The sequence below is a fragment of the Mizuhopecten yessoensis genome, unplaced genomic scaffold (assembly GCF_002113885.1).
Source record: "Mizuhopecten yessoensis strain PY_sf001 unplaced genomic scaffold, ASM211388v2 scaffold1191, whole genome shotgun sequence".
Lineage (NCBI taxonomy): Eukaryota > Metazoa > Mollusca > Bivalvia > Pectinida > Pectinidae > Mizuhopecten > Mizuhopecten yessoensis.
The window spans coordinates 23,125-137,213 of NW_018403923.1; the positions used below are offsets into that span (position 1 = coordinate 23,125).

Sequence of the window (114,089 nt, forward strand, 5' to 3'; positions counted from 1 at the left end):
ATGAGGTAGTCATATCACAGCGAAATAAACAACAGCAAAAACTACCCTACACCATCAACATACATGAAGTAAATATATCACAGCTAACTAAACCTTAAAAGAATAACACATAAGAGTGAAATTTTTCCACTTTTCCAAATAGATTCACCACATTGTCAAAACAAAAGGAAAAATCAAACATACCGAATGAAGGGTCGTCAGCGATTTGTCCTTAACTAAGTTAAGTGCTGACAGACACCGACTAATGGTAAAATATTAACTTCTGAGTAAGGAATCGTTAAAGGGTTTTTCAAATAGTAAAGAATCGTGATATGTTTGTAGCCAAGCAAATATCCGAGATGTATGGTTATGATACTTAGTAACAGGGAATGTGACATAACAGAAACAGATATAGTTATGATACTAAATAACATGGAATGTGAAATAACAGAAACTGATATAGTTATGATACTTAGTAACAGGGAATGTTACAGAACAGAAACTGATATGGTTATGATACTTAGTAACAGTGAATGTGAAATAACAGAAACAGATATGGTTATGATACTTAGTAACAGGGAAAGTGAAACAACAGAAACTGATATGGTTATGATACTTAGTGACAGGGAATGTGAAATAACAGAAACTGATATAGGTATGATACGTAGTAACAGGGAATGTGACATAACAGAAACTGATATGGATATGATACTTAGTAACAGGGAATGTGACATAACAGAAACTGATATGATTATGATACTTAGTAACAGGGAATGTGAGATAACAGAAACTGATATGGTTATGATACTTAGTAACGGGGAATGTGAAATAACAGAAACTGATATAGGTATGATACGTAGTAACAGGGAATGTGACATAACAGAAACTGATATGGATATGATACTTAGTAACAGGGAATGTGACATAACAGAAACTGATATGGTTATTATACCTAGTAACAGGGAAAGTGAAATAACAGAAACTTATATGGTTATGCAACCTAGTAACAGGGAATGTGAAATAACAGAAACTGATATAGGTATGATACGTAGTAACAGGGAATGTGACATAACAGAAACTGATATGGATATGATACTTAGTAACAGGGAATGTGACATAACAGAAACTGATATGATTATGATACTTAGTAACAGGGAATGTGACATAACAGAAACAGATATAGTTATGATACCTAGTAACATGGAATGTGAAATACAGAAACTTATATGGTTATGATACTTAGTAACAGGGAAAGTGAAATAACAGAAACTGATATGGTTATTATACCTAGTAACAGGGAAAGTGAAATAACAGAAACGTATATGGTTATGAAACCTAGTAACATTGAATGTGAAATAACAGAAACTGATTTAGTAATGAAACTTAATAACAGGGAACGTGAAATTTCAGAAACTGATATGGTTATGATACTTAGTAACGGGGAATGTGAAATAACAGAAACTGATATAGGTATGATACGTAGTAACAGGGAATGTGACATAACAGAAACAGATATAGTTATGATACCTAGTAACATGGAATGTGAAATAACAGAAACTGATATAGGTATGATACGTAGTAACAGGGAATGTGACATAACAGAAACAGATATAGTTATGATACCTAGTAACATGGAATGTGAAATACAGAAACTTATATGGTTATGATACTTAGTAACAGGGAATGTGAAATAACAGAAACAGATATAGTTATGATACTAAATAACATGGAATGTGAAATAACAGAAACTGATATGGTTATGATATCTAGTAACATGGAATGTGAAATAACAGAAACTTATATGGTTATGCAACCTAGTAACAGGGAATGTGAAATAACAGAAACAGATATAGTTATGATACCTAGTAACATGGAATGTGAAATACAGAAACTTATATGGTTATGATACTTAGTAACAGGGAAAGTGAAACAACAGAAACTGATATGGTTATGATACTTAGTAACAGGGAAAGTGAAATAACAGAAACGTATATGGTTATGAAACCTAGTAACATTGAATGTGAAATAACAGAAACTTATTTAGTAATGAAACTTAATAACAGGGAATGTGAAATTATGTGAAATAACAGAAACAGATATGGTTATGATACCTAGTAACAGGGAAAGTGAAATAACAGAAACGTATATGGTTATGAAACCTAGTAACAGGGAATGTGAAATAACAGAAACGTATATGGTTATGAAACCTAGTAACATTGAATGTGAAATAACAGAAACTTATTTAGTAATGAAACTTAATAACAGGGAACGTGAAATTTCAGAAACTGATATGGTTATGATACTTAGTAACAGAGAATGTGACATAACAGAAACTGATATGGTTATGATTCTTAGTAACAGGGAAAGTGAAATAACAGAAACGTATATGGTTATGAAACCTAGTAACAGGGAATGTGAAATAACAGAAACAGATATAGTTATGATACCTAGTAACATGGAATGTGAAATACAGAAACTTATATGGTTATGATACTTAGTAACAGGGAAAGTGAAATAACAGAAACGTATATGGTTATGAAACCTAGTAACATTGAATGTGAAATAACAGAAACTTATTTAGTAATGAAACTTAATAACAGGGAATGTGAAATTTCAGAAACTGATATGGTTACGATACTTAGAAACAGGGAATGTGAAATAACAGAAACTGATATGGTTATGATTCTTAGTAACAGGGAAAGTGAAATAACAGAAACTGATATGGTTATTATACCTAGTAACAGGGAAAGTGAAATAACAGAAACTTATATGGTTATGAAACCTAGTAACATTGAATGTGAAATAACAGAAACTGATTTAGTAATGAAACTTAATAACAGGGAATGTGAAATTATGTGAAATAACAGAAACAGATATGGTTATGATACTTAGTAACAGGGAATGTGACATAACAGAAACTGATATGATTATGATACTTAGTAACAGGGAATGTGGCATAACAGAAACTGATATGGTTATGATACCTAGTAACAGTTTACTTGAAATAACAGAAACTGATATGGTTATGATTCTTAGTAACAGGGAAAGTGAAATAACAGAAACGTATATGGTTATGAAACCTAGTAACATTGAATGTGAAATAACAGAAACTTATTTAGTAATGAAACTTAATAACAGGGAATGTGAAATTATGTGAAATAACAGAAACAGATATGGTTATGATACCTAGTAACAGGGAAAGTGAAATAACAGAAACGTATATGGTTATGAAACCTAGTAACAGGGAATGTGAAATAACAGAAACTGATATAGGTATGATACGTAGTAACAGGGAATGTGACATAACAGAAACAGATATAGTTATGATACCTAGTAACATGGAATGTGAAATACAGAAACTTATATGGTTATGATACTTAGTAACAGGGAATGTGAAATAACAGAAACTTATATGGTTATGCAACCTAGTAACAGGGAATGTGAAATAACAGAAACGTATATGGTTATGAAACCTAGTAACAGGGAATGTGAAATAACAGAAACAGATATGGTTATGATACTTAGTAACAGGGAAAGTGAAACAACAGAAACTGATATGGTTATGATACTTAGTAACAGTGAATGTGAAATAACAGAAACTGATTTAGTAATGAAACTTAATAACAGGGAACGTGAAATTTCAGAAACTGATATGGTTATGATACTTAGAAACAGGGAATGTGAAATAACAGAAACTTATATGGTTATGAAACCTAGTAACATTGAATGTGAAATAACAGAAACTGATTTAGTAATGAAACTTAATAACAGGGAATGTGAAATTTCAGAAACTGATATGGTTACGATACTTAGAAACAGGGAATGTGAAATAACAGAGACTTATATGGTTATGAAACCTAGCAACAGTGAATGTGAAATAACAGAAGCTGATTTAGTAATGAAACTTAAAAACAGGGAATGTGAAATTTCAGAAACTAATATGGTTATGATACTTAGAAACAATGAATGTGAAATAATAGAAACTGATATGGTTATGATTCTTAGTGACAGGGAATGTGAAATAACAGAAACGTATATGGTTATGAAACCTAGTAACAGTGAATGTGAAATAACAGAAACTGATTTAGTAATGAAACTTAATAACAAGGAATGTGAAATTTCAGAAACTAATATGGTTATGATACTTAGAAACAAGGAATGTGAAATAATAGAAACTGATATGGTTATGATACCTAGTAACAGGGAAATTGAAATAACAGATATAGTTATGATACTTAGTAACAGGGAATGTGAAATAACAGAAACTTATATGGTTATGAAACCTAGTAACAGTGAATGTGAAATAACAGAAACTGATTTAGTNATGAAACTTAATAACAGGGAATGTGAAATTTCAGAAACTGATATGGTTATGATACTTAGAAACAGGGAATGTGAAATAACAGAAACTGATATGGTTATGATACTTAGTGACAGGGAATGTGAAATAATAGAAACTTATATAGTAATACTACTTTGTAACAGGGAATGTGAAATAACAGAAATAGATATGGTTATGATACTTAGTGACAGGGAATGTGAAATAATAGAAACTGATATAGTAATACTACTTAGTAACATAGAATGTCATGTAAGAGAAGCTAAAATGAAGGCATCAGTTTCCATTACTGATCAAACACGTGAGAGTGGTTGTCATTTATGGTTTCGGATTTGAGTACTTGAGTTACAAGTAGACGTGAGACAAACTTAAATTTACTTCACGTTCGGATGCCTAGTGGAAGTCAAAAGCTCTACAAATATTGACAGCAGGAGATTCTGGCGCCTAAGTATTTAAATTTCGGATAAGGTCAATAGAAAACCACGACTTTATAATTAGTTAGGATACATGTAACTCTGCTTCATTGGAAGTTAATTTTTCTTAAAAATTCCCTTACTCTGCTTTGTGTACTCGCTATCCACAGATATATTGAGATTTAATTCGTTTAAGGGACCTGTCTGTGTGTACCTAACGGTTTTGTGAGTGACAAACAAACGATAAAGAGCCCTTGTTAGGTTATGATATACCTGCTAACCTTCCAGCGAGGTGAGTACCTTTGCGGGATTCCAATTTGATGTTTACATGAACGAATACTAGTGAATGGCTTCTATTATGTTTATACCATAATAATATACACCGGACGTTTTTAATTAAACGACCAAATACCTTTTATACATAAATATATACGTATACACAAACAAGGAAGAACATGTTGCGTGTCGACATGGGAGTTTTAAGTCGGTGAGTTGGTGTCATTAAATATATGCCAATAAATACACATGCAGTTACTTTTAAGGAGTAGGATTTATCAGGACAGTTATGATAAGTATTTCATATTTCAATCAATCACATAAAAATTAGCAGATGAGAACATAGTCGTTATGGTTTCGCTGAATATTCAACCATGATATATCACGGACACGCCACCATGACAACCATTATAATAATATATCAAAGTGTACATGGTAACCATTATAATAGTATATCAAAGTGTACATGGTAACCATTATAATAGTATATCAAAGTTTACATGGTAACCATTATAATAGTATATCAAAGTGTATAAGAACATCTTATGAGACAATGTTAGTAAAGAAAAAGAATTACGCGATTCTTTTGCTTCCTTTCTCTGCATGAACAAAATCATACCGCAAACTTGATATCTCGGTGGCGATTCAATCAGAATAGTTCCACGCTTTGTTTATTTAAAGTACCATAGGAAATATCTTCAGACGTTTCGAGGCGAAGTAAATGTTACACTATTATTCAATGAGTGAATACACAACTGCACTGTGGTACATGTAAACCCTACCTGTCGGGATGAAGTGTGGTACTCAGGTGTCGCGCCAGGTGTAAAAAAACAGGTGTGGATACTTCGGGTGGGCACTCTTCTGTGATGAAATGAGAAAAAATGAACTTGAATTTAACGCTACATAATACAATGTTGGAGACCTCGCTAAGAGTGTGTACTTACGGTGTTTAAACACATGAGAGTCTGGTGGACGTATCAAGGACAGCGAGCGGACTACACTGTCGCCCAAAGTGTATACCTACGTAGTTTGTGCTTCAAGTATAATGTACTCCCGGGACTGGAATGACGTATTACCAACATCTCAAAATAACTATCGTTCTTTTCATACCATTTGCTATCAGAGTTGACTTTCGATATTGAATATTGGGAAACAAATAAATGCGATAATACTTTAATTACCAGACCCTAAACATAAAACATTAAAACACAAATATCCATCAACCACTCAACATCGACGATTTACTACCAAATACTTCCCATCAACCATTTACCGTCAAATACTTACCATCAACCATTTACCGTCAAATACTTACCATCATCCATTTACCGTCAAATACTTACCATCAACCATTTACCGTCAAATACTTACCAATTAAGATTTACCTTAAATACTTACCATGCAAGATTTACTGTCAAATACTTACCATCAAATATTTACCGTCAAATACTTGCCATGCAAGATTTACTGTCAAATATTTACCATGCAAAATTTACCGTCAAATACTTGCCATCAAAGATTTACCGTCAAATACTTACCAATTAAGATTTACCGTTAAATACTTACCATGCAAGATTTACTGTCAAATACTTACCATGCAAGATTTACTGTCAAACACTTACCATCAAATATTTACCGTCAAATCCTTACCATCAAATATTTAACGTCAAATACTTGCCATGCAAGAGTTACTGTCAAATACTTACCATGCAAGATTTACTGTCAAATACTTACCATCAAATATTTACCGTCAAATACTTGCCATGCAAGATTTACTGTCAAATATTTACCATGCAAAATTTACTGTCAAACACTTACCATCAAATATTTACCGCCAAATACTTACCATCAAAGATTTACCGTCAAATACTTACCATCAAAGGTTTATCGTCAAATACTCACCATGAAAGATTTATCGTCAAACAGTTACCATCAAAGATTTACCATCAAAGATTCACCGTCAAACACTTACCATCACAGACTTACCATCAAGGACTTATCTCCAAATACTTATCAAAACGAACTTTCATTATAATAAGTCACCGACTTTTTTTATCGCAACACAATTACTACTAAATACTTACCATCACTGATTAGTCAGCAAAAAAAAACAACCACCAATAATGAATCATTCAACAGCTTGATCGTTAAGATTTACCAACAAACACTAGCCATAAACGACTACCTATCAATACATTGGTATTACGTACAGGGTCCATGGTGAAGTGTTCATGCTGTAACGCTTTTATCAACATGACTTACAAACTGTCTTTCTCAAACCGAGGTCTACTGCCGGTTGTACATACGAAGCCATTTCTAAGCTTAAAATATAGTAAACTAATAAAGTTAATCTATAGTTGATTATTTATGCCTAATCCTCCTCGGCGGGTCATTGATCATCGCCTGCCTGCTCTCTTTTCGTCTCCTACAGAGGTAAATCACTAACGATTATACATGATTTCTATTAAACTTGTTGGTAAATGCATCATGACTTGTCAACTCAAATTACATTAATGTGATTTTCTACGTGTTTTTATTGTTAATCCAAATTATAGCAACAGAATTTCACAAGAGCCACAAATATTCTGAACATTTAAATTACCCATATTTGTAGTTCAAACAACAAAAACTCGGAAAATCTTTTCCGAAAAATACACGGTCACGATTCTTAAAACTTAATACACCGCAACGGTTCTCTCGCACTCAAAACACCTCCAAATAAAATTAGTAGAAGTGAATGAATGGACCACAGTAATATCCCCAAATCAATTGTAAAGGGTAATAAGATTCGATAGACGACACTTGGATTGCGTTTTGCTATGTGCTTCTAGCTAATTGTAAAGAAGCGGATGTTAGAGGTTGGTTAAGGCATCCTCATAAAGGGTTCATTTACATAATCAGATTTTAATGTATACACTCATTTATTATGTTTATGTATTGGGTATTTACGGACGAGAGAGTTATCTTTGGAAGGTAGTGTTGGAATTTGTGGATTTGAGGGGAGTTACTTGTGTGTAGTGAAGTGGGTTAATATATTGCTAGTGGCGGTGGTTGTAACAAAGAGGGCCGATAATTAGGCAATTTAGTAAAGTTAGATTTCATCATCGTGCGTGCAAGTTATATTATGTACAGTATGCCGGCAGATGCTCTTGAATTGTTTATTAACATTATGTAGTATTGGTTTATAAGCAGTCAGGTTTATATTTTTTTACTGCGGAACACGCTTGCTCGGTTTAGCAATCCTTGCGAAGATAACACAGAAATGTACGGTAAATATATGATAATATATTTATTATTGTGCCTTGTTGTTTTGTTGTTACTCGCTTACTATGACGATATGACATAGCATGCATCTGAGCTAGAAGTAAAGGGACTATATCGTCAAACGACAACCAGGAAATCGAGTCGATATTGAAAATGTATATCTCTTAACGAACGTTACGTAGTTGATAATGACAAAACCTGAAGTGATAAAAATAGCTACGACCGAGAAAACGAAATATCCGGGCCTTTCAGTGAGAAGTAAACATGTACAGCACTAACATAGTGTCAGTTATGAGTCTGAGTTCACACATTATACATTCCTGAATTTACACAATACATCGCAAGTAAGAATTATAAGTATCATAATTTATACATCTGATCAGACATTTCTGACCACATTTGGATTTGAATGAAAACGACCAGGTTCAATCAAAGCATTCAAGCACTGAAATAGTTCCACAGGGAGAATTTAAAACCGCAGCGAGCGCGATATCAATAGGCTTAAACGTATTTTATTACGATGTTTAAGATGCTGTTGGAAGATGACTTTGATTCAGAAAAATATGTATGTACTTGTATTCCAGAAAGGCTAGGTGAATAAAGCAAAAGTTACCTTCTCTCCTCGACTGCAAAGACACCGACAGCTGCCGCTAAAACGTACGGCTGTACAGTTAAAGATTTCTCCGTAATAAACGTTAACAACTATAGAGGTATAACCATAATTAGTCATTTAGCTAAGCTATTCACGTCCCTTCTTAATAAACGTTTACTGTCATAGAGTGAAAATTAAAATATAATTTCTGACGCTCAATTTGGTTTTCGACCCGGAAGTGGTACACGGGATGCAATGTCTGTACTAAATGCTTTAATTACCAAAACTTTACAGAGTAATAATAAACGACTCTACTGTTTTGTTGGTTATCAAAAGGCTTTCGATAGCATATCACATGACAAATTATGGTCTAAGTTATGGAAGTCAGGGGTTAGGGGTCGACTGTTAAATAAGATCTATTTATGATTATGTCTAATCTTGCGTCAAATTAAATGGTAAATTGTCTCCCACGTACGACCTCCAGATCGGTTTATTACAAGGGGAATCTTTATCCCCGATTTTATTTTCATTATTTATTAATGACATGGAGTCAGAACTTATTAACTCAAATTGTCAGTTATCAGTTACAGTTGATCAATATTTTTTTTTATTCTGTATGCGGACGACACGGTTTTGTTTTCCGAGGATGTAGTCGATCTGCAAAATGGGCTTGACCACTTGCATTCCTATGCTGAACGCTGGAATTTAAAGCTAAATGTGGTAAAACAAAAGAAGTAATATTCAGAAAAAAACGTGTTTTCCCTAATGAGAAATGGACATACAATGGTAGGCCTATTGAAATAGTAGACATATTTTGTTATCTGTGGCTAGTATTCAATTATAATGGCAGATTTACTTTAGCATTGAATAACATTGCTGCCAAGGGTAGAAAAGCGTGTTTTTTTTATTGAAAATGAATTTTAGGAATTTTATGTTAAACTGTGAAACTAAGTTGTCATTATTCGACACTTATATCACTTGTTTACTTAACTATGCTTGTGAAGTCTGGGGATTTTGTCCTGCAACACAAATTGAAAAAGTTCATTTGCATTTCCTGAGAGAAGTTCTTACAGTAAAAAAAGTCTGTAAATAATGTTATGGTTTACTTTGAGTTAGGTCGATTTCCTTTACAGATAAAGCGTAAAATATCCATTGTAAAGTACTTATTAAAATTATTGAAAACTGACAATTGTATTTTGAGATCTTGTTACGATGAGCTTGTCGAATTAAACCTTAAAAAAAACAAATTGTAAAACTAATTTTGTATATCAAGTCAAGCATGAATTAAGTAGAATTGACTTTCATGATGATTGGTTGGCTCAGTGTGTTTCTACTGAAAAACATTTCGTATTTTATACACCCAACGTGTACAAGATACTTTTATCAAAGAAGTGAGAAGCATGTTAGAAAACTCCTCCAAATGTAGGTTGTATAAATATATCGTAGATCATTACGACATACAGTTCTACCTCACCAAGTCACTAACTTTTAAGTGTAAACATATCCTCAGTAAGTATAGGTTACAGTCTCATACACTAAGTATAGAAACAGGCAGGTATAATGGTATACCTAGAGCTCAACGGCGGTGTCCGCTTTGCAATAGAAATGACGTCGAGGGTGAAACCCATTTTATTTTGTTGTGTCCAGTTAACTCGGAGCTTATAACCAAATATATTATACACTATTATTTCCGTCGTCCGTCCGTCTATAAATTAATACAATTATTCGCCTGCAAAAATGTAAAACAATTGAGAAACCTTAGTAAGTATCTAATTCAGGCTACTTCTTAAAGAAAGACTATACTTAATATCTGAGCAATCGTGTATGTTCCAGCTTTGTGCCACTGACAATGATTACATATTTTCTTTTGTATGTTGTCAACATTGCTATGATGTCATCTTATATCTTACTCTATGTTCTCCGCTATCTTACATAAATGGATTGTAATATTTACTTGTATGTACATGTATATTGTAACTCCTATATGCTATATGTTGCATTTGGAAATAAAGAAATTGAGAAATTGAAGGATTTCTACCTTACAGATTAAAAATGCCAAGAAAACATCGTCTCTTGTCAATTTATCGGCATGAATTGTTCATAACATGTATCAAACTATATAATCGAGAAGAATTTTGTCACAAGGTTATAAAAAAAATACTTCACTAAATTATCCCTTTAAATAGCGAGTGTGGTAAATCAAATAGAAGACACTTTCACTTCTGGAAAACCTGGTCTTAATGTAAATCCTTTGTTCATGGTTTGTTGGCACTACGCTATTCGCTGTTTTAGTACCGTGTATGTGTATAATGTCATCATCATTTTCCATTGCAACATCCATCGTACCTTTGATAATTAACTGAACACTGATGTGATGTGCTCTTTCCAATACCAATAAGTATGAGGGCCCTCTGAGTAGAGTGTCTCGTGCGATATGCCGATTATAGGCTACCGTGGGGACTGTTTGCAAGGAGATGTGTTTTTAGTCGCTGGGACACAATATTTTTGAGTTCTGGGTGTGGGAACGGTGGATTTGTAACCTGACGATATTTATAAAACTCCACATCGTTCATTCCTAGATTGGCTTGTTCGTGATTGAGGTGATCAAAGGAAGCAGTGATTCAAGACAGTGCTTCGATAGATTAACTTGAAGTGGACAAGCTAACAGGGCTTTGATTTTCAGTTTGTGAGGGTTTCGCGACATTCACAGAAGTGTGTTGGTGCAAGCTGTGTAAATATCCTGTTTATGATATGTTTACACTGTTAAGTCGCAAGACTTAAAGTTAATAAAGAACTTGTCTTGATGTGTCATATGTTTACCACCATTGAGTTAACTGTCAGTATGAATGACAAGTATCATCTTCGGCCGTAGAATTCACCACACCAATGTTTTCACTTGTAGTCCTGATGTTGTTTCGGACGTTATTGTCAAACGTGTTGCACTCACAACGTTTTTAGCGAATATGAAAGGCTGTTTATGGTCCGTATTCTTTCACTGAACTAACCGTATACTCTTCATTACTCTCTGTAGCTTTGCTGGTTGAAGGTTAATTTAGTATTTTACAGTCATTCCGTCACTCCTCTGTGTTTCTCTTATTATCATTATTATTTTGTCACAACAAAACATATTAACATTTTAAAATGCATCAAATAGTGCACGGAGCTTGTATAAAAAATCTAGGGCTACGCCATACGGCATCCTAGCAAATATTGTGGGTTTCCGTTACCACCTTCGCAAAACCCCAAGTTGCAACTTGCAACGCTCGGCGGAAATATTATTGACCGCTCGTTATAGATGATCTGAAAATGAATACTTTTTATTGTAACCTTCCTAACATCGTCGGATACCCACGGTTGATTTCGCTTCGGTACTCACTCATGAGTGAGTACCAAAGCGAAATCATCTGTGGGTATCCGACGATGCCTTCCTAACCGCCCGGGCGATATTAATCATATCATTATACAAGAACGATAAAGTTTTTTTTCGCCTGACAATATCATGTATAATCGACTAAACATATCCATTCAATCATTTTGGTATTATGTATACAAGTTATGGAAGCTGTAAACCTAACAATGCATTATAAAACTGATACAGTGTTTCGTGGATATATTTCACAGGCAATGCAACGCGGACATCAAAAACAATTCTTGTATGTACAACATAATATCTCATTGTGGTACTTAAAGCTTACCATCGTGTACGTACAAGAAAGTATCTTCACACAGCATACTATTGTGTACGTAGTAATAAGTTGTACGTACCAGATGATATGCTGTACTTACAAGTATGATAATTTTAAATTAAATTTAAAGGTGACGCGTATGTGCCTCCTAAGTTGTACCATTTTAACCAGATAGCTTAGCAAATGTACCACTGTTGGTAATATGCACGCCCTAACATGTGTTAATAAGCGTGGACATTTCAGATATATCATTGTCTACACTAGTGAATAAGTCAACAATTAAAAAACGCGAGACTATATAGCTAGTGGCCTTGGGTGTCGCACTGATTTGAACTTATCCGTTTGTTAGCAACTTAGCGATGCCATGAGTAACTCATTAATTAAACAGCAACGATGTCATGGTGTTATTTGTTCTTTTGTACGACAAACTATTACATGAAGTACTGTACTGTAGGCACAATGTCTGAAGACTAGATATTGTGCGTCCCTACATTTATTTTTTGACGATGGACGTCTCGTATCCCCGTTGATTTTGTTGTTTATTTTTTGTGAAGTAAGATTAGCCGCATGTCTGTCTTTTTGTCTTTTAAGGAGCTCCAGTGTAGGTGTTTAACATAACACTAACGCTAGAGGTGTAACCGCTCTTTCATTTTACACCATTTCTATCTTGTTATTAGTTTACGTGTGACCAGTGCCTCTGTGATGTCTGGCTGAACATTCCAATATTTCTAACTGTTCCTGTTAAGTAAGAACTCCCCCAATCAGTCTGTTGAAATTCCTGTTTTATTAGTGTTGTTATATTACCAGAACTCGCTTACCAGTACTTAAACCGTAGATCGTTATCATGTAGCTGTATTCTTGTCTGGGGTGAGGATGAGTTGTATCCCCTGTTTACTCCACGAATGGTTAACACTGACATCGAACACCCTCACCAGTCATTGTTAAAAGCGTTACTTTGCACCCTAAAATCGAACGCTAAAGCCGGACTGAAAATTCCAGACAAAGCCTCGTCTGCCAATACACCTATACAGTTAGTCTACCAGGCGTGTAGCAGCCACGTAAGCAAATAAGCAGTTGCATGTACATCAAAAATTCAAATATACTATTATATTTTTTATTCATCTATTTATTTATTTTGTTGTTCGGAAAAGTGATTAAATGATGTGTGGTTCAATTGAAAAATATATTAAATTTAAGTGTATAACCGATAGCCGACAATCAGTACGTATCCGGAAGTTCTAACCTAGGTACCTGGTGCGATTTTATTATTAGTATTTTTGAAGTTGTCAACAGCGGAAACATGGCTGTAAAGCCAACGAAAATCCCGCCTCATCTTCGAAGAACAAGTTGATACATGACTTCTTCCAAGCAGCTGTAGCCTACTGCATGATATATATGGCAAATCAAACATAAAATTAAAGAAAATATATTTTCCTGTCGATCTAGATTGCTCCCGTCGTCATATTATGAACGGTTATGACAAAATCGCATGTTTTCTGGATCGGGTTCATTTTACAAGGGGGACAGAGTTAGCAACCTTGATTATATTATCCTATAGGTGTATTGGCAGACGAGGCTAGAACATGTGCTTCCGCCATCCAAAAAAAGTATTAAAGCCCCTTTCGTGCCATTTTGATAATTGGATAGAATGTTGACTTACATATTCGAGCACCCTTTGTTATTTCCCCTTTTTACATCACTTAGGTGGATAAGCTCTTATTGGTTTTGGAATAATCTGTTGCTGCTAATCTTAGAAAACGTTATCACGCTGGCGGTCTTTTTTAAGTTTGACATTATTTACAGCATACCTTAAAATAAGTAAATAACATGACGACATGATTTTAACGACATTTTTTACGTAACGGCTTACTTGAGAATATCTGTCTTATATCGCTAGTTCTATACTTCTGACACTGTTGCTAAACTACTGTTGTAGCACTGTCACCATTACTAAACTACTGTTGTAGCACTATCACCATTACTAAACTACTGTTGTAGCACTGTCACCATTACTAAACTACTGTTGTAGCACTGTCACCATTACTAAACTACTGTTGTAGCACTGTCACCATTACTAAACTACTGTTGTAGCACTGTCACCATTACTAAACTACTGTTGTAGCACTGTCACCATTACTAAACTACTGTTGTAGCACTGTCACCATTACTAAACTACTGTTGTAGCACTGTCACCATTACTAAACTACTGTTGTAGCACTGTCACCATTACTAAACTACTGTTGTAGCACTGTCACCATTACTAAACTACTGTTGTAGCACTGTCACCATTACTAAACTACTGTTGTAGCACTGTCACCATTACTAAACTACTGTTGTAGCACTGTCACCATTACTAAACTACTGTTGTAGCACTGTCACCATTACTAAACTACTGTTGTAGCACTGTCACCATTACTAAACTACTGTTGTAGCACTGTCACCATTACTAAACTACTGTTGTAGCACTGTCACCATTACTAAACTACTGTTGTAGCACTGTCACCATTACTAAACTACTGTTGTAGCACTGTCACCATTACTAAACTACTGTTGTAGCACTGTCACCATTACTAAACTACTGTTGTAGCACTGTCACCATTACTAAACTACTGTTGTAGCACTGTCACCATTACTAAACTACTGTTGTAGCACTGTCACCATTACTAAACTACTGTTGTAGCACTGTCACCATTACTAAACTACTGTTGTAGCACTGTCACCATTACTAAACTACTGTTGTAGCACTGTCACCATTACTAAACTACTGTTGTAGCACTGTCACCATTACTAAACTACTGTTGTAGCACTGTCACCATTACTAAACTACTGTTGTAGCACTGTCACCATTACTAAACTACTGTTGTAGCACTGTCACCATTACTAAACTACTGTTGTAGCACTGTCACCATTACTAAACTACTGTTGTAGCACTGTCACCATTACTAAACTACTGTTGTAGCACTGTCACCATTACTAAACTACTGTTGTAGCACTGTCACCATTACTAAACTACTGTTGTAGCACTGTCACCATTACTAAACTACTGTTGTAGCACTGTCACCATTACTAAACTACTGTTGTAGCACTGTCACCATTACTAAACTACTGTTGTAGCACTGTCACCATTACTAAACTACTGTTGTAGCACTGTCACCATTACTAAACTACTGTTGTAGCACTGTCACCATTACTAAACTACTGTTGTAGCACTGTCACCATTACTAAACTACTGTTGTAGCACTGTCACCATTACTAAACTACTGTTGTAGCACTGTCACCATTACTAAACTACTGTTGTAGCACTGTCACCATTACTAAACTACTGTTGTAGCACTGTCACCATTACTAAACTACTGTTGTAGCACTGTCACCATTACTAAACTACTGTTGTAGCACTGTCACCATTACTAAACTACTGTTGTAGCACTGTCACCATTACTAAACTACTGTTGTAGCACTGTCACCATTACTAAACTACTGTTGTAGCACTGTCACCATTACTAAACTACTGTTGTAGCACTGTCACCATTACTAAACTACTGTTGTAGCACTGTCACCATTACTAAACTACTGTTGTAGCACTGTCACCATTACTAAACTACTGTTGTAGCACTGTCACCATTACTAAACTACTGTTGTAGCACTGTCACCATTACTAAACTACTGTTGTAGCACTGTCACCATTACTAAACTACTGTTGTAGCACTGTCACCATTACTAAACTACTGTTGTAGCACTGTCACCATTACTAAACTACTGTTGTAGCACTGTCACCATTACTAAACTACTGTTGTAGCACTGTCACCATTACTAAACTACTGTTGTAGCACTGTCACCATTACTAAACTACTGTTGTAGCACTGTCACCATTACTAAACTACTGTTGTAGCACTGTCACCATTACTAAACTACTGTTGTAGCACTGTCACCATTACTAAACTACTGTTGTAGCACTGTCACCATTACTAAACTACTGTTGTAGCACTGTCACCATTACTAAACTACTGTTGTAGCACTGTCACCATTACTAAACTACTGTTGTAGCACTGTCACCATTACTAAACTACTGTTGTAGCACTGTCACCATTACTAAACTACTGTTGTAGCACTGTCACCATTACTAAACTACTGTTGTAGCACTGTCACCATTACTAAACTACTGTTGTAGCACTGTCACCATTACTAAACTACTGTTGTAGCACTGTCACCATTACTAAACTACTGTTGTAGCACTGTCACCATTACTAAACTACTGTTGTAGCACTGTCACCATTACTAAACTACTGTTGTAGCACTGTCACCATTACTAAACTACTGTTGTAGCACTGTCACCATTACTAAACTACTGTTGTAGCACTGTCACCATTACTAAACTACTGTTGTAGCACTGTCACCATTACTAAACTACTGTTGTAGCACTGTCACCATTACTAAACTACTGTTGTAGCACTGTCACCATTACTAAACTACTGTTGTAGCACTGTCACCATTACTAAACTACTGTTGTAGCACTGTCACCATTACTAAACTACTGTTGTAGCACTGTCACCATTACTAAACTACTGTTGTAGCACTGTCACCATTACTAAACTACTGTTGTAGCACTGTCACCATTACTAAACTACTGTTGTAGCACTGTCACCATTACTAAACTACTGTTGTAGCACTGTCACCATTACTAAACTACTGTTGTAGCACTGTCACCATTACTAAACTACTGTTGTAGCACTGTCACCATTACTAAACTACTGTTGTAGCACTGTCACCATTACTAAACTACTGTTGTAGCACTGTCACCATTACTAAACTACTGTTGTAGCACTGTCACCATTACTAAACTACTGTTGTAGCACTGTCACCATTACTAAACTACTGTTGTAGCACTGTCACCATTACTAAACTACTGTTGTAGCACTGTCACCATTACTAAACTACTGTTGTAGCACTGTCACCATTACTAAACTACTGTTGTAGCACTGTCACCATTACTAAACTACTGTTGTAGCACTGTCACCATTACTAAACTACTGTTGTAGCACTGTCACCATTACTAAACTACTGTTGTAGCACTGTCACCATTACTAAACTACTGTTGTAGCACTGTCACCATTACTAAACTACTGTTGTAGCACTGTCACCATTACTAAACTACTGTTGTAGCACTGTCACCATTACTAAACTACTGTTGTAGCACTGTCACCATTACTAAACTACTGTTGTAGCACTGTCACCATTACTAAACTACTGTTGTAGCACTGTCACCATTACTAAACTACTGTTGTAGCACTGTCACCATTACTAAACTACTGTTGTAGCACTGTCACCATTACTAAACTACTGTTGTAGCACTGTCACCATTACTAAACTACTGTTGTAGCACTGTCACCATTACTAAACTACTGTTGTAGCACTGTCACCATTACTAAACTACTGTTGTAGCACTGTCACCATTACTAAACTACTGTTGTAGCACTGTCACCATTACTAAACTACTGTTGTAGCACTGTCACCATTACTAAACTACTGTTGTAGCACTGTCACCATTACTAAACTACTGTTGTAGCACTGTCACCATTACTAAACTACTGTTGTAGCACTGTCACCATTACTAAACTACTGTTGTAGCACTGTCACCATTACTAAACTACTGTTGTAGCACTGTCACCATTACTAAACTACTGTTGTAGCACTGTCACCATTACTAAACTACTGTTGTAGCACTGTCACCATTACTAAACTACTGTTGTAGCACTGTCACCATTACTAAACTACTGTTGTAGCACTGTCACCATTACTAAACTACTGTTGTAGCACTGTCACCATTACTAAACTACTGTTGTAGCACTGTCACCATTACTAAACTACTGTTGTAGCACTGTCACCATTACTAAACTACTGTTGTAGCACTGTCACCATTACTAAACTACTGTTGTAGCACTGTCACCATTACTAAACTACTGTTGTAGCACTGTCACCATTACTAAACTACTGTTGTAGCACTGTCACCATTACTTAACTTCTGTTGTAGCACTGTCACCATTACTAAACTATTGTTGTAGCACTGTCACCATTACTAAACTACTGTTGTAGCACTGTCACCATTACTAAACTACTAACACAACTATCAAGCTATACTATAATAACCAACATTTCACCTACATATATTTACTGCAACTGTGGGAGGAAAAATTTACTCGTACACACTGGTTCCATTATTTGTGTTTCGCATCGGTCAAAATGATTTTTTTAACAGTATTTAATTTTCCTCAGCACAACTGTAGTTTTTTGTAGTGAATTTCTAGGCGATCAAAATCACTTTCTGTTGTCAATTTCACATATCAACAGCGGTTAAAGGGAGACAACTCGAACTATAAAACGGCGGATACCAAAGGGACCTCCATCTGCCGAAAGGTAAGTGTGTCTGAATCAGAGATCGAGTTACCTACCAATCGTGTGAATTCTATATAACAAAATACGTTCATTGTTAAATATAAGTATTAATTTGCGAAGAAACCTGAAGAAGGTGACATCGCTTTAGCGTCATTCCATATGGTGGTGACGATATGTTTTAAGAAACACACCAGATTACGTTAAATATATTTTAACCATAATTATCTACATATGATAGGTAAAACACACAAAAATAGATTCCTCTAGCGTTAACATTGTCATGTCCATAAAATTTGGATATTGGTCAAAACTCCACAAATGTTGAAATGTGGTAGTCAAAAAATATGAAGTGCCAACCGAAATTCGAGTCTTGTGTTAAGATATGATATTCCAAACAACTAAAACAAGCTTAGTCCACCATTATCAAGTTGAAAGGCCTGAAAGTATAGTCACCCAATGGAACATATCTAAAACAACAAACCCTATTACCTATCCATACATAGTTGTTACATACTTCCATTGTTCTACTTCCACCCTCCTGTCCTGTCGGTGTACTCCATTAATCATATATCTTATCACAAATATCTTATCACATATATCTTATCACATATATCTTATCACAAATATCTTATCACATATATCTTATCACATATATCTTATCACAAATATCTTATCACATATATCTTATCACATATATCTTATCACAAATATCTTATCACATATATCTTATCACATATATCTTATCACAAATATCTTATCACATATATCTTATCACATATATCTTATCACAAATATCTTATCACAAATATCTTATCACATATATCTTATCACATATATCTTATCACAAATATCTTATCACAAATATCTTATCACATATATCTTATCACAAATATCTTATCACAAATATCTTATCACATATATCTTATCACATATATCTTATCACAAATATCTTATCACAAATATCTTATCACATATATCTTATCACAAATATCTTATCACATACATCTTATTACAAATATCTTATCACATATATCTTATCACAAATATCTTATCACAAATACATGTATCTTAGCACATCTTATTCACATTGGACACCTCAGCGTGATTCAAGATCATGGGAATTTCCATTCTCTCTGCTATTTATTCTGTTTGGTTTGTATTTTGGAGAGTATCTGGTTATGATTAGATTACGTTAATCACCCAGATTAACCTATATTGGTTGGGTTTTTCGAGGAATCTTGGTCTAGAAAATCCAAACAGTTAACTTATGTCCAATAATAAAAGTAGAAACTTGTTTCAATATTGATGTCTCCGAGCGGAATCCCAAATTTCAACAACAAGGGCTTATTTTCTTTTTCGTATAACAGCCGCTACCAACAATTGTATTGCCACGGCTGCCGTTGATAGCGAATGCTTTGGAAGTTACGAAACACCGTCTCGTGTGTGCCTGCAATAACTAATAACTTCCGAAAAGTTGAAAACTTCAAAGAATTTCGGAGGCTGGTCCATTCTTGGGATGGCCCCATCTGCCTTTGCAATCTGTAAGGAGTGATACTTCATACTGTGCCCTGGTTAGCTCTTGCACCTGATATTTTGGATTGTGTGATACTTTATTGTCCTATTTCATTTCTTATATGTTTAATTATATTCTATATTTTTTCAGCATCCTATTCTTATTTTAATTCCATTTATTCTATAATACACATTTTCACAAAACTTGACAAATTTTGTTTATTGATTTAGGTATCACTTTTCAATTTCACACTATATTAGTGTATTTTCTGTCAATTTTTATTCTTTGCTACATTAGCATTGTGTGTATATTCCACTTCATAGTGTTTTAATTCTGAGTCGTAAATAATTCGTGTATGATATACAAGTATTCATTCACTATTAACTATGTCTTTTATTTACTTATTCTGAATACTACTTGTCTGTGATCACATTTATTGCTTTTAATATTATCACTATCTTTATATATTTATTTATCTAAAGTGTCATATCCCGGGGGCCTTTGTATGAAGGGTGACCCCAATCATTTATAAACCTGGGATATGATCCTTTCTTTTTCTGTGATGATATTTATTGCTTTTCATTATATATGTGATTATCTCCCTTTACTTGTAATATAATGTATTATTGTTATTTCACATATTTTTGTCGCAATAATAGCTCTCAAGAGCTTATGTTCTTTGTTCAAATGTATGCGACTTTAAATAAAGTTTCTTGTATCTTGTATTTTGTTCAAAGTATCACAACGTGTAGTTATCTGAGTTGATATGACGGGACTTTTATCAAATAATTATATTTTGATATTTATTTGGCGTAATGTTTTACTAGGAACTAAGTGGTAAGATTTGTCTTTTCATAAAAAACAATAGTTTGTCGCTTAGGATGGTCTATACAGGCTAGCAGTAAAATGCTCCAGAATTAGTAGGATTAGCTCGATGTGTCGCTTCAGGTTCCGGGGTAGATTTTTGTTGATACTGTACACACATGTAATAACCAGTAAAATATCTAACAGTATCTTAAGTGATATCGAATATATTAGGTACCCTGGCCAATCTTATTTGGTATTACTGAAGATACTGTTAGATACTGTTGGATACTCCCCCTCTCACCCTTCCCCTCCTCCTATCCTTCTCGCTTCTTTTATCATACATGTGCATGTTTATATTTGTGCGCATGCGTGTGGTTGGGTGTAGGTATGTCAACTTATTAATTAATGTATCATACATGGTTTATTGTCGTAGCTCTGCCATCATGAAATTTTGATAAAAAAGTATTATTGTACAGGGAAAGGGCTTGATATAAATTGTACAGCTTGTGCCCAATTCCATTGCTATAAAAAGGCAATAAAATATGTTTAAATTAAAATAAAAAAAAAATAAAAAAAAGAAAGAAATACTGTTAGATAGTCTGTTTATGTCTCGTTTCGTAATTATGTTTGGTCCTTGTTTGGTACTGCTTGAGAAAATGCGATAACAAGAATCATTTATGAACGAAAAATGAACCACGAACAAAATACGATTGAATAACACTAGTACTTATACACGATGAGGTAATGAAACTATTGATGATTGAGAAAATGGAGATCTCTAACACTAGTAGATAAATAAATGTATTATATAATACAAGCCATTTCCGTGCAATATTGCCGTTCACTAAAAACGATATAGCACACGTACAATTAACATGTAAATGAGTCTTGTCACCGTTGGAATCAGGTCCTATTCCGACGCACTACAACTTCTACAACTTCTACGTTTGTAACAAAATGGCTACGTTACCAGAGATACTGTTTGCATTGATGGCAGAGGCAGGGGCACTGTGAAAGATTGAAAATTTTAAACGAGTTAAATAAATTCTTTATTACATGAATACGAGTGTTAGATTCAAACGAATTCAACAGCTACATGTTTAAATTCCACTTGAACTTCTCCAACACACACACAATCAATGGCGAGCACGTGTAACAGGTCAACTTCATCAGTTTTCCAGTTTCATTGCGGTTTCCACAAAATATTTTCTTGCTCAGTGACAGGTGGAAACATCGATGTTCACATTCACCAACAACCCCTCCAAAGAAACGCGCCAGTGTTATAGAGAGTGACAATCACTCCAAGTCCCTGTAAACTTTTAAAAGGTGCAGACTTCGATGTGTATTGTGATGACCTTTACTATGACAGCGCACGTGCCGTTGTGCCAAATATGTGACTTCACTGCTATTGTTTTCGTATAAAATATAATTATTAATGTTTTTTCGAAAATTATTTAAACATTGATTGATGAAAAGAAACCTAAAAGATTGTTTGTTTATTTAAAAGGATCTCGCGGAGAAGTTCCGGAACTTTTTTTTGTGGCGCAGCGAGCTCCAAACAAAATGCATGTAATGCGTCCTTTCGTCAGTCATCGGTATATATAGAGGAGAAATGTTGAGAACAATTATGTTGGAGTGTTTCTCGAATTATATGATAAATAGAATCTAACACTTGTGTTCATGCACTATTGAATTTATTTAACTCGTCTATTAATTTCATATGAAATTCATGTATTCGTTCAATAAATTCAATATTACATTAACACTCGTGTCAGATACTCTATGAATAAACTGGTCTTAAATTAACTTTAAATGGGTATCAGATTGTAAATAATCTAACCTAACCGATTTGTAGCAGAACTTATATTATAGCTACAAATATGCTTTTACAAGATATAGTATGTTACTGTTAAATGGAAGATAAAAAAAGGTCATCAATAATTATGTTTTTAGATCAACAGAAAGCCTTTTTCAGAATTAAATGAGGAATGGTTATAGAATATATCAATATGCTTCTGGTTAAGTAAACAGTATGTATATAGACCAACGTGTCTACCTCCCTTTATAGACTAGTCAAGTTAGCTTTCAGCTTCGAAAAAATTGCAACGTTAGCGTTTGCTGTTGTTTATTACTCAGAAGATGTGTATAAACAACATATAAAAAATATCGGAAAATATCGGTGGGGGAACATGCTCAATTTTGCGATCAAAATATAGCCCGGTTGCAGTGATTTTTGTAGTGGGCTGTTGCCTGTCAAGGGCTGCCGTACTATGTAAGGGAGACAACTCGAACCTTACACAACCCTACACTTCGGTGACATCGCATCCAATGATCGACTGCTTATAATATCGCCATTTCGCTATGCTGTGTATTATGGTAAGTTTATAGCGTGAATAAAATTGGTATAAATATAATAATTATTGTCTCTAACATGATACTCCATATAAATGATATAATATAGGCCTATGTGTATTTCTTACATGTTGGCGTCTGCTTGTTTGTTTACATTACGCTCACCGGACCCGACTCTGTCACGGACTAAATTCATGAGAATTTAAGAATGTACAGTTCAATAGTTGTATCGTGCATGAAGAAGACAATACCTAGATGGTATAAAACAAAAAAACAACACAAAAAGTAACATAAATACATATATACGGCCTAAAAGTAAAACTGTCACGTTATTTTTTTTTAATGTATGGAAGCCCATACATGACAACACCAATAGCACGACACAATAATATATTACGTTTTGTTGGCCGAAAACACGACTGTTTTACGACAAACAAGTACACATTTTGATTAAATTGACAGATATGCACACGGATAACTGGATTGTTGATATGTTATAAGTATTATTTTGTTATTTCGGTATATTTTCATCGATATATCTCGCCGAGAAATCCGCAAACAGTTAAAATTTCGTATCATGCAAGAGTGGCCGGACTGACCCGATACACTGTTAACTGCACAACAGTTTTTCTTTTGTCCAAACTATATCTTCCTGTGTAATCGGTAATCCCAGAAACTGCTCTATATATTATTTCGATAGCACATTTGCTTGTTTGTTTTCGTTTCTTTTTTTTTCTTTTTTTTCAGTTTATTTTTATTAATTACTATGAGTGATACAGTCGGCCCATTGTACCAAAGATTTGTGTTTCAACGACACCAACTGTTTCACCGGAGATGCTGACCAGATGAATTTTAAGCTGAGTTTTGTTTTCGTTTTATTTTATTTTATTTATTTGTTAATCAATATAAATTTATAAAAAAAAATGGCTATGTTTTAACTCGCCATACTTTATTTGTGTTTATAAATATTATTTCTTTTATTTCTGTCTGTATTATTGTTATTTTAATTTTCTTATTGTAATTAATATCGTAATTTTAGTTTGTGACGGCACGGGTTTCAGCATGGATGCATGTGTCATTTGCAAAGAAGACATTGATAACCCAGCAGAAAACGTAAAACTTGGCAAAAAAGGGTAGCATTGGTATAAATAAAGCTAGTGAGGAACGCCACGATGAAATCAGAACAGTGGCAGGCCAACATGTGCATGAAACCTGCCGACGTCTTTATGTCAATAAATATCAAATAGACAAGAGTGTCCGCCAAAATGTTAGTTTTGATGGTAGCACGAGAAAGGACATCCACGCTCCAGCTTTGCGTTCGAAACAACTCTACAAATTTTCCGAACATTGCCTTTTCTGTGGACAAATTGCGAAAACTTCACAAAAGAAAAGAGGAAATGATGTAGCTATAGCGCGCACAGATAACTTCCATAATCAAATTCTGTTGGCATGCGACGAACGTCAGGATGATTGGGCGACCGAGGTTCGTGGTAGACTTTCTGGTTGTGTCAGTGACCTACACGCAGCTGACGTTGTCTACCATTACACGTGCAGCGTCAATTTAAGGACAAAAAGGCAAATACCGAAAGCCTTTTCTCCATTAGCTAAAAACAAACGAGCGAAACAATCGTGTGGAAGACCTAGTAACCAGCATGAGCATTTTCTTTCGGTTATAAATCATCTTAATGAAAATGAGGAGGAACAGATTACGGTATCGGACCTGGTCAACAAGATGAGGGATCTGTGTGGTGACAACGCATATTCACAACGTTCCTGCACAAAATTCCTGCACACTTGATGGAAACAATACCTTCCACGATATGGAGATTATTGCGGGAGTGACACCTGGCTCCAAAATGAAAACTCCCATACCAAGACTTGACGTATCCCAGAATGAATTAAAAGCCTTAGGGAAAATAGATATGCACTTCTACAAACAAACGACAAACAACATGTCAACAATAACCTTTGGTGAGTTGAGAGAACTGCGAACTATTAACCATATATCCATGCTGGACATGCTCGCATCCGCGATTTGGCCGCTTCGATCACCAATGCCAGGATGGTCTGGATTTATGCAGATAAACCAAGATGGCCACTATCCGGGACAGTCATCAGTGACATTCTTACCTATGATTGATATGAGTGCCAGTGACCCTTCCTGTATTTACTCGACAATGGCATTTATAACTGATAATTCCCATAGATACGGGGCAACACCGATACTGACATTCGATCAGTCACTCTACTGGAAAGCATACACCATCATTGCCAACGACCCTCGTAATACTTCCATAAGATCTATTGTCTTGAGACTGGGGGGTTTCCACACGGAGATGAGCTTCTTGGGTTGTATTGGTCACATCATGTGTGGATCGGAGCTTCGTGAGATTATGGAAACTGTGTATGCACCAAATGCTGTAAACCACATGTTGAGCGGGAAAGCTGTAAGTCTAGCAGTGAGAGCACACATGCTTATTGACGTTGCACTGCAGGCGCTGGCGGTATCAAAGACATTTGGAATTCCACTAACCTCTTCTGACCCTCCAACTGTTGATGCAGTAGAACCTGACACTACAGTTGAAGATGGGTTCACAGGAAATGACGTCGAAGAGCCGAACACGGTTTTGAAGAAAGCTGCCGAGTTGTACGACCAACTAGTAGACGGGATGATATCAGTTGAAGAATTATGTCAGCATGATGTGATTGAATCCCTACACGAAGAAATTTGCAAGGCGAGAATTTCACTTTAACACCTGCGAACATCAAATCTGTGGATTCAGTATTCAAACATGGTCAACCTCCTACGACGTTTCATCAAGACAGAGAGAACGGGTAACTGGGCTCTGCACTTAAACTGTAAGCGAGATGCTGCCTTATTTCGCAGCATCTGGACATAACCTATACGCCAAATCAGCTTATGTCTACCTAACAGAGATGCAAGATCTTGACAAAAATCATCCATCATTGCATGCTAAGTTCCAGGACGTCATGTCATCAGAAGAAGTGACCGTTACTGGGCAGGACTTTCGTCTGATCTCGTTATCGAGCAAGTCCTTATGAGAAGTGTCAAGACGTCTGGTGGTATGACTAGAGGCAGAGGCATGAGTGAATCTCAACGGGCAAAGTGGCTACTTTCAATGCCAGCATGTGCTGAAATGAACAATGCTGTCCAGGAATTAACAAACGTAGGCTACAACACAAGTGACCAACACAAGGAATCGACATCTGCCAGGAAGTAGAGAGATAAAAAAGACATAACCTCTATTTTGGCATTCATCGCTTACCGAAGCCCCTTTAATTCCGAAGACCTGTCATTGAGAAACATCGAAACAGGTGTTGTAGCAGATCAAACTGTAAACGCTGACAGAGCAAAAGATGTCGGGAATGTGGTGATACAGTCCTTGGCTGGGAAAACAATCCTTGACTTTAGCTTCAAATTGTCACCATGAACGCCAGAACCAGTGTCAAATTAGACGGTGATGTTGTTCAGGTCGACCCACAACTACTATTTCAGCGTCTCACAACAGCAGCACATGGCAAATTTGAAGACATATCGGAAGTGTTCAAATATGAACTCTGCAGCTTTCCGTCATCATTGTTCGACGAATCAGGTCTTCCTAGGGAGGCAAACAAGTCAGTCATTGCAGAAACCATTTGGAATATGGGTGATTGTGGGGTTCCCGAGGTGCAAGAGTTTGACCTCACATATGTTCTGGACGGAGGTTCCCTCTTACAGCGTATTCCATGGACGACAGGTGACTCGTTTTCGACCATATGCCAAACATACGTCGAATACGTACGGCGACGATATGGCGATGCCGTTGTTGTTTTTGATGGCTATCCTCAAGAACCATCAACTAAGGACGTCCCGCACATACGACGAACAAAAGGGGCAGTCCAAAAAAAGTCAATTTCACAGAAGGCATGCCATGCAAAATGAAGAAGGAGGCATTTTTAGCTAGTGTTGACAACAAGCAGAATTTCATTACCCTGTTAAGTCAAAAGATCCGTGACAGCGGCTGTACATGCATTCATGCTGAGGGAGATGCAGACAAATTGATTGTGAAAACAGCAGTTGCGTGTTCAACCACAAAGACAGTTGTTCTGATTGGCGAAGATACAGACCTGCTTGTACTGCTCTGCTACCATGCTGATATGAATGCTAACAAACTCTTCTACCGTTCAGAGATAAACGCCCGACAATCCAAGATTTGGGCCATCCAGAAAACCAAGTCCGTGCTTGGCCTGAACCTATGTCGAATACTTCCGGTTATACATGCCATTACTGGATGTGATACGACCTCCAGGCTGTTCGGCATTGGGAAAGGCGCAGCGTTAAAAAAGATCCGTACACACTCATACTATAAGGAGCTTGCTGCAAATTTTATTAGCAAGGAATCAAGTGTGAATACATTAGTGAAGTCTGGAGAGGAAATCCTTGCGTTTCTATATGGTGGTATTATGCGAGAGGGTCTCGATCTTCTCAGGTTTCGACGGTTCACTCAAAAGACAATCACTTCGACAACGCACGTGCACGTTCAGAGTCTACCACCTACTTCATATGCGGCATCATTTCACAGCAAGCGAGTGTTTCTGCAATGCATGCATTGGGTTGGGGAAGATGGTGATGTGATGTTAGATCCACATGAATGGGGTTGGCATACTTAGCGAAGGTAAACTGCACGCGACAAAATCCAACCTACCTCCTGCACCGGAAAAATTGCTGAAGATATTTCGCTGCAATTGTAAACTAAATTGTGACATCAAACGCTGCACGTGTCGTAAACATGGGTTGGAATGTTCTCCTGGTTGTGGAGAATGCCGAGGCATCAGCTGTACTAATTCCCTGAGTTTAACTGACAGAGAGTTGGATGACATCGTGGATGAATAAATAACAAACTGTGCGCTCTGAGGACTAAAATATACTATTATAATCAAGTGCTTGTTATATAAGTATGCATAAGAAAGACTTCGATAAAGTGAAAGTGACATTGGACCATTAATATCATCAGCATGATTAGTTTCCAAAAGGTCTCTAATGATCAACGTCACGTCAACCCTGCAAGATGTGTATATGTACAGTTTATCTGCCATTATGAATATTATTCTTAGAAATAACTAGACCAAGCCGTCAAAGTGAAATATCATACAGCTAAAGGGACACCGATCTTTTATACAATACTTTTCCAAGGACAAGATAATACAGACGTCAAAAAAACATGTAATAACGATGAGTAAAAAATAAAGTACGTTTTTTAGAATTACTCATTTAAATATTGTTAAACCACAAGAACGCAAACTGCCAATTTTACAAAACATCACACCACCGACTACAAATTTCTTATAATCACTCTTTTCAGTCGGTGCTGCTGTATCTTAAGTGGTTTCTAAGTCGCGGTGAACTTGCTTGATGTGTCATTTATAGGTATGAAGTCTCTGTGTTGATAACAGTGCAATCCATGATTAAAAATGACACTATTTGTATATGTAGTTGTAACCATAAACTACGGTGTGCAACATATAATCTCCCGAAAGATCCACTCTAAGTCGACCGAATGAAATGTAACCTCATTATCGGCTTAATGTGGCGAGTATAACTGAGGTCTGACTGTTATATCCATCAAAACCACAGTACACTTAAGCTTGCTGACATACACAGGTCCTTTATTTCATACACAACTGATAACGTATCTTCTATGTAAATCTAAGTGTTTATAATCTACGATTGGCTTAAAAATGACCACGAAAAATTGAAATATATCACTGATTGAAATAAATCATTCCGGCCATTTTGACGACTTCTCCTAGTTATGACGTATTGTGGGTGTGTAACTATAGACAGTTGTATCACTCAAAACCTGGAGGGTCGCGTTGCATTGCAACTATCATTACAGCTTGTTATAACGCCGTGCTTGTGCCTCGCGTTGTTTTACCACAAGTTAAGTTGTTTTGTGAACCACTTGTCATGTTAAGTACAAGTGTCAAGTATGTGAACGGTTCTATTTAACCTTGACTGGCAGTTATTGACCTGTGTCTGCTGCCCCCTGTTTAAAGGTTATGGAAATATTTTTGTTTGGTATTATCTAAATCATCCCGGATTGTTTAGTAGCCATGGCTTCATATAAACTAGGTATATAGGGTAAATAGCATTTAACCCTTCAAGTCCCGCCATGTTTACCGAATCGTAAGGTTGAGGGGGATTTGATGGGGCCGGAGATGATATTCTCGCCGATATTGTTTTGACCCTTGCTATCTACAAGTGTATCTCTGACAATCATAATCATGACAGTTGGCGCATAGGACAGGTTAGAGCACGTATACAATCAATATGTCTACTCTGTCTCTTTCTCTGGTAACGTAGGATTGTTTTATTGTCATTAGTATATTTCACATTTATTATCATTGATAAATGTGTTTTCCATTTTATGTATATCGAATATAAAGGGATGGAGAAGATCAGCATTAGTGAGCAAATTATTTTTTCAGCACATATTTCTTGTTTTTCAGCAGTAAATGACAGTCAATACTGCTGTTGCCTTATTATTTAGCCAATGGCTGAAATATAATAATAATATATTCATCAACCGGTGGCCAACCATTCAAATGAACTTCTTTCTCGTGCAACAATTCATACACTAATTGGATGACAGTTTGTTGTGTTAAAACAAAAGATGATTTTCCCTTAAGTATTGTATTTTTTATTCAACTTGAAGCCTTACGGCTCATAAGCATACACAGCAACGTACAATTGATATATCAGTGATATGAAATAACAAATAATTATAACATCATGAATGAAGCATAATCGTGTATATCGCATATATATATAGTTCCTATAAATGGACAGTATAATTCTTTAAATTATTATAAAGTACAAGATAAATAAATTATCGGAAGATGGACAGCTCTTGTAAAATAACCTCACCTAAGTATACCGTGGCTATCGGAAAACAGATGAGGTGACAACATTTATTTAGCATAATAACAACCGGGGCTCAATAAAGAATGTGTTAATTACAAAAACAAAAAACAGGCATACAATTTGTATACAGTGGTGTAGTGATCAGGGGGTGGACAAAACAATATGTGTAAACCTGGAAATAAACAAGTTTTCAAATGTTATCAGTCAGTGTGAGAAAAAACACAATAACCTAAGGTTGGAATCTAGACCGTTCTTATCAACTTGATTGCAGACAATTTCCTAGATTACACAACTCTTTTCTGTTACGTACAGATAGCAGCTGGACAAGTTTATATGAAGATGGGCGGCTCCAGTAATACTTTTTTAATGAACTTTTTACGAATATCAACATGGAGTGGACAAATCAGAACAAAATGGAACTCGTCCTCTACCTTGTTTTGATTACAATAACGACATAACCTATTTGCCCTCGGAATATTACGATACCGACCTTCTTCTACATATAACTTATAACCTTAAGTAAGAAATTCATAAGAAATCCAAAACAAACCAATCCAAATACGAAGAAGGAAGGTACAATTTTGAAAATCTTGTCTGTATTCGTAAAAGGCCAAACAATATTAACATTTCATTGTACCATATGGGTATTATATCAGCTCAGACATATATAGACAAAAGCACGATATGTGTATTATATCAGCTCAGACATATAGACCAGAGGACCATATGTGTATTATATCAGCTCATACATATAGACCAGAGCACCATATGTGAATTATATCAGCTCAGACATATAGACTAGAGCACCATATGGGTATTATATCAGCTAAGACATATAGACCAGAGCACCATATGGGTATTATATCAGCTCATACATATAGACCAGAGCACCATATGGGTATTATATCAGCTCAGAAATAGACAAAAGAACCCTATGGGGATTAAATCACCCCACACATAGAGACAAGAGGACCATATGGGTATTATATCAGCTCAGACATATAGACCAGAGCACCATATGTGTATTATATCAGCTCAGACATATAGACAAAAGCACCATATGGGTATTATATCAGCTCAGACATAGAGACCAGAGCACCATATGTGTATTATATCAGCTCATACATATAGACAAAAGCACCATATGGGTATTATATCAGCTCCGACATATAGACAAGAGCACCATATGTGTATTATATCAGCTCGGACATATAGACAAGAGCACCATATGAGTATTATATCAGCTCAGACATATAGTCAAGAGCACCATATGGGTATTATATCAGCTCCGACATATAGACAAGAGCACCATATGAGTATTATATCAGCTCAGACATATAGACAAGAGCACCAAATGGGTATTATATCAGCTCAGACATAGACAAGAGGACCATATGGTTATTATATCAGCTCAGACATAGACAAGAGTACCATATGGATATTAAATCAGCCCAGACATATAGACAAAAGCACCATATCGTTATTATATCAGCTCAGACATAGACAAGAGTACCATATGGGTATTAAATCAGCCCAGACATAGAGACAAGAGCACCATATGGTTATTATATCAGCTCAGACATAGACAAGAGTACCATATGGTTATTATATCAGCTCAGACATATAGACAAGAGCGCCATGAATAAAAGTATACACTTTCGTTACTAGGGAAGAAAACGAGTATACATAATTGTAAAATAATGCCATTAATTTGCTGTTTGTTTTGCGTTGCTGTTGTAATTTGTTTGTGTATACAAAACATCTATTATATAGGAAACCGAAAATGCGGAGAACTGTTATTAATAATGTAGATATTTTTCTACAAGAAAAGATCAATGTTAAGCTGTCAAAACCTTAGTATGTCACGTAATGATAGATTGTATTTTACGTTATGCTTATTTGTTCTCCGCCGAAAGTCAATCTAACGCCACCCAAAAGTCAACCAAACGGTACCCCAAAAGTCAACCTTACGTTACCCCAAAAGTCAGATCTAAGATGTGTACAAGTATTACGGATCTTTTCATACTAAGTTCGATAAAAGCGATATACATTCACATACAAATATTTGTTCACAATTTTCAAGTGGATAGTTAAAACTTAGTCTTTGTTTACTCAACCGCTGTATGTACTTTGTGATAAATCTAGTCAATAAAACGTTTTCAGGCAGATTTATTAAACTTACCAACATAAAATATTGTATTATCTGCATCCAGTATAGAACAACAATTAATAATCCGATTGGTTTGTTTTTGTTTCACCTATGAAGATATCTAAATACACAAACATACCCAAGATACACTAGTCCGATAGCTTTCTACAGTACAAAACTTATGCAAATGACAACTAGGAGATACTGACTTTTAGTTAACGTTATTTCTATTGACATGATAAATCTAAGTGAGTAAGAAAAGGGAGTATTGCTTGTACTCCAAACCGATTGGGGAGATTTGTCGTCTCCATAGCCTTCGCTATCATTGCTATGCCGATGACACACACATTTACATGGTCATCAAACCACAGGACAGTTGGGATACAATTTCAGAAAATCTGAAAGCTTGTCTGACAGATATCAGTACCTGGATAAACGCCAACATGCAAAAGCTTAATCAGGAAAAGACGAAACTTATCGTCTTTTGTCAGCAAACAATGGCTCTCCAGCTCAAGGTCGGTGCCAGAACTATTGAGACTGTCCCAGCTTTTAAAAACCTAGGGGTATACTTTGATAGTTCACTGAACATGGTGAAACAAGTGAACGCTATTGCCAAATCATGTTACTACCAGATCAGGAACATCGGCTGTATTCGGCAGTTTAAACTGCAGATGCAAGATTTTGGTTCATTCACTTGTTATCTCTCGGTTGGATTATGGTGTAACGCCCTGCTCTGTGGTATTATCTGACAAACTAATATAACTTGTCGTCTGCAGAGGGTTCAGAACACTGCAACACGGCTGGTTGCTCGTACTCGAAAGAGAGAGCACGTCACACCTGTGCTATATCCATTGCACTGGTCACCTGTAGGATACATGTCGCAGCACAAAATTCGGGTGTACACATACAAGGCACTTAATAGAACAGCTCCTCAGTACAGCAGTCACGATCACTGCGGTCGGAGTCAGAATCATTGTTGTGTGTCCAAAAATCTTGTACTGTGACCAATGGAAACCGGTGCTTTGGGAGGGATTCGGCCACGTTGTGGAATAGCTTACCATCTGCTATTAGAAAGTCGAAGGGACATCAAAACTCACATCTTCACGTCTGCATTTTAGGCTCTTTGTAAATACCACCCTTTATTTGTTCATTTATGTGTATATATTAAGTGATTGTAAGCCTTTGTTTATGTTTCACAATTATAACTAATACTATTATCCATATGTTGTAAAGCGCTTTGGAGTAATTTTACAAATTATATAGGGCGCTATATAAATGTTGTATATTATCATTAGTATTAAAAAATCGATTGCAGATCAAAACTACTTGATTTCGTTAGTTTAATATTAAAATGTAGAATTTATCTTAACTAAAGGACCACTAGAAAGAAGATTTTTTGTAATTTATTAGTAATTAAATATTTTACTTTCAATTTCATTATAAGAGTTATACATGTATACAAATACATTTCACAAATCATAGGTGTTTCATAGCATGTTAGTATCGGAATTCTTCCAATGAAGGCATTGAGGCATGACGGTGCTTACTTGTCGTTGATCTAATACATTACTCTATTTGACCGAAATTGTGTATTCTAATGATGAACTTGGAGGCAATGCTAAGCGATATGTTACTAAAGCTATCACTCAAAACTTGTCAGCTTGATTCGTTCAGGTAACATAGCAGATACACATAAATTCAGAACAACATTACTTTCGATAGGACGAGCATTGTTATCAGTTAGTCGTATTCACTGCACGATTCAGAATTTTACCTGCAGCATTCATCTATTATTCAAACATTTCTTTAAACACGATAAAAGCTAACAAGCCACGCACTTTTTTACCCATCTTTTTAATATTCATCGAATTTAACATCGTGTGATTTCCTATTTGCATTTAAAGACAGAGGTGACACCGGTAAGACTCCCTTAAGCTGCAACATTAGTACAAGACATGTCTTGGAATAAATTTGTAGAGAACTGTCAAAAGTAGTCATATTAAATGGACATTGTTTAAGAGTTTTGTAATTCAAAACATGGCTCCCTACATTTGAGCGATCATGAACATACAACATGTTAAAGAACATCTGTACATATATAGTCTATTAAGCACATACATACTACAGTTACACAGCATTTAGCACTGTAATGATATTAGTTAACTTGGATTTTCTATTTTAAAATGTAATTGCTATGAGCAGTTGTATCTGCTCTGATATCAGACTAAGAGTATCTACTATTGAAGACTTATAACCTCCGTCGTTGTTTTAGATATAAATCTATATTTTTTACCGGAGTTTGATACGCCTAGTTTGCCTTCCCGTTTTAGCTGTGTACAGTGTAATTCGTTTTGTTTTGATGTCATTTCAGATTCAATTGTAGTTTTTCTTGTTGTTTTATTGTCGCCGAAGTTTCTGATGCTGTCATTTCTGTTGTTGTTGTGTGTCCATAGTTCCAGTTGTTGTATTCCCTTTGTGTTTGAGTCTCTTCAGTTCATATTACCGAACATATTAAAACAATATTACCGGTATGTCAATAAAATATCGTAAGTTTAACCAAAGGTCTGCTAAGGCAAAGTTTTAACAAAGTAACTATTGACATGGAACTCATTGAAAAAGTACTAAGGGACAGGTCCTGGTGCTCCGGAAGGGTAAGCGTCTTCTGTTTCATCGACGACGTCCACCGTGTACCACCAGGTCTTATATCAGTAATACCACATTCTCAAAGTTAGGCAGTGACAACGAATCATCAAGACACTTGAAGAGCATAATGGAAATTTCCAACCTCATACCACACGAAAATATAGAATATTTACCCATAATATCATAATGACTCTTATAAAACTTATCCCCAGTTTTTATCAAACTGAAACATTCCAAACATTGTGTGGTAAATGTGTCCATTAGAATCCATACATATTACAGTACTGCTGATATACAGAGCAGGCAATCAAATGGTATCCATCTCTCTATAAATCAGTAAACATTCAGCATTCTTCAAACTGTAATTTTGTTTTCATCGCTAGACTAAACATATTTGAAATTCAGTCCCTATAAAATGTAATTTGTATTCATCAGTTTATGAAATAGATATTGGTATTCATCAATTTATGAAATAGATATTGGTATTCGTCAATTTATGAATTTGTCAGTGCTAATCATCACTTCATAAAATAGTAATTGGTAGTCAACACTTTGTGTTACAGTAATTGGTAGTCAACACTTTGTGTTATAGTAATTGGTAGTCAACATTTTGTGTTATAGTAATTGGTAGTCAACACTTTGTGTTATAGTAATTGGTAGTAGTCAACACTTTGTGTTATAGTAATTGGTATTCCTCAACTTATGAAAGTGTTAAACCGGGCATTGTTACGCCGATGATAGTAAATGGCCACTTTTTGTATTTGTACCACAATATGTTTTTCTAGATTGATACAATTATATTAAACATGAAATTTACACGAATACCACGATATCAAAAATCAGGGACAAAGAAGGAATACAAAATATCGAAAAATAAACTGCTGCAGACTGGAATTGACGTGATATTTTAACAAAACGAAATTCCTCACCACCCGATGTCCCTTCTAACGGGAAACACGAGGCGAAATAGCAACCCTGCGCCCCTTTTGATGGGGAACGCGAAGCGTACAGCAATCCGAACCCCCTTCGAACAGGAAGAAACGAGCAGAATCAGCAACCCAATACCCCTTCCGACAGGAAAACACGAGGCGAAACAGAAATCTGATACCCGATCCGACAGGAAAACACGAGGCGAAACAGCAACCCGACATCCTTTCTAACAGGAAAAAACGAACAAAATAAGCAACCAAACACCCCTTTCGACGAGAAAAATATGAAGCAAAACAGCAACCCGATAATCCTTCCGACAGGAAAACATGAGGCAAAACAGCAACCCGACAATCCTTCCGACAGGAAAACATGAGGCGAAACAGCTACCTGACACCCCTTCCGACAGGAAAACACGAGGCGAAACAGCAACCTGACACCCAATCCGACGGAAAAACCTGAGGCGAAATAACAACCTGATAATCCTTCCGACAGGAAAACACGAGGCGAAACAGCTACCCAACACCACTTGCAATGGGAAATCACGAGGCGAAACGGCAATCTGACAACCCTTCCGACAGGAAACACGAGGTAAAACAGCAACCTGACACCCAATCCGACCGGAAAACATGAGGCGAAATAGCAACCTGATACTCCTTCCGACAGGAAAACACAAGGCGAAACAGCTACCAAACACCACTTGCGACGGGAAAACACGAGGAGAAACAGCAACCCGACGTCCTTTCTAACACGAAAACGAACAAAATCAGCAACCAAACACCCCTTTCGACGAGAAAAAAAGAGGCAAAACAGCAACCCGATAATCCTTCCGACAGGAAAACATGAGGCGAAAAAGCAACCTGACAACCCTCCGGATGGGAAAACACGAGGCGAAACAGCAACCCAACACCACTTGCGACGGGAAAACACGAGGCGAGACAGCTATCTGACACCCCTTCCGATAGGTAAACACGAGGCGAAATAGCTACCTGACACCCAATCCGACAGGAAAACATGAGGCGAAATAGCAACCTGATACTCCTTCGGACAGGAAAACACGAGGCGAAACAGCTACCCAACACCACTTGCAACGGGAAAACACGAGGCGAAACGGCAATCTGACAACCCTTCCGACAGGAAAAACGAGGTAAAACAGCAACCTGACACCCAATCCGACGGGAAAACATGAGGCGAAATAGCAACCTGATACTCCTTCCGACAGGAAAACACAAGGCGAAACATCTACCAAACACCACTTGCGACGGGAAAACACGAGGAGAAACAGCAACCCGACGTCCTTTCTAACACGAAAACGAACAAAATCAGCAACCAAACACCACTTTCGACGAGAAAAATATGAAGCAAAACAGCAACCCGATAATCCGTCCGACAGGAAAACATGAGGCGAAAAAGCAACTTGACAACCCTTCGGATGGGAAAACACGAGGCGAAACTGCAACCTGACACCCCTTCTGAAAGGAAAACACAAGGCGAAACAGCAACCTGACAACCCTTCGGAACGGAAAACACGAGGTGAAACAGCAACCTGACAACCCTTCGGATGGGAAAACACGCGGCGAAACAGCAACCTGACAACCCTTCGGATGGGAAAACACGAGGCGAAACAGCAACCTGACAACCCTTCCGACGGGAAAACACGAGGCGAAACAGCAACCTGACACCCCTTCTGATGAGAAAACACGAGGCGAAACAGCAACCTGACAACCCTTCGGATGAGAAAACACGAGGCGAAACAGCAACATGACAACCCATCGGATGGGAAAACACGAGGCGAAACAGCAACCCGATAATTCTTCCGACAGGAAAACATGAGGCAAAATAGCAACCCGACACCCCTTCCGACGGGAAAACACGAGGCAAAACAGCAACCTGACACCTCTTCCGATGAGAAAGAAATGAGACAAAACAGCAACCCGGTAATCCTTCCGACGGGAAAACATGAGGCGAAACAGCAACCTGAAACCCCTTCCGTCGGAAAAACACGAGGCGAAATAACAACCCTGCAACTTCTGATGGGAAAACACGAAGCGTACAGCAAAACCCTGAACCCCTTCTGATGGGAAAATACGACGCGTACAGCAAGCCTGTACCCCTTCTGATGGGGAAAACATGGAGCGTACAGCAGCCCTGCAGCCCTTCTGATGGGAAAACACGAAGCGTAGGGCAAGCCTGTACCCCTTCTGACGGGAAAACATGAAGCGTACAGCAACCCTGCACCCCTTCTGATGGAAAAACACGAAGGGTACAGCAGCCCTGCACTCCTTCTGATGGGAAAACACGAAGCATACAGCAGCCCTGCACCCCATCTGATGGGAAAACAAGAGGCGAAACAGCAACATAACACCCTTTCTAAACACGAAGCGAAACAGAGTTCCCCGGAAGGGAAAGCATTTCCTGCACCGCAAATTTAACGATGTCCTTGTCAAATGCTCTGCAAACATTCCGGTTTTTTTAACTATCATGATGCTGATTTATATCCTTACCTATTTTTTTATATTAAGTATACAGCCCCGATTCAAACAGGTAGAACCTGGTTGGTATCGTCCCTGCGATAAGACTGACCAATCAGCGATCAGAAGTGTGTCAGTCTGTCCGATAGTAAGTTTAAATTCAACACCCGAATTGAAATATTGCCAGTCTGTGTATCGATCGGGATAGACACCACGACATGACGAACCAAAAGGTAGGTTATTATCTTTTGCTCATTATTTATATACATAACCTGTGTATTGTTTAATGGTCAATACTTCTTAATTGATGCATTGTTTCTGTGACACCAGTCGATGCTTTACACCTATTTTTTTAATACATATACCTTTCCGTATCACCTTGCGTGTACATGCGCCCTAATGAATTACATGCAATATTTTCTACCTACGCGCACACGTGGGAACAATGGGTCTTCTACTTAAACTTAAATTGAAATGTGGAATTAAACAATTTACCGAACCATGTTATAATGATTTGATCCGACAGTAAGAAAGTAATTGTAATAAGTAAACCTCCTGATCTCCGTCTGAATTGCACCCATACTCTAATCCTCTATCATTTATGCTGACAACCTGAACGACTGGGGCTATACGGTTGTTACATGTTTGTATTTTAAGTTGTTGTTTAGAACGACTCTACGTCCGTTGTTAATCTTCCATCCTATTAGAAACAAAATTTGAGACCGCAATCGAGCACATGTCTTAAACAAGATGTTCCTCGGGTGTTTAAGTGTGAACTTAACCGATAAAATATGAGTATCTTACCCATGATAACTATAGCGATAAAAACATAATAACCTTACGTTAAATGTTATCTAGAGTGTTATTTGTTCGAGGACAAAACTGTTGATAACACGAATGCCCGGGTTAGCTATGACACACTAGTACGCGGGAGGATATGTTGATGTCACGAATTCAGGTGTACGTTTCTGGCAAGTAATTCAGGCAGATATACAAAAAATGTTTACTCTACAAAGAATTAATAATCTTGTTCATATTTGTCTTAAACCCCAGAGACGAAAAAAGTATTAATAAGATTTTCGCTAGTGTCTGTCAATGCAACGCCTATTAAGACATCAATAACGAGAAAATCCCGACCTTTTTCTAGTCCTGAATGGAAAATTTCTAGCTAAAGAAAACTGACGGAAAATTACCCAAAGGTAATCGTGTATTCCCCACAACATCGCTATGCTATCGGGAGTGCCATACTCTAGATAAGGGGCATTAATCATACGTGGGACTCCCGGTCTATTATTACGCCTGGAATCAGCTGTGTACTCAATTGTCACTTAGTAAAACAATAAAATCTTCAGAGATAGCTGACGCTGTGCTTAACAGGTACACAAATATGTCTTCCCAATTACCCGGTCAGTAACAACCTCAATAACTCTATATTAACCAAGACTTTTGCGAAGCGCAAATTGACTCTCATGCGTCGCTCAGCTTTGGTTTTTTCACTTTTATAATAGTTGTCGTTTTTTCATACTATTTGTTGTGAAAATATTCGTGCATATGTTGTTTACACAAATTTCTTTCAATAATCAATACATGAAATATAGCTAATACCAAACTAAGTGAACTGCCCTGCAAGAGGCCAGCAAAATACATGTTTGAAAGTAGGGAAGAAAGCCTTATACAATTCCGAACAAGTAGAATAATACACGCGGTGCATCTGATTCGTCTTTTCTTTATTTGAGTTTGACTCCATCTTACTGTCGCTAGGGAAATCATTGATGCGTATCCATATACAACACATGACTTCGCCTCCGGTTTTGTTGTTAAAAAGGCTTTGAGGCAGTAGCTTTGCGTATTGATCCTATATTTCTGTTTTACAGGTTGATGAGCGTGGTGCGTGGGGGAACCAGGTGGAGTTCTTCCTCTCCTGTGTGGGCTATGCTGTCGGGCTCGGTAATATTTGGAGGTTCCCTTACCTCTGTTTCAGGAATGGAGGAGGTCAGTATATACTTCATTATTTTTTACCTGATGTTAATGAAATTAAGTGAAAGTCACTGATGAGTTTATATTTGTCGATCGAAATTCAAAAACGAGGGAAATAGATTAGTATGTCTTTGTAGTCACAATTACTGAAAATACTTTGTTTCTCGGACAAGATTGTACAAAAAAGTATTTAAAAATGTATAAAATTAATAACAAATATTTCTGTAGAAGGAATTTAGGCGCTTGTGTCCGGATTTATGAAATAGTAAACAAACAAGCATGATTTTAAAACTAAAAATTGTTATTAGTTTTGGGCGTTTCTGAATATGCATGACCCTTGATCAAGCTTTTGAGAATTTCTAAGCAAATAGAATTAGACTGAAATAAGTATGTCTCTGCGTATTTAAGTGAGGAAACCATAGAATTTAGACCACTACTCACAGGAATAGGTAAGCAAAACAGTCACATTACGCCACATGTTTCGGTAAAGACTCAAAGAACATGGGACACTTACATGTACAACACTAGGACTTTTAAACACGACAATTGTATTTGAAATAGTCTGCCTGTAAATTTCAGTAAAATGTGTCTTCAGGATTCTGTAAAATGTACTTGCATTATTCAGGTAAGGAGTAGCTGCAGTGCTCAGTAAAGTTACATATTCGCGATGAAACTTATTTAAGATGCAGTTGTGAGTATCTTATATGTTAAGCCCTTAATCTCCGTCTGCTTTTCAGGTGCCTTCCTCATACCATACGTGCTCATGCTGGCGTTAGTAGGTTTGCCTGTTTTCTTCTTGGAGCTCGCCTTTGGACAATTTGCTTCCTTAGGTCCAATTTCAATTTGGAGAGTCAATCCCCTCTTTAAAGGTTTGTTTATATCAACGCACGCCTGGTGTTTTAGTCATCACTGTAAACGAAGGTATTATTGCAATGTAGTTATAATATTCCTTTGTACATAAAAGTTATAGAATAAAGCAAGAAAATATCCAATTGGAAACAAAACCGCAGTTCGGATTCAAAATAGCTAAATCAAACTATTAATAAAGGAACACAGAGAGGGACATATACACTACTTGAATGTATACTCGGGGCTAATGTGGCCAAGTGCTTCCTATTTTAATATTCCTTAGTCTGTTCTCTATAGCGTTATTTATTCTCGGGGTTATTTTGAATTTTGAAATGCATACGTACGACCTATAGAAAACTAACGGTTTATGACTCTTTAGTGCCATGGGTGGCGCTATGTCTACTGGCGTTTGAAATGATGACAACCTTTTCCGACTGCCGCCAAAAACTTACAAATTATATCTAAGTACATTTATATTTGGAATGGCAATACCCTACTATATCCGATATATGGGAAGGTTCAGTTAAGAAAGTATAAATGCGTGTGCAACCTAATCAATATTCTTTAAAAAAAAACAGTCGGATATTACAAATATAATTTTAATATTAATGATTATCAAATGCTTTAAATCATAAAGCTTGGTCAGAAAATCGTTAAAACTGCTTTGATGATGATAATTTGTTGATTTCATGGCATGTATTATTTTTTGAAAAGATAATTAGAATCAACTAAATACATTTGGATAGTAGGTAAAGAAACATCATACTTTAAATTCCTTTTCACTTTATCAGTTGTTATACATTTGTCATTTTTGAGAGTGTCTATATCTTTATATCTCTGGTATATGTGTCTATGTCTCCCTACACAGGTATCGGGTATGCGTCCGTGTGCGTGTCCACTATGGTGGCCATCTACTATAATGTGGTCATAGCTTACGCACTGTACTACCTAATGGTGTCGCTGGTCAGTTTCGACAATAACGTACCCTGGGCTACATGTGGCAACTCATGGAATTCCGATTATTGTATCAACAATCTAACACTGATTGAGGACAGCATGAACGCTACTCAGAAACTCAACATCCAGCTAGGTAAGTCATTACTTATTCCAAGACGACTGACTGTTTCTTACGGTGTTCCGGGGAACGTGTCGCTACTTATTTTTTCGATTTTATGGAACGCTATTGATAAATGTGTTATATGGTGTTGCCATGTATTATTTGATGGAAATAGCCGGCATTGAAAATAAAGAGGCGAATCAGAAAAAACGGCTTTGTAATTGTTTGTGATGTCATCATTACAACATGAATGCACATATTCCTCCGCCATCTAAGATTTCGACACTGATTTGAAACTTGCAGCATACAATAAATTAAGATATATCTTAAATTAATGACGAAACAATTATTTTCTTGGCAAAAAAAAAAAGTGCAGGCCCATATTGTTTACATTATTCCCGGATTATTTTAAATGCCTCGTTAATCAAACTACCACAAATCCAGTAACTCATTAATCCATCCACTAATCAGGTAACTCATTAATCCAACTAATACTAATCCAGTAACTCATTAATCCAACCACTAATCGAGCGACTCATTAATCCAACCAACACTAATTCATCGAATCATTAATCCAACCAACACTAATCCAGTGGTTCATTAATCCAACCAACACTAATCCAGTAACTCATTAATCCAACTAACAGTAATCCAGTAACTCATTAATCCAACCACTAATCGAGCGACTCCTTAATCCAACCAACACTAATACAACGAATCATTAATCCAACCAACACTAATCCAGTAACTCATTAATCCAACCACTAATTCAGTGAATCATTAATCCAACTTCCACTGATCCAGCAACTCATTAATACAGCTTCCACTAACCCAATGACTCTTTAATCCAGCCACTACTAATCCAGTAACTCATTAATCCAACCACTACTAATCCAGTAACTCATTAATCCAACCACTAATCCAGCGAAGACTCATTAATCCAGCCAACACTAATCCAGTTTTTCATCATCCAACAAATGCTTACTGAACACACTGGTATTGTTATGAAAGGTGATTCAGTAATCGAGATGTCCCGCAATTCAGCCACTCTTGCATTGAATAGGTGGCTGAATTTTAAAGACTTATTATAATAGATCAAAATTACGTTGCTATCAGATCACTTTTTGCTCTTCTTAACATTTTCCCCAAACTGTTTGCACAGGACGGATGAACGTGTCTTGCGTAGAGAATACCATCACGAATTATGGACTGCCGTACGAGAACCTCACCTACAACTTCGTCAAAAAGAATCTCACGGAGTGCAGCTACGAGAGCTTATACAAAACATCAAGCGAAGAATATTTTACGTAAGTAATCAATGCGCAAAGCAAACGAGGCAGTATAAATTGGTTAGGAATTTTTAAACAACATAGATCAGACACAAACCTGCTTTTCGACTAATATAGCACCATTAATATTACAACAAGAACCAAACACTGTCATCAGCGTTGTCGTTGAATGATAAAGATGTTGTAAGCAATATGCATGCGCACACTTCTTTACAGGGATTCACACGCGCTTACACGGAATTTACAAGAAGTAAAACCCGGAGGATGGTGACGACACAGTATGGCCGGTTGGAGAAGTAGCGCCGCCGAGGAGAACATTAATGCATTTCGCCCTCTGTTTACAGTAACTTTGTATTGAGGCTGAACGAAGTTGACAACATTGGAGGTATTGGCGAAATCAGCCCCAAATTGACAGTTACTCTGCTTATAGCTTGGATATTCATTTTCTTCTCTTTGATGAAAGGCGTCAAATCTTCCGGAAAGGTTGGTGTGGTCACATTGTATTCATACGCCGACAGCTTGCACACTCCCTGTTTCGTACCATTGTCCACTGGCGATCGTGTTAGTGAAACCTCTGTTTTTCACCATATGGCACATGCATATATTTGCACGCTCAGTTTCTTTTTATCCTTTCAAACAACATCCAATCATACAGAATGCACCTGAAAACCGCCAAATCTAAGCTGGAGAACACGCAGGGGAAGTATCTAAGTGACATGTCTTACATTTCATTTTGTTGGTATTTCTACCTCTTGTCGGTCACATCCTCCCTGCAGAGCAGAATAAGAGTCATGGTTTGTTTAATGTAGCTGATATAGTGCTATTTAAAACGCCGAGCATTAACAGAGGTGACGAGGGCTAGCATCCTCTGTATCCAGTACAGATATATAATATCAAATAAGGGTTTTTTGGTAACTTTATAATTGTCATGTCTATGTGGTAATTGACATTTTTCTCTGTCGTTTTGCAGGTCATATATTTCACAGCCACCTTCCCATACTTGGTGTTGGTCATTTTGTTGGTGAGAGGCCTTACGCTCGAAGGATATAAGAAGGGGATAGAGTTTTATATTATTCCTAAATGGGAACAACTCGCCAATCCGAGGGTATGGCTTTCGTTTTAGTACCAATAGATAAGAACAAAGACAGTTACATCGTCGTAAAATACAATGTCCTTAAGTATAATCATTATTATTCCAAAAAGCCTATTGTTGAACTATACAAAAATAAAAATAAATCATCAAGTTTGAATGATGTGTAAAGAAATATTGCATTCTGTTTATATAAAGTCCATGATATTTTCTGTAGTTAAATTATACTGTATGGGAAACAAATTCTTCTGACGGTATATCTCAAAATGTAAAAATGTCGAGTATGTCAACGTTGTTCATTAAACATCTGACTGTTTTAACAACAAATCGATAAATTGCTGTTACAGCCGTGGATTGATGCCGCCAGTCAGATTTTCTACTCTTTAGGACCAGCGTTCGGAAGTCTTATAACGATGTCCAGTTATAACAAATTCAAAAATAACTGTTATAGGTAAGTGAATAAATGAGGCGAAATCTCAAGGAGACATGAATGTTGATTTAAATAATGTTCTTGTTTGAAGTTAAAGTTTCGTATAGATGGGTGTATCAATACTTTTGACATTGTTTAACGCGGATATAATACTAGGCAAACATCGGTCTAAGCAGTACGTTCAAATATTTCTCTGGACGAAGGCTTTCTGAACGTTTTTATTTTTAGTATCTGTTGAATGTAAGTCGAATGTCAATGTACGATCGGATGTAAATTGATAATTACATGTGATAGGATTCCTTAATGTAAGTTTATTAAAACGTCATTGACTTGTTATACTTTATACCGATGAGGCTTATATCTGGAGAAACGGTGTAAGGAAAGAAATAAACAATACAAAATACAGTTGTATTGTCATAATATGTTTTTATTAAGCATAGAGCAGCAAACTAAGTAACGTTTTTGGAAACTTTATTTTTCAGGGACGCCATTTTGGTCGCCACAATAAACTGTGGTACGAGTGTATTCGCAGGTTTTGTGATATTTTCCGTGCTGGGATTCATGGCTCACATTACCGGCAGAGATGTCCAGGACGTCGCCACCAGCGGTCTGTACCTTACAACCGGTTATAATTATTGTCAATAGGTCACCACCAGCGGTCTGTACCTTACAAGGGTTATAATTATTGTCAATAGGTCACCACCAGCGGTCTGTACCTTACAACGGTTATAATTATTGTCAATAGGTCACCACCACCGGTCTGTACCTTACCACGGTTATAATTATTGTCTAGGGATCACCACCACCGGTCTGTACCTTACCACGGTTATAATTATTGTCTATAGGTCCCCACCACCGGTCTGTACCTTACCACGGTTATAATTATTGTCAAGAGGTCACCACCACCGGTCTGTACCTTACAACGGTTATAATTATTGTCAATAGGTCACCACAACCGGTCTGTACTTTACAACGGTTATAATTATTGTCTATAGGTCACCACCACCGGTCTGAACCTTACAACGGTTATAATTATTGTCAATAGGTCACCACCAGCGGTCTGTAACTTACAACGGTTATAATTATTGTCAATAGGTCCCCACCCGCGGTCTGAACCTTACAACGGTTATAATTATTGTCAATAGGTCACCGCCACCGGTCTGTCCCTTACAACGGTTATAATTATTGTGTATGGGTCACCACCACCGGTATGTACCTTACCAGTGGTTATAATTATTGTCTTTGGGTCACCACCACCGGTCTGTACCTTACAACGGTTATAATTATTGTGTATGGGTCACCGCCAGCGGTCTGTACCTTACCACCGGTTATAATTATTGTGTATGGGTCACCGCCACCGGTCAGTACCTTACCACCGGTTATAATTATTGTCAATAGGTCACCGCCACCGGTCTGTACCTTACAACGGTTATAATTATTGTGTATGGGTCACCGCCACCGGTCTGTACCTTACAACGGTTATAATTATTGTGTATGGGTCACCACCACCGGTCTGTACCTTACAACGGTTATAATTATTGTGTATGGGTCACCACCACCGGTCTGTACCTTACAACGGTTATAATTATTGTGTATGGGTCACCACCACCGGTCTGTACCTTACAACGGTTATAATTATTGTGTATGGGTCACCACCAGCGGTCTGTACCTTACAACTGGTTATAATTATTGTCAATAGGTCACCACCACCGGACTGTACCTTACCACTGGTTATAATTATTGTCAATAGGTCACCACCACAGGTCTGTACCTTACAACGGTTATAATTATTGTGTATGGGTCACCACCAGCGGTCTGTACCTTACAACGGTTATAATTATTGTCAATAGGTCACCACCACCGGTCTGTACCTTACAACGGTTATAATTATTGTCAATGGGTCACCACCACCGGTCTGTACCTTACAACGGTTATAATTATTGTGTATGGGTCACCACCAGCGGTCTGTACCTTACAACGGTTATAATTATTGTCAATAGGTCACCACCACCGGTCTGTACCTTACAACTGGTTATAATTATTGTCAATAGGTCACCACCACCGGTCTGTACCTTACAACGGTTATAATTATTGTGTAAGGGTCACCACCACCGGTCTGTACTTTACCACCAGTTATAATTATTGTCAATAGGTCACCACCACCGGTCTGTACTTTACCACCAGTTATAATTATTGTCAATAGGTCACCACCACCAGTCTGTATCTTACCACCGGTTATAATTATTGTGTATGGGTCACCACCACCGGTCTGTGCCTTACCACCAGTTATAATTATTGTCAATAGGTCACCACCACCAGTCTGTATCTTACCACCGGTTATAATTATTGTGTATGGGTCACCACCACCGGTCTGTACCTTACCACCGGTTATGATTATTTGTTATGGGTCACCACCAACGGTCTGTACCTTAGGACCGGTTATAATTATTGTTTATGGGTCATCACCATCGGTCTGTACCTTAACACCGGCTATACTTGTTGTGTAAGGGTCACCACAACCGGTCTGTACCTTACCACCGGTAATAATTATTGTTTATGGGTCACCACTAACGGTCTGTACCTTAACACCAGTTATACTTGTTGTGTAAGGGTCACCACCACCGGTGTGTACCTTAACAACGGTTATGTACCTTACCAATGGTTATAATTATTGTGTATGGGGCACCACCAGCGGGCTGTACCTTACAACGGCTATAATTATTGTGTAAGGGTCACTACAACCGGTCTGTACCTTAACAACGGTTATTATTATTGTCTTTGGGTCCCCACCACCGGTATGTCTATACTTGTTGTGTAAGGGTTCACCACCACCGGTATACACCAGTTATACTTGTTGTGTATGGGTCACCACCAACGGCCTGTACCTTACCAGTCACCACCACCAGTCTGTACCTTACAACCCGATATAATTATTGTCTATGGGGCACCACCAGCGGGCTGTACCTTACCACGGGTTATGTTTATTGTCTTTGGGTAAACACCACCGGTATGTACCTTACCCGTGGTTATGATTATTATCTGTGGGTCACCGCCACCGGTATGTACCTCACCAGTGGTTATAATCATTGTCTTTGGGTCACCAGCACCGGTCTGAACCTTACCAGAGGTTATACTTATTGTCAATAGGTCACCCCCACCGGTATGTACCTACCAGTGGTTATAAGTACCTTACAACGGTTATAATTTTTGTGAATGGGTGACCGCCACCCGTCTGTACCTTACAACGGTTATAATTTTTGTGAATGGGTGACCGCCACCCGTCTGTACCTTACAATGGTTATAATTATTGTTTATGGGTCGCCACTAACGGTCTGTACCTTAAAACGGTTATAATTATCTTAACAACGGTTATTATTATTGTCTTTGGGCCACCACCACCGTTCTATACCTTACAACAGGTTATAATTATTGTCTAGGGGTCACCACCACCGGGCTGTACCTTACCACGGTTATAATTATTTTGTTTGGGTCACCACCACTGGCATGTACATTACCAGTGGTTATAAGTACCTTACAACGGTTATAATTTTTGTGAATGGGTGACCGCCACCCGTCTGTACCTTACAACGGTTATAATTTTTGTCTATGGGTCACTACCACCGGTCTGTACCCTACCAGTGGTTATGATGAATGTCGTTGGGTCACCACCACAGGTATGTACCTTAACAGAGGTTCTAATTATTGTCTATGAGTCACCACCACCGGTATGGACCTTACCATTGGTTATAATTATTGTGTTTGGGTCACCACCAACCGTCTGTACCTTAGCACCGGTTATAATTATTGCCAATAGGTCACCCCCACCGGGCTGTACCTTACAACGGGTATAATTATTGTCAATAGGTACAGACCGGTGCAGGTGACCCATACACAGGTACAGACCGTTGGTGTTGACCCATAAACAATATTTATAACCGGTCCTAAGGTACAGACCGTTAGTGGAGACCCATAAACAATAATTATAAACACTGGTAAGGTACAAACCGTTGGTGGTGACACAAAGAAAATAATTATAGCCACTGGTAAGGTACATACAGGTGGTGGTGACCCTTACACAATAATTATAACCGTATAACCGGTGGTTAAGTATAAACTGGTCGTAGAGAACCATAAAGAACAATTAAAACCGGCGATTAGGTATAAACTGGTCGTAGAGAACCATATAGAACAATTATAACCGGTGGTAAGGTAAATACCGGTGGTGGTGCCCTATTGACAATAATTGTAACCGGTGGTAAGGAGACCGGTGGTGGTGCCCTATTGACAATAATGATAACCACTGGTAAGCTACAGACCGTTGGTGTTGACCCATAAACAATATTTATAACCGGTCCTAAGGTACAGACCGTTAGTGGAGACCCATAAACAATAATAATAACCGTTGTTAAGGCACAGACCGGTTGTGGAGACCCTTACACAACAATTATAACCGGTGGTTAGGTATAAACCGGGCGTAGAGAACCATAAAGAAAAATTATAACCGGTGGTTAGGTATAAACTGGTCGTAAAGAACCATAAAGAACAATTACAACCGGTGGTTAGGTATAAACCGGTCGTAGAGAACCATATAGAACAATTATAACCGGTGGTTAAGTATAAACTGGTCGTAGAGAACCATATAGAACAATTATAACCGGTGGTTAGGTATAAACCGGGCGTAGAGAACCATAAAGAAAAATTATAACCGGTGGTAAGATACAGACTGGTGGTGGTGACTGGTAAGGTACAGGCCGGTGGTGGTGGCCCATAGCAAATAATTATAACAGTTGTAAAGGTACAGACCGTCGGTGGTGACCCATACACAATAATCATAACCCCTGGTAAGGTACATACAGGTGGTGGTGACCCAGAGACAATAATTATAAACACTGGTAAGGTACATTCCGGTGGTGGTGACCCATAGGCAATAGTCATAACCACTGGTAGGGTACAGACCGGTGCAGGTGACCCATACACAACTGGTAAGGTACATTCCGGTGGTGGTGACCCTTACACAATAATTATAGCCGTTGTAAGGTACAACGGTTATAATTTTTGTCTTTGGGTCACAACCACCGGTATGTACCTTAACACCTAATTATTGTCTTTGGGCCACCACCAACGGTCTGTACCTTAAAACGGTTATAATTATTCACCACCACCGGTCTCCTTACCACCGGTTACAATTATTGTCAATAGGGCACCACCACCGGTATGTACCTCACCAGTGGTTATAATCATTGTCTTTGGGTCACAACCACCGGTATGTACCTACCAGTGGTTATAAGTACCTTACAACGGTTATAATTTTTGTCTATGGGTCACCCCCAGCGGTCTGTACCTCACCACTGGTTATAATTATTGTTGATGGGTCATCACCATCGGTCTGTACCTTACAAGTGGTTATGATTATTGTCTTTTACCTTACAACGGTTATAATTTTTGTCTATGGGCTACCACCACCGGTCTGTGCCTTACCAGTGGTTATGATTATTATCTTTGGGTCACCGCCACCGGTCTGTACCTTACCACGGTTATAATTATTGTCAATAGGTCACCACCACCGGTCTGTACCTTACAACGGTTATAATTATTGTGTATGGGTCACCTGCACCGGTCTGTACCTTACAACGGTTATAATTATTGTGTATGGGTCACCGCCACCGGTCTGTACCTTACCACGGTTATAATTATTCACCACCACCGGTATGTACCTTACCAGGGGTTATGATTATTGTCTTTGGGTCACCACCAACGGTCTGTACCTTAGCACCGGTTATAATTATTGTTTATGGGTCACCACCACCGGTCTGTACCCTACCAGTGGTTATAATTATTTTCTTTGAGTCACCACCAACGGTCTGTACCTGTGTATGGGTCACCGCCACCGGTCTGTACCTTACAACGGTTATAATTATTGTGTAAGGGTCACCACCACCGGTCTGTACACTAACACGGTTATAATTATTGTGTAAGGGTCCCCACCGCCGGTCTGTACATTAACGCCGGTTATAATTGTTGTGTAAGGGTCACCACCGCCGGTATGTACCTTAACACCGATTATAATTATTGTCTATGAGTCACCACCACCGGTCTGTACCTTAAGACCGGTTACAATTGTTATGTAAGGGTCACCACCACCGGTCTGTACATTAACACCGGTTATAATTGTTGTGTAAGGGTCAAAACCACCGATCTGTACCTTAACACCGGTTATATTTTTTGTGTAATGGTCACCACCACCGGTCTGTACCTTACAACGGTTATATTTATTGTGTATGGGTCACCACCACCGGTCTGTACCGTACCACCGGTTATAATTGTTGTGTAAGGGTCACCACCGCCGGTATGTACCTTAACACCGATTATAATTATTGTCTATGAGTCACCACCACCGGTCTGTACCTTAAGACCGGTTACAATTGTTATGTAAGGGTCACCACCACCGGTCTGTACCTTACTACCAGTTATAATTATTGTCAATAGGTCACCACCACCGATCTGTACCTTACAATGGTTATAATTATTGTGTATGGGTCACCGCCACCGGTCTGTAACTTACAACGGTTATAATTATTGTGTATGGGTCAACACCACCGGTCTGTACCTTAACAACGGTTATGATTATTGTTTATGGGTCACCACCACCGGTCTGTACCTTACTACCAGTTATAATTATTGTCAATAGGTCACCACAACCGGTCTGTACCTTACCACCGGTTATAGTTATCGTCTTTGGGTCCCCACCACCGGTCTGTACCTTACCAGTGGTTATAATTATTGTCTTTAGGTCAACACCACCGGTCTGTACCTTAACAACGGTTATAATTATTGTCTATGGGTCCCCACCACCGGTCTGTACCTTACCAGTGGTTATAAATATTGTCTATGGGTCACCACCACCGGTCTGTACCTTACCACCGGTTATAATTGTTGTGTAAGGGTCACCACCGCCGGTATGTACCTTAACACCGATTATAATTATTGTCTATGAGTCACCACCACCGGTCTGTACCTTAAGACCGGTTACAATTGTTATGTAAGGGTCACCACCACCGGTCTGTACACTAACACGGTTATAATTATTGTGTAAGGGTCACCACCACCGGTCTGTACATTAACACCGGTTATAATTGTTGTGTAAGGGTCAAAACCACCGATCTGTACCTTAACACCGGTTATATTTTTTGTGTAATGGTCACCACCACCGGTCTGTACCTTACCACCGGTGATATATTTTTTGTAATGCTCACCACCACCGGTCTGTACCTTAACACGGGTTATAATTGTTGTGTATGGGTCACCATCGACGGTCTGTACCTTTACACCTGTTATAATTATTGTTTATGGTTTTCTATGACCGGTTTATACCTTAGCATCAGTTTTAATAACTGTTTATGGTTCTCTATAACCAGTTTGTACTTACCACCGGTTATAATTATTGTGTATGGCTCTTTAGGACGAGTTTGTACATAACCACCGGTTTATAATTATTGTTTATGGTTCTTTACGACCAGTTTATACTTAACCACCGGTTATAATTGTTCTTTATGGTTCTCTACGACCGGTTTATACCTAACCACCGGTTGTAATTGTTCTTTATGGTTCTCTACGACCAGTTTATACCTAACCACCGGTTATAATTGTTCTTTATGGTTCTCTACGATCGGTTTATACCTAACCACCGGTTATAATTGTTCTATATGGTTCTCTACGACCGGTTTATACCTAACCACCGGTTATAATTGTTCTTTATGGTTCTCTACGATCGGTTTGTACCTTACCACCGGTTATAATAATTATTCGCAGGTTAGCACATACTCTTTTAATTATATTTTAACAGAACATAAAACTCAGGTGACGCTTTAAATATGTTGCTCTGATCAGCATATCGTAATGAGTATCTTATACATAATATATGTATACATTAATTAAATGTTTACGAATGCAGTGGAAAGACGTTTTGACAAAATGTGCTGGTAGTTGACCATGCGCTGCTATATTTCTCAAGGCCCTAGGTGGAAAGCAATGTGTAACATGACCAAATATTTGCACCGGGGGACATTTATTTTCAAGTATATTCAATGCTATCTCTACGGTCCCTGTATGGGCTTTTCTTTGACTGCTGCTTTCAACGACTTTGTGATTCCGTTTCCCCTTCAGGTCCAGGTCTTGTTTTCATCGCCTATCCCGAAGGCATTGCCAGAATGCCGTTCCCCCCTATTTGGGCGTTTTTGTTTTTCTTCATGTTGCTGTTACTCGGAATGTCTAGCCAGGTAATCCATTTATTTATCTTACAAAATGAAATCTATTTGCTTATCTTCAATCTTTGACAACTTATGAAGTTTATTTAGCTTTAAGTATTAGTCAGGGCGCCTTTCTGAATAAATTATTACTTGTGTCGTTTACATCAGACAGCTGGTTGTACATTTTTCAAATTTAATTTGATCTTTAAATAAATGAAAATGCCACTCATACTGTGACAGAAAAATACGGAAATGTCGGCAAAACCAGAAATCAAAATGGATCAAACTAAGTAAAAAAATATATATGGAAAGAAGAACGCAATAAAAACATTCAAGGAAAATAAGACCATGTGTTCTGAAAGGGTAAGCGTCTGTTGGAATTCATCACTTGACTTTGCTTATATTGTTTCTGTGAGTATTTGCTAAGTTGAATTTTACTTTATAAAACTAATTATAACACTTGTTCTATATCAAATAACATTATATGTACCAGTGAATTTATTTGGAATGTTTCTTCTACAGTTTGGTATGGTGGAAGGAGTTATAAGCGCTCTCTCAGATGAATTTCCTGGTGTGCTACGCAGATATAAAACGTACTGGGTGTTTTTTGTGTGCATGACACTTTTTTTACTGGGACTAACTAACGTCACTCAGGTAGGTTCTTCGGTATGTGTGTGTGCGTTATGAGCTTTATGTCAGGATCTGCAAACGTTACTCAATTAGGTTCATAGTTTTGTGTGTCTGTATTACGAGGAACTCTCTAACAGTACCCGGATATGTAATGGTGTTGTTTGTATGTGGCAATTGTATTGGGACTTACTAAAATCACTTAGGTAAAAGTGCTATAGATCACTGATAGTTTTGCACAGACAATTTTAACGCATACATGATTCTCATTCCTAGCTCAATCACTCAGAGCAATGACAATCATTAATGTTTGTAAACTGTCCATGACCAACGTCTCTTAAAGATTGCTGCTTAACAGGTTTGTGTTTATAGTCATTGTTATTTATATCATATAGTTTGAAAATATCGTTTGTTTCCCTTCAGATTTAAGCAACTTTTAGCGTCTGTAGTGTCTGGTATGATATCGTCAATGTTACTCTGTAAACCACCATTGCTATACACACTCTCACCATAAATTGATGTGTATGGCAGAGTTAATTATGTTATGTTTTTGATAGCGAGGTGTCACTTTATATGTACAGGGTTAATCATGTTTGTATCATCACTCTGTGTAGGGTGGTATATGGGTACTAACATTGATGAATGACTACTCTGGATCATACGGGATACTGTTCATTGCCTTTTGTGAGCTGGTCGCCCTTATGTGGTCCTATGGTAAGTTGATGCCACTGGCTGGGCAATCTCACTCGGTCAATGACAATTGTTGTAGCAGTTCAGAACCAAATGAAATAATAATAATATAATCAAGCGCATAGTATTCGCCTAAGCTTGTTATCTATTATTATGTTTTGGTCTTGTAATGTTTTCCTACCTGTTATAACTCAAATCATCAACTATTTCCAATAGCTAGCACAGTGATAGAAAAAAATACACAATTTGTCTAGTAACGCATAAGGATGCAGGGAAATTATTCTCAATTTAACAGCAACTAATACTTCAACTTAATGTGAATTACCTCCCTTCGTTTGATACTTTCTGTTGTGATAAATGATTTTTTTTCCAAATGTCATTATTTTTTCTGCAAAGATGAAATGTAAGCAATTGACGTTATATTTGTTTTGATGTTTTGCTTTATGCCTCACGAGTTAATATTTGTATTTAGGCTTGACTAATTTCTGTGATGATGTTGAAATGATGCTCGGATTCCGACCAAACATCTTTTGGAAAGCTACCTGGACCGTCATATCACCCCTCATTGTTCTTGTATGTATATAGCTTCAAATACTACCGATTTATTGGAACTATGATATAAGTATTACAAAATAAAATTTCTGAAGTTTACATATAATGAACAATATTAAAAGAATATATATAATTAAATGAATAAAACAGATAACAACAATATAGTTCTATAAACAATATATATTGTCACAATGTAACAGTACGTTCTATAATGCTTCTACTAAAATTGATTACTTTGAATGATAAGCAAGTAAAGGGTGTATTCTTTATTAAGTTATAAAGTGCTTGAAAAAAGATATCCATTGCATCATTATTTATTTATGAATGTGTACAACTATTGAAATTTCATTAATAAGCAAGTAACTGTTGTATTCATCGGCAAATAAATACACTTATATCACAGTGCCATATGGTTATACATATCTTTAGGTTGATTAAATCATGCATTGGTCTCTTTTTCTAGGCGATCATGGTGGCATCAGTGGTAAAATTCGTGCCTTCAGCATATGGTGATTATGTGTTCGAGGACTGGGCACAAGGTGTCGGCTGGGTCCTGGTGGCTATTCCGGTATTGTGTATCATCGTGGTTGCCATAATTCAGCTTGTAAGATATGGGGTAGGTACTTCCGAATAAGGAAACATTTATACATTAAATAGTTGTTTAAGTATCGTAAATATCGATAGATAATGTTTTTAAAAGTTATGTTTGATTTACGTGATTACCACGTTGATTTCTGTTGCTTTAAGAATATTGTTAAGAACATTATGCAATTAAAAATTGTTTTGGTTGAGCTATTTAATTAAGCAGTTTTCACTCTATCTCCGATCGTAGTTTCAATCATTTGACGGCAAATATTCTTTGCAAATGCCACATGGTTTCGAGAAAAACACAATGTTTCGCCTCTGGGTTTCTATGGGTGTAAAGTTTGTCTTTCCGTGGGTTTTTTCCACTCCCTATGTTTTGTGGTATCAAGTCTAAGTTAATGCTCTGGTGTAATGTCGTATGTATTTTCTTTGTTCGACGCCATTGTGATAACTGTATTATTTGTATTGATTTGTGGAACAAATACGTTCAAGGGACAGTGTCATGAAATACGTTCAAAACGAGACCCGATAGTTCATCATGACAATGATTAGCTATCTACATTTCAATGTTGTAGGGGTTTAAAGCAGCAACGACACCTTTAGATTCATGGGGGCCGGCAGAGGAGGAAAACAGGACTGGCCGATACTCCAGTGCGTTTAAACGAGCTAATAGGGACTTTCACGTAGCCGATAATAACGGATACGTGTCAGAAGAGCATTTGCCAGAGGAGAAGAACGGTCACCCTCCAGTGGAAATGACTGAGATCACAATGGACGAAAAAATGTAAAATATGTAATGAAGGAACATCGACAGTCAAGTTATCTTCATTTACCCATCCAGGCACAAACAGAGGGTATAACACACATTAATAAAGACAGTCACAATAGATTACTCAAACTAACCAGTACAACGCGTAAAACTACCCACAAGTCCATGAATATCAAGTTACCATCACAGCCGGGTAAACCATTTGCACAACAACTACAACCACAAAATAATATCAACAGTTACCATCACAGCCGGGTAAACCATTGACACAACAACTGCAACCACAATATAATATCAACAGTTACCATCACAGCCGGGTAAACCATTTACACAACAACTACAACCACAATATAATATCAACCGTCAACATCACAGCCGGGTAAACCATTTACACAACAACAACAACCACAATATAACATCAACAGTTACAATTACCACAACCACAGTATAGACAGGTACCCACTTAACGGGGTACCACCTGCACAGCACGACCATCTAAAAAAAAGACTACGAGTTTATGAACATGATATTGTTGATATATATACATGGACTCGAAGGTGAAACGAGCGACGGAAGTAATGAATGTAGTAAAAACAAAGACTGCATTTCACTGGCGAGTGGACAAAGTGATGACCACTTATTTGTGATAAACTTTTCATGGATCACATTACCAGAGTGAAAAATATGATGCCATAGATAAAATGTGCTTGTTGGTTTATCTTTGCAGAAGTGAGACCTTCATTATTCATCCGCATTTAGACCTTGTAAATGAACAGTAGCATATTTAACGGTTAATTTGAATTACAGAAGTGTTGGTATTGGCGTTCTAACGATATAGCTGATGTGCCTAACCTTACGTAAATCATTTTTGTGTGACTTTTTCGATGATAGCTCAAGAATTGTGATGGCACGCTTAAACTGTTTTCACGAACAAGAACTGCGACAGTGAATTTGTTGCAATAAGATGGTGTTTGCTATTTTACGTAAAGCATTTGATTCCGTATTTAAATTGTTCAATTTATATAGAACATTGCTTTACTTTAAAATGTCTTTTTATCTGATATTAATTAATATAAATGTGCAATTAAAAGGCATTAACTTTGTGAACATGGTACTTATTGTACTTATTGTAAATAGTCCACTTGCTTTTTTCACTTTTCCATTCTATAAATATGTATTTTTTTATTCTAAAACATTTTCACTATTTAAAGTAGAATAAGGATTCTCTCCCACTGCACTGTTGTTTTTTTCGCATGTACACTTACCTCCCCTTAATTTCGTTTTAGATATAACTGTAGCATAGTTGGGTGAGGACACTTCTTTGTCTAGGTGGCTCAGTCGGTAAGATAAATAACAATCGGAGGTCGACGGGTCTAGCTCCTTGGAATGTTGTTGATTATATTCTGTGCATTTTATATTTATCATTTTGCATAAAAGTCCATAGGGTATGGTTTTCTTTTCAGTAGTGGTGTATCTAAGCTCTAGTCTTGCTATGGATAGAAACAGTTTCCGATGCGTATTTATACTTTGTTGCAGCGTAACGGGGAACCTTAATATATAATATATCACTATGAGTTTTATAAAAAAAATGTTGTTTATTTATAAATATTTATGGGTGGATATATGGGTTTGTAAATAAGCAAATCGATTCATTCTTAGTATATCAATGCAATTTATGTACCCACTTTCACCCATTTCTTACTTGTTTCCGGCAAAAAAGACGTATAAAATAATACAGGTAAACCTACAAACTTATTTCATAATATCAAGGAATAGAAAAAGCGTTCCAATGTAGTTTTACTGCATTAGCAACGCATCTAAAAATAAACTATTCATTGAATGATTTTTGACAATTGTGTTTTCAATTCTCAGCATTGACAAATTGACTAGACACATTGCAAATGTACGGTAAAACAATGTAGAAAATGATTTTGAGCGTGAATAATATTATTGCTGATAATGGGAGGACTATTACAACACTGGTCTTAGTAAGATACACGTCGTCTTCTTTTTCCAACTATGTTATAGAAAACTTGTCAGGTATGATGTTCTGAAAACAATTTTTTTGATAAAAAAAAATCCCGTAAAGTTTGGTATGATAATTAATTTATCCAGATAACGATACCAGGTATTCACCTTTAACGTGAATATACTAGCTGGTATAGTTATCAATATAAAAAGTGCACTAACGTCAGTATATATGACAAAGAATTAAAAACAACTAAATTTGATAAAACACAATTTTATTATCAACTGTCAGTCTTATCTATATATATATATTAACATAAAGTAAAAACATGTATTAAACGTGACAAACACTTCTCTTACTTGTCATTATGAACTTTACATAGATAAAACTGTTTAATGTATCGTGTCTAACGATGAAAATGAAATGATAATTGATAATGAAACGTGAATGCTGACAAGATATATTTAAAAAAATCACATTGTCACAAGAATGAGTGAGTCATCTATAACGTATGATAACCATATCTTTACAAGTCATTATCACGTCGTCCCGAGAACGGTTGCGTTATTTACAACGTATATTAACCAATTTGGAATCCTTTAAATCCCTTTCTCATCGATCGTTTGACAAGATTCTATGTTTTTATGAATAATATGAAATGTTTGTAATACTAAGAATATAAATCTTATGACATGACGTGAAATCTATTGCAAATGTTTTTCTTTTTATAGACGAACATGTTTACAAAATGTATGTATGTACAAACTAATTACAATCGCCTTTGATGTATTGTGTGAATTGCTATTTGACATGTTTATATAGGACGCTGCAGAGCAGTTGATAGATGTACGTATTGAGATTTCCCTAAACCTAAATCAAAATAGGGAAAGTATTATAAAACTAATATACCACTGCGTCAAATATATCAACATGGGTAGAAGGTAAACAAAAATGGCACTTTTTTGTGTCACAAAACGTTTTCCACTTCTTCGGTTTGGTATTGCGTCACTACGACATCGTGCAAAGTTTTCATCAAATGCCTGTAACAAAAATTACGGCATTGCTTCAAAACTCCATTCACCTTTCACATATATTGATTGTTCACTACGAAATATTACAATCGATGCATGACTTTGACAAAATGTATCATCAACCTTCACAATCATAAATCTAATATAATATTATCATACGTTAGTGGTGTGAAAAATGTTTGCAGAAACACGAACAAATCCACAAGCTATATGTATAAATTATATTTGTATTTTAGATAAATGTTTGGGAACCAATACTAACGCGGAAAATTTCCACATACCCGATCATTATGAAGAGTCCGACGAAAATATTTCACACGCGAGAATATCCATACACTTTTACGGTATGACTTAGAACGTAGATTATTATGAGAACAACAAATTATCGTGTAAGTGCATGCAGTGGCTCTATTCATTATGTTAATCATGAGCCAGAATTGTTGTTTCTTTATATTTCGATTACATTATCGTTGGTTTGAAAAGCGCACCTGATTTTCACCTATGGCGAGCCTTTCCGTTTACAGAAACAGTTTTTACAGACATCACAGACACCAGACTCAGCCAGAACTTGAGACGCATAGAATGTGGTCGATTGTTTACCTAGGGAAATACAATGATAAGTAAAGTGAAATATTTGTACAAAATAGTTTTAAAACAAATTTCTTCATTGGTACACACGTAACATATTTATCGAACGTTCAATAACAAAAGGTATACGCTAACAATGGAGCAAAACGAGTTACACTTCTTAACTCGCGTTTTAACATACATATATATATATATATATATATATCGATATAAGTATCGAAGTACTAGAAATGCGAGATAAGGATACACCTTGTTAACAACTTGTTATTTTTTCGATACAGAAAGACAAAAATTAAATGTTACTGCATCATTTGCCCTTTTTTTCTATATTAGTGTTCCGAATCATATGTAATACAGATAAAATCAAATTTCCTATAAGTGTATATTACAATCTTCTTTGCTTTTTATAACTGTATAACGATATAAATTTAAATATTCAATTATCACTCGTTTTACGATAATCATATACCAATAAAGTTTCACCTTTTTTTCACTTGTGTCATCTTCTTATATCGAAACAAGTCTGCGTGCAACTGTTCTTTACACTTGTCATAACAATAACATATCGAACTAACACTATATAACACCGTTCCCACTTGTATATGTGATATAGATATACATTGTATCTATTATTACGCTGTATTTTCCCATGTTTTAATACTTTTAGTAATCACCTACCGTTATAAGTCTATACGCAACCTTACTTACTCGTGTCATAATTATCAAGTATCAATATAAGTCTTTTTTAAACTGTACTTACTCGTGTCATAGTAATCATATATCCTTATAGGAGCAGGTTTCTGTTCAGCCACCATATCAACCCTCATCATGTATATACTGACACACTGGGGCTCTGCGTCGAACTGAAAATACACATAAGAACATTCTGTAGTTACAGACAGTTGGTTTCTATAAGGTTTCAGACATGTGGTTTCCATTATTATAACAAAAACGTATTAACAGATAAAATACTTTATATCTTAATTTAGAGATTTTCTTCAGTTAAATGAAGTTGTGCGCAGAACCTCATCTTTTGATGACAAGTATTTAAGAAATTTCAATATCAGTTCCCATGTTTGGCACACCAAAAACAATCAAACAGCTAATAATCTGTCATAATAATATTGCCACAATATGGTCTAGTGAAAATACTTTTTGCATAAAAAAATCTGTTGAACTATATCCAGTATCCAATGTTTGTCTCTTAACGATTTGATGCCATTGTTTGATAAACGACAAAAAAAGTGTTCCATTCCATCAAATCAAGAAAAAACATTATTATTTTGGGGTTACCAGGTGCAGTTTGCATACATCCTTCCAATTAATCTCATTCGGGTGGCTTTCTGAAGGGCAGCTGTATATTGCTGTCTCGGTTGGACGCCCATGTGCACGCATTTGAAAGAGCATTGGTAAACACATACAAAATACATACTATTGTTCACTTTATACATTTTGGTATCTTGGGGCAGTCCTGATCACATACCGACAATGGAATAATAATGGATGGCATACCTGATCAAAATAAAGAACCAGTCCTCTAGCAGCTTGTTCCAGACGTTTGTAGTCTGGAGCCCTGTCTGTATTTAATGAGTCCACATCTGGCGCCATACCGCTGGGGTACCCGATCTCTATTATAGACATTCCGCTTGCACCCTTCCTCATCCAACTGTGTAAGGAAAAGATGATTGATAATTATATATTTTGATGAAACTTAAAGCGATACATTTTATAGTTCCACACAAGAAATATGCAAAACTTTAAGATAACTATTTTGACAAAGCAAAGCAAAATGTTGTCGAGAATGAAAATTGACTGTAAGAAAATTATCACAATAAAACATAAATAACAAATTACTTTTTTGTATATATTTTAAAAGATATAGCACAAAGATCATCAAGAAACATTTAGCAGATGAAATTCACTGATGATAAGTTTCCTACATAGAACTGAATATCAAATAAATTTTTCAGGAACAAATATTACGTTTTGATCAGGTATACACATTTGCAATTCATTTACAAGACGTAACATTTGAAGTACTCACCGTCCACAGACTTGAATAAGGAACCCTGTCATACTCTCCTCCTTCAACGTCACGTTTACGTCAAACGATTTTACTTTCAAATCATCCATTACATTGAAGTATGTGGCAACCTAAATATACAAAATATCAGTTTACCTCGTTATTTAACAGTCAATATGCATAGATAGAAGAATATAATTATTTGTAAACATTCTAATAAATTTGTCAGAGTGAAACGTCGGGAAATATTTTAAACAACATTTCTTAAGGGTAGTGTTAATAATTAGTATTCTATTAGATAAACAAGTGTTGGAAAAGTACAATTTAATACGTTTACAGTATGATGCTAGTTTTAGTTGGGAACTGATCATTCTAAGATAATGATTGCCTCTCTGTCACACACGCTGCTTCTGTTTTCGGTCCTATGATTCTCCTTACTTTTATCTTTATGAGTACCAACTGTTTGCAAAGGTTAGCGTCATAAATCTCACCTCCACGACTCCCATTCCAAATCCTTCTGCTACAATTTCCACCAATCGGATATTTTCTGGGATCTGATGATGATAGTAATTTAATATGTATTACACTTAACATTGAAATTACATACAAGATTCCAGCTTAATTGATTACATATCTGTAATATCACTTTACGTACACAAATCGATTTTGAAATTTATTATTTCTGTTACGTCTGTTTCCGTTGTTGAGAAAAGATAACCGCCCACATACAATTAAAAACAACTAACTAAACAATGGGGCGCCGAATTGATGGAGTCGGTTGCCATTTTATCCGATAAACAATAACAATGTGAATATGTAACAAATACTATTTATGATTGTATCAGAACTAATTTATACTGTATTGAACATTGTTTTATTAAGTATATCAAATCCTATCACATGTTGACATTTAATGATGTGTTTATTATCACCTAACTAGTTAATCATATCAACGTTTTCTTATGAGTTCTGTTTGAAGAAAAATATGCTAAGTTCTATTACAATCAATATCTTAATGAAAAAAATGGCAAATGCAAGAAACCCACTTACGTCAACAGTTTGAAACATGAGAGCGTTGTTTTGCGACACCTGGAACTCGTGTATTAAATCGAGATTTTCTGAATTTCTTAATTGGACTCTCATGTTAAAGTTGGGTTTGTATATTAAGGCCGCAAGGTCGGCTAGGGCCTGTAGCGCTATGATGGTGTCCTGTAATCATAATAAAACAACATGTAATCTAAACGAAACAGCTTTGATATTACATTATGTCCTGACAGTACTCTCGTTAGCATTTGAGTGGTCATAATAGATACATTCACATGACTACGTCAATTGATAAAAGTAACATTAGTGTTTGCTATATATAAAAAAAAATCTGCCGATAATGCCTGGGAGAATAAACGAAAAAGCGTGTTCATACTAAACATGTTAACATGAAGTTTGTTTAACGTGACCTACCTGTGTTGACGAAAATCCGCCATCAGAATTTCTCTGAGCTGACAGCCATTTCAATATTAGTATTGCGCTATCTGTATCGGCAGCTTTGGTGTACACCATCATGATATAGGATGTCAATTCTATGTCGACTCCATTGGATTGGATGTGTGGTGGACGCCAACCACCGTATACAAGTTGTGGCTCTTCTTCAGGTCTTGTCCAATGCATTGTTCCCTCTGAACCAATGAGAAGGAGGAGTATATATTAATACCAGTTGTACCTCATATAGGTTTTTTGCGAAATGACGTACCATTGCCTATATAAAGGTATACGTCAGTGGCATTGTTAAAAGGTTATGCCACTGCGTTAACATCAAGTGATAAAATCGAAATTAATAGTGGACTCGGAGTTCTTATCATAAGATTCAAACTAAACGTCAAACTCATAATAGTGTCCATGGATTCCTATAAAACTGGGAAGAATCGGAGAGAACAGACTTGATGTATTTACATTATGCAATGGTAGGAAGACCAAATGTTTACACCTGAGCAGAATCATTATTTTTCTTCTCTGTTCTCTGCTTAAAAGACCTTTAAAATAATTTTGCTTCTTCCTTTACAACAGTTGGGATCTTTACCTGACCGTCCTCCCTTTTTCTGCAATTTAGCATCTTTGATGTACCCCTTTGTTCTCCCATCGTTTAATAATTATCTCACTCTCGCATGTATAACCTTATGGTGAAGGGCCGTACAGTTCAAATGATATTCTCATAAAAAGACAGCATGTTGTTGGGACATGCAAGGTTGATGTAACATATATATATGATATCGAATCCATGTTTGACGTTCAGTATCTAAATTACACTGAAAGCAAATTTGATGCATTCTATCATTAAAGAAATGTATTATTTGTAATGAAGTGCCCTTTACTTGATTTTGTCAAAATGGAAACGCAAATGAACCAATCTCTATCGATAATGATTTAACGCATTTCAGTTAAACAAACAACAGATTTAGCTCAAACTTTTCATAAGAAGATTCTATTTCTACAAAGTGAATACTATTAATTAGTAACGCCGTTGTATCATAGAGTTCCTTACCCTCCTGTACAGCGTTCATCACTATTGGTACCATGATCTTTTCCGCCTTAGCACTGCCTGCTAATGACAGTGCGTGTCCAATGATAGCCATCTCATACACATCTACTTTTAGCGGTGTTAAAGCCATGGCATCAACCTCGTCTTCCAGGAAACGCTGTGCCAGAGCTCTAGACTTGGCTGTGGTTTCGTTGACCTGTTTGTTACAATAAGGATACATATATAATCATATCAATTAAGTTGTATATATTTACATTTGTAATGGACGCTACGAGTACGTCATCATATGTCAAATAATAAAAATATAGATAATCATAAATGGATGTTGTTTACGATAAAATGATAAATCGATTTTCTTGTTCTTTATTTTAATAGTCACTAAAACATACGGATTGATTTGCTTACGAATTCTTAACCTGTTTCTTTTAAACTTATCGCAATAAGTACGGTTAAAGTCTGAAGCCCAGTCACTACATAAGCTTATTTTTAACTATCACTTTTTTATGAAAGCAAGGAGCGAAACTACACATATATTAGTTATACGCTTGATTCATTCAGTATGCGTGTAACTTTAATGTGATACAAACCTCCTTTACAAAATATTTCCACAACGCAATAACACATGTAAATATCTAAAGTCAGCGTTAGTTTGGTCTTTTAACAATACTCACCCCAGGGAAAACACCGGCTTCGGTCATCGCAATAAGCACGAAGGCCGTCAGCGAGGATTCACCACTGGCAGACCCACCCTGAAATAAAAATCAAACAACCGCTGCGTTTATTCCATTGATTAATTTACAAATAAATGAGTAACTTTATGAGTTGATTTAATGTTTTCATTTAAACAACCTAAGTTCGTAACAACACAGTGACTACAGATAGTAAGGTCCTCGAGAATAATTTTAAAATGTAGTCTCACATAAGTCAGTAGAAAACAGCAGGTCTGTTATTTTACTATGCCCCGAGTCTCCTAGGTTGTACGTTCGGCTTTTTAATAGAGTTATTATTCTAGGAACATCGATTTTCAACGTATAAATACATTATAAACATCGATCTGACATCAGTCATCGATATTACCTGTGATAAACTAATCAATAATATCCTTGAAGTATTGTGATAAGTTGTATTCGTAACATAAGTGTTCCAAACCTCTATGAAAAACGCTTTTAAAATGCTCTAGACCAGACGACCAACCTAGACAACTCACTGGACATGACGTCCGACTCGGACCGTCAAACTCACTAGACATAATAACAGACTTACACTATGAACCTCACTAAATGACGACCGAGGTAGACCGTCAACCTCACTAGAATTGGGCTGTCAACCTTTCAGGCAACAGCTTCGTCAGACGCCCTTTTCTTTACTACCGACACTGGCTTCCAAACTTTCAAGACATAGCAGCCTACCTTACTGTAATAAATCCACACTAACCGAGTCTGTATAACCCGAAAACACCAGTAAAGAAGACTAAATAGCGTTGTGATATGTGATTGGAAGGGTGTCACGTGGTTATAAGAAGGTCTGTGGTACCCACCTGCATTGCCTTATGGAGTACTTTTCCCGGCTCATTAAATGTCCCGTTTGGATTCTGTTGGTCGACTAACCATCCAACAGCCTTCACTACAGCCTCGTTATCTATTGTGATCATATCTGACGCCTCGGCGAACGATTTCACTACGAAAGCTGTCAACCTGTCAATGAAGAGTGACCCATGATACGTTACAAATTAGCAAACATCCGGGCCCCTTTAAGCTCAAGCGATTGCACTTTCAGTCCGTTACATACATATTACAGAACGGTTTCCCTCAGAGCCAGCAGTGTAAAACTTGTTAAACACGTACCAAACATAATAATATTAAGAACACGTACCAAGTAGTCCCGGATTTGTCACTTTCACCAAAAGCACTAAATGACCCATCTTTGTGCTGATATGTCATTTCTCTCTGGTAACCTTAAAAAGGATGTGAATATGTGAAATAATAAAAGAAATTTGAAACAAATCAGGAAATTTAATTATCACATTCATTAGATGTAATTATGGTACCAAATATGTATTTTTTATTAAAAATTTGTCCAAAGCGTGAAGTTAATTGTTTATATTTATTATTGAAAAGAAAGTTGGAAAGTCTGTGTGGAGATATTGGTACCTGTTGTTCACTGATTGAGTTCGTCTCACTACAGATATACATCGTCGATAATTAACATATAATGCTTGTAAATTACCTTTATCAAATACTCATTAAAACGAAAGCAATACATACCTTTAACCATGTACTTCTTTGATTTAGCGTCTATAGCCGGCGTCAGCTTGTTAGTGATAGTTAAGTAACGTCGAATATAAATGTTAGGAGCAAAATTCAACATGTTCTGCTCGCCGCATCCGTAAGGCATCTTAAGGAGTTTCTCAATACCATTGATAGAAGGTCCCATGACATCACCTGATAATGTTATATTATTGATAAACAGTGGATGTTGTGATTTGTGTTATCATAGACAACACTGACGGGAGTACAATGTGTAGATATTACCATTTATTTTTACATTTTACATTTTAAATGGTTTTATTAAAATGTCGTCAATAGATCCATCTATATTATCATTTCATTTAATTGCTCTGTTACTAAATATGTTGTTTATTCGTTATTTAGATATCATCCAATTTGACAGCACACAATCTAAGCAAAATTTACACATACCACTTACCAAATTCGGCTTATTTCAACAGAATGTAAAGGTGAAAATATGTGCACACTATAGTAGTTGATCTTTTAAAAAAGATATTCTCACTAACCGAGAAGAGTCATCGATGATTTATCGATTATAATGATCATAATAATGATCATATAACTATAATGTAATGAGCGATTAAATTCAACAACTATTTACCGATATCGGTAATAATCACTCAACGATAATAATCGACGATGATTTGCGATGATAATGAACAGTACAGATGTCCTACCGATAACAGCAGCCCTCACACGCCTGGAACCGTCTACAGCATTGGGTGGGAAGTCTATAGGGAATCTCGTCTTAAAGGTGCTAGAGGTGGAGAGGTCAATAAGTACAGGATTGTTATTCTCCTCGGGGGTTCCTTCAGGCTGTAACGCAAAGTGAGCGGATGATGTTTACATTCGGATATGAATATTGCGATAGTTATATTTCGATTTTCAGTATTATTATTATTATATACATAGTATTCATTATTACCTAAGTGACCACAGTATATATATTTACATGTATGTTCACAATTCTAATGCGAGATGAATAACCTCTCTGACCAGTCACACCTGTGGTGAAGTGTAACCGATTACACCACTAATAAAGTGTAATAAAACTGTTTATTATACCTCTACTTTATTTACTCTATACAAAAGTAATTGGTTAAATAGAATATATCCCCATTTTTGCCAGACTGTTTTTTAGTCCTGTGTGTTAGTCTGGGAACTAAAACACACCAACACTCGGGTGTTTCCGCCGGGCCAATCAGGCGAGAGATGGGCGGAGCTTGCTTCCGAACTCAGAAGCGACGCTCGAGGTGGGCGGAGTTTGCTACCGAACTCGGAAGCATTTGGCTCCATTGCCATCAAAGGGGTAGTTGGGACGTGAAGCTATACAGCATGGTTTACAAATATTTTCTAGTCAAAACCATCTCTGCAGTGTGTATCGGTATAATAAAACGGTTAAAGAATGGGGGTGAGGGATATAGCAGGTTTCTGGTGTCCCTTGACCATGCATATTTCCCTCGGCTCCGCCTCGGTAAATATACCTGGTCTCAGTGCTATATCCCTCAACCCCATACTGTAACTGTATAATATTTTGCATCTGTTCTCTATTTGGTTACTCATGATTTTAAGCCTAACATTCATTGGATAAAAACATGATAGCTGATTGTTAAACCAATAACTTCTTACCTCTACTCGTAATGTCCTCTCGACTGAATCAGAGAATTTCGTTCCAAAAGCATTGATTTTGATTTTAAGCTCTCCAACTTTCCTTGGAATGATTGGGAAGAACGCAGAAGCAACCTTTCCACTTTCAACCTGTTAGAAACGTTGATGATAAATACGAAATGTAGTTACATATTAGACAGGGGAACTAAGGTTTGATGTAAAAAAGAAAAAAACAATATTAATTTTGCACAGATGATGCTGATAAACCAAAATACGGATTCAGCCACCAGCCTTAACATACATTGTGCTTTATATATGAACTTTGCAATCACACAAATATTTAAAATATGGTAAAATACACAGTGAGCCAAAAATGAATAACACTGCATCATACAATTCTTACGTTCCTTTAGGACTCATCGCTGATGCTAGAGCCACAAAGTTGGAAATCAAAATACTAATGTTGAAACAGAGGTACAGGTGGTGCGTAAAACTCTTTAATTATGAATTTAAAAAAATAGACTATTGTTGTTTATTTCTAAATTAGATAATCTGTACAGTTTGTATATTATGAATCTTGCCGCTACTCCAAATAGATAACTGGTCATCAAAGTTACAGCAAACCTCAGAATTAATAATCCACCGGAAGAGTCTGCCATTTTGTACCTTGACAGATAATCGTAACACACACACACACACACACACACACGCACACACACACACACATGTGTCTGACCTTTTTACCTTGGCAATAGATACATTAACCCAAATATAAATTGCACTGCATCATACAGCTGTTATAATCAAAGGAATATTGTTTCGTGTCATGATTATCCAGTTACATGAAAAGAAAACAAACAAAATAAAATATTACCCATAATCAATATAGAGAGAAACTACTTGCATATTTGAAGTTAGTTCCTAAAAGTGTTGCTTTATTATATAAAGTGTGCTGGTGTGAGTTGGCTTTGTTTAGAAAAATGATATATGCTGATTTAATTAATATGCTATTGTAATATAACGCATGTTGGTATAAGCTCGAACTACTTTGATTTATTATGTAGGGTGTTGTAACCTGGCATTATTTTGTTAGACTAAACTCACCCACATCCACCTCCCGACCCTAGTGGAGTAATCTGTCCAGCCGCCCTGGGTAGAAATCACATTGTTTATATCGGGGTTGTTTTCCATGACGACCAGGGTCTGAAAAAGATTTTAACAAAAACAATAAGAACTGTACGATAAGACCACAATATGGCATTGTTTTCGTCCGAAATAAGAGGACTTCAGATTACCCAAGCACAAATAACAACGAACCATTCAGCAGAAAAAGAGTTTGAACAATTGACTTATATTTGATGTAAACTATGCTATACCAATATAATTTTATCAGTGTCAAGTCGTGCACCATTTCAAATAGTCATGTAGCAGTACAAAGTCAATAAACAATGACCTACTAGTAATGTACGTCAATGACTTACCCAGGCTGGTCTTTGGTAGTTAAACACGTCAACCTGCAGGACAAGTAGCTCCCCTCTAACAACCGAATAGGGAAGATTCATCCGGATAAAGAACGGCAGGAACACTTCCAGCTGAGAGGGAAAGCACCATGACAATGCAACACAAATTAAGCTATTTCAATAGCTGTTGATGAACAAAACAAACAAACTTCGATTGAAGTGTTGCACAGACGCAAGTACAATAGACTGTGTTAGATTTACTATTAAGACTTAAGTAAATTGAATTGTGTACGACAGACAATCAAGACGGTTTTAAGTTGTAATCAAAGTTGTTTTTTAAATGGGAATAAAATAATGATAATTTCAGTTGACAATTAACCCAACTGTATTAAACATATGTTTAGGTTAGAGAAGAGTTATTTTAAAAGTACAAAAAATTGGCCATCAATATATACATAAACAATTGCGTCACAAAATAAGGACGAAATATTAACTAAAAGAAGAAATCCCTACTGCAAGAATATAGTCTAAAGAATGGGTGTTTAGTGTGACACAACAAACTGAACCTACGTTGGACGGACTTGGTGATAACCCAAGACCAGTATCTTTGTTGACGGCGAAGGCGGTTGCCACCCAGGACGTGATGGTGTCGGGAACAGTCGCAGTAAGTTCTGTCTGGCCTGTTTGTCTATCAACACACATAATCATATAATGTAATGATGAACATCAATTTATCTTTTGTTTCAATATAGCGTTCCTTGTTTAATTCTATAAGTGAATGTATTATCATCTAATTAGCATCGTTTCGAGAACGGTTAACCATTTCATACTAACTTTACATACACATATCTTTCCGTGTCCGGTATATGATTTTAATTGTATCATTTATTGTAGGATGTCAGTAGATGTATATCTACCGTTCGTCAGACTTGTTGCCTCTACCTTCACCTGTTTAGTTGTTATTCTTGAATTATTCCATTTAAATGGTTTCCTCGGATAAACAATTAAATACATCGAAGTGTTCAAATAAAAACCGACTAGGGAAATATTAAAAGTTTACCAGAACGAAGAAAATGTCGATATCTGTTAATATTGGATTGAAAGGACATGCAGTTCTTCCTATATCACTGCAATAACTTACCCAGATGTGGATCATAGCGCATGGCAAAATGAATTAAATCGATTATGTGGTTCATCATAAATTCAACATGTATAATCACAACGACTTTGTTGTGGTTTATCATCCATAACTCCAATGACTTACCCAGCTGAAACACTTTCCCATATCCATGTTTCTGGGAACTTTGTCCTAACCCTTTTCACTTTAGCTAATTGTTTTGGCCTAGCTGCTTTAGAAGAGACGGCAGTGGTTCTCATCATCATCCTTCTGCCACCACCCGCTAGCATATTCATCATAGGAACAGGTCTACCAGCGTCAAACATTACTTCCCTGTGGTCCCCTAAAGCATTAAATTACGATTTCAATGAAAAATTACATACCCCAATTGAACGTTTTCCCAAAGCCATGTTTCTGGAAACTTCCTGCGAACACGCGCCGGTTTTGCCAGTTTCGATTCTTTCGGCTTGACCGCGGAATTCCTCACAGCTGGTGCCATTTGAGGTTCCATATCTACAGGCGAGTCCATCACTGCCATAGCTCCAAACGCCATCATAGGCATGTTATCATACGCTCCATCCCCTTTTAGAAAGCATTAAAACTTGCGTAGAACAAAGCATGTGCAAGTATGCATGCTAGGAATGTCTATAGGGAACTTCTAGAAATGTCTATTTAACATTTATTTGTTGAAAGTCCAATCAATAATTAAATGATTCATTGTGATATTAAATTGCCGGGAAGGAAACGTAAGTCAATACTGGTGCAACACAGACACAGTACATCATCCGCGTACAATGAGCCAACAAACCATGGAACTATAGTTAAGAAAAGCAGTGACAACACACCAAAAAAAGGCAAACAATCAAAAGCGAGACAATTGGAACCAACTAGACTGGAAACGAAAAGCCGACAAGTGTTCAGCTATTAGTGATTGTGCAACAGCACTGCCAGCACTGCCAGGAAATCTATTCAAGCAGTTATTGCGGATAACGAATATTGGATTTGTACTTATATATGTCAACGCTCAGCGCTACATCCAATGAAGCACAAATAATAATCCATAACCAACATGTAATAGACATACACTCCGCATACTCATTTCTGATTCGATTAATAAACGCGAAACACGACATAATTTGATTGATATGTTATCACGTCTCGTCACACAAGGGGCTGAAACTCTGCTTGTGCATTGTTAAAGCATGGAAGCATGCGTGGAAGGGAAAACATATAAATAACGAACAACTCGTAAACAAACATATACTGCCGACAACATAAATTGCAACGTCAATGACGAAGTGGTGTCTACGAAGACGAACAAATGCATATATACACATGGCTTCGGTTCACGTGCGGATCACGTGCAGCATTTACGTTTTCTTCCTTTTCGCGATAAATGTATTAAAGGGGTTAGCCATATAAATTCCCAGACGCACAGCTTTGGTATGTAACAACAAAGTATATAGTGTTGTTTTTATCTTCAAAATAAGTCAATAATGAGCGGTGATCATTGATCAAAATTGTTTCATAGATTTGTATAATCACAATTTTCTGGTGAATCATTTAATCACACATTGATAAGGTTTCTTGGAATATAAATCGGTTAATTTTGTATTCAGGGGCTTCATTATTCATTTCTCTACAGTGAAGATTCGATCAGTTATTTTTAAATATTTTCATTTTATATTTCCTGATAAGTGAAGAATCTGTAAGTTACGTTTAAATACATAAGTTTTAATTTTCTTGGGTGCGTCCGTTGGTCACTTATGCTTACATTGGTTTGGTTTCTTGTAGAGTAAAGCATCAGTCAGCACCTTGATTCCATTGTTCTGAAAGAAAGAAAAAACACGAAATTATAAAAGCAGACTTGTATAGAGATTATTTGTGTCGATTTATCATAATAAGAGGAAAGTAAATCAAACCCTCCACTTGATTATGCTATGATTCTTCTTTTCGCGACCGTTATGATACGGTGCCTCCAGTAGAATATAAAAATAAGATCAGCTACAAACACAACGTTATGGCAAAGTTTGGGTATAAACACCTTTGCTTAACTATTTAGGATTTTACGGCATGACTAGTGGGGTCAAGCAGACATAACACTAAACTAAAGATATGGTAACCTTTGCCTGTTCAATGTCTGATCGTAACGTACCAAGAGGTAAATCATTCTAGGTTTGATTCTAAACTGTAGTGGTCATGCCTTGTTTTCTGTTCAACTAATGAAATCATTTGAACAACCGTTCGATATTCTTACTTCGAAGACATCAGACGCATCTTGTCCACCACTGGAGACAGGCCATCTCCACATCCCGAACCAGGGAAAGCTACCCCCTCCTGCGTTATCGTACGACTGCAGTTCCTCAGTGACCTATAGAAATAGTTAACAGGCAGGTCACAAAAAAATGTTGGTTTAAATGTGATTCACGAAAAGTTCTACACCGAGTTACAAACTGTTGGGTTCTATGTGCTTGTCAGTAGACAACAACTCAGGAACAAACTTGAATTGGTTAAATCTGAGACTTTAACGTTATAGAAGCCGATCTGGTTATTATAACTTTACCTCATCCTCTGAGATATCATTGCCAGATTTTAACAGCAGTACACTTTTGTCCACAGCTAATATGTACACTTGGGAGTTAGGCGTGGCTTCGAGGTCCACACGAACAGATTCCTTCGGTTTTGCTGAATTTCTATCGAAGTTGATGGCTACCTGCAAATAAGGCATTACATGTAATATTTAATAGAATAGATGTCGACGTAATTTATCAAAGGTTTAAAATCAGGTTTCATTTTATAGCATACTTACTGGATTTTTAAAGACACCATCTACTTTAAATGTGATTCCGTCAGCGACAATTTCTCCGTCATCTCTAACGTATTGTACTATCATCCTTGCTTTTGGCGCCATATCAGCTGTGATCACCAAGGGGAATACCCCTTCAGTCTGTTGTCGCATGTCGAAAGTACCGGCTTCCAATACCATGCCTTTAGACAATATCTGAGATAGGAAATTAACGAAATTATTACCAATGAAAGTTACCACGCTAAAAACTTATGACAGGAAAAACGTGAGTGTCGTTCATTTGCTCATCTTGATAGATCAATTATTTTATGCTGTAGAAATGTTTAAAGTTTGCAGGAATCATTGCAGAAACGGAATATTTTGAATGTATTGAAATGTTTTTAACCCGTAATAGCAAGTTTATACTTCCTAAATATATTATGAAATGTAATGCAGTGCAATGCACAACATAACTACGACATCTATAAAACCAATAGAGCAGAAATCTTACCTGATATCGGACTTCTGGGACATTTTCTGTAGCTTTCATTTCAAACATCGCATTCGTTCCTGGCTGCAAATAGATATCTAGTTACAGAGATCGACTGGCGTTGGTTACATCATTATGGGAGTTCTATAGCACGTTTATACCACGTTTGAATAGCACATACTTTGATGAGGTTAAACAATAATATTGGTAAATTTCTAAATATATACATTTTTTATTATACTTTTTCGAAAATATACGACTCAAAACATTAAATTTTACTATTGTGCTTAAAAACTCACCTTCAGTTTCTCTGTTAGCAGGCTGACTTGTACATAACTCTTAGACGGTGACTCACTTAGGCTTAGGTCTTTATAATCTTTTTCCTCTTTGTACTCAGCCTATAGAAATAGACCACGTAAACATCTGACATTCAACAATTAATGTAGCAAATATTCAGATAGTCAGATCAAGCGGCTTCATTACCCTCAGTTGTTCAATTCTGTTATAGCGTTTAGACATACATGCACGATTAATCTCCAATCAGTGGAATTCTTATTGATATTTTCTTTTAATGAAATCAAAAGATGTAAGTTTTAGGAAATTTCATTTAATATATCATTTAAATTATGAAGCTAAATGCATTGACAATGTTCAATAAAACATAGAAGCTTAAGCTATAATTCAAAAAATAATAAAGCATCCTTACATTTTTATTTAAATATCAATTTATGATAACGACCCTATCGTTTTTTGTAAGAAGATTGACACTACATACAGAAGTACACAAATACGAACATAATATGATTTGGACTTAAGAAGTAAAAAAAAAAACATGGCGTATCCAATAGATTTTCTATTATACTGACCAGTCTGTTCTAATATATATATATACACTACCTATGATATTGGCTGGTTTGTCCTGTTAATATATATCTACTATGGTACTGGCCGGTTTGTTATATTTTTACATTGTATATATATATATATATATACACTACCTATGATATTGGCTGGTTTGTCCAGTTTATATATATCTACTATGGTACACTGGCCGGTTTCTATATATACAATCTACATATACTTACTATGATACTGGCCGGTTTCTATATATACAATCTACATATACTTACTATGATACTGGCCGGGTTCTATATATACAATGTACATATACTTACTATGACACTGGCCGGGTTCTATACATACAATGTACATATACTTACTATGACACTGTCCGGTTTCTATGTATACAATGTACATATACTTACTATGATACTGGCCGGGTTCTATATATACAATGTACATATACTTACTATGACACTGGCCGGTTTCTATATATACAATGTACAAATACTTACTATGACACTGACAGGTTTGTTATATATACAATGTACAAATACTTACTATGACACTGGCCGAGTTCTATATATACAATGTACATATACTTACTATGACACTGGCCGGTTTGTTATATATACAATGTACAAATACTTACTATGACACTGGCCGGTTTCTATATATACAATGTATATATACGTACTATGACACTGGCCGGTTTCTATATATACAATGTCCATATACTTCCTATGACACTGGCCGGTTTCTATATATACAATGAACATATACTTACTATGACACTGGCCGGTTTCTATATATACAATGTACATATACTTACTATGACACTGGCCGGTTTCTATCTTTACAATGTACATATACTTACTATGACACTGGCCGGTTTCTATATATACAATCTACATATACTTACTATGATACTGGCCGGTTTCTATATATACAATCTACATATACTTACTATGATACTGGCCGGTTTCTATATATACAATCTACATATACTTACTATGATACTGGCCGGGTTCTATATATACAATGTACATATACTTACTATGACACTGGCCGGTTTCTATATATACAATGTACATATACTTACTATGATACTGGCGGATGTGGCGTTTTCAGGTACCATGATATCAAAGTGAATGAGTCCATCAGCAGGAACGTCGAAGTAACGCGGCTCTTCATGAACCGTCTTAAACCGCGGATAAATATGACGTTCGAAGGGTGGCCATACTTCCATAATCCGGGGTACAAGGGTATCATTCATAAGTTCCAGTCCCGAGGGAAAGGTAGAGTTCAACGAGTCTGTGCCGTTTATGTCTATGTCAATGGGAAGTGTAGGTGGTGGCGGGGGTGGCGGGGTTGGAGTAGTCGTCGGAGCGGGCGTAGTCGTTTCCGTCGGAAGCGGTAATTGGTAGTTGACTGATACATTAACACGTGCTAATGTATTAGGAATAGGGCTGTCGTCTTTCTGTGTTACTCGTACCTATTATAGAAAACAATGACATGAAATTTCAGATATAGAAATTTTAAAAACATACTTGAAAATGATATATATATATAAAAGTACATAGCGTCATAAATCAGGTGAAACAAAATGACAGAACAAACAGAAATGTATATGTATACATTATGAATACAAATATGAATTCAATGAAACAGATTTTAGCTGAAATCTTTACTCACAATTGCCGTGTACTTCAGTCCTGGTTTGAATGTACTGGGCAGAGATTCAGCAAACTTGATTTTGTCTGGACTATTGTAAAACATGATTTCCTCGCTGTCATTCATCCTTAAGCCAGTAATACCCTCAGTAACATTAGCCTGCACGACAAACTCTGTCCACGCCAAACTCGAATCGATCTTACGGATATCATTCAGAGATATTTTCGTTTCGTAATCGCCATTTATCTGAAATACAATTTTGAAAATATTTTATCACTATTCATTCTTTTATATCCGAATTCTAACACAAAAATACCAAAATAGGTCTCAAGTCAAATATAAAATGTTACTGGGGCGGCGTCACTTTTTATAACATTTACTGCAGTAACAAGTAATCATCAGAGGTTGATATCTGCATGATCAATAGTATGTCATACATGATCAATAGTATGGCATACCTGATTAATGGTATGGCATACCTGATCAATAGTATGGCACACATGATCAATAGTATGGCATACAAGATCAATAGTATGGCATACCTGATCAATAGTATGGCACACATGATCAATAGTATGGCATACCTGATTAATGGTATGGCATACCTGATCAATAGTATGGCATACAAGATCAATAGTATGGCATACAAGATCAATAGTATGGCACACATGATCAATAGTATGGCATACAAGATCAATAGTATGGCATACATGATCAATATTTTGACTTACAATGTTTTAGTTGAAATAGGTGGCGGGAACCTTCAACGGGAGGGTTGCCTTTGTATCCCAATCGGCACTTACTGTAAACCAGTTTTGTCAATATGAGTTTAATGTCCATTCCTTTAAACTTTACATATACAAATATGTGTAAGGAAAGGGAAGAAGATGGTTATTCTAGTTTCTCCTTGATACTCTAGAATTTGAGATTTTAATCCACATACTCTATTACATACAATTTCTTCCCCACTCATCACGTTAACATGTCGACTTGAATTGATTCCTGATTGAAACCCTGCTCTAAGCTTCTTGATATTACGCCCTGGACAGGATCAAATCTTCACTGCCGACATATCACCGTCCCCGTCACACCCTGAACTAAATCTAAGGATTTTCGATGTCTACACTTGTAATGAAGGGGAAATGGTTGCTCTTTCATAATAAGGATGTTTTTGACTCACACAAAATAATATCACAGTGTCGACACACGAGGACAGCTGATTTTAAAACAAATGAGACGAAAATACTAGAAACAAAGAAGATACCAAAGGCAATGGTAAGACATCCTTATGTGGTCGAAAAATATGTGTTCCTGAAAAATGAAATATTTCCGGCCCATATTTGTCAAGTATTTTTTTATTATGATGCAGGTAGAGAGGAGGTCTGTGATGTCGAAGTTTTCCAATACGGATTGCCTAACCTTGAAATGACGGTCAATGTCGGATTTTTCCTGTACGGATTGCCTAACCTTGAAATGACGGTCAATGTCGGAGTTTCCCTGTACGGATTGACTTACCTTGAAATGACGTTCAACACTTTCTACGTAGTCTTTACTTCTCTGTAGCCACCAGCTGGTATATTTCCTTTTTAATCGGAATACACCGGAACCCCTTACTGGTTTTCCAAACGTGTACCTTCAACGAGTATAGGATAATTAACATATATCTGTATGAAATGTGTATATGTCCATTATCAGGGTGTAATTGTTATTAGCATATACGTACAATACCAGACGTAATAGGTATAATTAAGATATGGCCATTGTTTGTTAAATTGTGAAAAAAAGTCCACATAATAACACAATGCCAACGAATAAGTACATAACATCAAAATAAAATATAAACGATGAAACAACTTACAGAACCTGACTTATATATAAATATGATATATTATAAAATGTTCAATTTAGATCTATAAGCAATGTTTTGATAAATTTTCCATCCATGAATTTATATAGGTACATTAATAGAAATATACATTAATACGTTTATAATAGTGTAACGTTTATATTACACAGCAGCGTCTGAACAAGGCACACAATTAATAACACGTTGTACAACGTGCATATTGTAGAGTATTGAACATAGATGGCGTTGGTTGTTTTTTATAAAAAAAAAAATGTATTCAAGTTCATAACAAGAAAGAGGAAATGAAATTGACACTAAAAATGACTTTCATTTGATTAAAAACGAATACAGAACTATGAGGAAATTGCGAATTATGCATAGTGTCTTTCAATATAATGAAGATATTTTCTAGTTTTCCTCTACTAGAACACTGAGTGTACATACATTGCAGATATTTTCACGGTGAAAGATTCGTCTTTTGTCACACCAAATGGAGGGAGAATAACCTTGACCTCAAACTTTGGTAACACTGTAAAAAATAAATGTATTGTATTACCGCACTATATAACAGCAGTAACAAAATAGATATTACCAATATCTCCTACTATCACATAAACAGGTAGGTATACTTACCAAATAGTTCTCACTAACATATAAACAAATAGGTATACTTACCACATATATCTTACTATCATATATACAGGTAGGTATACTTACCACATATATCTTATTATCATATATACAGGAAGGTTTACCAACCAAATGTTTCTTACTATCATATATACAGGAAAGTTTACCAATCAAATATCTCTTACTATCATATATACAGGAAGGTTTTCCAATTAAATATATCTTACTATCATATATATAGGAAGGTTTATCAACCAAATATATCTTACTATCATATATACAGGAAGGTTTACCAACCAAATATATCTTACTATCATATTTACAGGAAGGTTTACCAACCAAATATATCTTACTATCATATATTCAGAAAGGTTTACCAACCAAATGTCCCTTTCTTTCATACAGAAAGACGTATGTCTTACAATACCTCTGACACTTATTATCACTATCAGTGTTATAAACGGATTATCTTTTAAATCAGAAAATAAATATTTGATAATATCTAGCAAACTGTACACAGAATACCTACCATATTCAGCAACTGTAAATGTCTTTTCCCTGCTTCCAACCTTAAATTATATCAATTGTTTTTAACTTAATACTTGATCAAATAGATGTGACTTTTACTCTTGCTTTGTCTTTTTGCCTTTTTGTCCATCAAGAAAGCGATTAAACAAAAGATGATCTTTTTAATGTGAGAGAAATATCACAGCTTACCGTAATAATGACTTATATGGCAATAACTATATACATAAGGTTAAGCAGCACTTATTTTAAAAATTGTTAATCAATGCAAAAAGGTAAACAAATTAACCATTTTGCTGTATAATGTCGCCATTTTAACCATTTAGAACACAAAAAAGTTCCAATATGTACAACTTTGGGCTGCAACGCAATCATACATATAGTTTATCTATTTTTATACCAGAGCTTCATGTACACCACAGAATATAATACAGTCACAAAAAAAAAAAAAAACAGTTGTTAGTTAAATAGTTGTGTTCAACCAGTATTCTGTATGCATGTAAATCAGTGCTTAAATTCAATGTCTCTATCCTGGAGTTACCAAAATCGCTTCTGGTAAAACAAATAAATATTGTCGGAGTATGGGGCAATAATATCGTAAATGAATGGTTTATTTTAGAAGTTTATGAATCGTTGAAGCAAAATGTAATCAATAAAAAGCCACCATAACTTACATTCCTATTCCTAACTTTGATAAGCTAAATTTGCATTCAAAAAGCGCGAACTTTTCAATATACTGATTTAACCAATTACACTGATCACTTGAATTACCTCCAGATCTAGTAAATAGGAAGTCGATAATGATGTATGTAATTAAATTTTATCATAATCTTTTTATTTCCATAAGTGAACTTACTTACATCATAGGGATCGGTACAGTAGCATACCCTCTACGTAAGAGGATTTTCATTCGACATACCTACTCATACACAATAGTTGTGGAATCGTGCATTGTCTTGTATTAGTATAAGTAAGTGGTAAGTTAATATTGGTACCTGGGTGACCTTGAAGAATGATTGACAGTAAGATAACACTGACCCCTTGATTGACCTTGATCATCCAGTCTCCAAGCACAGGATGGTCTGACATCACCATGGACTCTGTGATGACGCCACTAGGGTCGCGTAAGCCCTTCCACTGCTGAATCTTGTTTTTCTTAGGGTCCTGTAACACCGAACATCATTTACTATAAATCATATGATAATAAAGTAATGTTGCTGGACACAGATGAACTTATAGTCAATCTGTTATCTAACACAAAATATGTGTGAGAAGGATTGCAAGAACCGTTTATGTATTCTCAACGAAAGAACACAGCAATGCGGTCAGTGTTACTCTGTACTTAGTAGATTGATATTTTTTCCGGCGATAATTTGTTCCCTAATCCATTTAGCATAGATCAATTAAACTTGTAAAGTTTACACATTTTTGTCACGAATATAAGGGTTTGCATAATTTTAATGAGCTAATTTTCGAAGGTGCAACAGAGATGAACGAAAGAAATGAAGATTTTGCGTACACAAATAATACTTACGAAAATTGAAACATCTATGGGTTTGTCTAATAGTGTAAGATCGGGTAGCATCCCGAAAATTCGAAATCGCACTGGAAAAAAAGATGAAAGCAACAAAATCAAAACCATGCCTGATTTTCAGATGCAAAAAGTATAATTAATACATAGTTATATCAAAACGTGTATGTTAAACATCCAACGTTATGCCATATCGATGAAGAAGAATGAAACGGTTTTTTATTGAGAAATATGATTAACCATGGTCTTTACTCTTTATGTGAAGACATGGAAGAAAAAACCCAATACGGAGGGGGACCCACATAATCGCTATCTTATGACATGCAACGGGGTACAGCAGACCTTTGCTATCTTCGCACACAGGTACATTAATTGGACCTAGTATTGTGAGTTGTGTTTACGGGAACAGTAACTGTAGATTTTCCTTTCGATTATTACATTGATATAATCTTGTTTTGAGTATAACATTAATAAAAGTGGGTTTTTTTGTGTGATAGTAATAGAGTATCATTTTGAGTGTGATATAGGTAGAATGGCGTTTTAAATATTATATTCATAGAATCCGGTTTTGAGTGTTATTTAGGTAGAATGGCGTTTTTAATATTATATTCATAGAATCTGGTATTTCCTTTCATTTCAGTAAATTTTATTAAAAAATCAAAAGGATTGGACAACAGGCTATGCCTATATAAGTCCTCTCCTAGCTAGACTTACAAACAAATATAAACTATATATAGAAAGGAAGAGAGAGAAATGGTACATGAAGTAGTAACAGAAATAGTGATTCGAGGGGAGTAACTCCCACAGAAGTTATAAATAAATAAATAAATAAGCCTCATTTATTGAGACCAAGGATCCCCCAGTGTTAGACAGCAAGAGATCTATAAGCTGCTACGGATTCTGACCAAAGAATCTGGTATTGAGTGTTATAAAGGTAGAATGTCGTTTTTAATTCTATATTCATAGAATCTGGTTTAAGCGTTATAAGGATAATCTGTGATATAAGGGGCAGTGATTATAACATGACCTCTAGTCTTTAATGGAGACTAAGTAAATGTGTCCTGTATGATACCGATTTAGTTAACAAGTATTAGTTATACCTCCTGAAGACACGTATATGTAACAAACTGATCAGTGATTGATTATGCATAGCATGATAGATTTATGACAGCTGCGGGTTTTTTTCTGCCGTAATCAATATCTGACTGATGTGACAGATAACCTGCCTACCTGTACGTGAGGTGGTTTATCATAGCCCTGAGCTAGATATATCACGGGTTCAACACTGCCTGTCATAGTGGTGTAGATTTTGTAGAGATGGGCCACCTCTCTAACGTAATTTCCATAGCTAATTGATATGCCTGACATACACATACCATGCTAAGACAGCACGTGTTCTAATTATACTTTACCGGAAACAATGGTGACTCTGCGTATTCCATTGTATCTTTGGTATAAGTCTGCCAGACCATGTTAAGATTATGTATAAACATTTTTTTAAAGTATTTTGATTTAGTATGTACAATGTAACATATACACCGGCGGGGTGTAAGAGAGGATTCTGTGGTGTATTATCACTACCTGGAATTGTATTATTTTATAACTCGTTAAGTTTCCTATTTTGCTTCAATTATGACAAGTAATTAAAACATATTTCGGTTCATTGCGACATGACAAAATTGGAACAAACTCGAAAAGGCTTTAAGCAAAGGTTACATGGTAATCACCACATTTGAATAAAAACAAATTGTTCAGGAGTAAGTTAACATTCGACATTCTCAATCAAAAGGATTTGGCAAAATACTAACAAATTTAAAAACAAAAACCATAACTACTTACCTGTCTGTCCAGGTTTGTACATTGCTCTGTCGGTTTGAACAAGAATGGACGAACTCTTTTTATCAAATTTAAGTTCCGTCCAATTCGCGAATGTGAGTCCGCCAGTTCCCTCAACTTTCATGGCATAACTTCCTGCCATCAGATGACTAGGCACACGGATGTCTATCAGGGTAGACACGCCTTAGATAACAAAAGCAATATATATAGCAATACGTTAACATCACCAATCCCGTGACCTATCCCAAAAAACCAGAAACAGTACATTTAGCGTTACAACAGTGAAGGACAAAAATAAAGAATGAAATCAACCAACAATGATAAACATTGCCAAAATTCAACACATCAAAGCACAAGGAACGACACATAGCTAAACATTAACACACAATGATAAACATAGCCAAACATCAAAACACAAGGACGGACACATAGCTAAAACCAACAAACAAGGAAAGCCACATAACCAACAATCAATACACAAGGATGGACACAAAGCTAAATATCAACACACAAGGATATACACCAAGCTAAAAATCAACACACAAGGATAGACACAAAGCTAGCTGAAATTCAACCCACACAAGGATGGACACAAAGCTAAAAAATCAACACCCAAGGATAGACACAAAGCTAGCTGAAATTCAACGCACACAAGGATGGACACAAAGCTAAAAAATCAACACATAAGGATAGACACAAAGCTAGCTGAAATTCAACACAAACAAGGATGGACACAAAGCTAAAAAATCAACACATAAGGATAGACACAAAGCTAGCTGAAATTCAACACACTCAAGGATGGACACAAAGCTAAAAAATCAACACATAAGGATAGACACAAAGCTAGCTGAAATTCAACACGCACAAGGATGGACACAAAGCTAAAAAATCAACACACAAGGATAGACACAAAGCAAACTGAAATTCAACACACACAAGGATGGACACAAAGATAAAAAATCAACACACAAGGATAGACACAAAGCGAGCTGAAATTCAACACACACAAGGATGGACACAAAGCAAAAAAATAAACACACAAGGATAGACACATAGCTAGTTGAAATTCAACACACACAAGGATGGACACAAAGATAAAAAATCAACACACAAGGATAGACACAAAGCGAGCTGAAATTCAACACACACAAGGATGGACACAAAGCTAAAAAATAAACACACAAGGATAGACACATAGCTAGTTGAAATTCAACACACACAAGGATGGACACAAAGCCAACAATCAACCCCACAATGATGGAGAGATAGCTCAAAATCAACACACAATGATAAACATAGCCCAACATCAAAACACAAGGATTGACACATAGCTAAAATCATCACACAAGGACAGACACATAGCTAAAAATCAACACACAAGGATGGACAATTAGCCAATGATCAACACAAGGATGGACAATTAGCCAATGATCAACACACAAGGATGGACACATAACCAATGATCAACACACAAGGATGGACACATAACCAATGAACAACACACAAGGATGGACACATAACCAATGATCAACACACAAGGATGGACACATAACCAATGATCAACACACAAGGATGGACACATAACCAATGATCAACACACAAGGATGGACACATAACCAATGATCAACACACAAGGATGGACACATAACCAATGATCAACACACAAGGATGGACACATAACCAATGATCAACACACAAGGATGGACACATAACCAATGATCAACACACAAGGATGGACACATAACCAATGATCAACACACAAGGATGGACACATAACCAATGATCAACACACAAGGATGGACACATAACCAATGATCAACACACAAGGATGGACACATAACCAATGATCAACACACAAGGATGGACACATAACCAATGATCAACACACAAGGATGGACACATAACCAATGATCAACACACAAGGATGGACACATAACCAATGATCAACACACAAGGATGGACACATAACCAATGATCAACACACAAGGATGGACACATAACCAATGATCAACACACAAGGATGGACACATAACCAATGATCAACACACAAGGATGGACACATAACCAATGATCAACACACAAGGATGGACACATAACCAATGATCAACACACAAGGATGGACACATAGCCAATGATCAACACACAAGGATGGACACATAGCCAATGATCAACACACAAGGATGGACACATAACCAATGATCAACACACAAGGATGGACAATTAGCCAATGATCAACACACAAAGATGGGCACATAGCCAATGATCAATACACAAGGATGGACACATAACCAATGATCAACACACAAGGATGGACAAATAGCCAATGATCAACACACAGGGATGGCCACATAACCAATGATCAACACGCAAGGATGGCCACATAACCAATGATCAACACACTAGCCAATGATCAACACACAAAGATGGACACATAGCCAATGATCAACACACACGGATGGACACATAACCAATGATCAACACACAAGGATGGACACATAACCAATGATAACCACACAAGGATTGGCACATAGCCAATGATAACCACACAAGGATTGGCACATAGCCAATGATCAACACACAAGGATGGCCACATAACCAATGATCAACACACAAGGATGGACACATAGCCAATGTTCAACACACAAGGATGGACGCATAACCAATGATCAACACAAAGGATGGACACAAAGCTAAAAATCAACACACAAGGATAGACACAAAGCTAGCTGAAATTCAACACACACAAGGATGGACACCTAGCCAATGATCAACACACGAGGATGGACACATAGCCAATAATCAACACACAAGGATGGATACATAGCCAATGATCAACACAAAAGGATGGCCACATAACCAATGACCAACACACAAGGTTGGACACATAACCAATGTTCACCACACAAGGATGGACACATACCCAATGATCAACACACAAGCATGGACACATAGCCAATTATGAACACACAAGGATGGACACAGACCCAATGATCAACACACAAGAATGGACACATAGCCAATGATAACCACACAAGGTTTGGCACTTAGCCAATGATAACCCCACAAGGTTTGGCACATAGCCAATTATCAACACGCAAGGATGGACACATAGCCGATGATCAACACACAAGGATCGACACATAACCAATGATCACCCCACAAGGATGGACACATAGCCACTGATCAACACACAAGGATGGTCACATAACCAATGATCAACCCACAAGGATGGACACAAAGCCAATGATCAACACACAAAGATGGACACATAGCCAATGCTCAACACACAAGGATGGACGCATAACCAATGATCAACACGCAAGGATGGACACATAGCCGATGATCAACACACAAGGATTGACACATAACCAATGATCACCCCACAAGGATGGACACATAATCAATTATCAACACACAAGGCTGGACACATAGCCAATGATAAACACACAAGGATGGACACTTACCCAATGATCAACACACAAGAATGGACACATAGCCAATGAGCAACACACAAGGAGGGACACATAACCAATGATCACCCCACAAGGATGGACACATAGCACACAAGGATGGACACAAAACCAATGATCAACACACAGGGATGGACACATAACCAATCATCAACACACAAGGATGGCACATAACCAATGTTCAACACACAAGGACGGACACATAACCAATGATCAACACACAAGGATGGACACATAACCAATGTTCAACACACAAGGATGGACACAAAGACGTCAATGCAAAAAGAAATGACATACACAAGGAAGGCTCACGGTCCCAAATTCAAGACCAGAAGGACATTTCATACATGGAAATGGTTCTTCAGGAGAGAATGTAGGCTTAGAATGAGCTATTTGTAGATTTATGAGATTTTGACTACAGTTTCCTGAAATGTTGTGTTCACATTGGAGCTAATGGTAACATAGCCATTGGGATGATTAAAATAGTATGGTGCTCACCATAGGGAAGGACAGTTATTAATATGGACTTATGTTTAATTTAAACACATTTGTGTTAAAATATTGATGTTATTTTAGCAATTAGATATAAAACTTTTAAAAAAAACTTTATATTATGATCCCATGATTGTGATAAAATGCTTATACATTAATAAACACAGGAATACAATAAACGCATACAGACTAAACAAGTCGCTAATGCAGAAAGCATAGTTCCACAATTTACCGTTTTTGTCTGGATCGTTTGGTGGCAGGATTGTTTTTGAGCTCTGTGCTACCGTCGAGTTGTTGTCGTCACTCCTCTGAAGCGTGACGGTGACGTCGACTGGACCTTCTGCCTTGAGTATGTGAACATAGACCCTGGTATCAAGGTTGGGGCGGATAGTTTCTGGCATCGTGACGATGTAGGAACTGTTGGGCGGGAAAACATGGTTACAACAGAGGACAAATCAGTTTCCATCTTATAAGGTTTTGTTATGAAAAAAAAGACTTGATGGAAGTAATATTTGTTATAGAGTGAGCACATCAATGAGAGTCAAATAATTTAAACGTTCAATAACGTAACATTACTGTACTATGGTTTGTTGTAAAAGGGGTGTATGTCGGATACAATAAAGAAGGTGTCTACATGTTTACAACTAAAGATGCATTTGTATATGTAAAACTATTCAAAGATACCTTCAATATAATTTTATTTTAAAAGTACGAGTCGTGCTTGAATAGAAACATCGTGCAATGTTAGGATAATTAGAAATGTTTCACGACAAAAAGAGGACACACTCCATAACATGTGTATAGTTATATTATGGTGACTGGGGAGTAGATGTACTACTAGTTTGTGTCGTCACCGAGAGTAACCGGCTACTTTGCTTCCGTATCTAATAACATGTTTAATAGGTTCAATCACCTGTGTACGTCCTCTGTTCATCTTCTAGCATTGTTATATTGGTATAGCAGTACAGGCAAATATGGATATGAAGATATTCACTGGATATTTATTTCTTCAAAGAAATCAGAAGGAAAGAAGCAATACCGAAGGTGCATATAGTGTGAACGTTTCAAAGAAATCCGATGATATTTGTATAATTTTTAAATGCTTGTAAAATTGACGAGTCCAAGGACCTAAATTCTCGTACAGAGATATGTTTCATTATGATCAATAGAAGTAAGTAGGAATAGCAAAACGTAGTATTTTTTTTCTTCAGAAAGGTTTGAAAATAAACCCGCTAACTTACTGTTACCAGATGGAGATGGGCGTTTCTAGATATTAACATTTCTTAGGCAAGATGATAATTATACGAATAGTTAATGCACTCAGTGATGCAAATGAAACGTAACATATTAACACACAGATAAGACCAATTATCAGAGAAAAAGTACATTATAGGTAGATCTTAATTAGGTCTAAAAATGTGATTAATAAATTACAACTTTAAGATAAATGGGGACAGAATTTAAATGAGTTTACCTTTAGAAGACGAATAAACGACATAGAATTGATATCAATCGTCCTTCTCCAAAAGTACTGTTACCTTATAACAAATGAACTTACAGAAGTCATAACATATATTTTGTTAGCGCCACTCTGATATGTAAACGAGGAAAACGTGCGGACATGAATGGCTGATTGCGAAAAGAAGGTGTGGACATAAATGACTAAGTACGAGAAGAACGTGCGGACATAAATGGCTGAGTACGAGAAGAACGTGTGGACATAAATGGCTGAGTACGAGAAGAACGTGCGGACATAAATGACTGAGGACGAGAAGAACGTGCTGACATAAATAGCTGAGGACAAGAAGAACGTGCGGATCTAAATGGCTGAGGACGAGAAGAACGTGTGGACATAAATGGCTGATTACGAAAGGAACGTGCGGACATAAATGGCTGATTACGAGAAGAATTTGCGGACGTGCGTGTCATTGCACCTGAACGATCTGGTGATTGATACAGTATGTTATAAATGAATTACACTGCTCTATACAACTATTTCGTCACTCTAGGACTCATCGGTGAAGCTGAAGGCCAAACAGGTATAAATCCCACTGGTTTAAACTACTGTTGAAATTAGAATCAAATACATTAAGATGCTGTTGATTTCTGTCACACATTAAAATATAAAAGACTTCACATGATGAAGCTGACTCTGCCATTCGCTACATTGGTTTAGAAAACCATGATTAAACTTGTTGAAAATGAAGGAATAAATTTATAATCATAACACATATATATAAAAAAGAAACTTATGCGGATTAAAGGGAAGAATGTCTGCTGTAAGAGTACCGTTTGTGAGGGAGGGGCAGTGTTCCTTAAACTGCGCCTTCCATATACATGTTTAGGGATTAGCTTAAGCCTACATATAAAATAACAATAATTATTCAACCTGTACATCTAAAGTTAACACCACAATTGACACTTGTCGGGGTTCATTTAGTTAGGGAATGGCTCGAATACAAGTATAAAAACGATTACACTGTTGTTTACGGTTCTTTATCAAGCATAGATACGGTTATCAAGTATAAATACGGTAAAACCGAGTCTGTTTTCGGCAGGATATAAAACGTATTATGCAGAGAATTCACGTTAACTTTGCTTGGCAGACTTGACATATCTCTTCTTGCCGACGTGATAATGGCTGAAATATGTCCTCATTTGTAGCTCTCTGCTGTCACAACAAGACTGATGACCATGCCAGCTTAAAACACTCTTATTCTCCATCTAAGGGACGGGCAAAGCTATGTCTATGCAGTGGTGTGTATACTATGGACACGATGTGTTCGTGTGTTTTTATTATATCATATAAAACGAACTATTTTTTTTGTTAAAAATAAATGCACAAAAATAAGTATCTTATGGTATTATTGTTGTTTTTTTGCGTAATTCCACTTATGTAAATCACCTGTTTAGCATACCGTGTCACCGGAACCATAAAAAGATGACACCATGTAGGTTTTGTGACTTACAAAGCTCAGTTATATCAAATTAAAAGGTTCGTCTAGTGGGAAGTTTGAGTGTTTTTGTCTCGTTACTTTGTTAAGATGTGACTCCCTTGGTCATTACGTCCCATTCATCTCCGGTTTTACAAGGTCTGTGAACACAGGCAACCTTTTATAAAATGACACATCTTTATACAGGTTATACCTGGGCTTTGATACTATGTAGTCTTTCATGAAAACGACATTTCTTTACAAAGTTTAAACTAGCTTGGTAGTCTTTCTTTTTAGAATTTTGTCTTACAACAAAGTCGCTGCGCCTCATTCATTAAATCCTTAGCGGTTCTTGATTAATAAACGAGCTTTAAACATGTCTAGGTAGTGAACCATCACGGCTTACGTCATTTACATACCGCATTCTGTTTAAAGTGTATATCACCTTATGAATTTAAAATAAAATCGTCTTTTCTTTTTTCAATCCGTATTCGTATAATATAAGCCTACTTACTATAAGAATCTGTTAAGTATTGGTATGTACGTAGTTCTGGGCCAGCGAGTGTGGACGTGGGCAAATGGGGAGATTAATGGATGTTAAACTGTTGTTTACTTATTAAGTTAAAGCAGTTTGAGTGATAAAGAGGTTTTGTTTTAACCTTATCTCTACATCTCTCTATGTGTATTGTAAATAACATTAATACTTATGTAAGACATGACCACAATGTCGGGTTATCGACATAACACTGTCAAGACAATGAAAATAAAAGTGACATAACAATAAAACATCACTGTGTAAATACAATACAAATATATGATTATATAAGTAGTTCATTATAGATTAGCATACTAGACAGCTTAATGGTTAGATTATAATTTAGTATTTACTTACTTCAAAGCAGAACACAGTGTGAGGGTGGCCACGCCAACCAGTAGACCGAACATGGATGTACCCATGTCGGGTGGAATTCTACAACAGAAGGAACATAAAATAAGTATGTTGATGGGTATGTATGTATCCACGAAATAGTTGACCTCCTGTATCCCACTGCATGATCGAATGTGGCGACAGATATAACGCGTCATTCACAATTATTTCTGTTTTGTTTTCTATGTACTTTGATACTTGACACAGAAGACTTTAATATAAATCTGACTAAGCATTGTAACACATCAATATCTCCCTTGCAATTTAGGGTTGTTTTCTGTATTGTCTACGCTCCGTGTCTAAGATATATTTCAATTCGTTTGCTCTATGAAATGGTCCTTTTGTTTCCTCATTGTTTGTGAACAACGCCGCCATGTGACCTTTAGATGTCCGCATAATCAATGGACACCACCGCCATGTGACCTTTAGATGTCCGCATAATCAATGGACACCACCACCATGTGACTTTGAGACGGACCCATTATCAATGGACACCACCACCATATGACTTTGAGATGGCCCCATTATCAGTGGAAACCGCCGCCATATGACTTTGAGATATTCTCATTATCAATTGACACCGCCGCCATAAACAAAAATTAACAAAACATATTTGAATTAATTGTATTTATATCACAGACAGTGGCTAAGTGGCTGTATATTTACTGTATCACAAGAATAGAAAGTTCGGATAACAATGCTGCACAACCTCTCATAACGTCTTGATCACAGAGCGTGTACATAGAATAACATGCAATAAAAATTGCCGTTGTATATTTTTCACCTTTCACTTATTCTACTTGTATTTAATTTATGTATGTACCTTACGGAAGAGAATCTGATCTTTATTATTTCCTTAAGTTCAGCTTGGGCGGATTTAATAAACCATTAATGTATTCCTATTCAATATATACTGTCAAAGCCCATACCACAGTCGTATATAGCACCATTTGCAGATGTCAGGAGATATTGGTTTTATACACCGCGTAGTAACGAACATACTAGGTATTCGTGGTTGTACCGTTGTGTATTGCATCACTGCGTAGAGACAACTAACAGTGTCATTACTATACGAACAGCTGGTGGTAGTTGTACTAATAAATAGGTATTACTGAGCTGATTTGTCTATCTTACAAACGTAATCAGATACAAAAACATGACTTTTATCGTATTTATAAACATCTTCCAATTTCTGAAAGGTATGGTAAATGTTACGACAGGCTTCCTTGGACTTTCTTTATCGCACAACATTGACATTCCAACAGTTTGCTCACCTTAAGCACTTGTTTTATCAAAACAGACATGTTCATTTCACTCATTAAATTAAAAAAAAAATATTCAATAACGGTCTGTTTATATTTTAAGATAATTAGAATAACACTAATAAAACAAATCAACGTTAAAATAAGACACAGCTAGACGAGAAACAACCCCAGGTTCAAATAAGGCTACAAGTAGCAGAAAAACAACTAAACGTTGAAATAAGGCACAACTAGACGAAAAACAACTCAACGTTCAAATAAGGCAAACACGTTTAAATAAGGCTAAAAGTAACTGAAAAACAACTTAACATTCAAATAAGGCACAGGTAACCAAGAAACAAATCAATGTTCAAGTAGGGCACAAGAAGCTGAGAAACAGCAACGCAATTATCTGTTCTCAGGCAAAAGTATTAGAGAAGGAAGGTACATAGGTAGCGTGTCAAGAGTAAAAACAAACTCTCTGATATAACACAAGTAGCTGTGAAGCAGGGTGCTAGAGTACAGGTCCGAAGTACATCTCAATAAACTGGGTATCCCTATAGCATATACCATAATCTATTTAGTATTGATTCTGAACCCCATATACTGTCTTGTTAGATCATATCTACACTCAAATACAGGAATCACGGGGTTGACCATATCTCGACATGGAATTATGACATACGAATACAACCGTCGATTACATATTTAATGCATTTTTTTAGCACTGATGTTCTTTCTTTTCGTATTTGTGAATTCTTTTTAGAAGGTATTCATTGAAGGTTAAGAATTAGATATGGCCGAAAATATTCGAGGACATATCTTTCATAAATATACAGTATCAAGATTATTTATACAGTGGTGGTTTACTTGACGAAGCATTTTTATTTTTGGAAATACTTTGAGATTATCAAAATGTAATGTCCTGATGTTAATGGTTCAATTGACCCCTTTCTGACAACTATCAAACGTCAAATGTCAAAACTGGTTCACTTTGATCTAAATAGCAATCCACATAACACATGTTTAGTCAGTTACTTATTCTTTGCGTATCGTCACCTTTCAGGAACTCACATAGTTATGAAAAAAAATGGTTTTCTCTTATACACAGATAATGTGAGTTCCGTATGGAAAATATATTTCATATGAATGTTATATAAAGACAGCTTCATTTTACTGAGACTCCTCACAAAATCGGTTATAATGGAAATGACATGTAGAGATGAATATTAGCGTGTCAAGTCAAAGTAGCTGTAAGTAAACAAATGAGTACAACACTGTATGTATAGTACCAAATTGTTAACTCATACACCCGTGAAATTTCATAATAAACTATTCCAACCTCTATATTGGAAAAGTTCAAATGTGCCTTAATGGATGAATGAGCTAATGATAACGTAAAAAAAATGATCCCAAATCAATATGAAAGTTACACAAAGGATCTTAGGATAAAAAAAAAAAGAGAATAAAGAAACAGTATGAGCTTTTTCATCTGTATTTCAAAGATCAGTCATATTGGTATATTTTATCATGATCAATTAGGCAAAGGAAAGTTTAAGCTTATGTCTCAGATCATTTTACCTAGTTACTTGTTTTCCTTCAATATGTTAGTAAATTAATCAGTAAACTTTAACTCTAGATTCTCTACTTTACACAGGTAAACTAAGACGTTTAGTGTGTTTTCCTTACATACAAAATTACCGTACATGTTATACAGTTTGACAACATATGTGGCACCTTACCAGTATATGCTGTCAACTTCTCACGGCGTCAATTAATTACCATGCGTGGTGTCCGAAAGCAAACAGAATATGTCTGACAACCATATAAGGTAAGTTAGTAAGTCATAATGCAGTAAGTTACAACATTTGATGTATGTTAATTATATCAACATTTTAGAGCCTTACCGATCATAAATATGACGTTCCTTTAACAAACCAGAAATAGCATACCTATACAACACTTACATTGACATGAATTGTCATAATCGTGAAAGTTGACAAAAATACGTCAAAATCGATAGCTACATCAAGTGAAAAGAATAAGATTACAGGAAAGATATCAGGAACCCATATAAAAGGGTGTGAACATTTCAGATTATCTTACCTTTGAAAAGTCAATGCATTATCATTTTCACCTGGCTGGCTTTTGCAATTACAAGCACAAAATGAATAGTTTTATCTAAAGCACATTTAGATCACATGTCACTTTGTGTCAGTTATACAGTTCACTGTTATTATACATGCAAACAAATAATGAGAAGGTATACTCTTTTTATGAAATTAAAATTAACCTATACATAAAGAACATGTAAGAAGGTAGGCATTAAGGTACTTGATGATATGGTAGGTCCCCTTTGTTCGACTATTGTACATAATAAACTTGTTCAGAAGGTAAGCCATCTTTGTTAGATTATCGTACATTAAGATACTTGATGATAAGGTAGGCCCCCTTTGTTCGACTATTGTTCATAATAAACTTGTTCAGAAGGTAAACAATCTTTGTTAGATTATTGTACATTAAGATACTTAGTGATAAGGTAGGCCCCCTTTGTTCGACTATTGTACATAATAAATTTGTACAGAAGGTAAGCCCTCTTTGATTAGAGTATTTTACTTTATAAACTTGTTGAGAATGTAGGCCATTGTTGTACATACTACACCTAGTGATACGGTAGACGCTTTATATTTAATTATCATATATCATGTGTGAGAGGGTAGGCTCAGCATACTGTAATCAAGTGTTAGTGAGTCGGCAGAATTGGGATAATATAATGCCTTGTAGGCTTGGTATCAGATGGAAGGTCGGCTGGAATGATGTATAGTGAACTTTGTCTTAATGAGACAGTAGACTGATTGATACATTGGTAACTTGGTATAAGTGAGAAAGTAGGCTGAAATGAATTATTGTAAATGTTCGACGGTAGGCTGATTAATACATTGTGGACTTGGTATATATGAGAAAGTAGGCTGAAATGATATATCGTAAATGTTTGACAGTAGGGTGATTAATACATTGTTAACTTGGTATAAGTAAGGAAGTAGGCTGAAATGATATATTATAAATGTTTGAAAGTAGGCTGATTAATACATTGTTAACTTGGTATACGTGAGAAAGTAGGCTGAAATGATATATTGTAAATGTTTGACAGTAGGCTGATTAATACATTGTTAACTTGGTATAAGTAAGAAAGTAGGCTGAAATGATATATTATAAATGTTTGACAGTAGGCTGATTAATACATTGTTAACTTGGTATAAGTGAGAAAGTAGGCTGAAATGATATATTGTAAATGTTTGACGATAGGCTGATATAACATATTGTAGATTATGTGTTAATGAGATGCTAGGCTGATATTATACATCATGAACCTTGGATTAGTAAGACACAATTTATTAAGTGACAAATCCATGTCAATGTCGGTGATGATTTCTTTTAGTATTTCATAACCAACAACATACCTGCGGACCTATCAGACGATCTTATGTAACTCTGATGACTTACCTGTCACAAGTCTAATACCTGATATTCATTATACATCCGTCACATCACCACGTGTATGATGAATAGAAATAAACAGATCCTTCATTTATTACATCTGAACGTATTTCCCTGCAGTCAAGACTTCCATGAGTTCATATTTGTATTGTACCAAATCATATCTAGATACAAATCGCTATTACCACAAGCAAGACATATTTTCTATTTCCATAATTTTTTATTAAACGGAAGGGGTTATTTCAGATTAATCGAAAAATATTCTAGTAATATCTTAATATGAAACGATGAATATGTATTTTCGCTCTAGTCGGAGCTGTGTATGGCATACCCTATAAAACTGCTAATTAGCAGCAACTCAAATCTCCTCGTTTGACTACATTTATTTTTCTATAAAATTGTATTGTCTAAGGTTGCTTTTCACACTTGTGGAGCTGCAAAAGAATGCTTTCGGAAATGTTTCATTCTACATAATATCACTCGTCCTCAAAAGTTTGTATCAAAAATATTTTGAAAGAGAGTATCCAGGAATGTTATTCAATATCCCTCTACATTGCACCAAAATCAAACCAGTCGGAGACGTGCAGATTATCTCCCCTTTCTGCATTTATGTATAGCGTCTACTGAATACCCAAAACCAAAATCCAGTATTGAATAACTAATATTGTTCTTCTATCATTTGGAAAGGTTTCCAGAATGTTAAATGTTAATGATTAATTATGGTCATAGTTAATCTGTCAATACCTTTAAGATGCATTGTATCTAACTTAGGTTTGAACGCTGCCTTTCCTATTTTTATATTTATCTCTCTATTTCCAGGCAAAAATTGGGTAAGGGTTATTGGAATGTAACCTAAACAGTAAGGAAATATTTGCAGATGATTAATGTGTGCATAATAAATACTAAATGACAACATAAAATCTTGTAGTGTATTTGTAATGCAGTTGTTGCTCACATTTGCTATGCTAGCAATTACATATTTAAATGTATCAAATTTCAAGAGGTGCAGTGACCCTATAATGTATTTATCAGGGAAGACAACTGATATATTTATTGCCAGATTAGGTTTTGAATATGACCCTGTGCTGTTATTCCCAGCATTTTGTCAAAGTTATGAGGACAATAAAAGCACGAAGAATAGCTTACCTTGTACACAAGATCATATTAGTTCAAAGACATAGTAAAGTCCATCACACTGTGTGCCAGACCAGTTATGACCTGAGACCAATGATCTATCCCCAATCCCGTGTCCAAGAAACCCCTGACATTCCAGCACGTATGCCGATGGTTGTTCAGCAAATCGTTCTTTGAATTTCATTACTGTATACTGTAAAGCTGCATTGACATGTTTTTGCCGACATCATTGTTATCTATCAGAGCTTCGATCACAACTGTTATTTCATATATATGTCAACATGTATATGAAATAATAATTGTAGTAATACGTTTTATCTGTTGTCTTCGTCAGTTAACTGACAATACCTATAATGTATCTTATTACATAGCATATCACACGGAGACTACTGACCCTATCCTTGACAATGTACAATGAACATTAAACGTGTAATTATTTAAAAAACAATGTTTTCGTTCATGAATTTGAAATAAAATTATATGATTATATGTTAGGCAGTTATGGACATCTACAACTGGGGCGTCAAACTGTTACCGGACTGTATAAGCTTAAGGCATATTCTTACGAGAGTCTCTACTATAAATCATATATATATATATATCTAGCCAGTAGTATATCTCGCCATGAATATTAGTTTCTAAAAGCTATCTAACGAAGACTATTTTAATAGCTGTTGATGACTATTAATCATGGCGGTTATAATTTTAATATAATGTGGTGACTGTTCAGCGTGTGACATGTATTCGTCTCGTGTTAACATACTGCAATAAAAGATGATATGATCAAGGCGAATGTGTTCTCCGGTCCTTTGACGAATGACATTTATATGGGAAAGTGATTAAATACGTGTATATTTCGTTAAGTACAATAAATAATTAAAAATAATCATTATTCAAGAGATATAGTGCTTCATCTCAGTTTTTGTTATTAGTTTTTGCATGTTTATTATTACAATATGTTGCAAGCTTTTGTAAACGTTTGTTGTAGAATTATTTTATTAGATTAGTACGTGTCACCTGCTTTAGATAACATACTTGCTTCATTTAACACAATCTCGATTACCTACTGAGATATTAGTGATATTTTATGTAGCCAATGATTGTAAGCTGATGTTTAGGACAACTTACCTCACACAGAGTCCTCCTTTATGACTTTAATAAGTAATTATTAGTAATTGTCGTCTAAATGTACCACAACGAGTTAGCAACTGTCACTTCTTCACACAATTAGGTTATGCATCCATCTCAATCCATATTTATTTTTAAAAATACGCAGAGCGTAGGTGTAATCTGAATGATTACTTAAAACAATACGTGCTGAATAACCCCCTATTTAGAATAGTTTACGATATCTTAGAACTCCTAAGTAAAAGGAACGTATCACAACTAATTTGTATTCAAAAATGGAAAACCAGTCACGATAATATGCAAAACATTGGTCTGGTGTTTCCTGGTTACAGTTGACTGTACATGGGTCCACTATTAGAAAAGTATCTCTGCAGTACATGAAATGAATAAATATTAAAAATAATGGCTGACATAATTAACATTTCACCTTGACCAAAGTTAAGTACAACTATATTTGGAGTTGCTTATGAACCTATGAACCTGGAGATACAGTGTAAAACCATTTAACGTGAAGACTTATTAAAAAAATATATCAATAAGACGCCATGCTTATTAAGTAGAATGTATGCTTCGTGTTCGACGTGAGTATAGTAATCGGGGTCACACAAGATCCATATCTTCACATATAGCTATATAAATCAGCTTTAAACAAACAAACCTTTTCTTCTTTCTTTTCGAAGTTTCTCAAAAGTCTTGAAAACGCGTCTCCGCTTTGTTGATATGGAGATAATATCCTAAATGAAATATGATGCCAATTCACAAAAGCATTTTCTCCTGCTGTGGTATCGTAACGTTATCTCCGTTATCTGCCGTTACAAACTGTGTTATCTATATATATGTGTAAGAGACTTCAGTAACACTTTTATACGCATGGCTGCACACCGGATGACTGATTACTATGGTCACGGTCTACGTCACACCAGCACGTTCTACCGGTCCCAAATATGAATCAGAACTTTTGATTGGCTGATATCTTAATATCCGGTCATGCTCATATGTAACTTGGTGTTTACCTGTACCAGGTAAACATCGCTCCAGAGAGACCGCCGTCATAGCTCACAGGGTCAGCCTGTAACACCTGCAGGGGTTCAAAAGCATTCAATACAATAACGGGTTACATGTACCATACGCCCAATTGGACAATGTCACGTATTACTATAATAAGGTGAAACATTGGAATGAAAATTTCCAACATCGCTCCTATTTCTAAGAAATAAATGCACGTAAAATTAACAGCGTTACCAACTAGCTGACGTGACCAGGGGGCATCGTGTACAAACAACAGTGTTAGCGAATGTGTCAAATTGTACAGATATCTTAACAACCGTATTACTGTCTTAGAGTTTCTATAATATGTGATATATAATAACATGTGAGGCATAAACATTTTCTACTAAACGCCACAAAATAATGGGAAATAAAATACGTCGGGGTTTCGTTCACAGAGCACTATTTAATTATGTAAGTTTGCATAAACATACATTTCTATTAATATATTTTGATGGCAAAAACATATAATACCAGAAATGACAGTTGTCAGTTTTATATTTGTCGTTTCAGATTCATTCTGTTCTTTTTTTGCGCGTTTCATACCCAGAAAGACCCATAATCGTTACCAAGCAAGGAAAAACTAAATTAAAATGTCAGCACTTCCTTAGAAACGATAGTCGGAAGAGATGGAGAAGATCTCAAAACAAGACAAAAAATTAAACTTTGTTTTTCAATTCCCAATTGAAAGCTTTTTAACTTGCACTGTCAGCTTTGAACATAAGCATAAATTAGGCCTGAAGTACTGTGTGTTAACGCTTCATTTTATAATAAATGAAAACATACAACACGTTACTAACAACTGAAATGGATCGCTTGTATGATTTCCGAGGTTACCCTTTTATATTACAATCATGTATATCATTATATATACATGTGGGGATGTTTCTCTCCCCACTTCCCACAATAATAACACTATATTTTTACAGATAACGAGTTCGTTTCACCTTGCAGGTTGCGTCATGATTAATTATGTTTACATCTAGATTATTATGGAAATAACCATCTCGTGTAACAAAAAATGAGTATAAATATCTTTGTTGACCCCAAATTAAGAATGGCGGTCTCATGAACCTTGTTTATTACGTCAGTATTGTGGCAATAATATAACATTCCAAGTACGCTGAAATATCAAAACCCCGTTAATGATCTGTTAGCTCGAATTGTAAATAATTATATTTACATTACAATATTGAAAACTGACTACATATCAGCACAAATCATCCAACAGGCTTTAAGTTCATATATAAGCATATTAAATAATGAACTAATTTGACGTCACACACAATTCGTGACTTCTGTAGATAGACTGGATCCTTTCTCTAACATTCTCATTTATTTGAGAGCAAAAAATGTGACAAAAACAAATACGATAATTACGTCTTTAATATGACCGGTATTGCAAGAGATGAATAAGCAATAAAACTAAAAAGGTTGACAAAATTCACGTTTTAGCTTTTACCTAAATCAAAGTTAATTACACTTGCTCTTTTTCTATTTCTTTCAACACAGTGAATCAATATACACCGTGAAGAGAAATAATAACAATAGTTTACCATGATTTATACAAAGCATTTATATTTGAACAAATATAAGCATGTGGTGTAGCATACAAAATTAAAGATATTTTAACACGTAGAACATAAAAGTTATAACTTACAGATGAAGAGCATTTATTTCAAAGGACTAACAGGTCGGATTTGCTTAGATAGCATAAAAACGACCAGTGGAGTAAGTTAATCTTACCAATAGGTAAGTTAATCTTACCGTTATTTGTTTGTGATATAGGAAAGTTCCTGTTTCAGCCAATCAACAAACAAAACGTGTAACTACAAATCGACTTTCAAATTGTTACTTAAATTATATATTTTATAATGACATGCTGTCAGAAGATATTCCGATGCCGCTACGTGTTGAATTGAAAACAATATCATAGCGGCCGTATAAATCAGAAAGATCGGATTATTTACTGCACAAACAAAGAGATAAAGTGTGGTGAAATGGAGTTCGCTTAATCTCACTGGCGTTTTTTTTTTATTGACAGTGATAATTTCATAAAAATGGTAGACAACCAAAACGCTTTCGTGGTTTCTGAGCTTCATGCGCTAGAAATGAGAGAAAAATAGCCTGTAATGCCTAGGGGTGTTGGATAAGGAAATAGGCAAATCTAGGGTTTTACCTAGTTCGAAAATCCTTGGATGGAAAATCCCATCCTTTACCTTTTGACATGAAAGAATCTTATAATAAGAAAACGAATGCAAAGATATACACGATGTTTGATTTATAAGCCTTCTGTTCTTAGAGGTTTTGTTTGGCAGTCCTTTTTTTTGGTTTTCCTTTTATTGTTAACGTGTGGACTTTGAGTGATTAATGTGACGCTGTGGTATGAATTCTATTTAACTCTAAATACCTTTAAAGCACTGAATCAGTTGTTTATACGACTATGATAAACATTAAAACAAATCATGCAGAATTCTAAATTAAGTATACCAACTTTATCCTCAATACGACACCGTTTGCTCCAGGAATGAGAAGCAAAGTAAAATATCGGAAAAAGATCAACACAAGAAGACAATATCTCAGAAATATTAAGACATTGGCGATAAGGTTATATTAAGGTTCTATCACTTTTGCAAGTTATGAACTGAAACATACAATAATATTATGATCACATTTTACGAAGAATAGTAAAAAGCATGATAAAAAAACAAAAGTTAACAACTGTTTTGTCATTATTGACTCGTTGATGATCTAAACATAAAATACAGTTATGATTAGTACTATCTCAGGGCACTGTAGATTTCATAACTTATTGACATAAATTTTAAATATATGCATCATATGACATCCTTATCACACACTTCACGGTAAATACTCCACGGCAGATCATATCTTTATGACAATTAGTAAAAACATTCCGTCCCGGTAAGAGTGTGACATGGTTGTGTATAGCTTCAAGCCATCTCGTCACAGACTGACCACTCACCACTCACCACTGGCCACTAGCACTCATAGGACAGCTATGTATACAGGTCAACAACTTAAAGACTGGCCAGCTTAACGATGTATTAGTGATAGGTATATGTCCTGAAAAGTTTCATCCATGTTCAACACACCACAACATTGAATGAAAGATTAGTGACAAAAAACAAAAGGAAATTCTTTAAAGGATAACAAAATTAAGATATTAAGAATTAAGTTCCAATTACAAGACTCAACAAGCTAACAAACGTGTTAACATCAGATCAATAAGATCAAATGTGGCTTTCATCTTCCCTCCCTTATAACTTTTATTGTCATAAATAATCATCAATAAGTATTGTTTATCAATGTCCCCATGTCATATAGAGGACAGGGAGGGACAGACATACCGATCAACAAATGAAGAATACAAATTAAGAAATGTTCAGTGGGTGTGTTAATGTCAATAATATATAGTAATATAAAAGTGAATACAAACTTATGACTAATTAATTAATCAGGGTATGCTCGAAAATTCATCATCAAAGAATTTTGACATTTAGTCATTTAATCATAATAAAAATGTATTATTACTATGAAACAGTATGCATCAGAAATGATCATCAACATACAAATTGAAAAGAAACTACAGCAGTATGTGTCTCAACTACACTTGTAGACATTCAAAGTACACTACAGCAGTATGTGTCTCAGCTACACTTGTAGACTTTCACATACACTACAGCAGTATGTGTCTCAGCTACACTTGTAGACTTTCAAAGTACACTACAGCAGTATGTGTCTCAGCTACACTTGTAGACTTTCAAAGTACGCTACAGCAGTATGTGTCTCAGCTACACTTGTAGACTTTCAAAGTACGCTACAGCATTATGTGTCTCAGCTACAAGTGTAGGCATTCAAAGTACACTACAGCAGTATGTGTCTCAGCTACAAGTGTAGGCATTAAAAGTACACTACAGCAGTATGTGTCTCAGCTACACTTGTAGACATTCAAAGTACGCTACAGCAGTATGTGTCTCAGCTACACTTGTAGACATTCAAAGTACACTACAGCAGTATGTGTCTCAGCTACAAGTGTAGGCATTAAAAGTACACTACAGCAGTATGTGTCTCAGCTACACTTGTAGACATTCAAAGTACGCTACAGCAGTATGTGTCTCAGCTACAAGTGTAGACATTCAAAGTACACTACAGCAGTATGTGTCTCAGCTACAAGTGTAGGCATTAAAAGTACACTACAGCAGTATGTGTCTCAGCTACACTTGTAGACATTCAAAGTACGCTACAGCAGTATGTGTCTCAGCTACACTTGTAGACATTCAAAGTACACTACAGCAGTATGTGTCTCAGCTACAAGTGTAGGCATTAAAAGTACACTACAGCAGTATGTGTCTCAGCTACACTTGTAGACATTCAAAGTACGCTACAGCAGTATGTGTCTCAGCTACACTTGTAGACATTCAAAGTACACTACAGCAGTATGTGTCTCAGCTACAAGTGTAGGCATTAAAAGTACACTACAGCAGTATGTGTCTCAGCTACACTTGTAGACATTCAAAGTACGCTACAGCAGTATGTGTCTCAGCTACAAGTGTAGACATTCAAAGTACACTACAGCAGTATGTGTCTCAGCTACAAGTGTAGGCATTCAAAGTTATTTGACAAGTTCTTTCGGAAATCAGACAGGACATCTTTATGAAATAAACTACAATATACAATTGCATTTTTGAAGAATAGGACAAGACATGCTTGAAAAAAATAATGAAACAACTTTTACATACTTTGATATTAAATCATTCAATACCGTTATAAAATGCTGTTAACCGGTATGCACATGCTACCCATTATAGGTTAAGCATTGGAGTAATGGACCTACATATAACATATTTATAGTATTACGGGTGCTAGGGTGTTGTGGAGAGGACACGGATCATTCTAGAGCACAACTCCACTTCTGGTTAGTGTATAAAGGTCATTGAGTCTTTGTTTTGTTTGGGTGAGTTTTGGATTTCTGTTGGTGTCCCTTTCTGTTGAGGTAATGCTGTGGTTTATTTATTTTCTGGTTTGCTGTTCAAACATATATATGTCAATGCATTACTAATGATTGAAACGCGGTGACGCTTCATGCATATATTATGTATATATTATGATAGAGCTGATGAATGTATATGTCACGTGATATAATTCAATATATAGATTAAATTATGTTGCTCCTTACCTAAGTAACGTGGCATAGTTCATTGGGTATGTCACGTGGTGTACTTTCTTGTGTATGTCAAGTGGCATAGTAACTTGTGTATGTCATGTGGCATAGTTCCGTGTGTATGTCATGTGGGATAGTTCCTTGTGCATGTCACGTGGTGTAGTTCCTTGTGTATGTCACGTGATGTAGTTCCTTGTCTATGTCACGTCATGTAGTTCCTTGTGTATGTCATGTGGGATAGTTCCTTGTGCATGTCACGTGGTGTAGTTCCTTGTGTATGTCATGTGGGATAGTTCCTTGTGTATGTCACGTGAGTTAGTTCCTTGTGTATGTCACGTGGTGTAGTTCCTTGTGTATGTCACGTGATGTAGTTCCTTGTCTATGTCACGTCATGTAGTTCCTTGTGTATGGCACGTGGTGTAGTTCCTTGTGTATGTCAAGTGGGATAGTTCCTTGTGTATGTCACGTGATGTAGTTCCTTGTGTATGTCACGTGGTGTAGTTCCTTGTGTATGTCACGTGATGTAGTTCCTTGTCTATGTCACGTCTTGTAGTTCCTTGTGTATGTCACGTGTTTTAGTTCCTTGTGTTTGTCACGCTGTTCGTGTAATATCTTGTACATGTGATGTGGAGTAGTTCCTTGTGTATGTCACGTGATGTAGTTCCTTGTGTATGTCATGTGGTGTTGTTCCTTGTGTATGTCATGTGGTGTAGTTTCTTGTGTTTGTCACGTTGTGCGTGTAATATCTTGTGCATGTGATGTGGCGTAGTTCCTTCTATGTCACGTCTTGTAGTTCCTTGTGTATGTCACTTTGTGTAATTCCTTGTGTATGTCATGTGGTGTAATTTCTTGTGTATGTCACGTGATATAGTGTATATGTGGTGTAGCTCCTTGTGTATGTCACGTGGTGTAGTTTATTGCGTATTATATGTGGTGTAGTTCCTTGTGTATGTCACGTGGTGTAGTTCCTTGTTTATGTTACGTGGTGTAGTTCCTTGTGTGTGTCATGTGGTGGAGTTCTTTGTGTATGTCATGTGGCAGAGTTCCTTGTGTATGTCACGTGGTGTAGTTCCTTGCATATGTCACGTGGTGTAGTTCCTTGTGTTTGTCACGTGGTGTAGTTCCTTGTGTATGCCACATGGTGTAATTCCTTTTGTATGTCAGCTGGTGTAATTTCATGTGTATGTCACGTGATATAGTTCTTGTGTGTATGTGGTGTTGTTCCCTGTGTATGTCACGTGATGTAGTTTCTTGCGTTTGTCACGTGGTGTAGTTCCTTTTGTATGTCACGTGGTGTTGTTCCTTGTGTATGTCACATGGTGTAGTGTCTTGCGTTTGTCATGTGATGTAGTTCCCTGCTTATGTCACGTGGTGTAGTTCCTTTTGTAGATCATGTGGTGTAGTTTCTGGTGTAAGTCACGTGGTGAAGATTCTTGTGTATGTCACGTTGTGTAGCTCCAGTGAGTATATAACCGGTGTCATGTATACTTACTTGAATTATTATTTCCTTTCATCTTTTGACATATTTTATGTCGACAATTGACACTTTTTAAGATATGACAAGCAATAAAACAAATGCTGCAAATCATTCAATCGGTGGGAAATTACAGAACAAGTGAACTGACATCCAGGTGAATACTAGATCATGTAATATAGCACATCGTATGGTAGTTAGTATTGATAGGTCCCCGGTTACATACATAGAGCAATGCATTATCTGTATGTAATAGTTGTTAGGCACGGTATCAGCCATAGTTAGGCTAATTATATTTTGCTCAGGTTTGATTTCGAAATTAACTGGTTACGCTTTATTGTAAAATAAATGTGTATGATAACAGAACCTTTACTAATAAACACTCAACTGTCATAGCAATACCGTTATAACCAAAACAGTACACGTAGTACTAAGCGGCAGTGTGACACACCAACAGGTTCTGTCTGTGTTTATTTTATATTGAATATATCCACATTTATTTCACATTCGATTTATAACATACATTGCAACTGACAATGATACAGTTTAACATCCGCGACATTAATCGTATAATTAGACCAGAAATAGGTTTACATGTGTGACACAGCAGTTGAGCTAACACTGAACTCAGTGATAATGGCAGACAATCTGATATATCTGCGGGGTTATAAGACATTGGTGTTATGTAAGTCTGTGTCGACGCTAATATATGCTACTAATCCTGAAGAGGAAGATATAAATCTTATTGCTATTGCTTGCTCATCATATAAAAAACGGGCAAGAGATGAATTAGAAATTGATCTAGAATTAAAACTGGAACAATTACAGCAGGAAGAAGATGGGCAGTCGGGAGCTATTGAAGAAGTAGAAAATGAGTTAAAGTTGATTAGAGACAGTAAAATTAAAGGAGTTGTTTTGAGAGCAAAAGGAAGATGGAAAGTTGAAGGTGAACGGAGTTCCAGGTTGTTTTGCATTTTAGAAAAAAGACATTATCAAGAAAAGTTAATTCCAAAGCTTATAACAGAAACTGGCGAAGAAATAACAGATATAGAAGACATTTTTGGAGAACAGAAGAAATTGTATCAGACACTCTAAACTAGCTCATACACAAATGAAAATGTAGCGAATGACTTTTTTTATAATTACAATCCCTTTATAAATAAACTATACATTACCAGGAATGTCTTAAATCCCTAAAAATTATGAACAATAATAAATCTCCTGGAATAGATGGATTTACTTCAGAAATTTACAAGGTTTCTTGGACAGATATCAATAGGTTTTTAATTAATTCACTTAATCAAGCATATGAAGAGGGACTTCTATCTATAACACAACGTCAAGATACGATTGCATGTATTCCGAAAGAAGGTAAATCAAAACTATATGTAAAAAGATGGAGGCCAATTACCTTACTTAATGTTGACTACAAAATTGTTTCTTCAGTTATTTCAAATAGAATTAAAACAGTTTTAAACAGTATAATAAGTGAAACACAAAAAGGCTTCCTTAAAGGAAGATATATTGGAGAATGTACTAAGCTCATTTATGATTTAATAGAAAATACTGAAAAAGAAAATATCCCTGGATTATTGTTACTTATTTGAGAAAGCCTTCGACTCTCTAGAGTTTAGTTTTATCTTTAAAACGCTTTCCTTTTACGGCTTTGGTCCTTCTCTTTTACAATGGATAAAAACTTTCTATAATGAGAATTCATGTTGTGTAATAAACAATGGACACTGCTCCAATTTTGTTAATGTATGACGTGGAGTTAGACAAGGTGACCCAATTAGTCCATATATCTTCATCCTATGTGTAGAAATGTTAAGTTCAGCAATAAAAGTAAATCCTAATATTAAGGGTATAAAGTAAATAATTCAGAATACCTAATAAATCAATTTGAAGATGACACTCCCTTTACTTTATCGGATGATCCATATTCCTTAAATTCTGTTCTTGAAATTTTAGATGATTTTGGGACAAAACTTTCAATTGGAACATATTTTGGAAGATGATTTCAGACAAAAGTTAGTCACTGTCAAAAAGCTACTAAATGATTGGTCATTCAGAATACATATATTGGCAAAGTAACTGTTATAAAAACTTTAGCTCTGCCCATTTACTGTCTTACCAGACCCATCCTTAGAAATGGTCATAGAGCTACAGAAATATTTCTTTGAATTTTTATGGAACGAAAAGGTAGACAAAGTAAAACGTACTGTTATGTATGGGGATTATAATGTGGGAGGTTTACGTGTACCACACACATTATATCTTTTTGTCATGCCTTAAAAATGTGCTGGATTAAAATAATATTGGATCCATTAAATACTTCACCTTGGAAGACACTGATATTAGATAAAATTGAACCATATGGGGGAGATAAAGTCTTTAAAATGAAAAAAGAAGGTTTTTTAAAAGTTTCCAAATTCTTAAATATCCTTTGGAGAAAAATATTCACTATATGGGCAGAGTTAACTGGTGATGAACTCCCCACAACCCCAGACACTGTTGCTTCTCAGCCGATCTGGTATAATAACTTCATTAAAATTGATAATAAGATTTTTATTTATAAACATTGGTGTGAAAAAGAATTTGAATTTTTGGGAATTTTAAATGCAATACCAAGGTCATGGAAACTGATTTTATTTCAAAGAAATGAACCAAATGAGGCAAAACAAAGTAAATTTATTCAGTATTTGAAGAAACATGAAAAGGCTACAAACTATTTTTATAAATTTATGCTGAAATAAGTCACAGAAATACCAAAGAAAAGTCAAGATGCATGGCAGGAAATTTTACATGTAAACATTACCAAAGAATCCTGGTATAAGGTTTATTCAATTCCGAGATATATTACAGATGACACTAAACTTCAGAATTTTCAGTTCAAACTCTTTCATAGAATTCTATATACCAATACCAAATTAATGTAAATTGAGTGAAACAGAAAGATGCAAATTCTGTGGTGAGGGAAGAGAAACATTAATACATTTATTATGGGAATGTTGTTATGTACAATCTCTTTGGTCATCCTTTATGTATCTCTTGAGGTCACAATATGAAATAGACTTAGCAAGAGACCCAGTAATCATGTTGCTTGCTATTTTTGAAACTGAAACTGAAAATGAAATAAATTTCTTGATTTTAATATTAAAATATTACACATATTATTTTGTGCAAATTAAGGAGGAAAACCCCTACAATTACTGAATGGAAAACTTACATGTTTTTTTTTCATAAAAAAAAGTAGAAGAGTGTGGACTTGATACATATTCAAATATAAAAAAGATTATTGTAAATCAAAAATGGAATTTCATTGACAGAATGCTAAATATGGATACATGATTGGAGTTGTAAGCATTTTTTTGGATCAATCAGAGTTGAATCAATCATGAAATATACTGAACAAAAAAAGAAACGCACAATTAAATTATGCAATCAATAGCCTATGATATTTTGGGAAAATTGTACAAAATTTTATATCAGTATGAAGGGACAAGTCTACTCTTTACAATACTGTAGAAAAAAGTCTGTGTGACGTCACTCGTGTCATCAGTCGTTACTCAAAGTGGGATACCCGCGTAAAACAAAATGACACTTCAGTACCTGGCGTGGGCACCTTTTGCACGAATCCCTGCACGGATTATCTTATGCATTGAATTCATGAGAACATTTATTCGCCTTGTTGTTTCATTCTTGTGTTAATGCTGCGATCAACTGGGCGCGGTTAGTGGGGGGGGGNGGACATGTGGTTGGAGGATCTGGTCTCTGTATCAAACGGCATTGAGGTTTTGATCCACGACCACTAAGGGGGATTTAACTCCATGGGAGATGCCTCCCCAAACCATTACAGAAGCCCCACCGAATCTATCGCGTTCAACCACGCATGCGTCGGCGAAACGCTCACCGCATCTGCGATATACCCTTTTTCTTCCGTCTGAGCGATACAGACAGAGTCTAGACTCGTCGGTGAACATCACACGCCACCGTCGACGCATCCCAAACCTATTCGGGCCATGTCTACGCATCCAGTCAAGACGCACTTGCCGCCTCCGTGGTGTCATGGGTGGCCCGACATAAGGTCGGCGCGCAATAATTATCTCGGCACGCAAGCGGTTCCTGGCAGTTTGAGGGCTAATGGGTCTGCCACGAGTACCTAAGGTATGCGATGCAGTCTCTACAGCAGTCTTGAATCTGTTGCGCAAGTGTGACAATCGAATCGCACTGTCTTGTCGTGCGGTCCTTACACGCGAACGACCGTTCCTGGGACGATCGGAAACTAACCCAGTAGCACGGAAACGTGTACAGAGACGGTTTATTGTACACGGGCCAACACCAAACTGCCGTGCGACAGCAGTTTGGCTATGACCATCCATCAACATCGCAATTGCTCTACCCCCCTGAATTTGCGTTAAGCGTGGCATCTCCGTCAATGGCGAAATTAAAATGCCAACGTGGAAAATTAATGTGGCTGAACTTAGAGTATCCGTTGAGTTTATTGATCACGCCGCGTGATTTGGACTAAAGAAGCTCACAAAGTCACACTTTTAGGGTAGATTGTTGAGAAGGGAGATCGTTCTTGATGTAATACCTGACCAAATATTCCATTATTTCCTTACAGCTAAGGTGTACTGCAGGGGGGAACTTTGTGCGTTTCTGTTTTTGTTCAGTATATGTCAAAATTAATGTAGCAATGTAGCAGTATGAATTTTTTATATTTGTATTTGTTGTAATAAAGTTTTATAGATGCAGGTTCTGTTTAAAGATATAGATAACATACGTACAGTGGCCTTTCATTATTCTTACTGATATTACATATTTTTGTATGTTTTGAATGTGACAACAAAAATTTTGAATAAAAAAAAAAGTCTGTGTCGACGTTAAGTTGGTATTGTTGTTATAATCAGATGTAGAACATTTGGTTTATTCTGCTGTTCTAATGTATATCATATTATAGTGTTTATACTGTGATTGCTTTCATGACGTTATTTAATTCACCTGTAGGGAAGATCATATTTATATCTACAAAAAAGTCATAGTTTGATAAAGGAACCAGTTGGTCTTGAAACGTTGCTACACGTTTAATGCGTATAGTGTTTCTGTAAAAAGTAAAACTTTGATATTACAAACAAAAAAAATCTTTTCCAATTTAGTTTTTCAGAAGCAACACTGCATTAATTGAATTAAGTAGAAAAATAACATTTCATCTAAAAGTCCAAGTGATTTTATCTATATTAAATTGCATTGCAACAAATTGTATATACGGTACAAATTATGAATAATTCGTGATATTTTAACTAATTATGCTGACTGCGTGATACGAGAATGACATTTATGCCAAAACACCTTCTCATACGATGGCTTATAGATGAAATTTTGTCTTTTTGCTTTGTCGTCCGAGAAATAACGCCAAGCGAAATAACGAAATAACGAAAAGACGAAACCCGCCAAAGCGAAATAACGAAATAACGGCGACAAAGCGAAAAGACGAAATGTCATATATAAGCCACCATACTTACCTTACCTCCTCCTTTGCTGTTGGTTTTTCGTCGTTGTGTGTTAAGGATGCAGTACCTTTTATTTTTTAATCTTTAACATCGATTTCAGTATACACGGAGAGATGTCCGTAAAGATTACATGGAAGATACATAGATATTAAATTACGTTAAACAGGCACACAATAAAATATAATATAAAAATATAATTACATGAATGGAGCTGATACTTATCCATCACCTCAAACAATTAACATAAATTAACCCAATACAAATTCTTCATTGTATCCCCACAACAGCAGAAGTCCTAATTGCAAAATTAAGGAAACACATGCAATGTCAGAAATATTACATTTTGAAGTAATTGTTCTTTTTAATTAAAAACGCAAAAAGTATAAGGTCATTAAAACACAAGTACATAATAAAAGTTCAAGGTCGATACGAACAGTTGACAATAACGAAGGAGACAAACACAAAATGCGACATTCAAGCTCATAAATTACTAGCTGAGCAACTGAGATCTACAACAAACTCTGGCGTGGCCATTACAATATTTAAGCGACTTGTATGTTCCTATAAGTACGTGTCCTCCCGGAACTTCTAAGGTGGCAATACAGCTATGATGTAGCATTGTTTTTTCTCTCCATATGCTAAAAGAGGAAGAATCATTTTTAGAAATTAGAACACAAAGAAATGGATATGAATGAGCACTTACTATATCGACCTTTGAAGAAAGGTTCATCAAGCAAGGACTTGACCTTAATACTGCTGTATATTTAATCTAAATATTCTGTAGATTTAATCTAAATATTCTGTATATTTAATTTAAATATTCTGTATATATAATCCTAATAATTCTGTATATATAACCTTAATACTGCCATATATATAACCTAAATATTCTGTATATATAATCCTCATACTTCTGTTTATATAATCTTAATACTGCTGTATATATAACCTTAAAACTGCTGTAAATATAATCCTTATACTGCTGTATATATAATCTTAATACTGCTATATATATATTACTAACACTGCCATATATATAATATCTTCTTTTGAATAAACCTGAAGAGCCCTGTGAAGGGTGAAAGCAGCTAGTTTTTTAGTCGGTCGTTAATCTTATTTTTTCTATATTTACTTCCTTCAGATGGACATTTAATCCCTTTTTATCATATTAATACTGCTATATATATAATCTTAATACTTCTGTATATATAATCTTAATACTTCTGTATATATAATCTTAATACTTCTGTATATATAATCTTAATACTTCTGTATATACAATCTTAATACCGCTGTATAGATAATCTTCATACTGTTGTTTATATAATCTTAACACTGTTGTGTATATAATCCTAATACAACATACTATTGTTTATATAATCTTAACACTGTTGTGTATATAATCCTAATACAACATACTGTTGCAATTAAAATAGAAGACCCTTACCCTTCTGTGACACCTAGTCTTATTCACTCTTTTTTGTCCAAGGATCTCCGCATAAATCTTTGCATTGTATATATCATGCACTAATATCATCTATGTAGACTTCAGATGATGGTTTTCTTTATACTTAGGTATTCTCTTTCTTGGTGTTAATACTGATAACAAACTGCAAAGTGCAGCATAATTACAGCATAAGTATTATTACATATATATATATATTACCCCCAGCATATGGATTATAATGACAGCAAGCTTAATACTGCATACATTAATGCAGTTATTCTTTGATAAACGTAATGCTTATTCTAGAATATAGCTACAAAAGTAATCTACATGTGCAATCTATATACAACATGTCTAAAATTGAGTATGCAATATACGACAAACTTAAAGATCGAATCTATCGACATGATTGATACACCACAATCTGTGTTAATAAAGCTAAGGAATGGGGATGTGACATAATGTGTAAGTTAACTTGTAGGCAAAATATATCAACTTTGAGATCAAACTTTTAGCCTGAATCATAAGGAAGCTTTAAGTAACAATCTATGGTTTATGTAAATATAGATCGTTAGGTAGACTGATGTTGGATGTCTAAAAGTTCTATAAGTATGACTTATAGCCAAAAAGGGATTCATATTGTATCACATTGCCATATATAAACCATATTTGCAATATGTAAATTAATCAATAAATAGATATTTATTTAAAGTGCATTCTCATGTGATATTTTGATGATTGATTTAAAGCGATATTTGAACATAGGAATGTTCTAAATAATGCTCCACTAGGTGCATGTTACCTGTTAATCACTAAGACATAAACAATAAAAACGTACACATGTTCTAGATAATGGCTGTTAAGGTGCGGGTTACAGGGGGAGAGGACCAGGCGACCACTGTGGTCAGTCGTGGTCACCAGGTTACAGGGGGGGGGGGGGG

The 114,089-nt window shown here is 36.1% G+C and overlaps 2 protein-coding genes and 1 long non-coding RNA gene across 6 annotated transcripts in view; 1 reads left to right on the forward strand and 2 right to left on the reverse strand.

Annotated features, from left to right (window-relative positions):
- The window catches only part of LOC110458236, a 12,742-nt gene extending 5,400 nt beyond the window's left edge, over positions 1 to 7,342 (reverse strand). Inside the window, exons 1-2 of one of the 3 annotated variants that reach the window (XR_002463777.1) lie at positions 7,218 to 7,342; positions 5,790 to 5,868 (exon numbers count right to left, since the gene is read on the reverse strand). This is a non-coding gene — a long non-coding RNA (uncharacterized LOC110458236). The other 2 variants (XR_002463779.1, XR_002463776.1) reach the window with 2 other exon arrangements.
- A 31,550-nt stretch (positions 7,343 to 38,892) lies between these two features.
- On the forward strand, positions 38,893 to 58,728 carry LOC110458248 (sodium- and chloride-dependent glycine transporter 1-like). The gene is made up of 15 exons (XM_021509864.1): positions 38,893 to 38,959; positions 40,601 to 40,718; positions 41,441 to 41,572; positions 42,421 to 42,642; positions 43,772 to 43,916; positions 44,243 to 44,381; positions 44,869 to 45,003; positions 45,336 to 45,439; positions 45,901 to 46,025; positions 53,582 to 53,694; positions 54,187 to 54,318; positions 54,906 to 55,005; positions 55,454 to 55,554; positions 55,997 to 56,149; positions 56,694 to 58,728. The coding sequence occupies exons 1-15, from the start codon at positions 38,945 to 38,947 to the stop codon at positions 56,904 to 56,906; spliced, it is 1,947 nt and encodes a 648-aa protein (XP_021365539.1). The 5' UTR covers positions 38,893 to 38,944; the 3' UTR covers positions 56,907 to 58,728.
- A 1,110-nt stretch (positions 58,729 to 59,838) lies between these two features.
- LOC110458258 (CD109 antigen-like) lies at positions 59,839 to 99,387 on the reverse strand. Of its 2 annotated transcripts, none has more exons than XM_021509884.1 (36): positions 99,144 to 99,387; positions 91,449 to 91,526; positions 87,856 to 88,040; positions 83,665 to 83,844; positions 81,829 to 81,899; positions 81,333 to 81,458; positions 80,299 to 80,338; positions 79,584 to 79,668; positions 78,809 to 78,926; positions 77,315 to 77,539; positions 76,722 to 77,114; positions 75,079 to 75,177; positions 74,801 to 74,863; positions 74,314 to 74,505; positions 74,068 to 74,217; positions 73,762 to 73,875; positions 73,279 to 73,333; positions 71,652 to 71,847; positions 70,958 to 71,075; positions 70,409 to 70,519; positions 70,032 to 70,130; positions 68,949 to 69,077; positions 67,997 to 68,135; positions 67,296 to 67,472; positions 66,904 to 66,985; positions 66,569 to 66,725; positions 65,703 to 65,780; positions 65,035 to 65,227; positions 63,957 to 64,171; positions 63,549 to 63,707; positions 62,990 to 63,052; positions 62,520 to 62,629; positions 61,988 to 62,141; positions 61,236 to 61,338; positions 60,376 to 60,487; positions 59,839 to 59,896 (listed from the first exon to the last, which is right to left on the reverse strand). In XM_021509884.1, the coding sequence occupies exons 2-35, from the start codon at positions 91,511 to 91,513 to the stop codon at positions 60,387 to 60,389; spliced, it is 4,545 nt and encodes a 1,514-aa protein (XP_021365559.1). In that variant the 5' UTR covers positions 91,514 to 91,526; positions 99,144 to 99,387; the 3' UTR covers positions 59,839 to 59,896; positions 60,376 to 60,386. The 2 variants fall into 2 exon arrangements, with proteins under 2 accessions (XP_021365559.1, XP_021365550.1); XM_021509875.1 differs by lacking the exon at positions 71,652 to 71,847 and adding an exon at positions 71,888 to 72,086.
- Between the last annotated feature and the right edge of the window lie 14,702 nt (positions 99,388 to 114,089).

What these genes read in the sequence shown, in the direction of transcription:
- LOC110458248 (XM_021509864.1), top strand. An exon ending in AGTCAATCCCCTCTTTAAAG is followed by an intron (nt 41,573 to 42,420) that starts GTTTGTTTATAT and finishes CTCCCTACACAG; the next exon opens with GTATCGGGTATGCGTCCGTG. An exon ending in CCAGGACGTCGCCACCAGCG is followed by an intron (nt 46,026 to 53,581) that starts GTCTGTACCTTA and finishes TTTCCCCTTCAG; the next exon opens with GTCCAGGTCTTGTTTTCATC.
- LOC110458258 (XM_021509875.1), bottom strand. Translation starts at nt 91,513, where the DNA reads ATGGGTACATCCATGTTCGGTCTACTGGTTGGCGTGGCCACCCTCACA. An exon ending in TGGTTCTTTATTTTGATCAG is followed by an intron (nt 61,339 to 61,987) that starts GTATGCCATCCA and finishes GTGTATTTTCAG; the next exon opens with TTCGACGCAGAGCCCCAGTG. An exon ending in ATATGATTACTATGACACGA is followed by an intron (nt 60,488 to 61,235) that starts GTAAGTACAGTT and finishes GTATTTCCCTAG; the next exon opens with GTAAACAATCGACCACATTC.